This window comes from Myxocyprinus asiaticus, chromosome 29, assembly GCF_019703515.2.
Source record: "Myxocyprinus asiaticus isolate MX2 ecotype Aquarium Trade chromosome 29, UBuf_Myxa_2, whole genome shotgun sequence".
NCBI classification, from domain to species: domain Eukaryota; kingdom Metazoa; phylum Chordata; class Actinopteri; order Cypriniformes; family Catostomidae; genus Myxocyprinus; species Myxocyprinus asiaticus.
The window spans coordinates 44,218,847-44,351,800 of record NC_059372.1 but is presented as its reverse complement, the minus strand read 5'-3'; the positions used below and the strand labels follow the sequence as shown (position 1 = coordinate 44,351,800).

The 132,954-nt window shown below is 39.0% G+C and overlaps 2 protein-coding genes and 1 pseudogene across 6 annotated transcripts; all 3 read left to right on the top strand.

Moving 5' to 3' along the window:
- Positions 1 to 28,287: 28,287 nt before the first annotated feature.
- LOC127420121 (uncharacterized) lies at positions 28,288 to 64,089 on the top strand. 5 transcript variants are annotated; one of them, XM_051662128.1, is made up of 15 exons: positions 28,288 to 28,442; positions 28,894 to 28,919; positions 30,774 to 30,976; positions 31,080 to 31,226; positions 32,290 to 32,442; positions 32,533 to 32,655; positions 35,262 to 35,288; positions 35,605 to 35,718; positions 35,873 to 35,983; positions 40,126 to 40,278; positions 40,369 to 40,491; positions 55,019 to 55,045; positions 58,811 to 58,918; positions 59,000 to 59,841; positions 63,201 to 64,089. In XM_051662128.1, the coding sequence occupies exons 4-15, from the start codon at positions 31,172 to 31,174 to the stop codon at positions 63,321 to 63,323; spliced, it is 1,959 nt and encodes a 652-aa protein (XP_051518088.1). In that variant the 5' UTR covers positions 28,288 to 28,442; positions 28,894 to 28,919; positions 30,774 to 30,976; positions 31,080 to 31,171; the 3' UTR covers positions 63,324 to 64,089. The 5 variants fall into 5 exon arrangements, with proteins under 5 accessions (XP_051518088.1, XP_051518091.1, XP_051518090.1 ...); XM_051662131.1 differs by having other exon boundaries at positions 59,000 to 59,903; XM_051662130.1 differs by lacking the exons at positions 30,774 to 30,976; positions 31,080 to 31,226.
- Positions 64,090 to 73,485: 9,396 nt separating this feature from the next.
- Positions 73,486 to 131,804, top strand: LOC127419661 (lethal(3)malignant brain tumor-like protein 1; annotated as a pseudogene).
- On the top strand, positions 86,809 to 91,546 carry LOC127420466 (uncharacterized). Its single transcript, XM_051662785.1, has 2 exons — positions 86,809 to 89,014; positions 90,860 to 91,546. The coding sequence occupies exons 1-2, from the start codon at positions 88,409 to 88,411 to the stop codon at positions 91,247 to 91,249; spliced, it is 996 nt and encodes a 331-aa protein (XP_051518745.1). The 5' UTR covers positions 86,809 to 88,408; the 3' UTR covers positions 91,250 to 91,546.
- Positions 131,805 to 132,954: the final 1,150 nt, after the last annotated feature.

The following is a 132,954-nucleotide window of genomic DNA, read 5'->3' as shown; positions in this document are numbered from 1 at the left end:
CATTAAACTCCACGAGACAACAGGAAGTCATTAAAAATATCTCTGTATGACACCTCTGGCCATCTTCTCGTGTCATTCACCCATCACGTTATAGTTCAGGTGAGCAGATATTTTGAGTGTTAATCCGTGACGTGGTGATGCTATATTTTTATACTCACACACACACACACACACACACACACACACACACACACACACACACACACACATATATAAAAGAGTATGTTTTATTAGGGGTTCAAGCATTTAGCGCTGAAACCCTATTGTAATTGTTAAGATTTTTATTATTATTATTATTATTATTCTGCCATAAAACCGATCGGGCAGAGCAAACCGTAAGGCTTAGAGACTTGAAACTTGGTCAGATGGTAGTAGTATTGCTCGCTACTCAGCAACACGGACTCAGCCAAATCGGTCTATAGGGGGCGCTACAGCGATCAAAAAACGTGAAACTGCTCATAACTCCTAGACCGTTTGTCATAGACTCAAGTGCTTTATACCATTGGAATCCTTGGCTTAAACCAAACATAACCTATATCTCCGATTTCTATAAAAAAAAATTCTGCCATCTTGGATTTTTCATAAAACCTACTTTTGCGAACTAGTCCTAGGTTTTTCATCCGATCGTGACCAAACCAGTGCCAAACGATTCTATGGAGTCTCAATATCAAAAGTTATCAAAAAAGTTTGAACTTTCGACTCGAGCTAGCTACGGTATGCAAAAACATCGGAAGTAGTAGTGGCCAATTTTACGTAAATGGCTATAACTCTTGAAGGAAATGAGATATCTTCACCAAACTTGGCATGCTTATGTAAGAGGTCAATCTTTGGTTGCCCAGAAAAGTTGGCGTGGTTTTGCCACATGGTGGCACTATAATACCAAAAAAAAAACATGAAATTGGCTGTAACTATGAAACAGTTAATCCTATTGACTTCAAAATTTGCGTACGTTGTCTTTGTCTTAGGTGCCATCATTGTCTATATGGACATTCACTTATGTTGAAAAACATGGCTACCATCGGCCAATCAAATTTCAGCAGCTATTACACAAGGTTAATAATGACCGATCGGAACGAGACTTGGTGGACCTATTTGACTCTTGGTCTGAGAGGGTTGTGCAAAGTTGTAAAAAAATCGGCCACTAGGTGGTGCTATCACGATTTTTGTAGGAGTTAATGATTGTATATAATGCAGTGTTGTGAAAAAACACAAGTAATATATATCACCTGATAGCTCTTCTCATTCTAAACAACTTTGCCTCAAGAAGCATTGGTGTCTGTTACCGTTCGGTAAATATTTCAGATAATGTTAAAAACCTACTTTTGCGAACTAGTCCTAGGTTTTTCGCCCGATCGGAAGCAAACCAGTGCAGAAATACAGTATACTCTGGAGTCTGATTATCAGTAATTGTCAAAAAAAGTTGACATTTCTACTGATGGTCGCTAAGGGGTGCCAAAACATTCGAAAAGGGCAGGCCATTTTTACTAAAATGGCTATAACGCCGAAGGAAATGAGATATTTTCACCAAACTCGGTACACATGTGTATGAGCTCAATCTGAGGTCACAGTAAAAAAACTGCAGAGTTTGGCCACTTGGTGGCACTATAACAGGAAAAAACATGAAAACAGCCCTAACTACGCAACCGTTAGTCTGATTGAGTTGAAAATCGGCATGCAGTGTCTTTGTCCAAGGTGCCATGACTGTCTATGAGGACATTGGCGTATCTCAAAAAACATGGCCGCCATCGGCCAATTAAATTTTGAACACCTATTAGACAAGGTTAACGGAGGCTGATCGGCACAAAACTCGGTGGGCCTATTCGGCCGTAGAGGTCTGTGAGAAATTTGAAAGAAATCAGACACCCTTTACCCTTTGGTAGCTATAACACTGTCATTTAGAAAATGGGCGTGGTCAAGTGGACAAATAAGCCCATAATTCCTAAACAAAAACTCAGAAATTCACGAAATTAGCTGAGAACATGCGACATATGATTCTAAACAAGCATGCAGACTTTTATGGAGATCGGACCATAGGTGGTGCTATGAGCTTTAAAAAGCTTTAAAAACCATGTATTTCCTAAGTAAATTGCCTGTATTGGCTGTAAATGGTCTATTCCATCTATGATCTAGGTGGTTACATGCTTGCTAAATAAAACATAATACCTTTTTTACGCATGTGCTTAAAGGCCTTAAACCACTTGAACCCTGTTAATTGCTGCTCACAGCTATATTTATTTATTTATTTATTTATTTATTTTTCTGCCCTAAAAGTGTCTGGGAGTCAGAGACCATAAGTCATAGAAATTCCAAACTTGGCAGGATGGTTCCAAATCACCCCCACTATTCAACCATACAGACACACATCCTTCAGAGACTAGGTGGCACTATTGCGAACAAAACAAACAAAAATCACATTTTGGACAAAATTATTTTTTTCCTCTGATTTCTTGCATCATGCCGAAGAGTTTTACCCCCTGACAGAATTTTGCTCCGCCCCTTCGTTTTCCTGTTATTTTGGATTGTTTGAAAAAAATTCAAAACGAACTCGTCCTAGGCCGTTTGCCCGATCGGAACCAAACCAGTGTAGAATGATTCAGCAGAGTCCCAATATGAACATTTATCACAGGAATTGTGAAATTCTGATTTCTCGTCAAACAGTACGCCAAAATGTTCATAGTGGGCGTGTCCATTTTACTAAAACAGTTATAACTTTTGAACGGATTGAGGCATTATAACCAAATTTGGTAAACTTACGTATGGGCTCAAGCTGAGGTCACACCAAAAATATTGCACACCTTTGCCTCCTGGTGGCGCTATAATAATAAAAAAACTAAAAATGGCTCTAACTATGGAACAGTTGTTCCGATCGACTTGAAATTTTGCATGCACTGTCTTTGTCCAAGGTGCCATCAAGGTCTATGAGCACAGTCGCATATCTTTAAAAACATGGCTGCCAGCAGCCAATCAAATTTCAGCAGCTAATAACATCAAATCTGAATGGCTGGCCATTATGAAACTTGAGATATTCATACACAGTGTCAAAATGAGGCTGTGTACCAAGTTTTGTGAGAATCGGCCACAAGGTGGCACTATAACAAAAACATTTTCATTTTTGCTAATTACTTCGCATCCGAGCACATTAAAATCAAAATGCTTTTTACCTCTAAATCCTTGCGTCAAGTCCTACAAAATGTATATCTCAGTTTTATTTCATTTTATAAAATGTTTCTGCCATTCTAATTTACTGAAAACCCTACTTTTTCGAACTCCTCCTAGGGCGTTAATCAGATCTTCACCAAACTTGGCCCAGGCCAGCACTAGACCATGCAGGCAAAAAGCAATCAGAAGAATTTTGATCCATTAAATCATCTAGAAGATACAATACGATATATTTGACTAGTGTGGCCCATTATGACTAATATTCCTGTATCTTGTGTGCACAAATGCCAAATTTCAGAAAACTATGTAAATATGGAAAACAGGACATTCTGGGGAATCATACTAAATTTAATGGATTTATGATGAACGGGGGGCTAACAGCAAATTTTATGAAAGCTGTAATACTAATTTTTTTCCACCAGTGGGAGCCACAGGATAAGAAATCCTTTTAAGTCTAAGGCTTTAATGAGCATATGAATGCATATACATTTATTTGAAGAATAGTGGTACACTGACAGTGTCTTCTGACTTTTATAATATTAGTTTGCAAATAAATCTGTGATTTCCAAAATGATTATTGCTAATCAAATGTCACCTTAATTTTTACATATCCTAAAAATATTGAAAACATATTGTCAAGTTGCCAGACATGATTAACTGTCACATTGTTTTAGGGTTATGTTTACATATGTGTGGAATTATATTATGTGTTTATTTTTCCATTATCCCCGTTTCTGTCTTGCGTCATTTCTATATGGCTGCGTCCGAAAACTGTCAAATGCTGCCTTGTGCCCCATAGGCATACTATGGCAAGGTTCTTGCCCACGAAAACAATTGTTTCCTACTATGACAAGACAATGAATTTTGTGGGATCATATCTCCCAATCAGAATGTCATAGAGACATAGGGGCAGGCTCATTTCACTCGGGCTACCAATCAGTCTTTAAGTATCATCTTGGAAATGGCCCTAGCAACCACCCCCATAGATTTCCATTCAAAATGGCTCCGAAGGGTATCTTCAGAACAGAATTTTGTAGACACTTGGCAATTGGATCTTTTAAGTCAGGTTAGTAATCAGCCAATAAGAATCTCTCTGGTCACTGGCTAGCCATGCCCTAGCAACCATTTAGAGCACCCTAGCAAGCAGCCCTATTGACTTCCTTTAAAAATGGCTGAGAGTGATACACTATATTGCCAAAAGTATTCGCTCACCCATCCAAATAATTGAATTCAGGTGTTCCAATCACTTCCATGGCCACAAGTGTATAAAATGAAGCACCTAGGCATGCAGACTGCTTCTACAAACATTTGTGAAAGAATGGGCCACTCTCAGGAGCTCAGTGAATTCCAGTGTGGTACTGTGATAGGATGCCACCTGTGCAACAAGTCCAGTCGTGAAATTTCCTCGCTACTAAATATTCCACAGTCAACTGTCAGTGGTATTATAACAAAGTGGAAGCGATTGGGAATGACAGCAACTCAGCCACGAAGTGGTAGGCCACGTAAAATGACAGAGCGGTGTCAGCGGATGCTGAGGCGCATAGTGCGCAGTGGTCGCCAACTTTCTGCAGAGTCAATTGCTACAGACCTCCAAAGTTCATGTGGCCTTCAGATTAGCTCAAGAACAGTGCGTAGAGAGCTTCATGGAATGGGTTTCCATGGCCGAGCAGCTGCATCCAAGCCATACATCACCAAGTGCAATGCAAAGCGTCGGATGCAGTGGTGTAAAGCACGCCGCCACTGGACTCTAGAGCAGTGGAGACGTGTTCTCTGGAGTGACGAATCACGCTTCTCCATCTGGCAATCTGATGGACGAGTCTGGGTTTGGTGGTTGCCAGGAGAACGGTACTTGTCTGACTGCATTGTGCCAACTGTGAAGTTTGGTGGAGGGGGGATTATGGTGTGGGGTTGTTTTTCAGAAGCTGGGCTTGGCCCCTTAGTTCCAGTGAAAGGAACTCTGAATGCTTCAGCATACCAAGAGATTTTGGACAATTCCATGCTCCCAACTTTGTGGGAACAGTTTGGGGATGGCCCCTTCCTGTTCCAACATGACTGCGCACCAGTGCACAAAGCAAGGTCCATAAAGACATGGATGAGCGAGTTTGGTGTGGAAGAACTTGGCTGGCCTGCACAGAGTCCTGACCTCAACCCGATAGAGCACCTTTGGAATGAATTAGAGTGAAGACTGCGAGACAGGACTTCTCGTCCAACATCAGTGTCTGACCTCACAAATGCGCTTCTGGAAGAATGGTCAAAAATTCCCATAAACACACTCCTAAACCTTGTGGAAAGCCTTCCCAGAAGAGTTGAAGCTGTTATAGCTGCAAAGGGTGGGCCGACGTCATATTAAACCCTATGGATTAAGAATGGGATGTCACTTAAGTTCATATGCGTCTAAAGGCAGATGAGCGAATACTTTTGGCAATATACAGGTGCATCTCCATAAATTAGAATGTCGTGGAAAAGTTCATTTATTTCAGTAATTCAACTCAAATTGTGAAACTCGTGTATTAAATAAATTCAATGCACACAGACTGAAGTAGTTTAAGTCTTTGGTTCTTTTAATTGTGATGATTTTGGCTCACATTTAACAAAAACCCACCAATTCACTATCTCAAAAAATTAGAATACATCATAAGACCAATAAAAAAAACATTTTTAGTGAATTGTTGGCCTTCTGGAAAGTATGTTCATTTACTGTATATGTACTCAATACTTGGTAGGGGCTCCTTTTGCTTTAATTACTGCCTCAATTCGGCGTGGCATGGAGGTGATCAGTTTGTGACACTGCTGAGGTGGTATGGAAGCCCAGGTTTCTTTGACAGTGGCCTCCAGCTCATCTGCATTTTTTGGTCTCTTGTTTCTCATTTTCCTCTTGACAATACCCCATAGATTCTCTATGGGGTTCAGGTCTGGTGAGTTTGCTGGCCAGTCAAGCACACCAACACCATGGTCATTTAACCAACTTTTGGTGCTTTTGGCAGTGTGGGCAGGTGCCAAATCCTGCTGGAAAATGAAATCAGCATCTTTAAAAAGCTGGTCAGCAGAAGGAAGCATGAAGTGCTCCAAAATTCCTTGGTAAACGGGTGCAGTGACTTTGGTTTTCAAAAAACACAATGGACCAACACCAGCAAATGACATTGCACCCCAAATCATCACAGACTGTGGAAACTTAACACTGGACTTCAAGCAACTTGGGCTATGAGCTTCTCCACCCTTCCTCCAGACTCTAGGACCTTGGTTTCCAAATGAAATACAAAACTTGCTCTCATCTGAAAAGAGGACTTTGGACCACTGGGCAACAGTCCAGTTCTTCTTCTCCTTAGCCCAGGTAAGACGCCTCTGACATTGTCTGTGGTTCAGGAGTGGCTTAACAAGAGGAATACGACAACTGTAGCCAAATTCCTTGATATGTCTGTGTGTGGTGGCTCTTGATGCCTTGACCCCAGCCTCAGTCCATTCCTTGTGAAGTTCACCCAAATTCTTGAATCGATTTTGCTTGACAATCATAAGGCTGCGGTTCTCTTGGTTGGTTGTGCATCTTTTTCTTCCACACTTTTTCCTTCCACTCAACTTTCTGTTAACATGCTTGGATACAGCACTCTGTGAACAGCCAGCTTCTTTGGCAATGAATGTTTGTGGCTTACCCTCCTTGTGAAGGGTGTCAATGATTGTCTTCTGGACAACTGTCAGATCAGCAGTCTTCCCCATGATTGTGTAGCCTAGTGAACCAAACTGAGAGACCATTTTGAAGGCTCAGGAAACCTTTGCAGGTGTTTTGAGTTGATTAGCTGATTTGGCATGTCACCATATTCTAATTTTTTGAGATAGTGAATTGGTGGGTTTTTGTTAAATATGAGCCAAAATCATCACAATTAAAAGAACCAAAGACTTAAACTACTTCAGTCTGTGTGCATTGAATTTATTTAATACACGAATTTCACAATTTGAGTTGAATTACTGAAATAAATGAACTTTTCCACGACATTCTAATTTATTGAGATGCACCTGTAGTGTATCTTTGGATCAGAATGTCCTAGAGAAATGACAGTTGGCTTTTTTTACTTGGGTGAGCAATCAGACTTCAGGTATCATCATGGAAACTACTTAGCCACGCCCTAGCAACCATTTAGAACCCTAGCAACCACACCCCATTGACTTCCATTCAAAATGCTTAGATGGGCATCTCAGGATCAGAATGTCGTAGAGACTTCTGGTTTCATTCATTGGACTCAGGTTAGCAAGGAGCCTTTTGAGTATCACCTTGGTAACTGCCAGGCAACCAGATGGGGTTACCCTAGCAACGAAGTAACAAATCACATATCTCTGCACCAGAACATTATAGCGATATCTGGTTTCATTCATTTGTCTCAGGGTAGCAAGGAGGCTTTTGAGTATCACCTTGATTGCTGCTTAGCAACCAGATGCGGTTACCCTAGCAACCAAGTAATAAATCATGACATGAGTAATTTTTCCAACAGTTGTTTACAGACAGATTGTTTCACTTTTAATTGACCATATCACAATTTCAGTGGGTCATAAGTTTACATACACTAAGTTAACTGTGCCTTTAAGCAGCTTGAAAAATTCCAGAAAATTATGTCAAGCCTTTAGACAATTAGCCAATTAGTTTGGTGCGAAAAATGCAAATCAATCCCAGAACAACAGCAAAGGACCTTGCGAAGATGCTGGAGGAAACAGGTAGACAAGTATCTATATCCACAGTAAAACGAGTCCTATATCAACATAACCTGAAAGGCTGCTCAGCAAGGAAGAAGCCACTGCTCCAATACCACCATAAAAAAGCCAGACTACAGTTTGCAAGTGCACATGGGAACAAAGATCTCCAACTTTTTTGGAGAAATGTCCTCTGGTCTGATGAAATAAACATTGAACTTTTTGGCCATAACAATTGGCATCATTATGTTTGGAGGAAAAAGGGTGAGGCTTGCAAGCTGAAGAACACCATTCCAAACGTGAAGCATGGGGGTGGCAGCATCATGTTGTGGGGGTGATTTGCTGTAGGAGGGACTGGTGCACTTCACAAAATAGATGACATCATGAGGAAGGAAAATTATATGGATATATTGAAGCAACATCTCAAGACATCAGCCAGGAAGTTAAAGCCTTGTCACAAATGGGTCTTCAAAATGGACAATGACCCCAAGCATACCTCCAAAGTTGTGGCAAAATGGCTTAAGGACAGTCAGGTCAAGGTATTGGAGTGGCCATCACATCACAGCCCTGACCTCAATCCGATAGAAAATTTGTGGTCAGAACTGAAAAAGTATGTGCGAGCAAGGAGGCCTACAAACCTGACTCAGTTACACCAGTTCTGTCTGAAGGAATGGGCCAAAATTCCTGCAACTTATTGTGAGAAGCTTGTGGAAGGCTACCCAAAACATCTGACCCAAGTTAAACAATTTAAAGGCAATGCTACCAAATACTAACAAAGTGTATGTAAACTTCTGACCCACTGGGAATTTGATGAAAAATAAAAGCTGAAATAAATCATTCGCTCTACTATTATTCTGACATTTCACATTCTTAAAATAGTGATTCTAACTGACCTAAGACAGGGAATGTTTTCTTCAATTAAATGTCAGGAATTGTGAAAAACTGAGTTTAATGCATTTGTCTAAGGTGTAAATTTCTGACTTCAACTGTAGATCTCATCAAGCTGGACAACTTTCGCGCTAACAGTCATAAGCTCCTTCCAACAGGAAGTCAGCCATACTTGGATTGTTTGAAAAATGCATGCTCTGGAATTTGAAATTGTCCTCCTAGGGATTTCATGTTACATGTACCCAATGTGGGCAACATCATGCCAAGACACTGACGATGCTAAATTGCAAACAGATTTTTGATATATTGAACGATATTGCCATGGCGACGCGATAAATTGGGAAAAAGGAAGTGTCTCATATCTTCTGCGTGCATCGTGTGATTTACATCAGAATTGAGCCAAATGTTTGGCCTTGTGGGCTGATCACATTGATGTTGTGATATTGTGGGTCACAGTCGTAGCACCACCAACTGGCGGAAGGAAGTGTGGTACATTTAACAGACAACACATTTATCCCTCTTATGTTTACCTGAATTGCTTCAATTTTTTTTAGAATAATGTCAAGACAGTGCAGATTTAAAATTCTGAAGGGATTCATGATATCTTACACCATGTTGCCATGGCAATGCATTAAATGTTATTATTCCTTTTTATGTATATTCACATGTTTATGTGGTACTTGGCATGCTTGAATTTTCATGATATTTTGCACATACATCAGAGTTGTCGGCCATTAGGCCTGGGCAAAATTTAATACATTGGCGCGGCTGGGGAGCTCTGTAGCACCACCTTTTTACAAAAGTGGTGGGGTCAGTTTCTTCTACGGTCACCAAACTTGCTACATATATTGTTCTCATCAAGCCTGACAACTTTCAAAATTACAGTCATTAGCTCCACCCAACAGGAAGTCGGCTATTTTGGATTGAATGTGCATTTCTTTTGAAAATTGCAGGCCCTGAGCTTTTGAATACTCCTCCTAGGGGATTCATGTGACTGGCACCACGGCGAACGGATTTTTTATATTTTGAACAGTGTTGCCATGTTGAGGCATTAATTTAAGGGCAAAAATGTGAAACAGGAAGATCCTTATAACTTCTGTGTGCATTGTATGATTCTGATGAAAATTCAGCTGTATGTTTTTTTAATGGGGGCTGATCACATTTATGCAGCTATTATGGATCACGTTCATAGTGCCACCGACTGGCAGCAGGAAGTTTATTGTAATGAAAATGTACTGCACAAACGTTTTTTATTTTTTATATAAATAAAATATAATAAATATATAAAATGAAATGTAAAAATACTAGAAAATCAAAGTCAGTTCTGTTCCAAATTTAGATTGAGTGGCAAAGTGCTCAGGCGCAGTACCAGAAATGTCCAGTAGAGGTCAGCCAAGCTCCATTGGTCAGAGGACAGCCAAGCTCCAAGAGGTCCTCACGGCAGCCTGTAGCGCAATGACGTACTGGATAAGATCCAATATGAACTGGAAGTTGTAACATGGGCCAGAGTGGATTTTGGTGACATCATGATTATTTGAACATGCATGCGCAAACTCAATGGCACCGATGAACTCTTATTGTATGTGTTTTTAGCGCTCATGTTGTCTTTGTTTGGTAAAATTGTCATTGTTTATGTCTGGATTAATGGAAAATATATTAGGGCTGCACAATTAATCGTATTTTAATCGCGATCACGATTTCTGCCTCTCATGGTAAATTAAGCATAATCATCTGTGATATTAGTGAGCTAGCAAACAGAAATTATCAGCCCGCTAAAGTTGCAAATTATTGCTCATTTTTATAATAGGCTGTGTCTAAAAATGATAGGTCAAATCTCAAGCGCTTTTGAGTCTATTTTCACCTCACCGGACCAATCGAGCTCTCTTCAGAATTTCGCCATTGACCAATCGCTTTACAGTTTCGAGCACGTGCTGACATATGGAGCCACAGATATTTACAAGTATGTTTAATAAATCGCTTTGATTGATACAAGGCTCTTATCAGAAAGCTGGAACATGCTGCCTTAGGATACTATGTGGAGGTAGGATGAAAATCTGGTGCCTTTCAAACTATTCTGAGACCAGTCATTCAACAACTGTCTATTCAGTCATTAACTTATTACACAGCAAGTCCGCTGAATAAAGTTTGGTTGCAGCGTGGTGTTAAAGTGGTTTTAGAGCGGTTCTGTGCTCAATAGCCTTGAATTCCATATTGTGCTCTCATTATACACTGGCAGCTGTGCTCGGAGTTTGGTTCCGTTCGTGCGTGTCGTTAACATGTGTTGAACACACTGAAAAGGGCTCCAGAGTTACCTCATTGTACATTTGCGTAATTTCGGGTATGTTTGGCCATTACAAGTAGGGTTGCCACCCGTCCCGTAAAATGCGGGATCCTCCCGTATTTAAAGATAAAATGATGCGTCACGGTGAAATCGTTCCAGATCGCCAATTTAACATTGATATAAGTTGGAAAATTTGCCTACGGTGGGTAAGGGGCCGTCTGAAATGTCCACACATTGTGCTAAAACATGCTAATACTGTGGAGGGTGTGGTAAGGGACCGTCTGAAAAGTTCACAAAGGGTGGTAAAACTGTGGAGTTTTTTCTATGTAAATGTTCAATAAGATCAAACAATGTATGAATACAATCATAAAAACAAGTACAGGTGAAGTAAAAAATAAAATAAAAATAATAATATATATATATATATATATATATATATATATATATATATATATATATATATATATATATAAAAAAAATATATATATATATATATATATATATATATATATATATATATATATATATAAAAATTCTCATTTTAGCATATAAGAAAGGATATACAATTTTTATTGTATTATTTTAATTTAAGTGTCCCTTATTTTAAAACTTCAAAAGTGGCAACCCTAATTACAAGTGTCTACAAAATCTAAAGTAAACCCATGGCACCAGGGTTTTGTGGGTCGAGGAGGAGATAAGAGCATTTCACCATGTTTGGATGGAGCACCAGAGCCTGCCAAAACTGCACACACTTCAAGTTTTTATTTTATTTATTTTTTTACTTCAAAGTAAAGGCTTGAGACTGTTTAGCATTGCCACCTGCTAAATTATTACAGAAATATATTACTACTGTTTACTGCAATAATAATAATAAAAGTAAATCATTTTTTAAAAAGCACTTAAGTGTGAAAACCCTGAAATTGGAAGTAAAGCATGGGCACAACATGACTTAATTTTGGTCAAAAAGAATCATTTACTTGTTTGTAGTTTTAACACCTTGTTCACCTGTTTAATGTAATTGTATTTTTATTTAAGAAAAAAATATCAAAGCTGTGGCAATTGTTTTTTGTTGTTGTTTTTTTTTTCAAATCGTGCAGCCCTGCAATAAAAATAAATAAATAAATAAAACTTCAAAGGGCAGGCTAATCATGCTTAATAATCGTGATTAATATGTTAATCAAAATAATCATGATTATCATTTTAACCATTATCGTGCAGCCCAAAAATATATATATTTGTTATGGATGTTAGAATACTCGTGCAAAATAGATCGTTAATATTTCATGAGATATGCATGCTCAATGTTTGTGTTTGTTGCAGATTCAGTTATTTTTTTTGTCACGTGATTTTAGGTTTAAAATCTAAATTTATTTTGTGATAAGTATAAATTCATAAGCAAAATGAAGTAGATTTAATGTTTGTAAAATGCTTTGTCATTTTTTATGTGCTAGTGGTTTATAAATAGCCAGTATGAAACAAACCACCTCCATGAAGTTTGCACCCCATATAATAAAATCAAATCTGTACCATTCGTTTGTGCTGATTTGTGCCACAGAAATGAAGGTTTGTTCTAGTTCGGTGTTTGAGATATTTAGACATTATTTTTTTGGCTGTGTGACGTCACTTTCCACCCCATGTTTTCCAAATCGCACCAAATCAGTGTCGTTCGTTTGTGATGGATTTTTGCTGATTGTGCCATTAAAAGAATCACTGTATATATTTCCCTGAATTCCTTAGAAATAAGAATTTGAATTCGGTAGCAGTGACGTCACTCTGCGCCCCATGTCATCCATATCGCTCCAAACTGGTGTTGTTCGTTTGTGCTTGATTTGTGCCGTTAAAATTAATCTTGGATCTATTTCCCTTCGTTAGAAATAACATGAAACTTTTCGGGAGCAGTGACGCCACTCTCCACACCATGTGGTCCAAATCGCTCCAAACCGGTGTTTTGGATTACAAGCCATTCACCGCATCTCTGAGTGATAAAACTAATGGTTGCCGTCTCTCCCACGATCGGTAAACCGGCTTTGGCTGTTCTCTTTCTCTCGTACTAACCACACACACACACGACCCCTCACAAACATACCCGCATACACATTTGTCGGACAGATAACTTGGTGATAGAGCCCAGCTTTGTCCCTAAGTTATCATATAAGTGGAGAAACATGTTAAATGGGCAGACATCATTAACCAGTCTCTCTGCCCACATTCATGGCCAAATTCTCTGGCCGGAAATCTCGCGTGACATATACTCTCCACGAGAGCCACGCCCGCCATTTTGTAGAGATGCACGATACCACTTTTTCTTTTCCGATATCAGAAATCTCAGTATCGGCCGATACCAATCCGATACCAGTGTTGTTTTTTTGCATAATCAGTTTAGAATATCTTTACATTATTGTGTGGAACTAATTGGGTGTGCTCTTTAATATGTAAAGAAACACAAACCTCTGACTACATATTATTTCAATATAAATGTATAGCTTATTAAGAAAAACTTTATTGTTAACTAGTATACTGGATAATGTAGCAGCAAAATGAACAGTAATTCCAGTATAAGTCATCAGTAGAAAAGAAGCCTTTTTTTTTTTTTTTTTTTTTTGGCAAAAAAATTTCAACTTGTATCTGGACTTTAAAGGATTCATATGTCTTTTTCGTTCACTTTAGTTGTAAGATATAAGCTCACTTTTCATTCACACAGTTATTTTTTGGAACCCATTCAACTTAAATATTATTATAATTTGTAAATAAATTATAATAATAATAATATATTATAATAGTAATATATAGTAATATAGCTCAATCGTGCACCTTTAACTTTTAAACCCTCATGCTTTTATTTTGACATTCTGAACTGTCCAGGAAGTCCTGTATTTGTCTGTTTGTAGGTAAGTTCACAGTAGTTTAATTCGCTTCTTATTCAAATTCTGGTAAAAAAAAAAAAAAAAAAAAGCACCTCTAGTGCCATTCTAAATGCATTTTATAAGTGAACCAAACTATTGAGCATCTACATCTGAGATGTTGTTTGTGAGTAGTGCTCAAATATTGCGCAACCCGTGAAGGCTAAAAATAGGCGCGTGTCAACAGAGCAGCGCCATTCACTGACACGCTGGCCCTGCGCATACTGTATATTTACTGATTAAACACAGCCTTTTGTAATTCACAGAGCTATTGCACGTCTTCAAGTGGCTTTGAATAAAATGCACAAGTCATATGAACTGCTTTAATGGTGTTTTTATGGTTTATGTCATTTTGTGAGCTTGACAGTAGGGCTGCCCCCGACCAAAGATGTTCCTAGTCGACTAGTAGGTGTTAATTTAAGCCATTAGTCGACTAGTCGCATGTTTATGATATTAATTTAATTACTAAAATATATATTTTGGGGGGCATCAGAAAATGTTCCAGGGCTGAGAAAGAATGTTATAAGTAACATTGCTAACACTGTTCTACATTACTAAACCGTAATAATAAGTCTTTAAAATATACATTTTACAAGCGTACGCACGAAGCTAGCCGCAGTGATACCGGCAAAAGCAGTAATGATTCTGAATGTGTCAGAAAAACCAGCAAGGAGACTGTCTGAACATTTTGTTCATTTATAGAGGAGAAATGCACATTAGGGTTGTGCCATGTGAGTGATCGCCAATAGCTGATGCCTTTGACAATATCAGGATGATATTTGGCTTGTTTTCCCATGTATTAAATGATTATTATTATTATTATTAGGCTATTATTATTATTATCAAATTAATATTACAAATAATTTGCCCATAGACACACAGACACGCGCTTGAAGAAACACACTTTATTATATTATTAAGAACAGATGACAGAAAAGCCGTCTATGCGCATGCAGTTGCAATCAAAATTATTCAACCCTCCTGACCAGCAATATTCTGGTGATGTGAATTAAAACACATCAACTAAAACCTCAGTAAACAGTCAAAGTAAGTTTTTAATACACATTTGAGTGATTTTGAGAACAAAGGGTTCAGTTTACCCAAATTTTAAAATAAAAAAATAACTAATTCTCTCCACAAATGTCATGTCAAAAATATTCAACCCCCAAAGTCAATCATTTGTGGAGCATCCTTTATCCTTAATAACAGCAAATAATTGTTTCAGGTAAGTGTTCTCGGGCTTCGGACACCTCTCTATTCGAATTTGTACACATTTCTCATGAGCAAAAGCTTCCAGCTCAATGACATTCTTTGGTTTCTGTGCTGCCACTGCTTCCTTGAAATCCCAACAAAGGTTTGCAATGGGATTTTAATGATGGACTGAAAGGGCCATTTAAGGACATTCCACGACCTATCCCTGAACCAGATTTTGGACAACTTGGATGTATCCTTGGTGTTATTGTCTTTCTGGAAAGTCCAGTGATCACGAGCTTCAATTTACACACTGAAGGCATCACATTTTTCATGCCAAAATGGCCTGATACCTGAAAGAATCCATGGTGTCAGTCACATAGTCAGGATAGCCGTTTCCTACAGCCATAAAACACCCCCATAACAGGACTGACCCACCTCCATGCTTGACTGTGGGGATGGTGTCGTTCTTGTCATCACCTTGTCATCTTACTCCAGACGTACTGCTGACCCATGGGTCTAAAACTCATTTTCAGTTTAGTGTCATACATCTATAAAACCTTCTTCCAGGACTCCACAGGTCTTTCCTAATTACTTCTTGAATATTCAAGTCAACATTTCCCTTGGTGAAGTTTTGCTTTCTTCCACACCCCAAGAAGGTGACAACACACATTTTAATTGCACATTTTTTTTTTTCCAGTTTCATTTGAATTTTTAGTTAAAATAAATTAAAAAAAAGTTCAACGTTTGAAATCAAGGTGTCTTGTTTATTTGTGTAGGCTTAACCCTAACCCTGCTTAACGAAAATTATCCCATAGTACCACCTAGCGTCCAGCCAGCGGTGCTCATCAGTTTCCTGTGGAGTTTATTCTGCGACCAACCGACCAATCAAAACTTGGTCGACCAAGACATTTCTCATCGACTAACGTTTGGTCGGCTATCAGGGGGCAGCCGTACTTGACAGTAACGAACATGACTAACGCACAGTATCGGATTTGGATCAGGCTCGTTGGACCGATACCCTGTCATTTTGTGCACTCCTTCTCTCCTTAAACACACACACATACACCCATTCAAACACACACACACCTCTCATGTATTATAGGCTTATCTGTTACCATATCTAATTATGTTACTGTTTAGTTTGTAGTTGGAAGTCAGAAGTTTATCGACTGCATTGTTTTGATTATTAATTGAGATTAATGCATCAATAAACTTTGTTATACTTTAAAGAGAAGTGTTTTGGTATTGTTCTGCATGCACCTGTGCCAAGGGCTGGCAGGGGATGTCATTCAAGCCTTTATTGTTTTCCTTTTGAATGTTGATGTTCTCCAGACGTCGACTTTCCTAAGAGAACAATCCTATATTGAGACTGCTATACTGTCTGGTTATGGAGTCACGTGATGTCATGCGAGGAGCGGACGTGTAAACGGTGATGAGATGGATCGATTATCTGGAGTCGTTGGAGAGGGAATTAACTGCTAATCCGCTAGCGAACAAGATAGACTTAGAATGTGTTTTGGAAAAATTGGAGGATTTGGAAAATCGTAGCCGGCGAAACAACGTCCAAATTGTTGGAATTCCTGAGCATGAAGAAGGTCGAGATATGGTGAAATTCCTAGACGAGCTCTTCCCGAGTCTGCTCGACATAAAAAGGCCACAAGCTGGAAATCGAGCGAGCTCACAGAGTCCCAGCTCGCAGATCGGCTGAGGGAGACAGGCCCCGATCAATTCTGGGCAAATTTCTGAGATCATCCGATAAAGATCTCGTGTTGCACGAGGCGAGGAGCAAAGGAAAGCTTTCATGGACGAATCACAGCATTTTCTTGTTCCCAGACTTTGCGAATTCGACAAGAGAGAAGCGTGATCAATTCAAGGAATGCAAGAAACTCCCACGAAAGCATTGTCTTTTATAGAGACAATGGGGTGAGGAAGCCATTTGGTGATTTTCATGTGGCCCCCGAGAGAGTTGACTCATTGAGCATACACTCGACTGTCTGAGGAGGCTGGGTGCCTGTTATGTTTCTTTTTGTGTTGGTTCTGCCTAGCGGCTGGAGTTTGTTTTGTGTAGTAACACTCCTTCAACAATCTCTTGCATCGACGGAGGATCGCTTTTGCAGTGATGTTTCAGGCCAAATTGAGAATAGATACTAAGTATGGCCGCAAAATATTTACATGCCTACAACAAGCAATGTTTTTCATAAAATCGATGGACTGAGGAAGTCATAGTGTGGTTTTCACATTGCCTCCAAGTGAGCTTGTCTCGCTGAACATACACTTGACCATCCGAGCAAACTGGGTGCCTGTTATGTTTCTTTTTGTGCTGGTTTTGTTACGGAAAGTGGAGTTTTGGCTATTCAGGGCATGAGTCGGGGGACAAAGCAGGGAAGCTTTTGGCTAGATATATAAATCAGAGAGAGTCTTTTTCTACCATTCTCTCAGTGAAATCTGCTGGTGATGAATCATTTACCACAGCCATTGATATTAATAATGCTTTTAAAGAATTATATCTTGATCTTTATAGTTCCACATCTTGAAGTGTGAGGCAGACATATGGATTGGCAGCAGTGATTTAGAATCTGTAAGGTCTACTAATTTTTTTTTAAAGTAGTTCCTTATTCAGTGTCACTGTTTCCAACATATTAACTACCAGCATCTTTTAATGTCTAAATTTTGTTACAGGTCCCTGGAGATCCTATTGAGTATACTGATATGGAAGTGCCATCCATGTCTACAGAAGTGGATAATGTTAATGGCAGGGTAAGTACTTAAATGTCATTTAATTTCCTGTACATTATAATCGATTAAATGATCAATTCAGAATAGTAAATTGTGACTGGTCTAAGATGACTTATTAAATATGTGTAACGCATCAGACACAAGTCAGAATCAGAATTGCACTTCGTGAGTTCAGCGCATTTATTTACAGAAGACAATTATTTTGGGCCACCCTTTGTAATATGACCACAATCAACATGTACAAAATCTCTAATTTATATATCAGGACCCTGGAGAAGTGTCTAATGAAAACAAAGTGCCATCCATTTCCAAAAATGGAAAAATTTCTCTCACATTGAGGCATGTCTTCAACATTTGTTTTACATGAACAGTTAGGGGATGAGCTGGAGCCATTGACTTCAACAATAATGTTCGATGTCAAGGTAAGACCATTGCAGGGCTATTATGCTCATTGTTTATAGAAAGGAAATGTTGTAGAGTATACATAAAATATTGAAAAAATGGACTCAGAGTAAATTCTTATGCCAGGTTAATTGGTGATTAATGGTAATGGACGGAAAGTGATTTCTAAAAGTTTTCAGCATATCTAACAGCCCTCTACAACATTGCGAGCATGTCAACCAAATTTGACACTATGCGACTAAAAATGTCCGTTATTAGCCACTGGATAGTAAATATTAAGATTTCACTCGCCCATGACTGAGTTGTGCAGTAGTGAAGAACTTTAGCACAGAGATCTTTTTATTAAATAAGAAGCTGCTGCATAAGAAGCTGGATTCAGCCTCATCTTTCACTGCATGTTTTGTTTTGTGAACACGCAGTTTGAAGGAAATTTGTATATATATAGTTCTTATGATAAAGTAGCACTTTGATGTTAAATATGCAATTCTGTTTTCATTTTTAGTTCCAACCTGTTAATATTTTGTGTTAAAAGTGTGTAGAACATTTGAAACGGTGACATGTTGTATGATTATATTTAAATGCAATTTAATTAAGTCATACAAATTGATAGAACATGATATTTGTACTTTTTTAAAGCATTAAAATGTGTTTAAAGAATATTAGATTTTTTTTTTTTTTTTTTTTTTAAGGTTACACACTAGTAATTATGAGGTTATTAGCCTATAAAGGTGGTTTATGAGGACACCCCTAGTATCACCATAATTCAAACAGCTTTAAAAACATACTAAACAATGTTTTTGTTAAAATGCCAAAACTTTTCTGTGAGTGGTAGGTTTAGGGGTAACAGTTGGCTTAGGGGATAGAATGATTTATTCTGTCTATGGAGAGTCCTTGTAATGATAGTAGTACCAATGTGTATGTGTGTGGGGATTATTTCTACAACATATCTGTAGAGGATTGTCTAAAAATATTTCTATACATTTTGTTGTAGATATCTTGTCCTGTGTGTTCTGTTATGTATCCAGAAGACTACATTGAAATACATGCAAGCACCTGTGGAGAAAGGTTAATATTTTTGTATTTTGTGTATTTACTGAACTTGTGCATATATGTAATACATTTACACATCAAATTTTATCCTCCAGTCATTATTTTGTGTTTTTGTGGTAGTACTTGTATTTAGCTGAAGTGAATTATTTTTTTCAGATTTGAAGATGAACCAATCATTGATTCTCACATCAACAGGGAATGTCAGGGAAAGCAAAGGCAGGACCCAAAAGCAGTTAAAAAGTGGATTTATTTATAAAAACAACAACAACAAAAAAACAACAACATAAAGCTCCCACAAGGGGGAAAACAATCATAAACAACTCCATAGAGGAAAACGAACAATCCAGGGCTAGGGCAGAGGGAAACGGGGAACCAGGACCAACCGGGCAGGGATGGGATGAAGAACAAACAAAATCAACTGACTGGATCACACTAGACACACAAGACCGACTGGGAAACAAGAACGATTAACAAGACCAATGAACAGGACGACTGGACAGCAAACACGAGGAGACTAAAATAGGGAGAGAAATCAACAGGTTAACAAGACGGCAGGTGTGACTAATAAACTAATGGGCAAACAAGGAGGCAGGTTATGACATTAGACAGAGAGACATGCAACGATACAGAAACAAAACAAAGTCACGTTTTGTTGCTCTCACAAGACAACAAAACACCGAATGGCATGAGCGCACATCGCCAAGACAAAAAAGGCAAGGAGGAGGAGGAGGCCTCAAGGCAGAGGTAGGATCTTGAGGACTGGGAGGCGGTCTCAGGGCAGAGGGGACAGAGTACTGGCGGCGGCCGCTGGACAGTGGTCAGAGGACTGGGCAATGGCCGCTGGACAGGATTCACGGGGGAACAGCTCAGGGAGCGGAGCCGTGGAAGGTTCGGGTACTGGCCGCGGCAGGGAAATGGCCTCCGTGGCCGTGAATTCTGGCAAAGACTGGGGAACAGTCTCCTTGGTCATGAGCACTGGCAGGGACAGGGGAACAGTCTCAGTGGCTGTGAGCACAGGCAGTGAAAGGGGAACGACCTCCATGGTCGTGGGCACTGGCAGTGACGGGGGAACGGCGTCCGTGGCCGGGAGCGCTGGTAGCGGCTGGGGAACGGCCTCCGTGGCCGGGATTACTGGTAGCAACTGGTGAACAGAAGCCCTTCTCCTCCTCTTTCGGGTGGCTGGTAGCATTGTTGTGGGCGCAGCTGTCATGACTGAGGACACTGGCACAGGGATGGCCGAGGCTTCAGGCGCTGGCTCTGGGATGGACGAGGCTTCAGGAACTGGCTCGTTGAGTCTGGCAGGTGTGGATGCTGGTTTGTTGACCGTGGCAGGCGTGGGAGTTAGCAGCAGGGGAGCAGACTCTGTGGCCATAGGCATTGACAGCGGCAGGGGAATTCTAAAAGATCTCTAAATGATCTATATGTCTGTCTGTCTAACTAACTAACAAATAAATGAACTAACTAGCGATTTAACTAAGTAACGAACCAACTGACTAACTAGCTTTTAAAGCCAGGCTTTGTCAAGCCAAACTCAAAAGTTTGTCTGAAAACTTTATTTGTCTAGTTTTAGTATTTGTTGTTGTTACTTATGCTTCTTTAAAAAGATGGCTGTACATGACCTTATGTTTTGATGTTTTGTATCATAATGTTGTATAATTTGACAATAGTCAAGCCATATTCATACACATCACTGAAGTACTTTTTCATCACTTTAGATCGAGAAGGAAGACACTACAGCTTTGCTTGACCTTTCTGAAAGAATTGTTGCATGTGGGTACACAGGACCATTAACATGACAGAAGGGAAGTCATTCTAAGGCAGTGTTTCCCAATCTTTTTTCTGCCACGGCACACTTTTTACGACTAAAAAAGTTATATGGCAACCCATTATCCCACATAGGCTAACCATCATCAGTATTTTTCCTTTTCAAGAACTAGTCCATGTTTTCTGTCCGTCTTAGTAGCGTGTTTACTTGTAATGTTTGAAATTCGGCTATGCAAAAAAAAAAAAGAAATAAAAGTCACATAGGTAGGCTACACTGTGTGAGGTCACAGGTGGCAAGAGCACTAAATGGGTAATGATAAAACAACAAATTTGCTTCTTTTCTAATTTGTAGATTTGTTCTTGCAATACCACAACAAATTACAGGGATGCAAACTCATGAGGGACAATCACTGGTCCATGAACATTTTTTCTGGGGATATTGTTTTTTAAAGAATAAGCTGAAAGCACCAATTCCAGCTATTTTAGTGATTCAAGTTTATTCAAGTTTACAATTGTGCAGAATTAGCTACAAAATAGAGTTTTTTTGGTGAGGCTTGCTTCTGTTTCACAAATTTCTTCAATTTTATTAACTGATTAGTTCAGTGACCCCTTCCGGAAATGTCACTAGGTGGCGACAGATGAGCATTTCATGTGCTATGAGTGAGTCAGTGAATCATTTTGAGTCATTCATTACTGAAATCTACCAAGAGACTTTATAGTGTTTAAGCATTAAAAGAACAAAGCAGATCTATAGTCTTCCTTCAGTCTGAGCATTATTTTTCATCCAAAAAGACAACAATAATAGTCTAATAATAGTGAGTTTCAATAATGCCCTTTATTAAAACTTGCATGGCTACAAATCTACTGACTTCAGAATAAGAATTATAAACACAAAGCAGATCTACGGTATCATTTTCCTACAGGAGTCTATTTAAACTGCTGAGCATGGCTTTTATCAGAAAAGACCACAATAATAGACAAATAATAATAATTTTGAGTTTCAGTAATGTTCTTTGTCATTGTAAAGCGCATTTCACATGAGTTGAGTCGAGTTGTCAACGCTCCGTTCAACGCCAGCGTCAAGCGCCGCATTGCCCTCCACATGACAAGAGTTGCAGAAAGCGTCACAGAGGGGCGATTTTACGAGTTTGCCACATAAAAAAGTGGGAGATGAGCATAATTACCATTGAAAACATGTATTTGGAAGAGAGAAAAAAGCTTGCAGTTGCTTTGATAGCAGAAAGTAATAAAAGGACTCGTTTATGTTTAGGTCTAAGCGTTTTCTTGGTGAATTTAAATTAGTTCAATAACTGGGGTCTCTGATATTCGTAAACGATAAGGTAATATTTCATTAAAAGAAATTATGAGACATTCAATGTCTCTTCACAAATTTGGACAGTTTTTATATATTACTTGTTGCTTAGTACTCTCAAAGACATTATTGGTGAAGCAAAAACGTGTGTGAAAAACACTTTGGTGTAAAGTGATGTCACTTCATAGACTTCAATGTATTCTGCAGCGCTGACGCGAGTCATGTGAAAGACCCTTAATGCGTATAAATATCAGTCACTTTTGCACATTAATCATTGCTCTTCACTATCACAAAAGTGACCGATTATGGTTTCAAAACGGCGAAGTTCTCCGAAAGGTGAAGAGTTTGGATCCCTGAAATTATTTTATATATATATATATATATATATATATATATATATATATATATATATATTTATTTCATGCATTTATTTATTTTGTGGAATTTGATAATTTTCCACGGCACACCTGACAATCTTTCACAGTGGTTGGGAAACACTGTTCTTAGGAACTGTACAATACATGTAATTCTGTTTGTTATTTGTCTTTATGTCTACTCCCTACATTCTTTCTTATCTTCCTGTTAATACAACATGTACACCTACTTACACTTCTTTGTACTTAATGTTTTGGACTCATCTTGACTTACATACAAGTTGTTCATTTTTACTCTGGCTTACTGAGGTGCAGTGCTGTCGTCCTACACTCAAATCAAATCCTCCCACTGCTCCAGCAGATGTGCACTGGATTTAAACTATATTGGCTTCATGACAATCATATGTTCCCATAACCTCTGCAGAGAGGGGGAGATTTAAAATCTGTGTAGAATTTGACCACGAATGTCATTTGCATTATGGCCAACATGGTATCTGCTACCCTCTTGTCAATGCATGTTCTTCTTGCATGACTTTTCCCACACAGCACTTAGGGACATATACAGAGTTTCTTTGCAGGGAATTTGGTTGTTTATGAGATGGATTTCTATTATGGTTGTTGTTAGTATCCTGACTGTTACTATAACAACTGTAGTGTTAGTATGTTAAAATCTTGTTACAAGTGAGAATGCACAGACTGTTTCTAAATTCAGTTAAAAAATGAAAAGATTATTTGTAAATATACAGTAAACTTAGTACAAAATAAAGTCATTAAGTGTTTGTGGTGTACGGTGTCCATGCCTGTTAAGGTTTTTTTTTTTTTTTTTTTTGCATTAAGCCATATTTCCCAAAACAAACTCCAGACAGAGCAAATACAGTTTTTTGACAGGTACATTGGGACCAACTGAATCCAACATATGTTTGAGAGCCCCCTATCCCTCAGAACTCCAAAGGGCATTCAAATTCAGGAACAACAACCCCTGAATCTTTACCACTAGCATCATAAGAAGCTGCTATGTCCCAATCAAGATCTGGCTCTTCAATGTCCTAGAAGCGTAGCAGAAGAATCTATTTTGTTTATACATCCATTATCGAAGGCCAAATGATTTTAATGATCTCAGTGTTACGCTTCATAATTGCATTTTTACTAGTAAGAATTTCAATTACAGAGCTCCATTACTGACGTTTTGCAGCATGTTTGAATACTTGTTGGTCACCATAATTCTGACAGCAGTTTATTTGAAATACAAGAAAACTTAACAATTTGGGCATATAGTTGGTAACAAAGAAATTTTAGGAATAGACATTAATGAGGTCACTGTTTGTAATGGAAAATGTATTGGTACTCAATGTGACACTTGCAGTAAAAAAACTTTAATGAAATTACAAAATTCAGTCAGACAATTGTACTGTACCTCTGATTACGGACACTTTTACCAGATATGAAACTTCCCCGGTCAGTGCCTCGTGAGAAAACAGCCTGATCTCACATAAAATTTGGCAAATGTGTGCCAATCTTTCTTTAGCTGAAATCGGTATACGTTTTTTAGTTTTTTCCCCCCAATTTGTAATGCCCAATTCCCAATGCACTCTAAGTCCTTGTGGTAGTATAGTGACTTGCCTCAATCTGGGTGGCAGAGGACAAATCTTAGTTGCCTCCACGTCTGAGACCGTCAATCCACACATCTTATCACGTGGCTTGTTGAGCGCATTACTGCAGAGACATAGCACGTGCGGAGGCTTGACGCTATTCTCCGCCATCCACGCACAACTCACCACGTGCCCCACCGAGAACCACATTATAGCGCCAATTTGGTTGCTTAGGAGACCTGGCTGGAGTCACTCAGTGTGCCCTGGATTCGAACTCACGACTCCAGGGGTGGTAGTCAACGTCTTTACTCGCTGAGCTACCCAGGCCCCCCAAAATCGTTATACGTTAACCGAATTTGAAAACACTGCCTCCAGAGGCTAAAGCGGTAAGTGTTTCAGAGCATATAAACAAGTGTGACATCCATTTATATCCTGGAGAGTTTGCCAGAAGCCAGTTGTAAAAAGAATTGTTTTCAGCAGAACACAGTGTAAAACAGTGAAAAGAAATGTTTATTTAATCTACCCCCAACCAAAACCCAAATGTAACCCTAACCATTAGTAGAGGCAAAATGCAATGTTAGGAATAAAAATGCAACCTCCTTATCACACTCGTGATTGTTTATACAAACTTGATTACTTCCTTGTTTGAATGGGGATTGACTGTGGTCTCCCATGCAACTAATGCAATGCGTAACAGCCGTGCCACGAGGGAAAGTAATTGTTGTTGAGCCATTCCAAATATGTCCGATGGGAGATGGGGCATGTCAGTGAGTTGGTATACTATTGCCGATCCTAGGGTACCGGGACTTTCAGAAACAGCATGCCGAATTCCCGTGTGATCATACTGCATGGAGGAAAACATGAACCTAGCTATCTCTATGTTCTCTACACCTTGGTCTCCCCTGACCCTAAACATTTTTCAAAACACCAAAAATCTGAAACTAGGTTTTTAAAGAACATTTTAATGGCTTTTCTTCACTGTACTCACCTTGATGGTAAACCATATTTTTGAGTTGCTTCTGAGAAGTGAAATGCTGTCGATGTCCGGTTGTTATTTGCTGCATTCAAGTACATCCCCTGCAAATAAAAAAAAAAATAAAATAAAAAAAAACTTATGCAACAAAGAAATGTACACACATACATTGGATCTGAATGTTTTATAGGCTACTCCTAGTTTTCCAATGGACTGAAAGAATCACTCTTTATGTGCTAGCTTCTGATACTCTAACTACTTTGGAACTTTGCAGTGCGATACTGCAGATATTATTGACTTTTGTATGATACCTTACTTGTCCTGTTCCTCATTTATAAGTCAATTTGGATAATAGGGTCTGTTAAATGACTAAATGCTACATGTCCTGTTCCATTTTTCATAGAAATATAAACTAGTATTTATCAAACCTAAAAATGGTACAACCTGTGTTTTTAGACTCTCAGACTGTAATCATACCTTCCATCCACACCGCCAAAGATCATGATGTTGTATCTAGTCACAAGAAGAAAAAAAAAACTGCAAAACCTTTGACAATAACTAAGTAAACTTACCGTATCAATTTGTTATTAGTGTCTATATTCACAAGAGAGAGGGGGCCTTGAACAGAGTAAGTTCTTCACAACACACAGCCCAACCTGGCCAATCTGGAAAGGATTCCAATGGAATCTACTCTGTGCATTGATGCAGCTATTTTTGGCCACTGCATACAGATGCCTAAAGATAGCAACCTCCCTCTGACCATTCTGTAACCAGCTGCAGGCATGTAATCCTTAATGACTCTCACAAGGTTATCTAAATCCTCATCGCTGATGAAGTTATATAATTCAGAGATGGACAGGCCAAAATCATCCATCCTTCTAAAAATGGTTCTGTTGGAAACACCCATCATTTTTGCAATGTCACGGACAGGAAGGTTTGTCTGCAACATCTCTGCTTACTGCTCTCTTTCAATTGCAAACCTTGGGTGTCCTCTCAGACCAAAAGCTGCTTCCACCACTGCATGCGGAGCTGTGAAATGTGATCGTTGTCTGACAATTTCAAACACATCCAGTGCCTGGATGATTTACTTAGGTATTTCCACATGTCTTGAGAGTGCTTGCAGGAGATATAGCTGCTGGCAACACACAAACACCGGGTAATCTTTGTCAAGTGGAGTTCTCAACAGTGCCCTCTCAAACTTAGAAAGAAGATTCTCTAAGGGATGGCGCTTTAGAATGTGCTGCAGAATAAAGAGGAACAAAATAAAACCAGCAACAAACATTACATGGTAATTAGTGATCACCTAATGATCTTGACTCTTAAATGTTTGTTTCCTGGTGGATACAGACATTTGAGAGACTATGGGGCAGGCACTGTGAGTGAGTGGGCCAAATTTCTAAGAAATATTGAAAGGGGACTTGCAATTACTCAGGCCAAGTGACTTGGAATAAATCAGGCATCAATTCACTTTCCTCATCTTTACCTACCATATCTTCTTGATGTAAATGTTCATTTCTTTTAATAGTTAAGAGAGAAACTGAGATTTTAAATAAAAACAATAGCCATACAAAGTGACATACAGTACTGTATATTACGCCAATTGAAGATAGTCCCCTTGAAGCAACTTTGGATGTGGTTTAAAGTCATAAAAGTAGATGCAGACACAATGCATCCTCTTTTCCCAAGGCAATGATTTATTATCCTGGAACTCATAACCTTGAATTAATTATGTAGAGTCTTACTATTGGAGTGACGACAGTCAGATAATCAAATTCTATCCACCTTTTTCCTGGAGGTCTTACTGGGGAAACGGATGTGGGATGAACTTCCACCGGAAGTCATTCTATAGCATTCGCTAATGTAGGCAGCAGTCATTTAGACCCTGTTTTCAGCTAATATTAGGATATGATTAGGATGATCCGATGACAATTGATCTGCACTATATACAGGTGTAAACTGGGTGCAAAACCTTTTGTGATTGAATAAAAAAAAACACATACAGAGGTAGTCAAAAACACATTTGAAATGCTGTAAACACCATCCAGGATGCAGTAAAGCGCATCTCAATCCTTATCTGTCAATCTACCGCTACACTAAATCAAGAGTTTAAACTGTTCATGACTTTGGTGACACATGGCTTTAAAATGAAATAACTGTCCGATCAGGAAAAAATGAAAAAGAGCTTACATAGACATGTACAATGGTTGCTATGACAGCACGCCACTCTTTAACAAGTGCGAGTGTTTTGAGTGACAATGGAACAAAGTCCCTTTACAAGGGAATGTATGAGGTACATTTTAGGAGAGTTAATATGATGTAAAGAGAAAAGAAAATAGATTTTACAGGTGTAGTTTTAGTCTAATACTTTATTTTAATTATATATTAATATAATTATACATATATACTCTGCACCCATGAGTAAGAATTGTGGGTTATGAGTGCCCACAAAGGATACACCTCATGCATCCTCTGAATTCCCGTGAAAGAAGGTCGCATTGGAAGGCTGCATTCGAAGTGTCCTACTCGCTTTTATGAAACGAGACGATGACGTATGCGGCTGACAAATGCGACCTCCGGAGGACGCAGCCTTCCAAATGAGACACTTCTTAGCGGAAGTACCTCCCACATTTCTCGCAATATATATGTCATACCATTTTTAGGTTTGAGATGTATATATATATATATATATATATATATATATATATATATATATATATATATATATATATGTTAAGAGAAGGTCAATAGCAGAGTTGCTGGCAGCGAATAGTTTGGAGAATCATAAATGCGAGATCCTTTACTATTGATTGATTGTGAACTCCGTATTGAGTCAAATGAAGCACTTTTACAATGATCAGCAAATGGTGTCATAAAGTCTGCCTACTGATTGATTGACATCCTGTCATTAGCATGTTGCACAAAGGAAAAATAAATACGGAACAACATGCGGAAACCCTCAGCTGACAGCGTAAAATGGAACGTCATTCAACACGCGACAGTCGCATGCGTTGACGTCATAGATTGTAGCAAAGGAAAGCAGTCGATCTACTCTTTTTTTATTTTTATTTTTTTAATAAAAGCTTTAAAATTGCAGTCGATAACAGTGAAGACAAGGCACTGTCAGTATAGTATCTGGTATCGAGGTAAGTTTAACATTAAGTGATTTGCATGTAGTGCTTCTGCATGTGGAAACGCTGCAATTCTGTTCGTTACGTATTTGCTAGTAAACGCTTTGTTATCCTTACAGAATTCACCATGGTAACCATAGTTTTTGTTACCTTGTTATTACTGTGAAATCACAAATAATTGTGTAAGAAACTTTCAGAATCTGTTTGGAATTTGTGTTATTTTTATTGTTTGGTGAGAGTGGTGGATAAAAGCACATTTTTTATTTATATATTTTTAACGCCATAACAGCTTCTATGGCTATTTTAATGGCGAAATTAATACCAAATTACCACAGTTGAATTATAGTAACTATAACTGTAGTAACTACGGTATTTTGACTGAAAGTATATTTACCCTGGTGTTTCAGTGCCAAGATAACACTTTAAATTAAAGTGGTGCCTGTAGTAATTTGTTTCTCTTTTTTAGGCTTTGGGAGTAAATAGTCATGGCAGGTGAGTAAAATAGATCTAAAATATTAAAAGTAGATCATGTTAACAATGCAGATTATTGCAATTAATTACAAATCATTTCCTTGACTTTATACACTGCTCACAAGCACATGGTGATTTTATCTCAGTAAACCAACTTGTACAAAGTTTTCATTCTCATCTATACAGATTTCCCTTAAAACCAGAAAAGAACTTTAATTATTCAAAGCATTGGAGCAGTCTTGGTTGTGTTAGTGGTTGTGCCTGTTTTAACCTAAAACCCCTTGGGGTGCCTGCCAGATAGTTAACCAATAAGACCACCCGCCATCCAATGAATAAATAAACTTTTTTTATTTTATTTATTTATTAATATTTTATTTTTTTACAGTGGCGGCCAAAAGTTTGTACAGATTTTGCTCTTATGGAAAGAAATTGGTACTTTTATTCACCAAAGTGGCATTCAACTGATCACAATGTGTCAGTCATATACAATATAGTCAGGCCATTAGTAACATGAAAAATGACTATTACAATTTGAAAAAAAAAAAAAAACATTTCAGAACTTCTTAAACTACTCCAAAGTGTTCTCATCAAAAAATCCTCCAAGTGCAACAATGACAGCTTTGCAGATCCTTGGCATTCTAGCTGTCAGTTTGTCCAGATACTCAGGTGACATTTCACCCCACACTTCCTGTAGCACTTGCCATAGATGTGGCTGTCTTGTCGGGCACTTCTCACACACCTTACAGTTTAGCTGATCCCACAAAAGCTCAATGGGGTTAAGATCCATAACACTCTTTTCCAATATCTGTTGTCCAATGTCTGTGTTTCTTTGCCCACTCAAACCTTTTCTTTTAGTTTTTCTGTTTCAAAAGTGGCTTTTTCTTTGCACTTCTTCCCATAAGTCCTGCACCCCTGAGTCTTCTCTTTACTGTTGTACATGAAACTGGTGTTGAGCGGGTAGAATTCAATGAAGCTGTCAGCTGAGGACATGTGAGGTGTCTATTTCTCAAACTAGAGACTCTGATGTACTTATCCTCTTGTTTAGTTGTACATCTGGCCTTCCACATCTCTTTCTGTCCTTGTTGGAGCCAGTTGTCCTTTGTCTTTGAAGACTGTAGTGTACAACTTTGTATGAAATCTTTCAAACATTGTATAGCCTTCATTCCTCAAAACAACGATTGACTGATGAGTTTCTAGAGAAAGCTGTTTCTTTTTTGCCATTTTTGACCTAATATTGACCTTAAGTCAAGTCAGTCTATTGCATACTATGGCAACTCAAAAACAAACACAAAGCCAATGTTAAGCTTCATTTAATGAACCAAATAGCTTTCAACTGTGTTTGATATAATGGCAAGTGATTTTCTAGTACCAAATGATCAATTTAGCATGAGTACTCAAGGATAAGGTGTTGGAGTGATGGCTGATGGAAATGGGGCCTGTCTAGATTTGATCAAAAATGACTTTTTTCAAATAGTGATGGTGCTGTTTTTTACATCAGTAATGTCCTGACTATACTTTGTGATAAGTTGAATGCCACTTTGGTGAATTCAAGTACCAATTTCCTTCCGAAGCAGCAAAATCTATAAATTATTCCAAACCTCTGGCCGCCAGTGTAGAGCAACTCATGCAACCACCCTACCAGTATCTCACAGTGCTTTTTAGTAGGATACAGCCGAAGATATATAGATATAAAAATTTTCATTTCATATTTACATGTAATCATTTAGCAGACACTTTTATATGGAGGGCCAAATTACTCAAAATTAAATCATTGAATAAATATTGAAATTAATCTTTAAATTCATAATGAAATAATTTTTTTGGGGTTGATTTTTTCATTTAAGCACTGTAAGCTTCATGTCTTTTCATTTTCAGGTTCAGAGGCACAAAAACCAAATATGCAATGTATGCAACTCATAGGGGTGCCATATAAAGGGAAGCGCTGGCGGCTAACTAAAGAGGGTGCAATCGGACCCCCACCACCCCTCGCTCAACGCTTATAAGGAGTTATAAGGAACATGAAGCTGGTGTCACATACATACTTTAAAATGTTCAGGGTTATGCTATCAGCAACGACAGTGGGTGTAACCTTTCAAAACTTTTTTTTTGGGGGGAGGGGCTTTCTGTTTTCCTGTTTTTATAACAATGTCTGAGCTTGTTATAATAAGAGATTTCTTCCAGATGAGGATGCCAACCAAAACGTTTAATCCATATAGAAAATGTAAAGGAAATATTGGCAGAATATTGGACAAAATTCTGACGACCTATACGGGATGCTTCTTGCCACATATTTCAGTTACAAAACACTCAAGGGTCTTGTAACTAAAGGTAGATATTTCGGAACTACAGGTTGTCTTCAAAAATATGTGTGATAGTTCCCTATGGTTTTTAAAAAAAAATTATATTATTCCTCGTGTTCCTCTGTGGCCGAAGCTAGAGGATTCTACAGTTAGAACGGCTTGACTCTACAGTTTAACAGTGGCCTCTAGAGGTGAAATAAAAACAATCATGTGGGGATTTGCATTTCATCATTGATAATATTCATCCATATTTTTATCCTCACTTCATTATATATTTTTAAATTTGTAATTGTAAATAAGTCTTTGTGTGTTTTGGGCTTGTTTATAGTTAAAAGTCCCGCATTATACACCAAATCTTAGTAGTTATTAATTATTAATGGGATTTTGGTTGAACAATAAACTGCATCTGGGATTTTATTCATTTTGGAATCTTGTTGCCTCTATGCCTGTGCCCTTCATAGTAAGGAAAGATTAAGAACACTTTTTAAAATATTTTTTTTTTACATTCTATAAATCAAATGTAAAAACTATCGGCCGAGTAATCGGTTATCGGCCTCTTTTACCATATAAGTTACCGGTAACGGCAGAAGCCACTATTGGTCGACCTCTACACATAAGCATGAAAATGAAGAGTCATGAGGCTCATGCTTGCATGAAACTGGATGGCAATTAGTGCTACAATGAAATACAAGGAACCTTTATTGATTTATTTAGGTGTTTAATAATAAATGTAATGATTATATTGACAGTTTCTTTATGATTGAATTACTTATTTCAGTTATTTAATGTTGAATAATTTGGCCCTCTATATTTTTATTCAAAGCGAGTTACATATGAGATACATCATAAGTAATCCAAAAATATCTGCAGAATCACACTGAGCACAAGTTTACAGAGTGAGCAAGAAAGGTATAGAAGCTAGAGCCGAAGTTCGAAAAATGCAGAAACTTTTTTTTTGAATGTTGTGATGGTCTCAGCAGATCAAAAGGACGTTTGAAGTGCATTCAAAAACATAGAAACAGAGAAAGTGGTAATGAAAATATAATGGTTCCATGAATCTCATTTTTCATATATTTTGGTGTCTGTTCTAGAGAGAATATTTGTGTTTGCTGATGAGGAGGAGCTGTTCAGTCTGATGAAGGACATGGATTGCCTTTACTGCAGGAACCCAGTCCCTGCGTCAAAACATCACCTCGAAAGGAGACATCTCAAATTTGCTATATATTACAAAGATGCTGACATCGGTAATGGATCAACAACCATTTCTACAAGATAATGTTAATACCAGTGCTCATTAGCAGGGTGACTGTAATATTGTCTGTTCTTTCCGATAGGGAAGTTTTCTATTCCGTGTTACTGTGCGGATGGAGGACATGGCAGGAGCCACTGGCATTGCCCAATGTGCACTAAAACATTGCAAAGGACACAGGATTACAGACACCACATCAGCAAACACGGTTTGTGTCTATTAAAATATTTTTTCCAGTCATTATAATCTAAATAGGGTGATCTAATCTAAACGATTAATTATCAAAAACATATTTTTGCAGTCAGCAAAAATGCTACAACAGGTAACGTGCTTTGCCAAACTGCAGGCAGCACAGAATGAGTAACACTGTGTGAACAGTCGCTCAGTCTACCTCTAAGAGATTGAGTCGATGGATTATTTTGTACTGTAGGCCAGTAATAGGATTATCTTTATTAATATGAAAATAAACAATATTTTGACCTCTAAAGACACTTTTTGTTTATAAGTATTTGACTTGTCTGCCACAATATTGTAATGGCTTTTCTCAGCATTTGCAAAATGCAATTAAAGGAATACTTATGAACCTGAGAACTTGCTAAAGTGCTCAGTAATGCAGTTCTTGTGTGAACACCCCCCAGAGTGGTTAGAGTGGTTTGCTTATTGGCCTTCCCACTTAGTGTTCAGTGACCCCACATCACAGTAAATATTCCAAACAAATAACATTTTAATAAAACTAATTTTCTAATGCTAATAAGCATTCATTCAATTGACTTGCATGTTCTGTCTTAAAAAACCCTGTTTTTAAAGTCCCCAGTTCGATTTGGTGTTTTGACATAATTCTACCAAAACACGAGGTGGGGGTGGGATGTGTCATTTTTAAAAATAGCCAAAAGGCTTTAGTTTACAGCCACACACACATTTACCCCTTTCCACCATGCTGCTTATGTCAGAGCCACTAACTGGGGAAACTAAGAATTGATCTCAATACTGTCCAGCTTTTCCAAAGACTTGAGAACTGAACAATGATCTAACTGACAACATTAATCCATAACCAGCCCACAAACGCACACAGCACATCACGGTCATTGCTAATGAAGAGGCTCGAGCCGTTGTGCAAGTCCAATGCAGATGAATTCGAAACAAGCATGTAAAAGATAATATATTAATGTTTGAATCACAATGCTCTGTTAATACTGCAAGCGTTTGTCTTGCGCAGCTTCATTCATTATCGTGGGAGCAATCTATAAGGTCACTTTTAGAGATCGTAAACAAATGGTCTAAATTAACTAGCCAGTTAGACTTTACCTATAAAACGTAGAATTAGTTGGCAAAAACATTGTTTACTTACCAGAGATATAATTTGTGCTATAAACTGTATATCCTACAGTTGTTAGTACTGCACTTATTCAGCCATCTTGCTGTGGTCCATTTGTCCATTTGTTATTGTTGTTGTTTTTTCTAAACACTTACATTTTCATTAGTTCCAGGCATCCAGGGAGAATCCAGCCACCAAACAACATGGGCCAAATTTTAATCTTGACATATTTTGATAATCATATTAAAAGTATAGTTCATCCAAAAATGAAAATTCTCTCATCATTTACTCACCCTCATACCATTCCAGATGTGTATGACTTTCTTTCATCTGCTGAACACAAATGAAGAAGATTAGAAGGATTTTTCAGCTCTGTATGGTGTGAATGGTAGCCAGAACTTGAAAGGTCCAAAAATCAAATAAAGTCAGCATAAAAGTAATCCACATGACTCCAGTGGTTAAATCTATATCTTTAGAAGTGATACGATAGGTGTGGGTGAAAAACAGATCAATATTTAAGTACTTTTTACTATAAATTCTCCTTCCTGCCCAATAGGTGGCGATATGTACGAAGAATGTGAATTGCCAAAAAGAAGAATTTGAAAGTGAAAGCAGAGATTTATAGTACAAAAGGACTTCAATATTGATCTGTTTCTCACCCAATGATGAGAGAATTTTCATTTTTAGGTGAACTAATCCTTTAACGTTACCGCTATGAGTCACTTTAAATTAAGCACCTCTCGCTGTTGTTTCAAATGACTTTGACATCTAACCGGAAATGTTCTAGGAACAAAACCATCACTTCCCAAACCAATTAATATCTGTATGAAATGGTATAAGTCTATCTGCGCAAGTCATTCACGTGTTTCTCCCTAACATTGTCTTGTTATGAGACCCTTCATCTGTTACAGACATGCAAACAGACGTACATATGATATAAAATAACTCATGTTTTAAATGAATTGTACATAATATATTTTAGAAATGTGTAACCAAAGTAGTGTACTTGAAAGTAATTAACTTGTTTCAATATCAATAACTAATCTGATTACTAGGATTTTAAATGTAATGTGTTACACTACTTTTTTTGCTTAATTATTGGATTACAGTAATTAATTACTTTGTAATCAGATTACACCCAACACTGGTTTGGAATGACATGAGGGTAAAAATTATGACCGAAGTTTCATTTTTAGATGAACTATTTCTTTAATTCGGTTGTTTTTAATTGATTATTGCGATCATATGACCAGACGATTATTATTTGCTTTACCTCAATAATCCCCTGTAATTTGCTGTTTTCACTCGTGGAATAAATAAATCATGGCTGACTGTGAATAGCACATTTCTACAATGGCATCAGTAACTGAGAACTTGTTTTCACTAATCAAATAAGCACATTTTTGACATTGTCCATGATAACTGCTTTACAAAAAGACATATTTCTTTGTTTCAAAGACTTTTATTAATATCCTCCATCTTGTTTCATGCAACCACAGGTGTTAAGATGATCAAGAACAAAACAGGTGAGAAATGGCTTTTAATCATATTCAGTGATGTTCAGTATATGAAGAATTACTGGCAGTGTCGAAACTGAAAGGCAGCTGCCTCACTACTCAGCCAATAGCCACTTTTCCACCATCAGGCCGAATGGTACTCATTGCGGAACCATGCTAATCCAGGCCAGTTGTTACATTTATGAAAATGTATGTGCAAAAAAATACGTCAGTTACCTCGTGACTCGAGTTGGCGATACCGTGATAGGTAAACATTGGAGCGTGTGTGCTGTGGAGGATGATCACATATTCCAGTTTTTTTTCCCTGGTTTTTACTTCGCTAAAGAACAGGAAAGACACAATCCATGTCGCAAAAAGGAAAGCAAAAAGAAGTTGTCGAGAGGTTTCCCATCATATGCTGAGGAGTTGTGTATGCCACTGGACACGAACACACCGAAAGGTAAAATTTCTCAGACTAGCTAAAAAGGACATTTATTGAAATAATAATATAGAAGTTGATGACAGAATGAAAGGTAAACATTTGAGCAAATGCACCATGGAGGATGATTCCAGTTTTTAGGACTGCTCTTTTTTCCCCCTGGATTTTTACTTAGCTAAAGCACAGGAAAGACACAGCCCATGTCGCAAAGAGGAAAGCAAAGCGAAGAAGGCAAGAGGTTTACCATCATATGCTGAGGAGTTATGTATGCCACCGCACATGAAAGGTAAAAGTTCCCAAACTAGCTAAAAAGGACATTAATTGATATATTTAGGGATGCACCGATATGAACATTTTTGGCCCATACTGATTTTAACAAAAAACTATTGGCTGATGCCGATATTTTGCTTCTTACCTTATTTTGTCATCAGATCAGTTTTGCTCAGAAATTATGTTTTAAAAATTTGCAAAGAGCTGCAAAAGTTTTTATTGTTCTAGCATTAAATAATTTCCATTGAACATGGATTGGATCTATTGAACACAGGCCAAAATTTTAAAGAGAGCCATAATGTAAGATAAAAAGAAAACAAAATATTGAAAAAGAACTAAATATCATAGCATGATAACTTGTTATTTTGTACTTAAACATTTTTGACTACTGTTTTTGCAGTTTAAAACAACAAAACTCACATTTTACATGTTTTTACTGTATATAATAACATAACAAATTTATATTATGTATATTTTGGGCAATTCCACGGAAATGTCAACCACTTCATGAAAAAATAAAAGTTGCTACAGGAACAAAATGCCAGTTTAAGTTCGATTGTGGTGGAATGAATGATGTAGTCCAGACCGCTAGAGGGCGCCCCTTGCTTACACAATACACAATGCTGACTGAAGCGCTGATTGCAGTCTGTTTTTAAATGCAGCCTTTCAAGTTTTCGTAATCGCGCAAGACCATAGTGCGATTATAGTCTTAATCAATCTTGCATTGAGAAATGCAAGATTGGTTTTTCCTCAATGTAAGAATGAGAATTATTATAAATTAAATTTTACATGTTCTTAGGAGTGCCAAACCTAAAACCCCAATTCCAAAACAGTTGGGACAGTATGCAAAATAACAATAGTGTTTACCACTGTGAAACATCACCATTTCTTCTAACACTTATTAAGCATTTGGGCACTGAAGACACAAGTTTAAGTTTAAAAAGTGTAATTTTCCCCCATTCATCCATTAACCAGGTCTTCATCTGCACAATTGTACGGGGTCTTTGTTGTCGTATTATGTGCTTCATAATGCACCAGACATTCTCAATTAAAGATAGTCAGGACTGCAGGCAGGCCAATCTAACACCCGCACTCTCTGCTTATTCTGCCAGTATGTGGTTTGAAGTTGTCCTGCTGAAAATTCTGGGATATCCTTGGAAAAGACTGTGCTGGATGGCAGTATATGTTGCTCCAAAATTTGTACATATCTGTCTGCATTCATGGTGTTCTCACAGATGTGCGAGTTACCCATGCCATGGGCCCTGACACACCCCTGGCCCATACAGACACTGGCTTTTGGACCTAATGCTGATAACAGCTTGGATGGTCTTTTTCTCTTGGGCCGAAGAACACAACGGCTGTTTTTTCCAAAAACTATTTGAAGTGTGGACTCGTCGAACCACAAAACAAGATTTCACTGTTCTACTTTCCATCTAAGATGAGACCGAACCCAGAGAAGTCGGCCGCGCTTCTGGACAGTGTTGATGTATGGCTTCTGCTTTGCATAGTAGAGTCTTAACTTGCATCTGTGGATGCAGCGGTGAGTGGTGTTGACTGACAACAGTTTACTGAAGTATTCCTGAGCCCATGTCATGATATCCATTACAGATGCATGACGGTTTTTAAGACAGTGACATCTGAGGGATCGGAGATCATACACATTTAGAAGTGGTTTTCATCTTGCCCTTTACGCACTGAGATTTTACCGGATTCCTTGAACCTTTTATCTATATTTTGTACTGTAGAGGATGAAATGCCCAAAATCCTACCAGTATGTCTTTGAGGAACATTGTTCTCAAAGTGCCGGATTATTTGCTGAAGCATCTGTTGGCAAATTGGCAAGCCTCGACCCATCCTTTCTCATAAAGGACTAGGCTTTCTTGGAGGCTCCTTATATACAATGACACGATTGCCTCACCTGTTTCATATCACCTTGTTATTTCAACTCATCAGATTGTTATTAGTCCAAAAATTGCCCATCTCAACTTTTTTGGAATGTGTTGCAGGCATTAATTTCAGAAATAACATATATCTTTAAAAAGCAATGCTGTTGATTAGGTAAAACAAAGTACGTTGTCTTTATCCAGTTTTTGTTTGAATACAAGTCAAGGTAAATTTACAAATCACTCCTTTTTGTTTTTATTGTCATCTTTTATTCTGTCCCAACCTTTTTGGAATTGGGGTTGTACATTCTGTGGCTATCATTATTTCTGGATTGTGCATTTGAATTCCAAGAGTTTTTACAAAGTGTCTTGATAATTAATTATAAATGAACCATCAGTTTTTTATATCTGTGTTTTTATGCTGATGGTTTTAATTTGGTCAATAATTGGCCAATAAATATTGGCGGCTAATACATAAGTGCATCCCTAATAATATGATATGATAAATATATTAATATGTGTTTTAATGAGCTAGTGAGCATAATGTACCTTTCTGATGAGAAAGATATGTAGAAAAATAATTAACTAAACTAGAATAACATCATCATAAAATCATGAAGATACACTAACCTACACTAGTTTTGTTATTTTTATTTACTTCACCCAGATATCAGCGAACTTGACCAGCTACCTAGAAACGAGTTAACTTGGCAATTGTAAAGTGACCAATTGTGAGTTGCCACATCACTACAGGTGTTCCACCAGCATGGTTGAGATGGTTAGCTAACCGTGACCAGAAATCCGAACAGTGTGTAATCGTACCATACCGAAATGTGCTCGAGTGGAAATGCTACTGGAACCATTCCTGTACTAAAAACTGTTCGGCCTGAATGGTGGAAAAACACTTGATGGCTTCACATGTTGCATTTTGTGTATTAAGGCACCTCGTCAAGACACTGGTTTCAGATAACCTTCCAAGGCACCATAACCAAGGGAGTATTTAACCCAAAAGGTGTCCACTATGGCCATTTTTAACAATTCAGGGTGTGATGTTACATCTCAATTATTATGGATGATGACCTTTGACCCTTACTTATAATTCTATATGACTGAATTCTTTATCCACCTTTTTCCTAAGGTCTTACTGGGGAAACGGATGTGGGTGTGAAGTCTATACTATAGCATTAGCTTGCTCTGCCTGCAATCATTTTACAGCTGGCATTAAGATGATTTTCAGGTGATTCAATCACAAGTGGTCCATACAGATGTAAAACTGGTGCAAAACGTCTTGTGATCGCATCGCATTCGAGGTGTAAACACTGTCCTGATGCGTCCCAGACAGCAGCGAAGCACCACCCTTCACATCAACCCTACATTAACACAAGTCTATTTTAGAGTTTTAAACTTTGCTGGTTACGTGCAGCTTTTAAAGAAAATAACCTAAATAAATTTGAAAAAAGTGATTATACGTGCGCAAGATCTTCACGGACCTTCTTCAGTGTGTCTGATGTCAACATGCAGTAACAGATGAGAAGCACAAACATCTGAGGCACCTTTAAAACAGATACTCCACTAAAATAACAAGGAAATCTGCTCAAAATGTTGCGTTTGTGCTTAGATTAAATTTCAGCTGCATCTGGGAGCAACAGTGCAGCATTTTCTTTTTTAATTATTATAATAATTTTTTTATTTTATTTTTTGCACTTTCTTTGTCTTTTATAACTTTTTTGCGGTTTGTTATCATGCAGTAACACTGACATAGTGATTGATGTATGTCGTCATGAAATCAGAGACCCTCCCTTCGAAATCCTGACACATCTAGATATCTAGATGTATGAATAAATGGACGTTTGCTGCAGCAACAGCTTTTTACTTCTAAATGGAGGGATATTTCACGCAAGGCATCGTGGGATGTAGGAAAAAGGTGGATTTGTCATTGTGATTTTTATGTGTGATAATATAAAATTAACATGGTGATGAAAATGATGATGCACCCAAAAAATCCAGAATATTTATGACAGATGTTAAACTCACAAAATTAATAGCTTTGGGGTAAAAAAAAAAATGAAAATAAGATTGGGAATAAAAAACATTGGGAATAAAAAACAAGATATTCTTTTCCTATGTGATTTAAATATTCATGCAGGATTAATGATTGCAATGCTTTTATTGGTAGAGATAGAATCATAATTTGAAGAAATGTATCCACAAATAAATGTACTGCTTTCAATCGCTCTGTCAGATGGCATTTCATGTATTTTGGTGTCTGTTCTAGAGAGAATATTTGTGTTTGCTGATGAGGAGGAGCTGTTCAGTCTGATGAAGGACATGGATTGCCTTTACTGCAGGAACCCAGTCCCTGCGTCAAAACATCACCTCGAAAGGAGACATCTCAAATTTGCTATATATTACAAAGATGCTGACATCGGTAATGGACCAACAACCATTTCTACAAGATAATGTTAATACCAGTGCTCATTAGCAGGGTGACTGTAATATTGTCTGTTCTTTCCGATAGGGAAGTTTTCTATTCCGTGTTACTGTGCGGATGGAGGACATGGCAGGAGCCACTGGCATTGCCCAATGTGCACTAAAACATTGCAAAGGACACAGGATTACAGACACCACATCAGCAAACACGGTTTGTGTCTATTAAAATATTTTTTACACCTTTAGTGGAGTAGCGCATAGTAGTTTTCCAGTCATTATAATCTAAATAGGGTGAATGTAATATCAAGTATGTGTTTAAGAAAATTGCGATTGCAAAATAAAACACAAATTAATTCACACTGTCTGAGCCGTGCATACATTTTGTAATCAGGAATTTCCTTCCCTCGGTGCAATAATAGCTTGAAGTAGCAGTTAAATGCAGAGAATATTTTTGCAAAGTCTGCAGTCAGACTTCTTAAAGGTGCTATAAGCGAATATATAGAGTTATGCTCAAAAGTTTGCATATCCTGGCAGAAATTGTGAAATTTTGCCATAGATTTTGAAAATATGACTGATCATGTAAAAATAAACTCTTTTATTTAAGGATAGTGATCATATGAAGCCATTTATTATCACATAGTTGTTTGGCTCCTTTTTAAATCATAATGAAAATCTGGCATCACAAAAAAGCCTGGTTACAATATGCCTGACAGCACCTTGACACGCCTCACAGCTTAATTAATTTGAAGTGACGAGACCAAAATAGAGCTTTATAGTCACAACCATAAGCGCTATGTTTGGAGAGGGGTCAACAAGGCCTATAGTGAAAAGAATACCAACCTCACTGTGAAGCATGGTGGTGGCTCACTGATGTTTTGGGGGTGTGTGAGCTCTAAAGGCACGGGGAATCTTGTGAAAATTGATGGCAAGATGAATGCAGCATGTAATCAGAAAATACTGGCAGACAGTTTGCATTCTTCTGCAAGAAAGCTGCGCATGGGACGCTCTTGGACTTCCAGCACGACAATGACCCTAAGCACAAGGCCAAGTTGACCCTCCAGTGGTTACAGCAGAAAAATGTGAAGGTTCTGGAGTGGCCATCACAGTCTCCTGACCTTAATATCACCGAGCCACTCTGGGGAGATCTCAAACGTGCGGTTCATGCAAGACGACCAAAGACTTTGTATGACCTGGAGGCATTTTGCCAAGACGAATGGGCAGCTATACCACCTGCAAGAATTTGGAGCCTCATAGACAACTATTACAAAAGACTGCACGCTGTCATTGATGCTAAAGGGGGCAATACACAGTATTAAGAACTAAGGGTATGCAGACTTTTGAACAAGGGTAATTTCATTTTTTCTTTGTTGCCATGTTTTGTTTTATGATTGTGCCATTCTGTTATAACCTACAGTTGAATATGAATCCCATAAGAAATAACAGAAATGTGTTTTGCCTGCTCACTCATGTTTTCTTTAAAAATGGTACATATATTACCAATTCTCCAAGGGTATGCAAACTTTTGAGCACAACTGTGTGTGTGTGTGTGTGTGTGTGTGTGTGTGTGTGTGTATATACAGGTGCATCTCAATAAATTAGAATGTCGTGGAAAAGTTCATTTATTTCAGTAATTCAACTCAAATTGTGAAACTCGTGTATTAAATAAATTCAATGCACACAGACTGAAGTAGTTTAAGTCTTTGGTTCTTTTAATTGTGATGATTTTGGCTCACATTTAACAAAAACCCACCAATTCCCTATCTCAAAAAATTAGAATACATCATAAGACCAATAAAAAAACATTTTTAGTGATTGCTGGCCTTCTGGAAAGTATGTTCATTTACTGTATATGTACTCAATACTTGGTAGGGGCTCCTTTTGCTTTAATTACTGCCTCAATTCGGCGTGGCATGGAGGTGATCAGTTTGTGGCACTGCTGAGGTGGTATGGAAGCCCAGGTTTCTTTGACAGTGGCCTTCAGCTCATCTGCATTTTTTGGTCTCTTGTTTCTCATTTTCCTCTTGACAATACCCCATAGATTCTCTATGGGGTTCAGGTCTGGTGAGTTTGCTGGCCAGTCAAGCACACCAACACCATGGTCATTTAACCAACTTTTGGTGCTTTTGGCAGTGTGGGCAGGTGCCAAATCCTGCTGGAAATTGAAATCAGCATCTTTAAAAAGCTGGTCAGCAGAAGGAAGCATGAAGTGCTCCAAAATTTCTTGGTAAACGGGTGCAGTGACTTTGGTTTTCAAAAAACACAATGGACCAACACCAGCAGATGACATTGCACCCCAAATCATCACAGACTGTGGAAACTTAACACTGGACTTCAAGCAACTTGGGCTATGAGCTTCTCCACCCTTCCTCCAGACTCTAGGACCTTGGTTTCCAAATGAAATACAAAACTTGCTCTCAACTGAAAAGAGGACTTTGGACCACTGGGCAACAGTCCAGTTCTTCTTCTCCTTAGCCCAGGTAAGATGCCTCTGACATTGTCTGTGGTTCAGGAGTGGCTTAACAAGAGGAATACGACAACTGTAGCCAAATTCCTTGATATGTCTGTGTGTGGTGGCTCTTGATGCCTTGACCCCAGCCTCAGTCCATTCCTTGTGAAGTTCACCCAAATTCTTGAATCGATTTTGCTTGACAATCATAAGGATGCGGTTCTCTCGGTTGGTTGTGCATCTTTTTCTTCCACACTTTTTCCTTCCACTCAACTTTCTGTTAACATGCTTGGATACAGCACTCTGTGAACAGCCAGCTTCTTTGGCAGTGAATGTTTGTGGCTTACCCTCCTTGTGAAGGGTGTCAATGATTGTCTTCTGGACAACTGTCAGATCAGCAGTCTTCCCCATGATTGTGTAGCCTAGTGAACCAAACTGAGAGACCATTTTGAAGGCTCAGGAAACCTTGAGTTGAGACCTCAGGTGTTTTGAGTTGATTAGCTGATTGGCATGTCACCATATTCTAATTTTTTGAGATAGTGAATTGGTGGGTTTTTGTTAAATATGAGCCAAAATCATCACAATTAAAAGAACCAAAGACTTAAACTACTTCAGTCTGTGTGCATTGAATTTATTTAATACACGAGTTTCACAATTTGAGTTGAATTACTGAAATAAATGAACTTTTCCACGACATTCTAATTTATTGAGATGCACCTGTGTGTATATATATATATATATACATATATATTTTATTAAATTTTTTTTCATAGAAAGGTTTGCAAAAAAAATTCCTGCTTCCTGAAAGATATTAATGAAACGTGTTGTGAAATACAGTGGCAAGAAAAAGTATGTGAACCCTTTGGAATTAGCTTGTTTTCTGAATTAATTGCTCATAAAATGTGATCTCATCTTCATCAAAGTCACAAGTATAGACAAACAATGTGCTTAAGATAAGAACACACAAACAGTTATAATCTTTCATGTCTTTTATTGAACACAATCCATTAAACATTCACAGTGCTGTGGAAAAAGTAAGTGAACCCTTGGATTTAATAACTGGTTGATCCTCCTTTGGTAGCTATAACCACAACCAAGCATTTCCGGTAGCAAATTAGTCCTGCACAACGTTCAGAAGGAATTTTGGACCATTCTTCCTTACAGAACTGCTTCAGCTCAGCCATATTCTTAACATATCTGGTGTGAACGGCTCTCTTGAGGTCATTCCACATCATCTCAATTTGCTTAAGGTCTGGGTTCTGACTGGGCTTTTCAAAAGCGGATTTTTTTTTTATTTTTCTTTTTTTACGCCATTATGTAGTGGATTTACTTTGATGTTTAGGGTCATTGTCCTGCTGCATCACTCAACTTCAAATGAGTTTCAGGTGGTTCACACTCACCCTGACATTATCCTGTAGGATGTCTTGATAAACTTAGGAATTCATTTTTCCCTATGATGGCAAGCTGTCCAGGCCCCAAGGCAGCAAAGCAGCCCCAAATCAGGATGCTCCCTCCACTGTACTTCACCGTTGGGATGATTTACATGTTGATTTGTGGTGCCCTTTTTACGCCATACCTGAGTTTTACCAGTCTACAAAAGATTTTCCCAGTAGCGTTGTGGAGTGTCACGGTGGCCTTTGGAAAACTTCAGACACGCAGCAATGTTTTAGTTGGAAAGCAGCGGATTCCTTCGTGGTGTCCTGCCATGGACAAAATGGATGTTAAATGCTTTCCGTATAGCAGGCTTGCCATGGTATACAGTATTACCGGTTACATAAGATGACACCGGTGGAAATTTTATACTGGTAAAATGGGTAAACATTATGAAAGAAACTTAATGACAGCAGTTCCTATATCAATAGCCAAACAAATAGAATTGCCTACATAAAGTCACCTAATGAGTTTGCAACTCATAAATAAACCTAAATGAACGCATTAATAAAGCCAGATGTTCTTTATCGACATATCAAAATTATGTATACGCGCACTTACAGAAGATATTACTTTTAATTGACCGCAACAACGGTGCGAGATGGGATGCGGTTTATCCCATATTTTAGCGTCTCTCACCCAAACTGCACCCAAATGTGTCACAAATTTAGAGAAATTGACACGAAACACAAACACCTTCAGCATGAGTTGAAGATACATCCAGCTGCAGACTCGCATCAGGTTCAACTTTTGGTGAGTTGTATGAGATAACACGGACACATGACCGAAGCGGCTGCAGCGGAAAGATCAAGTAAGATCAATGCTACACTTTTCGTTGAGCTTTAAAAATGGAAAAGGCATATTAATTACGGGGGAGGAAAACACTTAACAGAAAAAAATACTCCATTGATTCGTTGTTTTAGGAAAGGTAGTGTTTATTAGAAGGAAATGTGGATAGAATTCTCCCTGGTCATAGCCTTTTTCACTATGTGTTGGGGCTGTTCACAACGAACGCATATTTGCATCTGTCAGTGCTGTTTTTCAATTGTTTTCCAATTTAATTTTTCCCTAATTGGACCTCTTTGACAGCTAACATCTTGTTAATTAAAAAATAACTTCAAAACGCATCTCGATACACCTGCATCTTTCATTGTTTTAGCTCAAGGGTGCATTCGACACAAGACGATTTTCGGGATAAACGAATGTATGATTCCCATAAAAGAGTGACATCACCCGTGGAAAGCCAATGATCCGCGTTACCCGCTGCTGGCAAACGTGGTAAAAATATCTGTGCATTTGCGCAACAAGCACCTATGTCTGAAACAGCGGGGAATGAAGTACCCATCCCTGCTCAAGCCTGAAAAGGTGGACATGCTAGTCTTTCTTGCCAAAAAAAAAAAATTAGGATACAAGACTACTGTAACTACATATTTATTGTTTGGCATGTTCATTTTGTACATACATGTAGCCTATGTTTGCTGTGTGGCATGTTGGTTGAGGTTTATTGAACAACACACTTATTTTTTCTGTTTTATATGAATTTATTTTATATAAATAATAAATACAATTCAAAGTTTGAAATCAAGCTGCGTTGTGTTATTGTGTAAGCTATTGAGCAACGAAAATTACACCATAGCACAACTGAGTGTTCAACCAACTGTATAAACGGTATAACCGGTTTTGAATGCGGATACCACACTGGTATGAAAATTATGACATTGTGGCAAGTCTACCATATAATAGACTCATGAACAGAGATGTTAACCAGTTCCAATGATTCCTTCAAGTCTTAAGCTGTCACTCTAGGGTTCTTTTTTTTTTTTTTTAACTCATTGAGCAAAGGGGTGTGCCCTTTGAGTAATTTTGGCTGGATGGCCACTTCTAGGGAGAGTAGCCACAGTACTAATTCATCTTCATTTATAGACAAATTGTCTAACTGTGGACCAATGAATATATTAGCTCTTCCAGATACCTTTTGTAATCCTTTCCAGCTTTATGCAAAGCAACAATTCTTGATCGTAAACAGGGTATGAAATTAACTTTTTTGGTCCACCAGTCACAGTGGTAGGTGAATGTCCAGCCACTATTTATATACACCAATCAGCCACAACATTAAAGCCACCTTCCTAATATTGTGTAGGTCCTCCTCGTGCCACCAAAACAGCGCCAACCTGCATCTCAGAATAGCATTCTGAGATTATATTCTTCTCACCACAATTGTACAGAGCGGTTATCTGAGTTACCGTAGACTTTGTCAGTTCAGATCAGTCTGGCCATTCTCTGTTGACCTCTCTCATCAACAAGGCGTTTCCATCCACAGAACTGCTGCTCACTGGATGTTTTTGGCACCATTCTGAGTAAATTCTAGAGACTGTTGTGTGTGAAAATCCCAGGAGATCAGCGGTTACAGAAATACTCAAACCAGCCTGTCTGGCACCAACAAACATCAGTGCGATTATCTAATCAGCCAATCGTGTGGCAGCAGTGCAGTGCATAAAATCATGCAGATATGGGTCAGAAGCTTCAGTTAATGTTCACATCAACCATCAGAATAGGGAAAAAATGTGATCTCAGTGATTGAGCGTGGCATGATTGTTGGTGATAAAAATGCAGCTTTTATCAGCTTAGAATGATTTCTAGGCTAAAACCCTTACTTGGTTTCAAAGATTTAGAGAGAGTAGTTCATGCGTTTATTACTTCCAGACTCGAATATTGTAACTCTCTTTATGCGGGACTCTTTCAGCGGCAACTGTCCTGCCTGCAGCTTGTACAGAATGCTGCAGCCAGGCTACTGACTGGCATTAAAAAAAAAAGAGAGCTTATTACCCCTGTGTTATCATCTCTTCATTAGCTGCTGGTTCAGTACAGGATTGAGTTTAAGATCATGTTATTTGTTTTTAAAGCACTACTCAGTATGTCTCCACATTACATTGCAGATCTCCTAAGCCTTTTTACTTCTTCTAGGCCACTGAGATCTACAAGCCATATGTTGCTGGCTGTCCCTCAGTCCAAGCAAAATTCAAAAGGTGATCGAGCATTCTCTGTAGCTGCTCCTAAATTATGGAATAATCTTTCCCTTTATATTCATTCAGCCCCGTCTATAGAGATTTTTAAGTCTCAGCTGAAAACACATCTTTTTACATTGACATTTGAATCGGGGGAATCCTGAGTATTGGAGATACCTGCTCTGACATTGATCTCATCTTTTATATGCAGCATTTTATTAGAGTTTATAATATTTTAAAATGTATTGTGTATGTGTGTTGATGCTGTTTGTTAATTTACTATTTTTAAATTTCTAAATTATGAAGCACTTTGGTCAACTCTGTTGTTTTTAAATGTGCTATATATATAAATAAAATGGAGTTGAGTGTTGAGTTGAGTCAGTCCTGCGTTCCGAACACGTACATGCTGAAAATATAGGGGATTCACTCCCCGCATTTAAATGTGGATGTCACACCAGATATTTTGTAGTGTGTACATGGCCATAGACGACACAATTCTTGCAAAGTGGTCCCAGATGACTGACAGGGAAGAAATAGTGAGAACTCGTGAAATGCGCGTTCCGCAAGACTGCTTGCGCCGTGAGCGGTTGAGCGCCAATAAACCTCTAAACACAGAGAATCAGACACGCACATTGACGGCTTTTCTGTTGTCTGTTCTTCAAAATATAATCAAGTGTGCTTCTTCAAACGTGCCTCTTTGTGTAAAATGGCATATCTTGTCATATGTCACTCTGAGATGTCTACATGTCACCTGCAACAGTGGCGGGTTTTTTTCCTACCCTGATCGTAGGTCTTCTCAAGTTGAGACTCAAGAGTATGGCTGCTGCGTTGCGAGCTCCGACACAACATAGTAATGGTTTGTTTGTTTTGTTCACAATTCTTATGTTTTTTTGTCTTGGATGTTGTCGGCCTTATTGTCTACGACAGACAAACACTTTTGGACATTGGTTCAGCAATTTCACACCGTAAACCGGACTTCAAATTCCTCAATGCCGACCCGCTGTTTACAAACACACAAGCGGAGCCCTTTGTCTGGGCAGCCCGGCTGCGGAAACGCAAAAGGAAAAGGGGAAACAGAGCCGGCGTTCTCATCAGAGTAAGACGCCGTGCAAATCGACCCCTGCTACCCATTATTCTACTGGCAAATGTTCAGTCTCTGGATAACAAGCTCTGCGAGCTGAAAGCGCGGATCTCTTTCAAACGAGAGACGAGGGACTGCTGCATTATCTGCCTTAAGGAAACTTGGATGTCTGCGGAGATTCCAGACTCAGCCATTGAACCCGCGGGGTTCTCCGTGCACTGAGCGGATAGAGCGAAAGACCTCTCAGGTAAAAGCAGAGGTGGTGGTGTATGTTTTATGATCAACAAATTCTGGTGTGATCAGAGGAACGTACATTCTATCAAGTCTTTCTGCTCTCCTGATCTGGAATTTATCATGCTTCTGTGTCGACCATTCTGGCTACCGAGGGAATTCACAGCGGTCATTATCACTGCTGTGTACATCCCACCACAAGCCGACACAGACCGGGCACTCAAGGAACTGTATGGGAGTATAAGTGAGCAGGAAACCGCACACCCTGAGGCCGCGTTCATTGTGACCGGGGACTTTAATAAAGCCAGTTTAAAATCAGTCGCACCAAAATACCACCAGCACATTAGTTTCAACACATGAGGGGACTGGGTTTTGGACCATTGCTACTCTCCCTTCCGGGATGGCTACAAATCCCTCCCCCACCCACCATTTGGCATCTGCCCACTTACAGGCAGAAACTGAAACAGGAAGCACCCACCCTCAGAACGATCCAGTGCTGGTCAGACCAATCAGACTCTAAGCTACAAGACTGTTTTGATCACACGGACTGGGAGATGTTCCGGTCCGCCTCTGATGACGACATCGAGCTTTACGCTGATAGCGTAATGTGTTTCATCAAAAAGTGCATGGAGGACGTGGTTCCGACCAGAACAATACGGATCTATCCGAATCAGAAACCATGGATAAATAACGATGTTTGCGCGGCACTTAATGTGCGGACCTCCGCTTTTAATTCCGGGAACGTGGAGGAGCATAAACAAGCCAGTTATGCCCTCCGTAAAACTATCAGAACCGCAAAACACCAGTACAGGAGCAAGATTGAAGGACAGTTTAACACCACCAACTCTAGAAGCATGTGGCAGGGAATTAACATCATCACGGACTTTAAAGGGAATAAAAACTCCACCATGAACACCACTGCCTCTCTCCCGGATGAGCTAAATACTTTTTATGCTCGTTTTGAGGAAAATAACACCACCCTCGCGGAGAGAGCTCTCGCGGCCGAAGCTACAGAGGTTAGTTCACTCTCCGTCTCTGTAGCGGATGTAACCCGATCCTTCCGACGGGTGAATATCCGCAAAGCCGCGGGCCCAGACGGCATTCCGGGTCGCGTCATCAGAGCGTGTGCGAACCAGCTGGCTGGTGTTTTTACGGACATTTTCAACCTTTCCCTCTCTTTGACTGTAGTCCCCACATGCTTTAAAACATCCACCATTGTGCCTGTTCCAAAGCAATCAAAAATCACCTGCTTAAATGACTGGCGTCCTGTTGCTCTGACCCCCATCATCAGCAAATGCTTTGAGAGATTAATCAGAGATTACGTCTGCTCTGTGCTGCCTCTCTCTCTTGACCCGTTGCAGTTTGCTTACCGCAACAACTGCTCCACTGATGATGCCATTGCATCTACAATACACACTGCTCTCTCCCACCTGGAAAAAAGAACACTTATGTGAGAATGCTGTTTATAGACTACAGCTCAGCATTCAACACCTTAGTGCCCTCCAAGCTAGATGAGAAACTCCGGGCTCTGGGCTTAAACAGCTCGCTGTGCAGCTGGATCCTGGACATCCTATCAAGCAGACGCCAGGTGGTTAGAATAGGCAGCAACATCTCCTCATCACTAACCCTCAACACTGGAGCCCCACAGGGCTGTGTTCTCAGCCCACTACTGTATTTCTTGTACACACATGACTGTGTGGCAACACATAGCTCCAATGCCATCATTAAGTTTGCTGATGACATGACGGTGGTAGGCCTGATCACTGACAATGATGAAACAGCCTACAGAGAGGAGGTGCACACTCTGAAACACTGGTGTCAGGAGCACAACCTCTCCCTCAACGTCAGTAAGACAAAGGAGCTTGTGGTGGAATTCAGAAGAAAAGACAGAGAACACAGTCCCATCACCATCAATGGAGCACCAGTGGAGAGAGTCAGCAGCTTCAAGCTCCTGGGTGTCCACATCACTGAGGAACTCACATGGTCCATCCACACTGAAGTCCTTGTGAAGAAGGCTCATCAGCGCCTCTTCTTCCTGAGACGGCTGAGGAAGTTTGGAATGAACCGCCACATCCTCACACGGTTCTACACCTGCACTGTAGAGAGCATCCTGACTGGCTGCATCTCCGCCTGGTACGGCAATAGCACCGCCCACAACCGCAAAGCACTGTAAAGGGTGGTGCGAACTGCCAGACACTTCATCGGAGGTGAGCTTCCCTCCCTCCAGGAAATATATACAAGGTGGTGTGTGAAAAAAGCTCGGAGGATCATCAGAGACTCCAGCCACCCGAGCCATGGGCTGTTCTCACTGCTACCATCAGGCAGGCGGTATCACAGCATCAGGACCCGCACCAGCCGACTTCATGATAGCTTCTTCCCCCAAGCAGTCAGACTTTTGAACTCTTGATCTCCCACGATCAAAATACATCAGCACTGCACTTTATTACCCTTACTCTTATATCTCACACCGGACTGTCATAAATTATATTATTATTATATTATATTCTCTCTTAAAAACTGACTATCAAGCGACAGCCTGAATGTCAATACAGTACAATACTGTACATTTCTATATATACTATATATACTTTTTTTTAATATATTTTTATTTTTTATTTTTATTGAATAATGTGTATCTATATAGTGCGTATTGTATACTGTACAGTGTATGTTATTATTTGTATATTGTTGAGTGTAATTATGTGTATATCAGATGTTTAAATTGTGCTGTGTTAATTTGATGTTATTGTAAATTGGTATATGTCTCGTGAAGAATTTCACACACCATTGCACTTGTGTATATGGCTGTGTGACAATAAAGTGATTTGATTTGATTTGATTCTGGGATCTCTTTTTTTTTTTTTTTTTTTTTTTTTTTGGCAAAATATGGTCCATGTCAGCAGATGCTTCTTGTGAATAGCAAACTGAAAAGTTTGTGCTCTAACAGCTCAAGTCAAAGTAGCTCTAACCCACACCTCCAATCTTGTTTCATTAATTGGATGCCAGGTTTGACAACACCTGACTCTAATTAGCTTTTGTTGACGTCTTTAGCCTGGGGATTCACTTACTTTTTCCACAGCACTGTGAATTTTTAATGGATTGTGTTCAGTAAAGCATGAAAGATTATAATTGTTTGTGTGATGTCAGCTTAAGCACATTGTATTTGTCTATACTTGTGACTTTGATGATGATGAGATCACATTTTATGACCAATTAAAGCAGAAAACCAGCTAATTCCAACGGGTTCACATACTTCTTTGACAGCACTAGGACAACATTTTTAAGATTCTTCACTATTTCTAGCTCTTATTAAATAAGCAAACTTGTGACATTGACTATGTGAAGTCACAAGCACCAGAGATGGAAAGTCGCGTTGCACTTGCATGTTTTGCCACCGCTCAAAAATGTTAGTCTGCAGCCCTGTCACAGGGATAGAGTGAAGAGGCACCGCTAACTCTTCCTGTGAGAGCTAGTCTGACTCATTCCCGTAGATCGGTTCTTTTTTGTGGTCTCTGCGAATCAGAGTAGGTTTGACTGATTTATTAATTATCAAAAGACATTTGATTGTTTTAGAAGAAAATAGTACTCCGAATTTAGTACTTCGTCAGACGTGCCAACCTGTATGCATTTTGACATCGAAGTACGCTGGTATGATATGTCACTCTAAACTAGGCAAAAAGCTGGTCGCGCCTTTGTGTTCAATTGTGCACATGCAGTACTCAAGTCTAACAGCAAGAGGCAGCAGCAGCTAGGCTGCTGAAAAGCAAAAGAAGAAGAAGAGTTCAACCAATCATAGCGCTGGGTTCATTCCCCCAAATATCTTGCAGGGATGATTGACAAATGTGTAATGTCAATAATTTCAAGAGACTGCAAATTGACAGCGACACGAAATAGGTTTTATCCCTCTCGTTTCCCCTCCTGGGCTGGGGTGGATGTGGAAAGTTGAAATTGTGAATTGAGTTAACTTAACACAGACCTGCAAACCTTGGGAAAATATTTAACGTTAATAACGTTAGCCTAATGTTACGTAATTTGCAAGCTAGCTTGCTTGTTTACCAGGCATTTAAGTTGGTTAAGTTATATGGTTCGTGTGTCGCAGATTGTTAAACGTGACTTTTCATAGTACCGTATTCATAATTATTATTGCAGCCAAACCCGTCACTGTAATGAGAGGAGCAGATCATGGCAGGATGGAAAAAAAAGCGATTGCACATGCCACATAAGTAACGTTGCCGGGAGGTGTGTGGTGTGCCTTGCAGTTAAAATAAACATGACATCGGGGGCCTGGGTAACTCAGTGGTAAAGAGGCTGGCTACCACCCCTGGAGTTTGCTCTCCCAGGGCGAGTGACTCCAGCCAGGTCTCCTAAGCAACCAAATTGGCCAGGTTGCTATGGAGGGTAGAGTCACATGGTGTAACCTCCTTGTGATCGCTGTAATATGGTTCGTTCTCGGTGGGGCGCGTGGTGAGTTGAGCGTGGTTGCCGCGGTGGATGCCGTGAAGCCTCCACATGCGCTATGTCTCCGTGGCAACGTGCTCAACAAGCCACGTGATAAGATGCGTGGGTTGACGGTCTCAGACGCAGAGGCAACTGGGATTCGTCCTCCGCCACCTGGACTGAGGCGAATCACTACGTGACCACGAGGACTTAAAAGCACATTGGGAATTGGGCATTCCAAATTGGGAGAAAAAGGGGGAAATAAATCATAACAAATAAATAAATAAACATGACATCAGATGAGGAGGACACTGATAGGGAGAGAGAGAGTAGCAGACCTAAAAAGAAGTCCATGCCCCCCAGAAGTTCCTCACAAAGTATCAGGAGCAATGGCCGTGCCTCAGCCCCTCAAAACTACCAAATCATGCATTTTGCAGATTGTGCAATTACGATTTTGACGATAGCCATCAAGGAGCTTCAGGTAATAATGTAGCTAAACCTCTAGTTACAAAGGCCAACATTCCTAGATAAAGAAAAAGAAAAAACAAAACCCGAAAGAATTCTTTCTTGGTTCTTTCAGGTTTTGTCTTTTTCTTTATCTAGGAATGTAGGCCTTTGTAACTAGAGGTTTAAGTGGAAAAACGAGCTTAAGCTGGTAACTGTGTTTTAGAACATGGTAGCTGGTTTAAGCTGGTCATGAGCTGGTCCAAGCTGGTCATGAGCTGGTCCAAGCTGGTCATGAGCTGGTCCAAACTGGTCATGAGCTGGTCCAAGCTGGTCATGAGCTGGTCGACCAGCTACCATCTTCCAAAAACCAGCTTGAGCTGGTAAGACTAGCTCATGACCAGCTCGGACCAGGTCATGACCAGCTTCGACCAGCTTAAACCAGCTACCATGTTCCAAAACACAGCTACCAGCTTAAGCTGGTTTTTCCACTAGGGAATAGAAAAAGGATCTGACAAAACCTGAGAAGATATTTCAGTTCCTCACCAACCCCATGTCAAAGGTGTATTCACTGTTTCTGAAGAGAGCCATACCTATATTTGACATCAGCAACCAAATACTTCAAAAAGAGGAGTCATGCATACATATCCTGCTTCCAACTTTGGAGCTGCAATTGCAAAAGGTATTGCTTTCATTCTGTAAGCCTGAGCATGTGATCACTATGATGAATGAAATTGGTAGAGGTATCAAGCCAACCAGCACAAGGGAAAATCAGCTACCTGATGAGGAACTCTCAACTGGCCATGACACCCAAACCTTTATCCAAAGCCAGGGTAACCTAGAGCTATGTTAACCTAGATGTCTATGTTAAAACATGGTCAAAGTTCCAAAACTTGAAGTGAACGTATATAAAAATGCTCCCTGCAAGTCAAAAACCAGGGGTTCAGCTTCTGAACTGAAGTCAGATTATTCACACATGCGCACAAATGGCTGTCTCTTCCTAAATGTAAATTATTTATATTATATATTTATTAAATATGTCTTTTCATTAAGAGTTCTCAAGAATATATGATTGCATTGTTTTCTTCATAGCCGATTTATATGTTGAATAACTTGATGTGAGTGTGCAAAGCGAAGTGGTGTAAAAGCATGTGAACTAAGCATTACACTATTGTGGTACTCAAAATATTTTCCCAAGGTTGGCAAGTCTGCCTAGTACTATGAACTGTCAACTGCATTTTGCATTAAATTACAAAAATTAATTTATCTTTCCAGAATTTTATATGAATATTCTGTATCCTTGTTATTTTAGGGAGAACTTGCAAATTTGAAATGACTAGTTTGATTGTTTACTGTATAAAAATAAAATCCATGATTAAAGTGAAAGCCTATGTACTTTATTAGACAAGTTTGATTACATTTACAAGGCAGTCTCTAGAAATAATCAGTTTTAATATTTCAAAATTGAATTAGCTGTAAACGGGGTTTATTAAACTCACCAGCTGCAGATAAAGAATTAAGCCTTGACTTGAAATTGTGACCAAATACCTGAGACTTGACATGGACCCTGCCTCAGGGACTTGTGAACATGTCTGAAATGCACACAAGATTTTTAATGTTATTAATATCTTTCATTTCTTATCTGTTTTTAATGCCACCAAAGGTGTTGAGATGACACACAACCCAGCAGGTGAGAGAGGACTTTTTATAAAAAAATTTAATGATGTTCAGTATTTGTAGTTATTGCCTGTGTCCGAATCCAACTCTTTGACCCTTACTAATAATTCTATATGACTTTCCTTATCTGTCATTGTGTTTTTTATTTATGACAACATAAATTTAACAGTGGTGATGAACCAAGAAAAGCCCTGTTCACAAATGCAGTGACTTTATAGCTTAAAGTTGCTAGTCCCTGTACTCTGAAGTTGCTAGTGGGTATTTCTACTGCTGTCACTCTAATGTTAACAGTCTGGTTCCGGAAGTAAAAATCCCGATCATTTTTTCCATAGACTAATTGATTATAAACTATAAATTATAAACCTTGAAAGACAGACCTACCTTGAGATCTGAGGTTGTACATCCATGGTATATGCTTCTGTTGAAGCAATCCATCTGCGTTATTTCAACTTCATTGTTTAGAAATCGTGTTTGATAGCAGAATTCATGGTAAACAACCACATTACCCCATGTTCCAGCAGGGAAACTTCACCAATCAGAGAATCGTGGCCAAACAACCTGCGAAACATGCCTCGGAGCGATCGCATGCTCCCACGATGCACTGTGAATTACATAATCGAGTCGGTCTCCTTTCACCCTTAAACAACTTAGATATTTGTACATATTGAATATTTTGCAATAAATGTAAAATATATTGTTTCTATATTTATAATCAACAACCTAAAATCAATAGTTTTATATATTCACAGTTTTTTATTCAATTACATCATTTGCAATGCTTTATGGGATTGTAGTCTGTGACCTCATGAAAGACGGTAAGTACACAGTGTTGTACCTTTTTGTCTTTTTATCCGATTTTCAAATACTTTTTTGCTTCAGATCAAAGTTTGTTATGTTGTGATTCACGCTGATTGTTTTGGTTCATGGTTAAGAGCTCTTTTATGAAGGATTTTCTCAAGTCAATGGGAAAATGAATGGGAAAAATACTTCCGAAACCCACACGACTGAAAAAGTGGGTGGGGACTGTTGCGCTCTATTGGTGGACTGCACGTCTCTGGCCATATCTTTAGAAAATGTTATCACAGATGAGACATATTGCCTGTAGGGTTGTCAAAGAAACTAAATTTGAATTTTTCACTGAAATATTACCAAATCATCAATATAAACCAATAAGCACCATGTCATAGCTATTGTTTATTTCAAAGAACATACCTGGCTGTTAATAAATGTGCGTAAAATTCTAAAGTCAAAAGATTTTCATATGCTTAAAAGTAAAAAAGTTAAACGAGAAAATAAACGTTTTAAACGTTGCACAGTAGCCTATACCGGTGTCATAGTACCCTCGGGACAGATCCGGCCCTCCACATGGTTTAATCTGGCCCATGGCTCCTTTATCCTAAAAGCGTTTTTTATTTGTTTTACTGGATATTTCAGTTATTTTGCATTGGGACCTAACGCATGCATTTAAAATGCTCAGGGTTGCCAGATAAGACATGCAAACTCCCCAATTAGAGATTTATACTTGCGTAAATTGGAAATATTCTGCCTAATGTTATACTTATTTTGTGCAGATCAGATCTTGGCATTATTAACACACAGAAGGGTAATCATTGACACGTGAGCAAAAGCAAGCGAGAGACAAATATGTATTTATATTTGTGTAATTTAGAATTGTTGAAGTCCCTCACACCTGTATGTTAATCTAACTCTTGCAGTAATCATTTATCATAGTCATGCAGCCTGTTTTATTCAGTTGTGTACTAAACCATTGACGAGACCCGCATCATGATCCTTTTATAGCATAAATGGGTAATGTTTTGAGAATAAAAGAAGTAAACTCTACAAACATTAAATGTACTATAATGTTCGATAAAAAAAAAAATTATATAAATAAATAAATAATAATAAAATATATATATATATATATATATATATATATATATATATATATATATATATATAATAATAATATTATTATTATTATTATAAAAAAATTATTAAAATAGACCCCTGATGTACAGAGTGTTAAATTGAATAATAAATTGCCAGGTAAGTAAAGATGGTAAAATAAATAATTTGAATTATGCTCAGCCTTTATTCAGTTTGTTTTTTTTTTTTTTTTTTTACTGAGAAAATAGAAAGATGGAAAATAATCTACCTATGTAGAGCAATACAATACTTTAGGCAATTGCAGAATAGTCCCATCAGTCACATGTACACTTCAGAAAATTGACTACACAACTATTTCTGAGCTTAAAAGAGACCAGAACCAAATCAATGCGGAAACTTGTATCTCAAAAGGAGTACAATTTGGCCCCCTATGCACTGCTTAAAGCCCGATTTGGCTCCTGTACCAAAATAACTGCACACCTCTGCAATTATTGCACATCTTGAGACACCTGCGTTTTGTTATCCGTTGCACTGCATCTGTTTTAGCCTAAGAATGTAAGTCATCATCAGTGCTTGGCACACATCCAAAAATCAAATGCTAATTTTATCATTCAAATGTGCATTTTATTTTAAATAGTCTTTTTAATTTTACAGTCTTAATTGTCAGCAGCCATATCACCCTGCAGCTCTCGCCTGGTTGCCCACTGAAGCTAAGCAGGGTTGACCCTGGCCAGTACCTGGATGGGAGACCTCCTGGGGAAAACTAAGTTTGCTGCTGGAAGTGGTATTAGGGAGGCCAGCAGGGGGTGTTCACCCTGTGGTCTGTGTGGGTCCTAATACCCCAGTATAGTGACAGGGACACTATACTGTAAAAAAGCACCGTCTTTTGGATTAGACGTTAAACCGAGGTCCTGACTCTCTGTGGTCATTAAAAATCCCACCAAAATCCACCCATTGGCCCTTCTCAATCATGGCCTCCTAATAATCTCCATCCCTGAATTAGCTACATCACTCTACTCTCTCCTCTCCACCAATATCTAGTGTGTGGTGGATGTTCTGGCACACTGTGGCTGCTGTCGCATCATACAGGTGAATGCTGCACACTGGTGGTGGTTGAGGAGATTCCCCCTATACTATGTAAAGTGCTTTGAGTGCCTAGAAAAGTGCTATATAAAAATGTAAGGAATTATTATTAATTGCCGGTAAAACTAAGAATTACCGGTAAGATATTGTTCTAATTTGACAGAATTAGTTTTCTTGTCGCTAAAAATGAACTTCATGAACAAGATTAACAATCTATTATGGTATGAATCAAACTCACTCAGACTGCCGACAATTTGTTTAATGAAATCAAGTGCACATGACACCATTATCTAACAGCAGATGGATGACGTGAGTCTTCACTCCTATTGGTAGTTGCTGCCAAAAGTCGCTCCTCATTTGCATAAATTTGAACTTTTCTCAGCTTTCTGAAGTTGTGAGATCATTTCACTTTGTCGCTGGAAGTGCTTCATGTGTGAACAGGGCTTAAATTGGATGTGTAACTCTCAAAAGAAATTATTTTGGGGAAAAAAGATTGGGAATGATTCTGATTTTAAACAGAGACCATTAAGATATTTTAAGAATATGTGATTTAAATATTCATGCATCAGAGGGTTATGGACCACAGTGCTTTTTGTTGGGAGAGATATAATTTTTTTTTTTTACATTCATCCTAGATCCTACCTCTAGATACTTTCTGATTAGGCAGCATACAGTTCTGCTTATTAATTTATATATTCCTTGTAGTAAATTGTTTAAAATCATTTAAATAAAAGGGATCATAAAAGTTGAGTACTGTCCAGATTATGCTATTTGTCATAACAGATGTTTACATATATTCCACAAGACAAAATACACAACTATCACAAAAAGCTGCAATCAGACTTTGATGCTCAAGAGGCCAGCGTGATATTGAGAGACAAGGATGTGTGCACTTTTGAACACGATAACTTTGGTAATTTCCTTTTATTATTTATATATTTATATAACTGTATGTCCCCAATTGAGATGGATCTAAACAGCTTTTTCCTTCCAGGGGAACCTACAGCATTCCTTTTTGAGACTCTACAAACAGACAATGAAGACGATACGCCAGACAATGAAGACGATACGCCAGACAATGAAGACGATACGCCAGACATTGAAGACGATATGCCAGACAAGAAGTTGACATGTCAAACATGTGGATTCCTCTTTACCAACTTATCAAATTTGAGACGGCATGAGAGACTACAGCATGGCCAAGTCCAACAACCCATGTTCTGCATAGATGCCAAAAACGGCATCTATGTTACACCCAAGGACCTGCATGGACCGAGAGTCCCAATTCATATCCTTAAGTCTTTCACCCTGCAGATTATGCTTTGTGAATTGGAAGAATGCAGGGAATTCATGATAGCACAGGCCCAATGTGGAAATCCAGGTAAAGAATGTTGTCACCTTGAGAGGACTAGTCACGCACGGAAGTATGTTCCCCCTCCTCCGCTCTGCCTCAACTCTCTGGAAGAAATGACGAACAAAGGCCTCCTGTCCAAATTGGAGAAACAGGAGTGCCAGGAGATGAACTCAATGGCATGTTTAGAGGGAGTTGATTGTGTGTACCCTGTTCATTGGGGAGAGTTTGAGCTCTTGGACAAATACATCTACTTTTCTGTGTACACCAACCTAAAGGACACATGGTGTCAGTTTGGGAGGACACGTGTCTCGTTTGACCACAGATCCAGAAAATGGAAATGCCTGTGTGAACACACAAAAAACAGTTGTATCCACAAGTATTTGTCTATGTGGTGGATGTTCCAAGAGCGTCCTGAATTGTTTTACAACAACCTTGATACAAACCCTGAGACAGCGGACCTCATTGAAGAAGTGATTGTGGAGGTAGAGAATGACAACTAGGGATATGCAAAACTACCATATTCGTTTTCATAAACGACTCGTTGGTGAGTTGTCTGAGCAGTTAGTTGACTACTTATTATTTATGGACCCATATGTACTGAGCCTGCATTATGTCCACTAAACCCTGATTAGGCGTGTTTCATAGGGTTATACTGTATGAATGCTAAGTGCAACCCTGTAACAATGTAACTAACGGATTTTCAACAATTAGTGTACAGAACTAGAACCTTTTATCACACAGAACTATCAAAGTAAGAAATAAGAAAGGCTGCATTTTAAAGTGGCCCAAAACGCTTATCAGAAGCAAAATGACATGCTTCAATATTACTTGCTTGAACTCTCAGGGTGATCATTGCTCTGCATTTAAAAGTGTATGACAGAGCACATTTGCATGCATGAGACTGCACTATTATGTTTCATAAAAGCTAGTTTATATTTCTGCGTTGAACCTACGTCGTAGCCTCCGCGTAGTGGCCATTTGTAGTGGTTTGCATTTATAGTTCAGCGTTGGTGAAATGCCCTCATTTCTCAAATAGTTATAAATTTAATAAATAAACAAAAAGCAATGTAATTCGTGGATACAAAAGTATGTATTAAATTGTTGTAGCATTAAAAAAAAGAGTATGAATGAGTAAAAACATATGTGAACATGTTGAGATTTGGTACATATTATTCATTATACATGTTGCCTGCCATGCAGAGAGAAAATAAATCGGCCATATACTGTATTCTTGCTATTGAGTCGCTTAAAAAATTAATAATAAACATGTTGGCATACTTTGACGCTCTGTGAGGAAAATTGAATTAATTAATAACTTCTCGCTTGACCAACACAAAATGGGTCTTGTTTTAAAGCTTAGACTTTATGCTGTTATGCTGTACTTTACAATGCATATAGGCAATATAACCAGCTCTTAACAGGTGCTTTTTAATTAGTTTTTTAATATGCTGTCAAATAAGTGTTCATTATTTTCATAACTAATAAAATATGATCATTTACTGTACACAGTACCATCAAAAATTCAGTCAAAACATCAAACAGATGAAAGTTTTTGAGTAGAATGCAATAATTATTGTTTCACTCACAGACCAAATATGAATGGAGTAAAATCCTTAAAAAACAGATGTGTCTTGTCGCATTTTCACTTGGAACATTGTGAAACAAACAGGATACAGTATAAATGCAGCAGAGGCTCCCAGTTAAAATGAGTCCAAATACAATGTGATATGATGCATAGATTTTAAAGTAATCTTGGAGAAAATGCAATGTTTCCATATCTTTTTTTTTATCATCTTGGTTGAGGGTCTCTGGTTACAAGGCGGACCAATCACAGTTGTTCTCGCAATGCATGGTTACATTTTTGGAGAGGTGTACGTCAGGCTACGGGGTAGGTTCGACACAGAAGTCTTAAATCTTAAGTCTTAAATAAGTTGACAGCGCGTGTAGTCATGTATGAAACATATTGAATGACTTTCCTTTATCGAGGTAAGGTCGACCCAGGTAGATTTTTGTTCTTTACCCTGATTTCGCGTTGCATGTAAACACCTTTACCTGTATTCTTAACAACTTGTCCAATGTGCACAAGGATTGTGTGCATGTCTGCTTGCGTTTTGACGTCAAAAATCTTATTTTCTTGCGTTGTCAGATTTTTTGATTTAAGCTGATTTTTGGTAGTTATCAGCATATTGCTGTGCATGTAAATGCACTCTAGAAATATTGCAAGTCTTTTTTTTTTTTTTTTCTACTAAGTATTAAAGCAGTGTCAGACAGAAACAGCAAAAGGCTGAAAAAATACTGAATACCTTTAATCACTCCAGAACACCTCACAAATAAACCAGTGGCTTATGCATAGTATCAAGAACATTGCTCACAGCAGGCGATGTATCATCCAACAGTGATTGTCTTGAAATGTATTGTCTGAATTTGTGCACAAGCTGTGCCTTGGCTGTAGCAGCAATGAATAAAAGGACTGAACCTAAAGTGAGATGAACCTTGTCAGAGAGGGCTTTTCCCTGCTGACAGTAGTAACTGTTAAGCACAGCAAGCTAAAGACCTTGTTCACAGTAGCATATTTGACATGAATGAAAATGAGGCTTCGAGAGAGAGACTCGCAGTCTCTTCAATGGCATGCACTGAATAATGACCGAGTATATTTAGCTTTTCCACTTTCCGGATCAGATTGCTCCCGGCCGACCGCGTTGCCTTTCTGAGTATACTTTTCTGACCAAGAATGACTAGGAACACGTTCGACGCATTCGCACAACAACTGCTTTGTGACACACGGGGCATTTTCCAAACGGCATTTGTGCGCCCTTGAAGGGCACTTCAGGGAGGGGACGCCACTCGAAGGGTCATTTCAAACAATACTAAAAAGTAACTTTTTTTCACAACTTGCCCTTTCACAAGACTTTTAGTGAAGGCTACATTCAAACTGTAATGCCTTGCTCCCTTCACAGTGCCCACATCAAGAGCTCTGTCCTTCGTTGCGAGTAGGGCATAGGGATGATTATTTTCAATTGGTATTCACCCTCTTTTAGTACAGTCAATGGCCACCAGCTGAGGACCGCGTGCGCGAGTCAAGAAAATCTAGGCCACCCTGCTGTGCTATTGATGCAATTTGTGTCACACATACTGTGCGTGGAGCGATCCGCAACACGCACACCCGAAGTATACTTTGGCCTTAAAGCTGAATGAAGCTCCTGGATTACTATTTTTCCACAACCCATGTTTTCTGGAGTTTTTTATTTTTTTTTTGTCCAGTGAAAATTCAGGGAAATGTATTTTTTCAATGTTTCATCAGCGGAATGATCCAAAACACTTTAAACAACAGTACAACCCATCAAACCTCTCTCACAGCCTCGTTTTCATCCCCGTCAAAAATTAAAGATGCCGCTGCTTTGAAAAGGCCATCAGCATGCAAAAAAACTTTACATTTTTTGAGAATTGAATCTCCCATTTTAAGCACCATGGCAATAAATATTAATTTCACTAGTCGACCTCACTAATCCACTAGTTTGTTGGACGAGTAGTCAATTAGTTGACCATCCTGGCACATCCCTAGTGACAACCTCTGCTAGTCTTAACAGGTGGCATCATCCATTCTTTATCTTCATTATGTGTCATCCATCAATAAAAACATTAGCCATTTGACTTTAGTCAGGTTAGATGCATAAGGAATTTTCACTGCTCAAAACAAGGCTGTGAGAGATTGGAATACAGTCTGTCAAACGGTTTTTACTATCCAAATGTCCAAAAGTCACATCTAATAATCACAACCATGTTTTTGGAATTTTTTGGCATGACATATTTTTTATGTGTTTTTTTTTTTTTTTCTCCCCAGCTGAACGATCGACACCAAGATATTAATCAGTACAACCTATTGAACAGACCTCAATGTACAGCAATCCTTCACAGCCTTGTTTCCAATCACAAAAAAATTAAATATTGTGTCTACCATGACTAAGGTCTGTACCTTTTATATTGGCTGGTAACTTGAGTTAACAGATTAACTTTGCAAAAGGATTGTTTCTTATGTTTAAAAGAAATGTTTTAAAGCTACTCTTGAGTAAAGTTTTGTAAAGCAGTTAGACTGTGTAATTCATATTTAGTGAGTATGAGAAGTTATGTTTATGTTCGACTTTGCAAGCAGTCTGATCATTTGAAGTGTTTCTGAGGGGCAGTTAGACTCTTGAGCCTAAATAAATACTATTGATTTTCTAGTTTTTCACTGTTGTTCTTGATTAGCTTTGTTGAGTATGTTAGACTTAATGACATTGAAGAATTTAGATTTTCAATACAGTTGATTCTGGCAAGTAATACATGATCTGATTCTTTATTACTGTGATCATATTAATCTTAAATTGTTCTTTTTAACTCTTTAACTTGTACAAAAGTTAAAACATCTGGTTAAAGCATGGTATATATTTTACACCTCGTGTAGGTTGTGATTAAACACATTTTAAAGCAAAATATGTGACCTTGTGTTACTTTCAAAGGCAATGATTATACACAAAGCACATTATATTACCATAAGCTACACTGCTGTTGCTTCTTTTGAATTTGATGACAATGTTTTATGCTGATTTTAAATCATGATACTAATAAGACTATGTTATAAATACAATGTCACTTTGGACAGAAAAATTGGCATGAAGGTGTGAGATAATTTTCTGCATAGATGCTTCAAGGTAGGTTCTTCTCACTAAAATAAACAAGAACTAATTGATAAAGAGTGAACTTTCTACAAAGAGTGTTTAATGGCATAAAAAATATTGATTTAACATTGACAATATTTTTTTATGGCAAATTATATTATCAGCGTACCAATTTGTGTTTAATTGAAAATGTACATGAATTTGAGATTTTCTCTGTATTTGGTGTACCACTTTTGCTTTAATGACATAAGCTGGCATGAAGAAAACCTGATGATCATGTTATCCATATTGGTTTGAGAATCTTGTAAGCATGGAAATCTGACCTTCTGTACAAAAGTTAACATGTACAAATTTGATTTGTGATGTATAGTAGCCTACAAATGCTGCAGAATCATAAATACAGTTGTGCTCAAAAGTTTGCATACCATGGCAGAAATTGTGAAATTTTGGCATTGATTTTGAAAATATGACTGATCATGCATCATATGAAGCCATTTATTATCACATGGTTGTTTGACTCCTTTTTAAATCATAATGATAACAGAAATCACCCAAATGGCATACAGGCTGCTCTGGAAAAAGACGGTGTGGTTGTTTCAAGGAGCACAATACTTGTTGACCCCTCTCCATTTTGGTCTTGTCACTCCAAATTACAGTGTGCCAGAAGCTGTGAGGCGTGTCAAGGTGGTGTCGGGCATATTGTAACCAGGCTTTTTTGTGGCATTGGTGCAGTAAAGGCTTCTTTCTGGCAACTCGACCATGCAGCTCACTTTTGTTCAAGTATTGTCATATTGTGCTCCTTGAAACAACCACACCATCCAACCACATTTATTATCACATAGTTGTTTGGCTCCTTTTTAAATCATAATGATAACAGAAATCACCCAAATGGCATACAGGCTGCTCTGGAAAAAGACGGTGTGGTTGTTTCAAGGAGCACAATACTTGTTGACCCCTCTCCAAACATAGCGCTTATGGTTGTGACCATAAAGCTCTATTTTGGTCTTGTCACTCCAAATTACAGTGTGCCAGAAGCTGTGAGGCGTGTCAAGGTGGTGTCGGGCATATTGTAACCAGGCTTTTTTGTGGCATTGGCGCAGTAAAGGCTTCTTTCTGGCAACTCGACCATGCAGCTCATTTTTGTTCAAGTATTGTCATATTGTGCTCCTTGAAACAACCACACCATCCAACCACATTTATTATCACATAGTTGTTTGGCTCCTTTTTAAATCATAATGATAACAGAAATCACCCAAATGGCCCTGATTAAAAGTTTACATACCCTTGAATGTTTGGCCTTGTTACAGACACACACGGTGACACACACAGGTTTAAATGGCAATTAAAGTTTAATTTCCTACAACTGTGGCTTTTTAAATTGCAGTTAGTGTCTGTGTATAAATAGTCAGTGAGTTTGTTAGCTCTCACGTGGATGCACTGAGCAGGCTAGATACTGAGCCATGGGGAGCAGAAAAGAACTGTCAAAAGACCCGTGTAACAAGGTAATGGAACTTTATAAAGATAGAAAAGGATATAAAAAGATATCCAAAGCCTTGAAAATGCCAGTCAGTACTGTTCAATCACTTATTAAGAAGTGGAAAATTCGGGGATCTCTTGATACCAAGCCAAGGTCAGGTAGACCACGATAGATTTCAGCCACAACTGCCAGAAGAATTGTTCGGGATACAAAGAAAAACCCACAGGAAACCTCAGGAGAAATACAGGCTGCTCTGGAAAAAGACGGTGTGGTTGTTTCAAGGAGCACAATACGGCGATATTTGAACAAAAATGAGCTGCATGGTCGAGTTGCCAAAAAGAAGCCTTTACTGCGCCAATGCCACAAAAAAGCCTGGTTACAATATGCCCGACAACACCTTGACACGCCTCACAGCTTCTGGCACACTGTAATTTGGAGTGACGAGACCAAAATAGAGCTTTATGGTCACAACCATAAGCGCTATGTTTGGAGAGGGGTCAACAAGTATTGTGCTCCTTGAAACAACTACACTGTCTTTTTCCAGAGCAGCCATTTGGGTGATTTCTGTTATCATTATGATTTAAAAAGGAGCCAAACAACTATGTAAATGGCTTCATATTATCACTATCCTTAAATAAAAGACAGTTTTTTTTTTTTTTGTTGTTTCTTTTTTTTTTCATGATCAGTCATATTTTCAAAATCAATGCCAAAATTTCACAATTTCTGCCAGGGTATGCAAACTTTTGAGCACAACTCTGTTAATTCTACTTAATAACGTAATTTACAAATTTAGGCTATTTTTGTTTTCAAAAATATTAATATTACAATTATTATCATATCCAGTAATTTACATAAATGCTTCAGGACGACCCATGTCACCTTCAAAAAACATATAGCCTAAGTTTTTATTTTAATTATTAGAATTGCCTTTATTTTTTATAATATTAAGTAGATATAGGGCAACATGTTATTTGTCTTTGGACATAAAACAGTTTAGAGGAATGTATTTTCGATATTTTAATTAATGTTCTATAAAACAATCGTTACTAAAGTATCATAGAGACACGTTAATACCCAGTCTGAACAGGGCCAGTGTGACGTGTGAAATGACGCGCGCATGCGCAGATCACATTACTCGCAAGCAGGACTAGCGCTGGTGAGAATGAATTCATTATCTGATCATCTTCGCTTTGATTTTACGCGATATTCATGTCACGCCAATAAGAGACCATCGATGTAAATAGACATTACATTGCGTGTATTTCTGGGTCGTTATGGATTATGCACCATCATCATCACCATCATCAGTTTATAGATTATTCATCATCATCATCACCATCATCAGTTTATAGATTATTCATCATCATCACCATCATCAGTTATGGATTATGCATCATCATCACCATCATCAGTTTATAGATTATTCATCATCATCATCACCATCATCAGTTTATAGATTATTCATCATCATCACCATCATCAGTTATGGATTATTTATCATCATCACCATCATCAGTTTATGGATTATTCATCATCATCACCATCATCAGTTATGGATTATTTATCATCATCACCATCATCGGTTTATGGATTATTCATCATCATCACCATCATCAGTTTATAGATTATTCATCATCATCATCATCATCACCATCATCAGTTTATAGATTATTCATCATCATCACCATCATCAGTTATGGATTATTTATCATCATCACCATCATCAGTTTATAGATTATTCATCATCATCACCATCATCAGTTATGGATTATTTATCATCATCACCATCATCAGTTTATAGATTATTCATCATCATCACCATCATCAGTTATGGATTATTTATCATCATCACCATCATCAGTTTATGGATTATTTATCATCATCACCATCATCAGTTTATGGATTATTCATCATCATCACCATCATCAGTTATGGATTATTTATCATCATCACCATCATCGGTTTATGGATTATTCATCATCATCACCATCATCAGTTTATAGATTATTCATCATCATCATCATCATCACCATCATCAGTTTATAGATTATTCATCATCATCATCACCATCATCAGTTTATAGATTATTCATCATCATCACCATCATCAGTTTATAGATTATTCATCATCATCATCATCATCACCATCATCAGTTTATAGATTATTCATCATCATCATCACCATCATCAGTTTATAGATTATTCATCATCATCATCACCATCATAAATTTATGGATTATGCACCATCATCATCACCATCATCAGTTTATAGATTATTCATCATCATCATCACCATCATCAGTTTATAGATTATTCATCATCATCATCATCATCACCATCATCAGTTTATAGATTATTCATCATCATCATCACCATCATCAGTTTATAGATTATTCATCATCATCATCACCATCATCAGTTTATAGATTATTCATCATCATCATCACCATCATAAATTTATGGATTATTCACCATCATCATCACCATCATCAGTTATGGATTATGCATCATCATCATCATCACCATCATCAGTTTATGGATTATGTATCATCATCACCATAAATTGATGGATTATGCATCAGCATCAACATCAATTTATGGATTATGCACAGTACTTCTGAAATGTAATCTGGTACTGATTGCAAATTATATGACTAAAAATGTTGTCAGTAATGTAAAATCTTGCTTTACATTTTTAAAGTAATCTAATCTGATTGCTTTTAGATTACTTTTGGTTTACTTCTGACCTAATTCTTTTTTATTTCATATTACATGCATTTGAGTAGCATAAGCTTGTACCATTTTGACAATGTTGCTTAAATGTAAAGTAAAAAAGTAAAAAACTTACTTATGGATCAAATTGTGAGAATTGATATGATTTTGTGTGTGTGTGTTTTACTCGTTATTTGTCTGTTTCTGAGAGAAATCAAAAAGGTGCCAAAAATATTCTTTCTTCTGCAATTTTGGCATTGCAGACACCATCAATGTGTGGTAAAAGATCAGACCAATTATACTGGTGAATCAATGTCACAAAAAAAGTCTCAAAAATGGTTGCATAAGAGCATTCATTTTTGAAGCCGAGTAGAAAAGCAATTCGCAAAACGTAAGTACATTTTACCACACTAATACAATTGGTTCTGCATTTAAATGTGGATTACCGCCCCATCTTCAGTGTAAGTATCAGATCTGTATGTGCAATTCCACCCCTGACCACCCGCCCCCCTCCTTTAGGCTGATTCAGAATTTTAAAAAATTATATTTAAAAAAAATTATTAGAGGGGTCAATTAATTATGAAAAATGTACTGCCTGATTAATATGTAATCCATAAAAGTAACTGTAATCTGATTACACATTTTAAAATGTAATTTAATCAAATTACAAGTACTTGATTTTTGAAATTTTTGTAACATAATCCAGATTACATGTAATCAGTTACTACACAACACTGGTTGTCCATCATCATCTTCACCATCAGTTCATGGGTTATATACAGGTGCATCTCAATAAATTAGAATGTCGTGGAAAAGTTCATTTATTTCAGTAATTCAACTCAAATTGTGAAACTCGTGTATTAAATAAATTCAATGCACACAGACTGAAGTAGTTTAAGTCTTTGGTTCTTTTAATTGTGATGATTTTGGCTCACATTTTACAAAAACCACCAATTCACTATCTCAAAAAATTAGAATATGGTGACATGCCAATCAGCTAATCAACTCAAAACACCTGCAAAGGTTTCCTGAGCCTTCAAAATGGTCTATCAGTTTGGTTCACTAGGCTACACAATCATGGGGAAGACTGCTGATCTGACAGTTGTCCAGAAGACAATCATTGACACCCTTCACAAGGAGGGTAAGCCACAAACATTCATTGCCAAAGAAGCTGGCTGTTCACAGAGTGCTGTATCCAAGCATGTTAACAGAAAGTTGAGTGGAAGGAAGAAGTGTGGAAGAAAAAGATGCACAACCAACCGAGAGAACCGCAGCCTTATGAGGATTGTCAAGCAAAATCGATTCAAGAATTTGGGTGAACTTCACAAGGAATGGACTGAGGCTGGGGTCAAGGCATCAAGAGCCACCACACACAGACGTGTCAAGGAATTTGGCTACAGTTGTCGTATTCCTCTTGTTAAGCCACTCCTGAACCACAGACAACGTCAGAGGCGTCTTACCTGGGCTAAGGAGAAGAACTGGACTGTTGCCCAGTGGTCCAAAGTCCTCTTTTCAGTTGAGAGCAAGTTTTGTATTTCATTTGGAAACCAAGGTCCTAGAGTCTGGAGGAAGGGTGGAGAAGCTCATAGCCCAAGTTGCTTGAAGTCCAGTGTTAAGTTTCCACAGTCTGTGATGATTTGGGGTGCAATGTCATCTGCTGGTGTTGGTCCATTGTGTTTTTTGAAAACCAAAGTCACTGCACCCGTTTGCCAAGACATTTTGGAGCACTTCATGCTTCCTTCTGCTGACCAGCTTTTTAAAGATGCTGATTTCATTTTCCAGCAGGATTTGGCACCTGCCCACACTGCCAAAAGCACCAAAAGTTGGTTAAATGACCATGGTGTTGGTGTGCTTGACTGGCCAGCAAACTCACCAGACCTGAACCCCATAGGGAATCTATGGGGTATTGTCAAGAGGAAAATGAGAAACAAGAGACCAAAAAATGCAGATGAGCTGAAGGCCACTGTCAAAGAAACCTGGGCTTCCATACCACCTCAGCAGTGCCACAAACTGATCACCTCCATGCCATGCCGAATTGAGGCAGTAATTAAAGCAAAAGGAGCCCCTACCAAGTATTGAGTACATATACAGTAAATGAATATACTTTCCAGAAGGCCAACAATTCACTAAAAATGTTTTTTTTATTGGTCTTATGATGTATTCTAATTTGTTGAGATAGGGAATTGGTGGGTTTTTGTTAAATGTGAGCCAATATCATCACAATTAAAAGAACCAAAGACTTAAACTACTTCAGTCTGTGTGCATTGAATTTATTTAATACACGAGTTTCACAATTTGAGTTGAATTAATGAAATAAATGAACTTTTCCACGACATTCTAATTTATTGAGATGCACCTGTATCATCATCATCATCATCAAAATAATTATTAGTTTATAGGTTTTTTGCATAAACTTCAACCAATACTTGAAAGATCATTGTTTTAAATGAAATGACTTCAGTGTTATCATAATGTCCTCAAACTCTCTATTTTCAGAAGTACTGAGAAGGGTCTTGCCATGAGCACTAAAGCAGACCTGGATGTCCTGCCACATGATGCAGATGTCTCTTGTGAATGCAGCGTCTCTCACGCCCCCAATGACAATTCCTCTCAGCGGCAGAAACCCCACAAGACCACCACATTCATTTTTTCCAGGTGCTCATTCATCTGATCCATCTTATTCATATCTTCAAAGCTTTTCAAATGTACTTTTTCAAAAGATAACTATATTAGATTAAAAGAGTATTAAATATTTAAGGTAAAACTCAACTTGAAGGTGCATTCAGTAATTTTTTTCTCATTAAAAAAGTTTAACTCTTAAAGAAATTAATTGTAATTATGCAATATACTGTATGTAGGAAATCATGAGCACTCACATTAAAATGAAGAGTCCAGTCATATCAGTAACCTTATAAAAGCTGTTTTATTCTACATGGAGAGGGTCCGCACATGTTAGAATCACGTGACCAGCTAAATACTACTCACTTAATCTCAGTAACCATCCTGTTATTTTTATTTTATTTTATTACCTTTTCTCCCCAATTTGGAATGCCCAATTCCCACTACTTTGTAGTGTAAAAAGGGATCATTTTCAATCCGTTCCGGAGTGGAACTTCAGTAAATTGCCCTTGAAGGTCTCTGCATTGTTCTGTCTTTTCTGAGCGCTGAAGTAAAGCATTTATTGTTAATTCACACTTTTGATTCCGTTATTCATTTTATCTGACTCCAATTTTATATTAATCTGACTCCAATTTAAGTTGACCTCTAATTTAGATTACAGCTCTATTTAACTTCTGATCATTCTTTTAATTTGATCTTTATAAGTTATTGATTACTCTGAATCATCTTAATTTTCATTATCCTTTCAGTCGGGTCCCGACTGTCACTTAGAGTCATATGCCGGCCGATTAATTGCATAGATCTCACGGACACAAAATCGCCAGTCCGTTCATAGTCAGCAGTTGCAGGGTTTACTAATATCATCTGGTTTGGCCGCCTACTGCTTGCTCATAACCAGATGATAGTTTTATTTAGTCACATTTCGTACAACTTGCTAAGACGGTGATAAGCAGTGACTGGTAGTCTTAAATGGTTTTCTCCTATTCATAAGCTCCAGTAATGATCGTTATCCTGGACATAAGTTTGCGGTAACAAAAGGCGTCCCTCCAATCTACCGGTGATAAATGATTTCGGATGAATACAGAATAAATCAAAAAGTAACAATTTATTTGCCAGGTAGGATTTAAAACGTAAGTTACAAAATCAATCAAAGCCAATTTCACACATGATCAGAATAAATAAACATTTCTAAAAATAAAAGACAAGTCAAAGAAACATACCTGACAAAACTACATGCAGCAGTACAGCATGGGAGATCTGCTTACAGATTCCAAGAGCTCCTCTGCCATCCTTCCTTAAGTACCAAACGATTCTATTGTTATTTCAGATGTGTATGTTTGATGTTATTTAGGATTTGGTTTACAATTTAGGGAGTTGTAAGTGGACCTTTGAAACTTGATTGAGAAGGTCGTTTGATGTTTACAAAGAATGCATCTAATCTGCATACAGCATCTGGTCTCTGTGAGAAATCTGGGTCGTACTCCTGATAGAATACAGTATTTTACTAAGTTCTTAAATCTTACTTGTGATTTGACTTTGCTGAAGGGGAATGAGACCGTTTTACCAGTTGCACTGAGACCTCTTGAATGATACCAAACATGTATGATCAGAAAACCTTTTACATTACAGTACAGGATAAGTCATAACTTAGTTTTTGGTGTCCTTAAAGTGACCTGAGGTGAGAGAGAGGGCAGATGTGAAATTTGCATTTTATGGTCCTTAAAAAGTAGGGAGTGTTGTCTTAGGTGGTGATGCTCATCTGTGTGAGAGTTTTATGACGTTGGTTCTCAAAGAGCCTTTTGGGTGTAGACATTCCAGTGACAGCCTTACAGTAGGTGCTTGTGCTGGTGCGGTTACTCACCTCAATCCAGATGGCAGAGGACAAGTCTCAGTTGCCTCTGCTTCTGAGAACGTCAATCCGCGCATCTTATCACGTGGCTCTTTTTGCATTACACCGCGGAGACTCACAGCATGTGGAGGCTCAGGATACTCTCCGCGATCCACGCACAACTTACCACGCGCCCCATTGAGAGCGAGAACCACTAATTGCGACCACAAGGAGGTTACCCCATGTGACTTTACCCTTCCTAGCAACCGGGCCAATTTGGTTGCTTAGGAGACCTGGCTGGAGTCACTCAGCAAACCCTGGATTCGAACTCGCGACTCCAGGGGTGGTAGTCAGTGTCTTTACTCGCTGAGCTATCCAGGCCCCTAACCACCCTGTTATTTGACACTTTCACTCATTGATTAAAGTTATAATTTTAAATTATGCTGCATCCAAGCCGCTAGGTGTCAGTGGTACGTCCAAGATGACACAAAGGCAAAAGTTACTGAGTGCACCTTAAAGCTGAAGTGTGTAATTTCTGTGCAACTAGAGTCACTAAACGGAACTGCAAAATTAAGCATTGTTTTCAGTCTCGACTCCCGCACCACACTCATGCCATTGATCAAGCCAATTTTGCTGTGTCGGGATGCTCAAACAAACAGAGCAATATTTTAACAGCACCAAAGAGACAACACAGTGTTACACTTTAGGTTAATTGTTTTACTTATCATTGTCTCTGTATATTAAGATGCGATGGGATAAAGTTTTTTAACATCAAAAAAATTAACATCAGCTTAAATATTAAACTAAAACTTTTTTGCTTTATTTTAATCATAGCCATGACGTCTCAGTACAGATTTTCATTGGCACAAAAACCCCTTAAGCTTTTATTTTCCCATAGCCTCTGTTCATCCTTTGGCAAAAGTGGAGCTGCCTCAAAATGCAATCAAGGCAGTTAAAGGCAGAGAACTGGAAGCAGCGTCACTGTCTGCTCAGGTTGGAGGGACTATTGTCCACGTTTTGGGTTGGAAGGAGAGAATGGCGATCCTACCTGGCAGCAGTCTGAAGGTGAAATCAAAATACTTTCTTTTTACTATATAACATTATTCATTGCTCAATACTTTGTATAACCATCATGAAATCATGATCTTAAGTTAATGTTATTGAGCAATAGACTTCCAGTATATTATGCCATATTTAATTTTAAACGATTGAAAATGGGGGGCCTGGGTAGCTCAGTAAGTAAAGATGCTGACTGCCACACCTGGACCAGGGCGTGCTGAGTGACTTCAGTCAGGCTTCCTTAGCAACCAATTGGCCGGGTTGCTAGGGTGGGTAGAGTCACGTTGGGTTAATCTCCTCGTGGTCGCTATAATGTGGTTCTCGCTCTTGGTGGGGCGCATGGGGAGTTGTGCATGGATGCCACGGAGAATAGCGTGAAGCCTCCACACGTGCTAGGTCTCCGCAGTTATGCGCTCAACAAGTCACGTGATAAGATGCGTGAATTGACGGTCTCAGGTGCGGAGGCAACTGAGATCCGTCCTCCGCCACCCGGATTGAGGCGAGTCACTACGCCACCACGAGGACTTAGAGCACATTGGGAATTGGGCATTCCAAAAAAAAAATGAGGCTGTTAGGGAATGACGTCACAAAAGAAGATGTTAGGCAGAATATTAGCCTCATTCACTGTCATTGTTTGGAAAAAGGATGCAATGAAAGCAAATGGTGACTGAGACTTACAATCCTTAACATTCTGCCTAACATCTCATTTTGGGTTCCATGAAAGAAAGAAGGTCATACATTTTTATTTAACAACATGAAAGTGAGTAAATAATGACAGGATTTTAATTTTGGGTGAAATATCAAAAAATATAAATATGGATATGGTCCAATAATATTTGACAAAGACAAAGTGATACAATATTTTTCTCTTAATTTGAAAACTATATTGTGATGAGGAGGAGGGCGGGGCCAGGCCATGAGGACACACGGCCAGCCCTGAATCAGGCTAATCAGCTGGGAGGGGGATAAAGATGAGCCTGAGGAGCCAGTTTGAGAGAGAGCGATACACACAACCGCGTTGTGTGTGTCTTTATGTTTTGTTGTTTTAAGTTAAGTCCATTTATATCATTAAACTTTACGTTGACTGCTCAGCCAGTTCCCGCCTCTTCCTTGCCCATTCTTCTCCCCGTTACATATATACAGTATATTGTTTTATCTTTTCAAACCTAACAAACTTCCATGAAAAGTGTGCTTGTGCATTTGCAGTCTTACTTTAAATATCACTTTCTCTGATATTTTATTTCTAATGCATTGCCACTTACATTTTTAAGATCAAATTTTATTATAGAAAAAAAAAAAGCTCAGTGTGTGTGCCCAACCAAATTGGTATCAGAAAAAGAGTGAAAAGTCGGCACACCATGGCTCCAAAATATGAAAAATGTATTTTAATGTTCTCACCTAAGGTGAGCCATGGCTCGAAATGTCACCTTAGGTGAGAACATTAAAATTATTTTTTCTCATTTTGGAGCCGTGGTGTGCCGACTCTTCTCTCTATTTCCTAAATTGTATTAGAGTAATAATGTATAAAAATAACACTACTGTACTCTTTGCAGTTATGTGTTAATGATAGTGGATCACTGGAAGTGATCAGTCAAGGCAAAATCAGTTCTGCTAACCAGACCAGTGAAGGTGCTCATACAAAACCAGCTGACATAGAAATCAAACTAGCTGAAAAATCAGGTAATTATTCATGATATGCCTCCAGAATATTACACTGGGTCTCATTCACTAATAAAAGTGCAAAAGTAGCAAACTTAAGTGCACAGAAAAAGTTCTCATGGAAAATTTCGTATCCACATAAATTAGTTCTTACCCTCTTTGTTCATATGTTGATGAATCTGAATTATTATAAATGATGGAGCATGTATCCACAGTTAATGTTTTGCAATTAACATGTCCAAATGACTTTCTGCACAACCTTTGGGTAACAGCCTTTCGTCACTCTCTGCAAACACTCTCTAAAGATGAACGTGATTGGCTATATTTTTATTTATGTATTTTAGGATCATAGGTAGTGTAGTTCTTGACAGGGAATTCCACAATTAAACATGTGTTGTTGTTATTTAAATGAAGAAATAATGCTGACTAATGGCTTTAACAGAAGCAAATACCATTGATTAACAATCTCAGAGCTCATAGTAGGTCTGTCTTTAAAGGTTTATAAGTTAGCTTTTAAAGTCAATTTCTCAGTTGAGAAAATTAAAGAAATATTCCAGGTTCAATACAACATAAGCTCAATCGACAGCATTTGTGGAATTATATTGATTGCCACTTTAAAATAAATAAATAAAAAAAAAGCTGAAAACTAGTTACAGTACTCTCAGTGGAAGTGAACGGGGCCAGTGCAAAAACACTAAAATTCTCACTATTTCAAAAGTTTAGCCACTAGCAGTTAACATTATACATATTAACATGATTTTAGTGTGATAAAATCGCTGACCTTTTCTGTGTGAAGTTATGTCCAATACCAGGATTACAGAGTTTTTTTATTTTTTATTTATAATATTAAAGTTGTAATATGTTATAATATTGCAAAGTTGTAATATGGGATATAACTTTACACAGAAAAGGTTAGTAAGAGATTTTATCACACTAAAATCATGTTAACACGAATATTGTTTATGTCTTGTGGCTATACTTTTGAAACAGTGAGTGTTTTAAAGTTTACAGATTGGCCCCATTCACTTCCATTTTAAGTACCTCAGTGTAACCTCGATTGTGCTTTTATTTTTTCAATAAACGAGGGGTAAGTCGAAAGTATTTTTGTGGAAGTCATCATAATGTCACAAGTTCTGATGATTGAGCTTCACTTGTATTGAATGCGGAATATTCCTTTAATGAAATTACTTCCAGAACTCGACTGTTGCACTCTATTTTCTTCCAATAGCACCTTCAAAAACAGGAATGATTGTTTACAGGTGTCTCAGCTGGTGGGAACAGCATGTCTGCTGCCTCTGCTGATTGCGAGAGACTTCAGAGAGGACACGTGGAAGTTCAGGACGGTCTAGGTTACAGCAAATGCATTGACACGTCAGTCAAACAGACTCACCTGGAGGACTTACACAGGGAACCAATGTCTGAGAAGTACTTGAACTATGAGAATTCCACATTTACTGCTACACAGTAACTACACCAACACTGAAACTGAGAAAAATGGCTTTTTATTTTATTGTCCAGCCAAATTTGTATTATAAAATCAAGTCTCAATGTTAACTTTATTGTCATTCCATGCTTATACAGTTGTACAAGCATGAAAGAAATTTAGTTTCAACAAAGTACAGAGACGTTCAACACAAGATTACTTACTTGGAGGGGAAGAGCTTATGCTCTCAGCTTAGGCTGAAGTTTTGAGATGTGGACCATCTCAAATGAATCAATGGGTTTCATGTTACTTCAAGTCCTCATGAATTTAAAATGGACCCTAATTACTTTCTTGATACACGTTGGTCCTAACTGTGCATTATTATGTTATTCTAAAGAAGAAAAAAAAAATGTCTTCATAATCTTTCATCAAAATGTAAAAACTTGCTCCTCTGAAATAACTTTCCATTTAGCTGACAAAATCAAGCCCTCTTAAAGTATTTTTTCAATCAAACCACCTGCAAACAGAGACCACTTTACACAATCCAGTCATGTTTTTCTTAGGGACACCTAGAGCAGTGATTCTCAATTTTTTTGAATACTAGACTTCTGTCATATCTCAAACCAGTCTCAAGATTTTTATTTAACACATTCAATTACATATACACTCACTGACCACTTTATTAGATACACCTGTACACCTACTTATTCATGCAATTATCTAATTAGCCAATCGTGTGGCAGCAGTGCATAAAATCACGCAGATATGGGCAGGAGCTTCAGTTAGTGTTCACATCAACCATCAGAATGGGGAAAAAAATGTGATCTCAGGGATTTCGACCGTGGCATGATTGTTGGTGCCAGACGGGCCAGTAGTTTTCCAGTCATGGAAAAGTCATGGAAATTGAGAAAAATACCTAAATTTCTTGGAAAATAATTATTTGTCTTGGAAAATATTTTAGTATAATGAAACTGTTTAACTAACTAACAAGTCAAGTCATTTTTATTTGTATTGCGCTTTTCACAACATCATTTCAAAGCAGCTTTACAGAAAATTATGCTTTAACAGAAAAAGCTGTAATATAGTAATGTTTTCGAGTCATAATAGTGTGGTTTAATAATAAAAAAACAAAAACATGATTGTAAATTGTGCCTCAAAATAAATAATAAATATAAGTATATTTATATTTAGACCCCCAGTAAGCAATCTTAAGGCGACTGTGGCAAGCAACACAAAACTCCATAAGATGTTGGTTAATGGAGAAAAATAATCTTGGGGAAACCAGGCTCACTGTGGGGGCCAGTTCCCCTCTGGCTAAACAGCATCATATTAAACAGCCAATATTAGTTAATTATGTGTAGTACAAGTCATGGTTTAAAATTTGTAAACTAACTAAGTTTGAACAGAAATATTTTTTTTATTAACTGTAAAATTAATGACTAAAGTCTTAAAACGTATGTTCTTAATTAACTGTGGAAGTGCAAACAGATGCATTGTCTTTTGTTATCTGGCTGATGAAGACTTAAGCTGGCAATAAAATTGTATTATCTAAGTATTCCATTTTAAGAGTGTAGTCCATCCTTAGACCAAGGTGATGCAGGCAGAGGTCCATAAGGTGCATTGCAGTTCGACTGTAAGCTTGTGGCAGATTCATTTCCGGTGGAGTACATCTTAAGTCCAAGTTTCAGGCAGTGTCCAGTGAAGTATCCCATGTCTAAAAGTTGGTGCTGGCATTAGTACGTCCTCTCTGAAGTCCATCGTAGTAGACTGAAGTGATATCAGGCTGGCACAGGCTGCAGTTAGTCGTCATCTCTCAGCAACACATTGTAGTGGGAGTCGGACATCAGGCATGACCAGAGCTGGATCTGGCAGACTCTGGTAACCTCAGAATATGTATCCTAAGGTTAAGACAGGGAAACAAATAGAATAATATTAGTGTAGATGCCATTCACTTTAAAACAGGATTACAGTGTATGAGAAGTGTTTCTGATTCCGGCAGACCTGACTAATGCAGCATAACTATGAGTTGATTGATAAATATAGGTTTATGCCTGGCTGAAAAGATGAGTCTTTAGTCTACACTTAACCAGTAGCCAATGTAGCGATGATAAAATTGGGCTGATATAATAATATTACTTGGTTCTAGTCAGCAGTCTGGCTGCTGCATTTTGAATTAACTGCAGTTTAGTTTATTTATGGAACCTGCTGGACATCCTCCCAGTAATGCATTACAATAATCTAGTCTTGAAGTCATGGACGCATTAATTAGTTTATCGGCATCAGAAACAGAGAGCATGTTTCGTAACTTAGCAATATTTCTGAGATGGAAGAATGCTGTTCTACAAACATTGGAAATGTGGTTTTCAAAGAACAGATTGCTATCAAATATAATACCCAAGTTCTTCGCTGTAGAAGACAACGTGATATTTTAGCGTCTTATTTTTAGAAGTTTTTGGCCCAATAATTAGTACCTCTGTTTTGTCAGAATTGAGTAGAAGGAAATTTCTAGCCATCCAATCTTTGATATCATTGATACACTCTGCTAACTTGGAGAATTGTGAAATTTTGTTGGGTTTTGAAGAAATATAAAGTTAGGTATTGTCGGCATAACAGTGAAAACTTATTCCACGGTTCCTGATAATGTCTCCCAAGGGAAGCATAAATAAGGAGAAAAGGAGAGACACTAAAACAAGGTTTGTGCTATGTGTACAAAAACATTGTAATGATCGGGACTCAGGATAGATGTCAAATACACAAATTCTTATCGTTTTGTCACTGCTGGTGGCTGTGCATTGTAAAACAACATCAACAGTTGACTGTCATGAACGAAGTCCTGTCAAGTACATTCAATGATGATGGTCGGACCGCTGATAAAAAAAAAAGAAAAGAATTCACACCCAGATTAATCAAATTAAAATCGCAATATGTCCTAGTGTGATTATTAAAATCTAAAATGCTATGATTTAATTGAATAAATATAGAATCTGCGTGTGCTGCGTACTTCAAAATTAATGTGTGAAACTGGCTGCTTATACACTAAAAACACATCATTATGATCATCATGTGCGTTCTTGTGTGTGTGTTTAGTAGAAGATAGAGTGCAGAGCACTCTGAAGCATGCAGCACATACATACTATATATTTATTTAATTAAATCACAGCTTTTTGGGGTTTAATAATCACTCTGGGACATGTAGTGAACTGCTTATCTGGAGGTGAGAAACTAGAGTCAAAAACACACAGAAACGCAAAAAATAAAAGCTTGATTTAACTTGTTTAATCGCGAAGGCCGTGGACGGCCTTGTGTTTTCAATTGTTTACATTCAGCACATGTGTACAGTATCACTGTATGAAGTAACCTGGTCAACCAATACACCATTTAAAAGATCTAAGGCTGCAGATTCCTTCCAGTGAAAGCACTGATCAATCTAAATGAGTTTCAGTCAATGATTTCTTATTTTGTATAAACAGTGCACAATATACAACACAACACTCTATAGCTCTATAGCACCCCCTTTAAAATGGGCATGTAAGACGGCCTCTGTAGCACACCCATTTTCACCTACAGTCACCAAAATTGGTACATATATAGTTCTCATCAAGCCGGACAACTTTCATAATTATAGTCATTAGGTCCGCCCAACATGAAGTCTGCCATTTTGTATTTTTTTAATATTGCAGTCTCTGAACTTTTAAATACTCCTCCTAGGTGATTCATGAGACTGTTACCACATTTAGACAACATTATGCCAAGACATTGAAGATGCTAAATTGTGAAACAATTTTGATATATCGAACAGTGTTGCCATGAAATGGACCATTTGTGCTTGGGCCCGTCATCGCTGCTTGCAGCTATAATTATATATTGTTCTTTTTTTGCCATTTTACACGTCCATTTAACCTCTTTCCTGGCATCCCCACTTTGGTGAGGAACGGGGTAAATTACATACCTAAAATAAAAGGTTTACTGCTCATGAGTCCCTCTGACTACACACATAATTAAGGTATCTTTAGAAAACTAACACTTGAGATTTTACTATGAAATCTTACTCAGGAATAATTACAATTAATGTGTTGCTATGGCTGCACGCCCCCACCCCGCAACTTTTTCCAGCCCTAATGGCCGACGACTCTGATGTGTGTGCAAAATTTCAAGAGTTTTCATTCCCAAAAGCACCGAAAACCTTGAAAAGAATAATAATGATAAATGTAGCTGCAAGCAGCGATGACAGGCCCAAGCACCATGGGCCCATTTCCACCTGGTGTCTTTTGGAAAACAGTACAAGGTGGACACGTGCATTTGGAATTTGGCCTTATTCTAAAAAATTCTGGACTATTATAAAGTCTGCTGTAAGAGCCACACTTCCTGCTGCCAGGTGGTGGTGCTATGATGGTGACCAAAATAGTCACATCCATGTGATTAGCCCTCAAGACTAATATGTTAATTAAATGTTAATTAACATTTAAGTCTGGCTATAAATTCCTTCTTAAGATCTGGCTGAAGAACAAACATCACACCCTCAACTAACAAATAGGTTTTGATTAACTTTACTTTGAAAATAAAAACATACAATGTAGGGTTATTGTTTATGAAATCTGAGGAAGAATATTTAGACCTGCTTAAGTCTATCTTTGACCATATCAAACCACATAAGAGAACAATGGCAATCTAATGTAGAACTCTCTTTTTACACAAAATAATGTAGCCTAAAACTGAAAAAAAGCATAATGTCTGTTTTTCCTTTTTTTATTATTATTATCCTCCCATTCAATGAGGGGACAATTAGCCTTTTCTTGCCCTGCACACATGAATTTGCACACAAGAGCCATATACTTGTGCAGATAATAAATAATCATAAGAAAAAATGAACAAACAGATTTGATGATGTTCAGGATTGTGAACACTGACACACACCTGTATACAACTAAAAACTGTCAGGATTTATGCATAGGCAAGTTCAGTGACACTTCACTAATCTTTTTACGAGCACTACAGAAAAGAATTGAGAATAAAATGCAAATTTTCTTGTGTATTTTCTTTGAAGCTTTGGTTTTCATCATTGATTTATCTTTTGTGAAAAAAGGTTGTGCATATGAGCTGACATCACTCCTTTAACAGCTTTGACATTTTTTAAGTCTGTAGTTTTGAATGCACCCAGCGGATAAACAATTTGCATAAATGCATTTGTTTGAATAAGATGCAATAAAATGCGCTCACCTAAAAGTTGCTGGTTCATGTTTTGGAAAAGAGTGTAACTGAACTATGTCCAGACAAGCTTAAACATGCACGCTCCGGTCCAGAACTGGAGCATGAATAGCTTGACGATCGGCGATGCTGTTGCACATGTTAAGTGTTGTTAAACTCACCACTGAGTTTTGCACAGAGAGAGCTTGGATGTTTACCACAGCGATTTTATCAATATCATTTGGAAGGTCAGATAAAAGTGATTGGCTGGCCTCATCAAATCACTGACTTACATTAAAAAAAGACATCATACTGGGAGATTCTGAGAAGTGGTGGTACACAAGAAAAACTGCCGGTGTTCTGACAGTCTGTGCTTCCTGCTCAGGATGTGCTACCAGCAGTGAAAATAGTGATATGTAAAGACTAAACTTGGGGAGCACGTCGAGGCATGGGAGAACCTGTCGGTATGTATTACAACAGCATTAAAGGTGTTAAAAACCTAGGTCTTGTCCGCCAGATAATACCTATCAGGATGTGCTACCAGCATAACTATCAGATAGTGTGATATTGTGTAATGCTGTTTCACATCACAAGCATGATTGGTGCATGAGCAGAGCATATTTTTTTTGTCGTCCATAATAACAAATTAGAGCATTCACATCGAAGCATCAGCAGTGTGTCAGAGCGTAGCGTGAGTGTAAAGGTTTCACCAGGAAGGAAGCGGGAAGCGAGTTGGCAGTCCAGGTAAATCAGCTTTTATTCAGCATTCAGCTTCACAGGCAAAGTATAGGCTTTTCAGCTTCATGTAACAAAAAGCAGGCTTTTCAGTTTCACGTAACACTAAACAGGTTCTCAGACACAGACGTGGCTTTCAGCTACACGCAACTCTCTCTCCCTCACTGGCATTCTCAGCGCCCTTTTTAAGCCCATCTCCGTCGTCACTGTAACGAGAAACAGGTGTTACGCATCATTAATCACCAGGTGATGGTCCTTACCGCTTCCTCTCTCCCCAGTGACAGACACACGACCACGTCCTGCTCCACATACCCCCACCACCTGACTCAGGCCCGGGCAACGTCTGGCCTGCCAATTCCCCCCCCATTCCTGGAGAGGAAATCAGCCACAACCATCTGTGGCCCCGGCCTGTGAACCACCAATTTGAAGGGCTGAAATGCCAAGTACCAACGAGTGATCCGCGCATTGGTATCCTTCATGCGGTGGAGCCACAGAAGCGGGGTGTGATCCGAGTGGAGGATGAAGGCCCGCCCCAGCAGGTAGTAGCGGAGGGTTAGGACCGCCCACTTGATGGCAAGGCACTCTTTCTCGATGGTGCTGTACTTAGTCTCCCTCAAAGAGAGCTTACGACTAATGTACAGCACGGGGCGCTCCACCCCCTCCACCTCCTGTGAGAGCACGGCCCCCAACCCCCTCTCTGATGCATCTGTCTGTAAAATAAAGGGGAGAGAGAAGTTAAGAGCATGTAAAAGCAGCCCGCCACAGAGTGCAGATTTCACTCTCGTGAAAGCCTGTTGGCACGGCTCTGTCCACTGGACCGGATCTGGTGCCCCCTGTGAGATCAGTCAAGGGGCTGGTGACATAAGAGAAATTAGGAACAAACCTTCTGTAATAGCCAGCCAGCCCCATGAACTGCCTCACCTCCTTTTTGGACTTGGGACGTGGGCAGGCCGCTATTGCTGCAGTCTTATCAATTTGGGGATGTACCTGCCCATGACCCAAGTGGAAGCCCAGATACCGTACTTCCACCTGCCCAATTGTGCACTTTTTCGGGTTTGCCGTGAGCCCTGCCCACCTCAGCGACCTCAGGACGGCTCTCAGATGCTGCATATGCCTCTGTCAGTCATTACTGTATATAATGATATCATCTAAGTAGGAAGCGGCATACGCAGTTTGTGGCCAGAGGATCTTATCCATGAGGCGCTGGAACGTGGCGGGAGCCCCGAACAAACCGAACGGAAGAGTGACGAATTTGTGTAATCCGAACGATGTGGAAAAGGCAGTTTTTTCTTGGGATAATGGAGTTAAGGGGATCTGCTAACATCCCTTAATTAAATCCAATGTCGAATAAAATTTAGTCACAACCAACCGATCGAGCAGTTCGTCAATTCGGGGCATTGGGTATGCATCAAATTTAGACACCGCGTTGACTATACGGTAATCAACATAGAACCGGACTGAACCCGTTACTCTTCGGTACAAGAACAACCAGGCTTGCCCAATCGCTGTGCGATTCTTTTATCACCCCCATCTCGAGCATTGCCTCTAATTCATCCCGAATCACCTTTTTCTTGTGTTCCGGTACACGATATGGCTGACTACGCACTACGACTCCCGGTGGGGTCTCGATATGGTGTTGTATGAGGTTAGTCTGACCGGGAAGAGGAGAGAACACGTCGGCAAACTCTTTTTGGTGTCACTTCCTTCTGCCAGTTGGTGCTTCTATGACCGTGACCCACAATAGCCACATCAATGTAATTAGCCCGCAAGGCCAAACATTTGGCTCAATTTTGATGTCAATCACACGATGCACGCAGAAGATATAAGACACTTCCTTTTTCAAATTTTTTGACATTAGTTTATCGCGTTGCCATGGCAACAACGTGCGATATATCAAAAATCAGTTAGCAATTTAGCATCATCAATGTCTTGGCATGATGTTGCCCACATTTGGTACCTGTAACATGAAATCCCTAGGAAGAGTATTTCAAATTCCAGAGCATGCATTTTTCAAACAATCCAAAATGGCCAACTTCCTGTTGGGCGGAGCTTATGACTGTCAGCATGAAAGTTGTCCGGCTTCATGAGATATATGTGTACAAAGTTTGGTGATGGTAGCTCAAAAGGGATGTGCTACAGAGCCCCCCAAACATGCCCATTTTCTAGGTGGCGCTACTGAGCCCCCCCGCAAGTCCCCCCCCCCCTGCAACTTTGCCCAGCCCTAATGGTTGACGACTCTGATTTGTGTGCAAACTTTCAAGAGTTTTCAAGCATGTTAAGTACCCCAAAAGTACCGAAAACCTTGAAAAGAAGAAGAATCCTTAGAAGAACAGTAGGGTCTCCGCACTTTCAGTGCTTGGGCCCTAAATAATGAAAAATCCTTAGAAGAACAATAGGGCCCTGCACTTTCAGTGCTTGGGCCCTAATAATAATAATCCTTAGAAGAACAATAGGGTCTCCGCACTTTCAGTGCTTGGGCCCTAATAATAATAATAATCCTTTGAAGAGCAATAGGTCCTCCACACTTTCAGTGCTTGTGCCCTCACTACTGTATAGTAATGTAATGTTTGCTATAAATACATTTAATGAATAATAATAGCAGAACACTTCATTTGACAAAAATATCTCCAATGTTGTTTTGGATTGTATTGTGAGGATTTTGTATAAAAACACGATGTGAAAAAAATTTATATTGCAATGTTCATAATTAATTAATCATGTTCATTAATACATTTCAGACACAAATAAAATTTTATTAGATTTTGGTAATTAAAATAAAATGAAACTATCAAATACAGAATTGAGAAAAAATAACCATCCGATAATCACAATGTACATTAAGATCTTGTGTGTTTTTGCTTAAATATTACACCTGTTGGGCACAAACATGTAAATTGTCCTGGAAATGTCCTGGGAAATTGTGCCTTGAAAAGAATGGGAACCCTGGAGAGGTCAACAGAAAATGGGTAGACTGGTTCGAGCTGACAGACTACGGTAACTCAGAAACAGCAGAAGATCACGTTGAGTTCCACTTCTGTCAGTCAAGAACAGAAAGCTGAGGCTGCAGTGGGCACAGGCTCGCCAAATCTGGACAGTTAAAGACTGGAAAAACATAACCTGGTTTTGCTGAGGTACACAGACTGTAGGACTTTCTGTCAGCTCGAACCAGTCTGGCCATTCTCCACTGACCTCTCTCATCAACAAAGCATTTCCATCTGCAGAACTGCTGCTTACTGGATGTTTTTTTGTTTTTGGCACCATTCTGAGTAAACTCTAGATACTGTTGTGTGTGAAAATCCCAGGAGATAGCAGTTACAGAAATACTCAAACCAGCCCATCTGGCACCAACAATCATGCCACAGTCTAAATCACTGAGATACAATTTTTTCTCATTCTGATGGTTGATGTGAACATTAATTGAAGCTCCTGACCTGTATCTGCGTGATTTTATGTATTGCAATGCTGCCACACGATTGGCTGATTAGATAATTGCATGAATAAGTAGGTGCACAGGTGTACCTAATAAAGTGGTCGGTGAGTGTATATTACACTTTCAATATTTTCATTTGCAATAAAATTTAATTCATAACAAAAATGACAATAATTTTCATCCAAATTCAATTTTCATCAAAACATCAATTTTAGTTACAGAACAGTATTATAACATTAAATATACTACCATTTTTCTTACATGACTTCAATTTGTTAATTTGTTGACAAGGATTCACATTACACCGACCTTTACATTACTAATGTGCATAACTGATCAGTATTTTAATAGACAGGAACATTTCATAGCTTTTAAACTGACTATCAGTTTCAACACTTTGGCATAATATGATGCTCAGTCAAATATTTTTTTAATGATTAAACACATTTCTGTACATTTCTATTACATCAGATTTTTTTTTCTTTTTTCTTTTTTTTGCTGTAACTTTGATCATTTAAAAAATGTTGCTGTTCACAGATCAACTTTACAATATAGTTTTACGGGAAATTGAGAAGATATGTGTGTGTTGCCATTTGGCAACTCTGTACCACAGTTGAATAGCAATGATGCATTTCTTCATTGATACTGTAGTAGGATCAATTCTATTTTTGCAATTATTATTATTATTATTATTTTATCCCCTTTTCTCCCAATTTGGAATGCCCAATTCCCACTACTTAGTAGGTCCTCGTGGAGGCGCGGTTATTCACCTCAATCTGGGTGGCAAGTCTCAGTTGCCTCCGCTCTGCGCATCTTATCACGTGGCTCGTTGTGCATGACACCGCGGAGACTTTACCACAACTTACCACGCGCCCCACTGAGAGCGAGACCAACTAATCACGATCACGAGGAGGTTACCCCATGTGACTCTACCCTCCCTAGCAACCGGGCCAATTTGGTTGCTTAGGAGACCTGGCTGGAGTCACTCAGCACACCCTGGATTCGAACTTGCAACTCCAGGGGTGGTAGTCAGAGTCAGTATTCACTGAGCTACCCAGGCCCCCTATTTTTGCAATTATTAACATATTTGGAAATGTTTGTACTAATATAATTGTATATACATAAATAACACAATTATAATTTATGTTTCATGTGTTCAGAAAAATGAACAGTATTGTTCTGCAGAAAGAAGCCAAGAAGAATAAGATTGTACAGTTAACACTGAGGATGAGTTTCGCTTTCAAGAGCAATGCTGCAAGATAGAGGATAATGATTAACTCAATTTGAGTTTGTAGGAGGTCCAAATGTGTAAATGTAGAAGTTCATTATGAAACATGAAATTGATCGTTTTTAAATAAACTAGTTATTGGACCATTTTCTATTGTGCTACAGAGTTGCCATATAAAAAAATTTCCCCAAAGTTTCCCCCCATTTTTCCTTTTTGTTATTACAGCTTTTTCATGTACAAATGCTGTTTTATTAACAACATGGGTCCAACTTTATATTAGGTGTCTGTGGCAGCGGGGGCGTGGTCGAGCGTCCGTCCGGAGAGAGAGAGTCTGGCACAAGGAAGCCCATGGTGCTCGAGAAGCTGTCATGTTTAACCTATTGTGTTTGGGAAGCTAATGTGTTTAAGTGACTACGTGCCTGTGAAGCTGATGAGTTTGTGAAGTTGCAAAGTATTGAAGTGGCCGATTAAAAAGTCTTACCTGAGACTGGAACCTGCTTCCCTGTGTCCTCCTTCCCTTCTGCTGTGAAGTTGTGTTACACTGGTGCCGAAACCTGGGACATTGAAGTATGCCCCATGGAGTCCTCGCAGTTGGCAGAGATCCTCAAGTCCTTCGTCGGCCTACACCAGACCCACCAACAATTCCTGCTTGAGCTTCACCAAGACCAAGATCGCCGGTTCTTCGAGACCCTAAGAGTTCAAGCAGAGGACTAGCATGCGATCTGGAGCCTCCTCAGCCAGGAGAGAGCCCTGGCCGCGTCCCCGGACAAACACAGCCCCCTGCCCCCACCCACGCTTTTGAAGATGGGGGCGGAAGATGACCCCGAAGCCTTCCTCAACCTCTTTGAGTGAACCACCGAGATCTGGGGCTGGCCGCATGACCAATAAGCGGCCAAGCTCCTCCTGTTGTTGTGCGGGGAAGCCCAGCTTGCTGCTCAACAACTTCCGGCGGCTAACCTCCTTGCTTATGAAGACCTGAAGAAGTCCATCCTGCAGCGGGTTGGCCGCAGTCCAGAGCAGTACCGCCAGCTCTTCCATTCCATGAAGCTGGAGAAGACCGGCCGCCCGTTTGCCTTCACTCAACGGCTCCGAGACACCTGCCGGAAATGGTTGCTGGTGGGGGATCGTGACGTCATGGGAGTGATCGACCAGGTGGTGCTGGAGCAGCTAATCCATCGACTACCAAAAGGAATGGCAGAGTGGGTCCAGTGCCACCACCCGGTGTTGCTTGAGGAAGCTGTCCGACTGACGGAGGACCATATGGCAGCGTACCCAAGGGTGGAAGAGCCCTCCTACTCTCTCTCCCCTCCCCCTATGTTTTCGACATTCTCCTCCCCCTCCCCTCTTCCCTCTCACTCTGCTCTCTCCCCAGGGCCCTTTGCTGCCCCGTGGAGGCGAGGAGTCCCACCACCAAGGCCAGTTTCCCATGCGCAGGGGTCGGTACCTCCAACATCTACAGTGCCCCGCCGTTCTCCCCCTCAGCCAGAGGCGCCCACCGATGCAGGTGCAAGCATAGCGCCTGGGCCAGCCTGCTGGAGTTGCGGAGATCCGGGACACTTCTGTGCTGTGATGGAGCTGGGGACGGTGGTATGGATCCCCGACACTCCGCAGACTGCCCCCGACCAGGCCGGAGCATACCGGATACCGGTAAGTGTCAAGGGGGGTACTCACCAAGCACTGGTGGACACGGGTTGTAATCAAACCACTATCCACCAACGCTTGGTTCAACACAAGGCTTTGGGCACAGCTAAAATGGTGAGGGTGAAGTGTGTGCATGGGGATATTCACAACTACCCTGTGGTGACCCTTGTGATTAAATTCCGGGGAACAAATCATAGAGTGGAGGCCGCGGTTAGTTCCCGCCTCACCCATCCGCTGATTTTGGGGACTAATTGGCCTGAATTTAGAAATGTATTAAAGGGAATATGCGCGGATGGGTCTTGCACAGAAGCGAGGAGATGTGAAATGTGCGATGCTCTGGCAGGGGAGGCGGAGCCAGGGCCGTCTTCGTCAGCTCCACGTCAGGATGACGAAGGGGATTTCCCTTTGGAGCTGTCGCAAGACGGAACCCTCAAGCAAGCCTTCAACCAAGTGAGAGTGATCAGTGGTCAACAACTCCAGCCGAATGTCACACTTTCATATACCTATTTCGCAATTATAAACGAGCGGTTGTATAGAGTGACACAGGACGCTCAAACAAAGGAAGATACAACCCAGCTCTTAATACCGCAGAGCCGCCAGGAAATGGTGTTCCAGGCGGCTCATTCTAGTACCATGGCAGGGCATCAAGGGGAAAGAAAAACACTGAATTGACTAATAGCCCATTTCTATTGGCCAGGCATTGGCGGCGATGTTCGCAGGTGGTGTCAGCTGGTGAATCCACTGGCCACCCCAAAAGCGCCTTTGCGCCCCTTTCCACTGATCGAGGTCCCCTTCGAGAGAATTGGCATAGACCTTGTCGGGCCATTAGAGCAGTCAACATGCGGACATCGCTTTGAATTGGTCCTAGTGGACTATGCAATGTGATATCTGGAAGCAGTGCCCCTGCGCAACATCTCAGCACGCAGTGTTGCTGAGGCACTCTTCAAAATAATCTCCCGGGTGGGGATTCCGAAGGAAATCCTCACCGATCAGGGCACAACCTTTATGTCACGGACACTACGTGAGCTTTACAAATTATTGGGCATTAAGTCAATTCGCACCAGCGTTTACCATCCACAAACAGATGGCCTGGTGGAGAAATTTAATAAAACCCTTAAAAATATGATTCATAAGTTCGTGCACGAGGATGCTAGAAATTGGGACAAATGGCTCGATCCCCTGTTATTCGCAGTATGAGAGGTCCCGCAAGCTTCCACTGGGTTTTCCCCATTCGAGCTGCTGTGTGGGCGGCACCCGTGCGGCATGCTTGACGTCATACGCAAAGCTTGGGAGGAGGGACCTTCAACCAGTAAGAATGAAATTCAATACGTTCTTGATCTTAGAGCAAAACTCCACACCTTGGGGCAACTAACACAGGAGAATTTGCTCCAAGCTCAAGAACGACAGAGCCGACTGTATAACAGGGGAACTCGGCTATGGGAATTTGCACCAGGAGATAAGGTACTTGTATTACTCCCCAAATCGAGCTCCAAATTACTCACCAAGTGGCAAGGACCTTTTGAGTTCACACACAATGAGTGGGGGATCTCAATTATGAGGTAAAGCGAGCTTATAGAGGGGGCGCGTGTCAAATTTATCACCTCAACCTCCTGAAATTGTGGAGGGAGGCGGCCCCTGTGACGTTGGCTACGGTAGTTCCGGAGAGGGCGGAGCTCGGGCCCTAACTATTCGGACATCACCAGCCCGCTGACTGATCTCACTAAAAAGGGAGCTCCAGACCCGGTCCACTGGACAGAGCAGTGCCAACAGGCATTTTCGTAGGTTAAAGCCGCACTTTGCGGGGGGCCGCTTTTACATGCACCTAATTTCTCTCTCCCTTTTGTGTTGCAGACGGACGCTTCAGACAGGGGGCTGGGGGCCGTACTCTCGCAGGTGGTGGAGGGGGAGGAGCGCCCAGTGCTGTACATCAGCCGCAAGCTCTCTTTGAGGGAAACAAAGTACAGCACCGTGGAAAAGGAGAGTCTGGCCATCAAGTGGGCGGTCCTCACTCTCCACTACTACCTGCTTGGGCGGGCCTTCAACCTCTGCTCAGATCATGCACCACTCCAATGGCTCCACCGCATGAAGGATACCAATGCGCGGATCACCCGGTGGTATCTAGCTCTCCAGCCCTTTAAATTCAAGGTGGTCCACAGACCGGGGGCGCAAATGGCTGTCGCTGACTTCCTTTCCAGAAATGAGGGGGGAGTAGTAGACAGTCCGGATGGCTCCCCAGCCTGAGTCGGGCGGTGGGGATATGTGGCAGCGGGGGCATGGTCGAGTGTACGTCCGGAGAGAGCGAGTCTGGCACAAGGAAGCCCACGGTGCTCGAGAAGCTGTTGTGTTTAACCTATTGTGTTTGTGAAGCTAATGTGTTTAAGTGACTACGTGCCTGTGAAGCTGATGATTTTGTGAAGTTGTAAAGTATTGAAGTGGCCGATTAAAAGTCTTACCTGAGCCTGGAACCCGCTTCCCTGTGTCCTCCTTCCCTTCTGATGTGAAGTCATGTTACAGTGTCTTAAAGGACTGTGTACTAACATTAAAATACATACAATGCAATGTACTTATTATGTAAGTAAATGTTATTCTGTAAAATTCTCACAAGATTCACATTTGCTGCTACTGAGGTTGAGGTACAGGTAGTTTTTGGGGTAGGGTATAGGGTAAAGATTGGGGTAGGGTTAGGTGGTAAGGTTAACAGTGTAACTACAGATGTAATTAAATGCTGGTACTTGTGCAATGCAACAACACGTATGCACATAATAAGTTCATTGTATCAAATGCTTATGTACAGAGTAGTTAAAGGCACCTAATATAAAATGGGTCCACAAAATGTGTACCACACAGGGATATCATTTGAATAATGTGTCATTGTGTAACATTGTGTAAAGAGCCATTCTTTTTTAGTACAGGAGATTTTATGGCTGTTTTGTTTCTTTATGGATGCTTTAGTCTCGCAGGTGTTGAAAGGATCACACAAGCACTGGTGCCCGTACATGAACATGAGATGTTAAAGCCCATGAAAAATAGGAAGAGGAGGGAATACAACAGCCCATCTGAGGAAGAGACTGACACTGATCTAATGGTACAATTCTTTGAATTAATGATGACTGTACTGTTGTTGTGATCAAACTTATCTTTACACCCTATATTTTGTTCTAATGCATGAAAGCACACTGTTGTCATTCAAGGAGGAGAAAATTGAGGCTTCAAAAATTGATTGCAGGCAGAACAAAGCAGGTAATTTGATTCTTTATTGCATCATAATACTAATTTCCCCATGATTCGCAACAAATACTTTATGAAACTTTTATGATCACTAATGCACTTAAGTAAAAATTTCACACACAAATGTCATCTGATGTATCAAAAGTGACATAAGTTATCTTGCCCAAACTGAAGCCAACTAACACTCACAAAGCACTAAATATGAGTAAAAATCAGCTTTCAAGAGTAAATAAAGTCTGTTTACTGGCCAGTTAATCTTATCCAATCAAATCAAAGAGATTCAAGTGCTCTACTAAAGAAAAGCTCAGTGCCTATTGTGCGACTTCTAACAACTTCAGGGGGAAATTTACTTTGAGGCCAAAAATGTTTTTCTTTTATTATCATAACTTTGAATCTCTGTTGCAAGACATTCCTGGTATTAAGCCAAAAGAAAATATGTGGAACTAAATGTACCTTGAAGGTTTTGTGCCAGGTCGTGTGTAAATAAGATACTGTATATGCTGCTAGTTACCATAACAATCCTGCGAGTGACACAACAGTCACACATATTCAAGCAATCCCAATATTCAACCACTAGATAATTCATTTGTCATAGGGGCAACATAAATATTCTTCCTAAAATAATGCAAAATACAGTTTAAAGGCCTTTTTTTTTTTCTTAAACAACCCAAAACACAGGTGTGTATAGAAAAACAATCAGTTCTAAAACTGTTCAGTATATTTGTGAATAAACTGTGACTGTGTGTGCAGGTACAGCTGAGAGTATACTGGAGCCGTGGTCCTGGCCGCATTATCTAGAAGAACAGAAAACTGTAGCAGCTCCAGTCAGACTCTTTTAAGCAAAAACATAATGTGACTCAAATAAAGAAATTATATTTTGCATATAGAAAATTAAACCTAATTTAGGGCCAGTAAGATTTATTTTCATGACAGTTATGTACCCACCAGACATTAATGATCTAGTATTGAGTCATTTGACCCTCCATAAAGAAATGGTAATGAGAATCATCATGACAATAATGGGAAAAGTAAAAGTAAAACATCTAGATGCATTACAGTAAAGAGAATTGGGGGCCAATGTGCTTAAGTGTCCTGAAAATAATGTCACAAAATCTTAATGGTTCTACTTGTAGGCTTCTTATGTATGTATTTATTTATTTATTTATTTGGGCTTAAATACGACCAGGACATATTTTTGACAGGTTTAGTTTGAATCACCCAATAAAAAGCACAACAATCGGAATTTGGTATGCAAATATTACAATGATCATGGTCATTGCTTTTAGGTAGATTTTGAATTTTTTTACTTCTAACAAAACTCAATGGGAGTAAAACTTTAAATTTATTAAAAGTATAAAGTTGACATTGAAGGCATATATTATGTGGTTTGAACTGATTTAATTGCAGAAACGTTTGAGTAGAATAAAGAGATTTCAACACAGAAGAGCAATATCAATACGGTGCTGCCTTACAAGCAAAGAATTTAAACAGATAAAACAGTTTAGTTAGAGATTTAAGAATTATCTTTTTCCAATTGTAATATTTATACATGTCGATCTGTCTAGTCCAAGAGGGTTCCCATGAATAAAAACAGCTTTAGACAGGGTATGAAGTTATCGACATCGACCCGCAACATCCCTCAATGTATTTTGTCCTGACAGTGGCTGAGGTACAATATACCTGCATCTTTCTGAAAAACTATTTCAGGCTTAGTTCACATACTTGACTGATGACTTTGACAGGTCATTGACTGTAAATGTTTGTCTCCAGGTTTGTGGCTTCAGATTACATCTTCATTTTGATGGTTATTCTGATTGTCATGATTTCTGAGTCAACGCCAACTGCCTTGATATTCACCCGGCCGGATGGTGTGAGAGCACAGGACACAAACTATATACTCCAAAAGGTGAATTATAACATTTTAAATTCTACTCTGAAATCAAATTTGATGAGCCACATTAAAAAAAAATAGCTTAATAGGCCTATACACACACCAGGGATTAGAAAGTACACTGTGCTAATAAGCACAGACATTTGAATATCAAAAAAAAAAAAAAGGGGGGCTACATGGCATCTGGCACAGTTGCTGCAGTCAACACTGGACAAGTGTGTGGGCAATGAAAGGATTCGACAACAGGAAAGTAGACTAGTTCTAAAAGTTTACTGATAAAAATTATTTGGTCTACTGAAAAGTGATCAAAACAATATAATAATGTTATTAATCTGTTACTGGTATTAAAAATAACATTTTCACTCACAATTGAAAGTGATTTTGTTTACCGTTTTCTTTTACATTCTGCCAAAAAAAAAAAAAAAAAAAAAAACACAATTATAATAATAAATTTCCGGTTTTGAACCATTTCTAATCCCTGATACACACACCTGTGACTAATGGAATTCTATATTAATGCGACATGTTTACATACTATATCTACAATATCACTTACAGTTAGCTTATTAACTGTATTACTAATTGCTTATCGTGATTAATATTAGTAATACATGTAATTATTTATTGCATATTGTATAATCATATTGCTGTTGCCACTGTTTTACAAGCTGCTTCTAAGCTACAGTTGTGGCCAAAAATGTTGGCACCCTTGGTAAATATGAGCAAAGAAGGCTGTGAAAATTGTTTATACTTTATTGTTTGTCTTTATTGTTTATCCTTTTGATATTTCATTCAAAATATTCACAAAAATCTGTCCTCAAATGGACATCAAACAATTTCAAACACAACACAAGTTTAATAAAAAAAAACTAATACTTTTCTCAAATATATGTGTGGTACAATTATTGGCACCCTTTTATTCAATACTTTGTGCAACCTCCCTTTGTCAAGATAACAGCTCTGAGTCTTCTCCTATAATGCCTAATGAGGTTGGAAAACACATGGCAAGGGTTCTGAGACCATTTCTCCATACAGAATCTCTCCAGATCCTTCAAATTCCGAGATCCACACTGGTGGACTCTCCTCTTCAGTTCACCCCACAGGTTTTCTATGGAGTTCAGGTCAGGGGACTGAGATGGCCATGGCAGAACCTTGATTTTGTGGTCAGTGAACCATTTTTGTGTTGATTTTGACGTTTGTTTTGGATCGTTGTCCTGCTGGAAGATCCATCCACGGCTCATTTTAAGCTTTCTGGCAGAGTCAGTCAGGTATTGATTTTTTATCTGTTGGTATTTGATAGAGTCCACGATGCCATGTATCCGAACAAGATGTCCAGGACCTCTGGCATAAAAACAGCCCCACAACATTAAAAATCCAGCACCACATTTAACTGTGGGCATGGGGTACTTTTCCTTATGGCTACCTCTCTGTGTGTGCCAAACCCATCTCTGGTGTTTGCTGCCAAAAAGCTCTATTTTTGTGACCATAGATCTGACCATAGAACCTGGTCCCATGTGAAGTTCCAGTAGTGTCTGGCAAACTGAAGATGCTTGAGTGTGTTGTTGGATGAGAGCAGAGGCTTTTTTTCTTGAAACCCTCCCAAAAAACTTGTTGTGATGTTGGTGACATCTGATTGTAGTTTTGGAGACTTTCTGACCCCAAGACCCAACTAAATCCTACAGTTCTCCAGCTGTGATCCTTGGAGAATTTTTGGCCATTCGAACCATCCTCCTCACTGTGCGTGGAGACAATATAGACACACATCCTCTTCCAGGCCGATTCTTGACATCTCCAGTTGATTGGAACTTCTTAATTATTTCCCTGATGTTGGAAATGGGTATTTTCAATGCTTTAGCTAATTTCTTTTTGCCACTTCCCATTTTGTGAAGTTCGACAACCTTTTGCTGCTCATCATAACTTTATTCTTTGGTTCTTACCCATTGTGATAGATGACTAAAGGAATTTGGCCTGTGTGTGATACCTCATATTTATACCCCTGTGAAACAGGATGTCATGGCTGAACAATTTCATGTTCCTAGTCACCCAGGTGTACAAAAAAAAAAAAAAAAGTAAAATATTAATGGGAATATACTTCAGATATATTTTAATCATAAGAATTTGTAGGGATGCCAATAATTGTGGCAAATGTTTTTTGGAGAAAAATATTTATTCAATTATGAGATATCCCCAAATTAGTTTGCTTCAATTAAAAGGCTTTGTAAATATTTTAAATGAAAGATTGAAAGTATAAACAATAAATTAAAAAAATTCCGCAGCCTTCTTTGCTCATATTTACCAAGGGTGCCAATATTTTTGGCCACAACTGTAGCATTAACAAAGAAATCTGTACTAACAGAGATCAACCGCTAATCGGTTTTACCGATGTTTTTTACAGATATTTACACTTTGCTGATTAATTGTGTTTTTTTATTTTATTGAGTTTAAAGATAAATGGTGCCATCTGGTGGGCATGTAAAGAATAGGCATAAATAAAACAATTACAAAATATCAGTTTTGCATATCGGTTATCAGACATGTAAACATAAAAAAATAAAAAAAATCAATACTGGTTGATCTTTAGTACTAACATGCTGTTGTACTGTAAATTCTTATATGGTATAGTTTATGTACTGTAAATGGTATTATTCTAACAATAGTACCATTCAACATTCTTCCTTTGAAGGATGCAAAGAGGAAGAGTTTTCTTGGTCCAACTACCTAAAGATCACAAGATCACAAGCTGCTCCAAACGAGTTGTTTTCTAGCACAATCAAAGTAAGTCATAACAGAAGAAACACTGAACCTGTGTTGCATTTACTTACAAAATGATTTTGTCTGGACAAAAACCTTGTTTGGTCATTATACAGACAGAAACGGACTGTGGATTTGAGGTGGGGATGAAGTTGGAGGCTGTTGACCGTATGAATCCCTCTCTCATCTGTGTTGCCTCAGTAACAGACAAAGTAGGCAACCGTTTTCTGGTTCATTTTGATAACTGGAATGACACGTATGACTACTGGTGAGTTACGACTCATCAAGCAAGTTATGTTATTTCAAACTATAATCCCTATGCAAAAGTGTTACTATGTGTTTTTTGATGTTTCATCTTTATCGCAGGTGTGATGCCCACAGCCCATACATTCATTCCATTGGCTGGTGTCAGGAGAGAGGACTCCCCCTCACACCCCCACAAGGTGACTGACATATCTTGTGAATACCGAGTTTATATAACTCTAAATGAAAAGTGCCTACATAAATTACCAGTAGTTCTTACTCAGATTACTTCACAACCAATTGTAAAACAAAAGTACTTTTACTCAGTTACATAACTGCAGGAAATTATGTTGCATAAGTAGCTTGGTGATAGTCATGACCAATTCATGAACATTTTAATGAAAGCATTGAAACAGTTTGCAAATTGGTCTTAACGATTTTTTCCACAAATAATTTAAATCAAAATGGCAAGTTTGCGATTGAAATCCATCCGAGTGGTTCTCAGTTTAACAACTCGCTAATTAAATAATTAGATCAGAATTATTCTTGATTACACAACTCCAGTGGTGAATTCTCAAAGCCTTCTTTGCTGGCCTAACATGCCAAATAAATAAATAATTTTCATCCTTTCATTCTCAATCACCTTTTTGCCTATGTATTTTGAATCGCTTTCCACTCTTAATTAATCTACAAACAAACAGAGAAAAACGAAAAGTTTATCCAGTCAGAATTTATTCCTTGATGCTTACAAGCGAAGCCTGACAACTGTTTCACAAATCGCATGCCCAAAGTCGAGCTCGTTAGCAGAAGCAGCATGTGAGTCTGAGCTCCACCCCCTCAGGCCTTCAGAATATCCACAGAATCCCTCAACAGTGCAAATGAATGAGCAACTAAAGTCAGACTCATCAGCCAATCAGATTGATTTATTTGTTGTTGGTGGGTGTGATCTTTAGGATATGTCCCAGTCGAGGCCTTCTAGCTGGCCTTGAGTGACGCAATCACGCTTTAAGTGATGTAATTTGAAAGCGTGCGCGAGATCTTGCTGACGAGTCGACTGTCATTACTGCTGGTATCGCCATTGAGAAAGAGATCCTTATGGGTTTAAAAACACGAGATGTTCTGCATGACCGTGTGTTTGCTTAATTTATTAAACAGGAAAGGAGGATTGATCTACACTTAAAGTAAATTGGTAAGTGCTTATTGCATTGTTATAGCAACATCAGGAGTTTTCTAAGTGTAAATTAGGCTGCTTGAGCATTCAGTGTCAGATCAAGTTTTGAAAAGTAGTGCTACGTTCCATTCAACTCGGAAAGTCGGAATTTACAACTTCCTACTAGGAAAAGTACAATGGAATGCATCTTGAAGTCAGAATTACAACTTGTAGGCTCATGCAGAAATTCTCAAAACGAAATTTATTGCAAGCAACATTTAAATCACAAATATTATTAGATAGATTTTTCCAGGTATTATAGACCTCCTTGGTAGATTCATAGGAAAAATTATTTTTGAATGTCTGTTTGGGAGACGTTCATTTCAAACAGTAATGCTGCTGTTAAAATTAGGCTTGCTTGAGCATTAAGTGTTGTTTTAAGTTCTGGCTTTCGTGCGTGGACGTGTTTTTAAAATGTCAATTGGTATTATTAGTTAGCTGCGACATAATGTATGATGCCCAAAGGCATAGGGTGTCTTATTCATTATGAAACTGTGTTTTCTTAATGGCATGAACCACACTGAAGGCCTAGACTTTTAATGCACGGCCCGCCACGGCACAACTCACTGAAATTGTCAGATAAGTCACTCAAATCACTGAATCAATCAAGTAAATCCAAAGTGTTTCTTAATTTAAAAACCGTTAAGTTGAAGACAAGTTAGTTCTCAATTAAGAACTCACTCACTCACTCACTGAATCAATCAGAATGGTTCTTGATTTAACAACTCACTTACTCATTGAATCGATTAGATTTGTTATCGATTTAACAACTCACTCACTCACTGTATGTTCAAGGTGGTTCTTGTTTTCACAACTCACTTCATGATTTAAGAACTCACAAAATCGGTTATATAACTTACTCACTGAATCAGTCAGAGTGGTTCTTGATTTCACAACTTGCTTACTGAATTTGGCAGATAACATATTCACATCACTGAATCAATCAGTGTTTCTTAATTTAACAACTCAGTCACTTACTGAATTGTTCAGGTTGTTTCATGATTTAACCACTCACTGAATCGGTCGTACAACTCACTTCCTTGCTGCATTAATCTGGAGTGCGTTTCCCAAAAGCATTGCTCACCAACTATGGTTGCAAGTTCCATCGTTACCAACACAGTTCAACGATTTGGTGTTTTTCAAAACCATAGTTCCAACAAACATTCGCAAACAGCATCGCAGTTGTGTGGTTGAAACTACAGCTCTCCATCTGTAGTAAGAAGCATAGTTCCTTTGTTAGTTTGCTGTGTGGACATCATTTGAATTTGCAGAGGCTTCTATCTTTAATTCGATATATATCTTTTATTCTGTCAAGACTTTGACCTCATTTACATGAACTCACTCACTGAATCGATTAGATTGGCTCTAGATTTAATAACTCACTCACTGAATCGATTACACTGGTTCTCGTTTTAACAGTTCACTCACTAAATCGGCTAGACAACATACTCACTTAATGAGTCAGCTACATATCCTAACCTATTTGTAGACTCTAGCTCCCTGCTTCCACTTACCATCTAGATTGTCATTGCTAAGATATAACATTAGCATGTACATGCAATATCAGTTACTTCAAAACTTGTGTGCAGGATTTTTCTTATGAGCAACTTTAACTTTTAATTGAGTGCACTTGCCATTACGGAATCTTTACTTTTACAAAAGTATGACTGTTAGGTATTTACCCAACACTGGCTAAGTGTTATCTTCTCCCGGTAGATTACCCAGACCCTGACAGTTTCTCCTGGGAGAGATATTTGGAGGAGACAGGCTCAACGGCAGTCGCTGCTGAAGCTTTCACTGTGGTTTGTTGAATCTTATAATAACTCAAAAGACTGCTGAGTGGTAATTTAATGAAACTATTATCTGCTGTTTGAAAGAGTCAGTGCTGATGAAATTTGAAAATATGTCAGAAATGACATCAAATCTATAACATTCCATTAATAAATGAACAGATAACTGTATTAAAACACTTCCTTTAGCAAAATGAAATCCAGGTTTGAGACTAAATGGAAACTCTGACTCTTTTTGTGTGTTTATGTAGCGTCCGCCTCATGGCTTCCAGATGCAGATGAAGTTGGAAGCAGTGGATAAGAGGTGTCCAGGGCTTATCCGTGTGGCTACAGTGCAGGAGGTGGACACATACAGAATTAAGGTGTGAAAAACTGCAGGTTACAGCTATTGTGATACAACAAACACCATCATATGACCGCCAATTTAATACAGCACAATATCTGTCTTGCTTTAATTGTTAAAAAAAAATAATATGTGTAAAGCCCAAAACTGTCAGGGTTCTGCCCTTAGTCTCCCCCCCCCCCCCTTTTATTAATAAAAGCCCTTAACGCTACTCTGCATTTGAGTCCTCACCCTTCTACAAAACCTGTCACAAACAGAGATAAGTGTTAAGCAAATGATTACCGGTATTTTAAATATAAGAAATTGTCACAACCATTTTTACACCGGTGTATCACCGCCAGAGGTCGTTATTGCTTGAGTGTTGTATAAGCTCCACCTGTGATCTCATTCATTGCAAAGTATTGTTTGTTCTTGGACTGCAACTCTGAGCGTTACTTTATTGTCTGAATTTTTCATGTTTTCTGACTGTCTGCCTGTTTATTGCTTTTTTGGATTGTGCTCTTTGGATCTGTTTGCCCTTTTTTTTTTTTTTTTTTTTTTTTTTTTCTGTTTTGGCCATTTGCCTGTTTTGGATTTTATACATGTAATTGTTTTTTCATGAAAATTCTTCGCTCATGGAGCTAGACCACAGTGGTTTGTCTCCTAAATCATAGAAATGTGACTGTAAAAAAAAAAAAAAAAAAATGCAGCATGAGTTCCCATGTTGGTTCCGACTGGTAAATGCTGGTCTAGGTGGTAGTTTAGCATAGCCAAGACGTTCACCAGCAAATCATAGCTAATGAAATGTTTTCTGTAGCAATATCTATTCACACACCACCAAAATGTGGCTCTTGTAACATTTCAACCTTGTTTTATTGGATTCCATTACACCTCTGTTATCCGCAGATATTATAACATGGTTGAATTGTGCTTTCATATGTCTGAATGATATACAGAAAGTGCATGTAAACAGGAACGCTACTTTTTCGCAATACACTGCTTTCTAGCAATAAATCGCTTTCTGGTGTCCTTGTAAACATACTGACTGAATCAGTTAGACAACACACATACTTGCCTCATCGGTCAGACAGCTCACTCACTGAATCAGTCAGACAACTCACTCACTCACTGGATCAGTTAGACAACAACTCAATGAATCAGTCTGAAAACTCACTGAATCAGTCTACTAACTCACTGAATCAGTCAGACAACCCACTCACTGAATGAGTTAGACAACTCACTTTCTGAATTGGTCAGACAACTCAGTTACTCACTGAATCTGTTCTAGTTGTTCTTGAGTTAACAGCTCACTCAATGAATCAGTAAGAGTGGTTCATGAGTTAACTTACTCACTGAATTAGTTCACTTGTGCAGTAAGAACGCTAACATATCACATTACAAAATCTTATCTAAAATGCAACAGGACAATATTTTCCAGTAACTTTTTTTATTATTTGAAATTGTGATAAAAAATACTACCAATTTGGAGTCACGTGATGTGCTCTAGGCAGTTAGACATAACCAAGAGAGCTCTCTAGAAATCGCCTAATATCTGTTGAAATAATCACTGAAACATTGCCAAAATAGTGGTAAATTGTTGCCTGGTACTGGTGTGCAACGTGGAATAATGGAGCGTTGACCAAAACCTAGGAAAGATGAGCATAGAACCGCCAAAACTACCGAGAGAAAAGGCGCTGAGGGGAACGTCTCTGAGGGGGAAAGTTCCACGGGGCTACTCGCCGCCGCACTGAAAGAGTTTTGTGAGATCATTGGGAGTGTTAAGCAGCAGCTGATCTCTCAAATGTTGGACCTTCGCAACTCCATCCAGGGCTCAATTGATACCCTCACCGTGTCTGTCTCATCTATGCAAGGCCGGATCACTACGGCTGAGCAAAGGATCAGCGATGTGGAAGATGCAATTTCGGGAAACGAGCGATGCTTCAGTCTCCTCAAAAAAGACAATGAGTTTCTCAGAAATAAGCTGGAATATATAGAAAATTATAACAGACAAAATAACATCCGCTAGACTGGATTGACTGAAGGAGTTGAAGTTCGGGCCACGGTCGAATTCTTTAAGACATGGCTGCCCAACGTTTTGGGAGAAGACAACTTCGGTGCTCCACTTGTCATCGAGCGCGCCCACCACGTTCCGGCTGTGCGAATCCCGGGGAAGACTCCACGGCCAATCCTAATTTGACTTCTGAGATTCCAGGACCGTGAAAGTATCCTACGTATCGCCCGAGATAAAGCTCCAATTGCCGTTGATGGAAAGAGAGTCAGTTTTTATCCGGATTTCTCATCGGATGTGATGAGCCATAGAAGAGGAATGATTCCAGCGCTCAAGGCATTAAAGGAGAAGAATGTCAAATGTCATCTCGTATATCCCACTCGTATTCGAATTCTTATGAAGGATGGTGGAACACGGTTCTGTCACGCCGGACGAAGCATTCAAGTTCCTATCAGAACATGACTGAGTAGCAGTGGAGTCTGCGGCACTTCGAGATGGATACGGTCTCATACTTGTCCCAGATTGATTCAGCAATTATTTGTTAGAACGGTGAGTGATTTTGCTGACTGATTACTCTGGGAACTTCACCTGATCATCCTTGATTTCATTTGGATGGGTATTTTGGTTTATTTTCCCCACTTCCTTTGAGGAGTTGAGGTGGGTGCCTGTATTTTTTTCGCTTCAATTTTTTAGTGAGGGATTTAACCTGTTTATGGACTAAAGACTGCCATGGACAGTTTTTCTCTGACGGGCAGCTGCACTTGATTGGATTTGGAATTGAATTCAATATGTTTGGGGCATTATTCTTTATAAAGGACTGTTGCATATATCAGTGTGTTTTATGTGTAAGGAGAGCTTGTGGTTAGACTTTCATTCTTGTTTGGGAAAAGAAGTGCGAGCTAATTGTTTCTCAATGGAGTATTTTTTCCCCTCTGCTGCTGTATAGTTCTGGTGCAGCAGCTATGTTAGGATTTGTGTGTGTATATGTGTTTTCTTTTCTTTTGTTTATTTGCTTTTCTGAGAGATACATGTTAACATTTTAAATCTGTGGTGATATTGGATCGATCTGGTTAGTGTTAATTCTTTATGAGGGCACTTTATATGGTGATTTGGATATCATAGATTATACATGATAAAGCCTTTGAAATTTGTGACATTTAATACAAAGGGTCTACATAGTCCATTTAAAAGAAAAAGAGTCTATATGTACCTTAAGAAGTTGGGGGCAGAAATAGTTTTCCTGCAGGAAATGCATCTAACAGACTCTGAGCATAAAAAATTTAAAATGGAGTGGGTGGGCCACGTGTTTGCATCCTCCTTTAATTCTAAGGGGCCGTTTACACGACAATGTTTTCAACTAAAAACGGAAAACTTTTTATGCGTTTTGGCTGTTCGTTTACTTGACAATGGTGTTTTGGGGCCTGAAAATGCAAACTTTTGAAAACAGGTTTCAAAGTGCAAGTTTCTGAAAACGATACCGTTATTGTCTTCGTGTAAACATACAAAAACGCGAATTTGTAAAAATGATGATGTCATGCGCACGTGTATTACGTGTTATATAAAGTGATGGATTGATAGGCATCAATTTGAGATGTATAATTATCAATATGAATACTGGTGTCTGTGCAAATAACAATAATCAACAATTTATTAATTTGGAGTGTTTTGTGTGGAGTGTGAACATTGTACAGTAGGCAGAACCTGCAATTTGAAAATCTTGAAATGTATGGATTCAGATGGGAAAAATGTATTTGTATTTTAAATGTTATTTATTTATTTACATAATTTTATTTGATGTACCTTTACCCTGCAATTTATTCACCCACCACTTATGTATATAGCCTATAGACAGAGATGTGATGCCATGTACAGTATTCAATGATATGCTTAGAATATGAAAATATGAGGCAGTGAAAATGCATGTTAGATCCAGTTTACACAAGACCTCTCTCTCCGTCAGAAGATATCCATATATCAGAGTTCTGTCTGATATCCAAAACCAGTCAACATCAACAGCTCATGTTAACTTACTCTCCTACCAGCCCAAGAGTCAGCAGGGGGAATACAGAAGAATGCAGGAGACAAAGTGATGATAAAAATGAGCAGAGTTTATTGAATAATGGGCACGAGTACTTCAAAACAACACGCGAGACATTCAAAACTACAATGGTGGACTACAGGACTGTGTTTGTGCTGCTCAAGATTTTGAGTTTATTGACGCTTCTCCAGCGAAGTAATTGTAGTAATAAAGCAAACTCATCGTCCGTCCAGACAAAATTGCTCGATGCTTTCGCCATCTTCATTGTTTGTATTCACCACTCTGTGAAAGAATTCTTATGTGCACAGGCGCGTAGGGTTTCTTTACAAAGTGACATCAGCAACTACTGGCCTGGCATGCATAATACAGTGTTTTTAGTCATTTTTGCAGATCCGTGTGAACGGGGATTGTTTTGACAACGTTGTCGTCTGTACGCAAAACTTTTCAAAAGCGCAAAGGAAAACTTTTCCGTTTTTAGTACATTGTTGTCGTGTAAACGTACCCTACGTCAAGGGAAACTGCTATACTGATAAATAAAAATACCCCTTTTACGGTTACAAAATCGGTACTCGACCCCTCAGGATGATATGTAATGATACAAGGGCATATGTACTCTGAACATTGGAAGATGTTAAATATATATGCTCCAAATATTGATGATCACTTGTTTATACAAAATGTTTTCCTTCAAATTGCTCAATCATCAGGCTCACTTTTGGTAGGTGGAGACTTTAACTTTTGTCTAGACAATGTACTTGATAGATCTTCGACTAAACCATTGCCTCTTTCTAAAGCAGCTAAATCTACCATGGCTTTTATGAAAGATTTAAATCTAACTGATGTTTATAGACAGGAACATCCACAAGATAGAGATTACTCTCTTTATTCACATCCTCATGTTACACACACTCGTATAGATTATTTTTTGTTATCCACCCAACTTTTATATCGTGTGCTGGATGTTGAATATCTCCCTCGTTTATTGAGTGACCATTCGCCCCTTGTAATGTCATTGTCCATCCCAGAGAAAACAGGAGGGACTTACAGGTGGAGACTAAATCCCATTCTTCTTAATCTGAATTCCATACATTTATAAGAGAACAAATTGATATTTTTACTTCTACGAATAAACCATCTTGTTCCAATAGCTTTATATTATGGGACACTTTAAAGGCTTAGATTAGGGGTCAATGTATTGCATATTCTAAGGGGTTAATAAAAACAAAAAATTCCAATTTGAATAAGCTAGAATCTGAAATCTCAGCACTTGAAAAATTATAATATAAGGATCAGTCTAAGGATGTTTATAGGGAATTACTCAATAAAAAAATGGAGTATAATAAAATGAACACCTACCAGGCAGAGAGGGCTATTATTAGTTCTAATCAGCGTTATTACGAGCTTGGCGAGAAAGCACAAAGTTTTGGTCTGGCAATTAAAACGAGATGAACAGAAACAAATGATAAATGCTATAGATACAGGTACAGCGGAAACATACAATCCTGCAGAGATTAATGATGCATTTTAAGCAATATTACACAGAGTTATATATCTCTCAGGCAAGTACAGATCATTCACAAATGGATTCTTTCCTATCCTCAGTCCACTTACCTTGTCTCTCAGAGGAAGACAGGCTTAGTTTGGATCAACCTTTCTCTGCCTCTGAGCTGATAGAAGCCATTCTTCTACTGCCTAATAATAAATCTCCGGGTGAAGATGGCTTCCCATCCGAATTTTATAAAGAATTTAAAGATTTGATTGTGCTATATTTGATGGAAGTGTTTGACCAGTCTAGGATGGACAAATGTTCTCCAGACTCTTTCTCCAATGCAATAATTTCAGTAATATACAAGAAAGGTAAAGATCCGCTGAAATGTGCCTCCTATAGGCCAATTTCACTCCTTAATGTGGATTATAAATTAGTTACTAAAATGATAGAAGAGATTAGAAACTCATCTTCCCCTGTTGATTAACCCAGACCAAACTGGTTTTGTAATTGAGGGACTATCAGCAAACAGTCTGAGAAGATTTTTCAATGTCACTCATACTGCTAAAGAAAAACATATACCAGGAGTAGCTGTTCCTCTCAATGTCGAAAAGGCTATTGATCGGGTCGAGTGGTCATATCTTTTTGAAGTGCTGAAAAAATTTGGATTTGGAGCTGCATATATTGACCTAATTCAATCACTTTATAAATCCCCTAAAGCAAAAATTGTTACTAAATGGAATTATTTCTGCTTCATTCCCTTTGTACAGAGGATGTAGACAAGGATGACCCCTAATCCCAGCTCTCTTTGCCTGGCTATCGAACCTTTGGCTGAGGCTGTTAGATGCAATCCTGATTAAAAGGGCTTTGAAATCGGCCCTGAAATGCATAAAATATCATTGTTTGCCGATGATATTCTTTTATTTCTCACTAACCCCATAGACTCTTTGTCTAATTTACAGAATGTGTTACAATTATATAGCACTTTCTCTGGATATAAATTTAATATAGACAAAAGTGTTATTTTGCCATTATCAGTGTTTGACTATACTAGGGTGACCACATTCTGGTTTTCCAAAAAGAGGACACACTATTAGCATAACATAAATATATATAAATAAATAGAAATTTCCAACATTCTTTTGAATGTCCATGTACTAAAATAAAATATTTGATGCCATGAGTGTACCTTCATTTACTATTACTATTATTTTGAATGGCCATGGAAAATGAAGCAATGTGATAATTTTACCTGGTTGCAAAAAGTAGTTCGTTAATTTACCTGATGAACTTTCACCTTTTGCTGACCCTTTATGCTTTACAGAGCTAATGTGTGCTTCTAAATCGCTTGCACCTTTATTACAAACTGACACATAAGTGCCAGCTATGTCATACATTCTGCTTCTCACGGATCTCGACCTGGACGAAACCATGGGAATTTTTTTGCAAATCTTTTGCACTTTCGTTTGGGCATTGTTTCCACTCAGCTGTCATTTGCTGCTGCTGTCAAGCAACTGTTTGATGCCGCACACAACAGCGCTTCGTGCGTTCGTGGAGAGATTGACAGGCAGTAATTTGGCCAATAGTTGCTGCAAGCCTCTTATAATTGACCAATTGGTGTGCGAGAAGGCGGGACTTACAAAGAGGGGTCAAAGCAATGCAAATATGCACGCACACACAGTGAAGTATTAGATCAGATGCACATCATAATGCAACTAAAGCCGAATCCCGGACATTTTCGCAAATTTAGAAATCCCAGCCGGACGCTTTAAGGTCCGAAAAAGAGGATGAATGGTCACCCTAGACTATACTGCAATGGATGTTTTTTCTTTTAAGTGCTCACCTACTGGTATTAAATATTTGAGTATGCAAGTAGATAGTAATTTAAAGAATCTCTATAAACTTAATCTGGCTAGTCTTTTAGAGAAGGTGGGTAGAGAGTTAACCAATTGGATGGATCTACCGCTCACATTACTTGGTAGAATAAATGCAGTTAAAATGAATATTTTGCCCACATTTTTATACATTTCAATCTCTTCCAATAACTAAACTAAACTGGCTTTAGATTATAATCAAGGAGGACTGAGACTTCCCAATTATAAGATGTATTACTGGGCAGCCCAATCCAGGTATTTGTCTCAGATGTTTGCTGGTACTCCCTTTCCATCTTGGATTAATATGGAGAAATCTGAGATAAAAGAAGAGTGTCCTGCCAATATATTATATACATGGGATGACAAATTGATCAAAACAAGAACCAATAACCCCATGATTATTCATTCGGTTCAGAATTGGTATAAACTGCGGTCGCTGTTGGGACAGGGTAATTTTCTCTCCCATAAAACACCTTTATGTTACCTTATGTGTCATCAAAACAAAAATTTTAGGATATGGGCACATAAAGGAATTACACATTTGGAGCATTATTTTGATGATGTTTTAATGTTGTTTGAACAGTTAAAGAATAAATATAATTTGAGTAATAAAGAATTCTTTAGTTATCTGCAATTACAAGATTGTTTATGGGTCAAAGCAAAAACTTATCCTAAGATACCTGATTTGACATGTATTGAGCAACCCTGCCATTCTGATAAACCACTATATAAAACAATATCTAGAATATATGAAGCTCTGATCTCAAGCCAGCCTTTAGCTGACCCAGATAAATCCAGAAGTAGATGGGAACAGGATTTGGGGGTTAGAATATATGGGGATCTGTGGGGTCAGTTATGTAAATATGGGGTCACCTCAACCTTGAATTCTAGGTATAGATTTATTCAACTTTAATATTTACACCAGCTTTACTACACTCCATCCAGACTACATAAATTTAACAACAGTATTTCACCCATCTGCTTCAGATGTGGTACAGAAGAAGGAACATTTTTGCATTCTACCTGGTTGTATCCTAAAGTGAAGGTGTTTTGGGTGCAAGTATGTGATAGTATATCACAGATTCATGGAATTGATTTTCCAGTGGACCCAGAGGTGTGTTTATTAGGTAATTTTACCAACTCTAACCTCCGACATAGTCAAGCAATTAAGCTTGATCAGCTATATGTTGATTAAACAGCTAAAATTAAATGTTGTTGATAATAGCTAAAAAATGTATTGCTTTTGAAATGGAAAGCAGACTCTGATGTGCCGACTGGATTGTGGTTGCCGGAGGTTTGCAGCTGTGTACCTTTAGAGAAGATCACATATTCAGTGAGGGGCAGGGGTGAATTATTTTATAAAATCTGGAAACCCTTTTTGAATTATATAAAAATAGTGCCACATGATTTGATTTGAAAGAGTTGATTTTCTAACCATTTTATATTGTATCTCTCTGTTCCCTTTTTGTTTATGTTTTTTTTTTGCTTCATTTGTGTTCTGTCTGATGTTTGTTGTTATTACTGTTATATTTGAAAAAAGCAAAATAAATAAATAAATACTACCAAATTATGTCGATCATCAGAGGATATCTGAGACTGTTACCCGAGTGACGTTTTGGTATTTTGCTAATAAATTTCAGTAGACTGACATTTTATTGTGTGAATATGTTGGCCTGAAACACTCATCTGTTGTGCTTAGATTCACTTTGATGGCTGGAGTCACTTGTATGACGAGTGGATGGACTCTGACCATCCGGACATCCACCCGGCAGGCTGGTGTGAAAGCACAGGACACCCCCTCAAACCTCCACCCTGTCAGCCCTGTGCCCAGAAACCTGGTGAGAAACCAAAAAAGTCCTTCTCATTCCTCATTCCACTGACTCTTATATGCTCATCAAGGAAATACTCTGTCAATTCAGAGTAATATTCGTCTTTCAGGTCCCAGGGAGAACCTGACCGCCCGACTGCCGAACTACTCCTCCGTGTCCTGTAAAAGCCTCCCTTATCCCCGCAACACCTCCAAATACAGTTTCCACCACAGGTTACTCCTTCATGTGACTTTAGCATATCCAGAGGACAATTTTATGAAAGAGCTTATATTTTCATAGCTCAAGCAACTTGGAAGAAAGTTATCCAACAACTACAGTACATTTTATTATAAACAAATAAATACAGAAAGTGCCTTACTCCAGGATGTGATTGCTCTGGTCATGTGACAGGGCGTTTCACTGCTCATCACTGTTTATCTGGCTGTCCATTGGCTGAGAGGAACCAGGGCAGGCTCAAGGCAGAGCTCTCTGACACTAAGGGATCCAAACGGAACTTGCTAGTCTTCGGTCAGAGAGCAAAAAAGTCACAATATCATGGCAGGTAAGACAGTACTCACATTTGTTATGTTTGTCAAGTACAATAGCATATTTGCATTGAGAAGTATTGCTGTAATATTTACACTTATTTAAATGTCATTTTTTTTTCTATCACCAGGATTGGTCGTCCCCCTAAATATCATAAAAGTCAGCAAAGAAACTGTCAGAGTGAGTTTTATTTTTATATTCAACCTGGTCTCATAGAATCCCATTATTATGGAGCGTGTTTTTTTTCAAGAGGGTAACTTCAATGCTGCATCAGAAGCTGACCCTGTGAGTGTACCATGCAGGGGTAAGTTATACCATCATGCCAATTTGATTGGCTGGTGAAGCAGGCTCAAGCCTTGCATGCCTCCTTTTTTCTTCGTAACAAGCAGTTTGCTCATTCAGTAATAGCATTGTATACAGTATAGCTTGGACTGCTGACTCACTGATACAGCGCTTGCTGAGATTGATTGTGTTCATGGCAAACATATGAAACTCAACACGCTTTGCTCTCTGCTTGCTTTCATTCTAAAGCAGCACTCAAGTGACCGTATGAATGAGATGCAAGAGGATGGGATACAGGGCATAGAGTGAAGCATGTATGCGCTTAGGTGAGATGCTTGCCTTTTTCTCCCAATTTGGAATGCCCAGTTCCCAATGTGCTTTTTAAGTCCTCGTGGTCGCGTAGTGATTCGCCTCAGTCCGGGTGGCGGAGGACGAATCCCAGTTGCTTACGCGTCTGAGACCATCAGCCCACGCATCTTATCACATGGCTTGTTGAGCGCGTTGCCACGGCGACATAGCGCGTGTGGAGGCTTCACGGCAACCACACTCAACTCACCACTGAGAACGAACCACATTATAGCGACCACGAGGAGTTTACCCCATGTGACTCTACCTTCCCTAGCAACCGGGCCAATTTGGTTGCTTAGGAGACCTGGCTGGAGTCACTCAGCACGCCCTGGGCCAAAAGTTTGGAATAATGTACAGATTTTGCTCTTATGGAAACAAATTGGTACTTTTATTCACCAAAGTGGCATTCAACTGATCACAATGTATAGTCAGGACATTAATAACGTGAAAAATTACTATGTGTTTGTCTTTTTGGTTAAGTTTATCATTAAACCTTTATTTATATTGTTAAGCCGGTTCTCGCCTCCTCCTTTCCATTTACCTCGTTACGCCAGGCAATTACTACAATACAGTATATTATAAAAAGTAAACAATAGGCCAGTGCATATCAATAATAATGAAGTTAAGGCATGGAAAATGCCTTTAAATGATTCTTACTATTTGAAATCTTAGACGACTGAAAGGTCAAGGACTGGCGAATGCCATAAGATGCAGATCAAAAGGAAATTATGTAAATGCAAATAATGATGTGATGTTAGACACCGATCCTTCTGTTGAAGCCTGCGTCAAACCTACAACACCTATGCATATCCATGACATGTGAAGCTTCAGTCGATTAAATTTTCGGTATATGCTTCAAAAGAAGCGTTAATCCAGCACAGGTTTTATCCCAATAAGTAGTGCAAATACTTAACTGCTACTAAATGTTTCTGCCCCAACCACAAGCATATATTGAACAGGGCAAAATTACCAAATTGCATGTTACTTAAAATAAAACAATGTTGTTAGCTAAAGTGGTGGAGCATTTATGGGAGTTTTTGTTGATCAGCAGATGCAAAAAATGTAACTGAGGAAACTTGAGAACAGACGCCTTGGAATTTCAAATGTCTGTGATAAAGCCCCATTGTTATGAAGCTTCAAGTCCTATTATTAATTAAAATAATTAAAAGGTTACAGTAACCCATAATTTTGCAAATCTCTACACTGAAAGATGCCATAATGACTCTAATAAAACAGAACTGGTTTTGATTTGATTATTTCTTGTATTTGAGCAGCAAATACGAATATTATTATTTATAGATCGGCCTCTAATAAATCCAGTTTGTGTCTCTCCAATGATTTTAGATAAACCAAGTTTCAAGCAATTGTTTATATATATGTACACATTTATACACATACATATATATATATATATATATATATATTTGTGTGTGTATATGGGTTAACAATGTGTAGTCATTATTTACCAAAGTTATAGGTCGTAAATTGTCCAACAATCTAGGGTCCTTCCCCGGTTTGGGAATAAGCGTGATTAAACCTTGTCTCATTGAGCAAGGTAGAACCGAATTATTAGTTATTTCCTGAAAAGCCGCAAAAAGAAATTCCCTTAATAGACCCCACAAATGTAGATAAAAATGAGACATAAGACCATCTGGGCCAGGCGATTTATCTAATGACAAACACATAACAGCAGAATCAACCACTTCAATTGTTAATTCTGCAGTACGTCACTTTAAATTGTTCATCTAATTGAGGGACAAATTCACCAATTTCTTCATAAAGGGAATTAAGGTCTAAAATTAAGGAAGAGAACGAATATAGATTCTGATAAAAGCTGCCGATTTCTTTTGCTATTAATTTTGCATCAGAACATTCTACACCATCAATGATTAAAGTTTTAACGGCATTTTTTTCTTGATGCTTTTTTTCTAACCTACAGAAATAAGCTGAGCTCTTTTCCCCTTTTTCCATCCATTTAACTCTTGATCTAATGTATGCCCCCCTAACTTTTCTCATATAAATTTCATCTAACTGTGTTTGCAGAGATAACAATCTTGATGTATCATTCTCTGTCAAACTTAATTTGTTAGAACATTCATTTGTTTCTTTAATAAGAGGTCTCTTCTAAAAGATAATATCTATTTAATCGTTTACTGTAAGAAATAGACAACTGACGAAGTTTGTATTTAAAGAATTCCCATTTGCTTATCCAGGAAACCAAACTATCATCTCTAATAATATTTGAAACTATATCTTCCACCGCTTTTACATAGTCCTCTTTTCCGAGAAGGTTAGAGGTAAACTTACAATATCCTTTGTTATGGAAAGGTTTATCTTTTTGATTTATCATCAACTTGAAAAATGGTCTGTAAGGGGAGCTGCAGATATGCTAGAGGTGGTTTGATAAAGCAAAAATCTATGAGAAATTAACCAAAAGTAAATTCAAGACTTGCTAGAAGCATCAGGTTTAAACCAAGATAACTGTCTTGAATACGGGTTTGATTCACGCCAAGGATCTACTAAGCCTTGATTAATACAAAAATCTACTAATATTGAGTTATAGTGATGTACATTATATTTAGTAGGTGACCTAACCACTCATCATACACCATATTAAAATCACCTCCCAATTTAATAAAGTCAGTAGCATACTTTTTTTTTTAGTAGCATACTTTGAAATTGAAATTTCAGAAATTAAGAGTCTGTTTTGGGACAAATTGATGTGACCATACACATTTCCTAAGATAATGTAACAATTATCAATTTTTAGGATGCAAAACAACAAATGCCCATCTAAGCTAGATCTTTCCCAGGCAAGTGATTCAAAAGAAGAGCAACGCCTCCTTAGCGGGCTGTGTCATGATCAAAAAAGATTGGTTCACCCCACTGATTAGACCAAAAGGAACAATCACTGCCACTTGAATGCATTTCCTGCAGAAGAACACAATGAGCTTTCCTCTCTTTACAAAACAAAAATGTAGCCTATCTCTTAGGCCCCTAACATTTAGTGAAAGAAAAGAAATACAGCCATTGAGCTGAAACATAGAACACTATATAACACAATATTGACAAAGGACAATGAAGAATCACTGCTGGGGATAGAACAACGCCAGCTATTGAAATTTAATACGAAAGCAAAAGAAAAGTATGAACTGATGCTCTGGCAGGTAACAGTTTTACATTCAGTTCTCACTACTCACAGCCCCTTCTTTGCTTCATGGGAATAATCAGTCCAAGCTTTTATTTGCAGGTGAGATTAAACAGCCATCGATGTATCCCAAAGGACCTTGATAGTATGCCTTCTTACCAGCACTCCTAGCTTCCTGGATGAGCAGCCATACAGCTGCACGAGCTCTCCGGTCCTCAGCTGACAGATCCTCCGCGAACTTAATAACACAGTCAAAGCACACCTGCGAATTCTTTGTAATCTTCCAGATGTCGTCTCTGTATCTACACATGGTGAACTGAACAATCATTTGATGGTGTCTTCCATACTCCTTTTCCCCCATCTTCCAGTTTCTGTGCTAAATGTGGGGCTATATCAGCCAAAAGATCACCCACCTCTTTCCGTGCATCCTCTTCAGCATGCTCTTTCATCCCTTTAATACGGAGATTCCATCTTCGCTTATAACGCTCGAGTTCTGACGTTTTCAGCCTTAATTCTTCATTGGACTTGACGAGCAGTGCTGCTTGCTTTTCCAAGACCGTATATTTCTGTTTATATTATTTAATCTCTGCAGCATTAAACTCCACCGATTTGGAGATGGTCGCAATCATAATGCTGTTTTGTCTGCGATGTCCTCTAGCTTTCTATCTTGAGAATCAAATCTAGCCATTAAGGAGTTAATCGCCTGGAGCAACGCTGCACTGGAGATGTCAGCATCGTCGGCTTAACCTTTTTTTGTAGGATTTTGTGTCGGAGTAATGTGAGAAGCATCCCGTCGTCTTTCCTTGGTGTTCTCTCGACCATAACTGTGATCCGTTTCTATGGATACACTTTGGGCTCTGTTTGCTAAATGCGCCATGTTCCTGCAAGTTGTAGACTTGTTGAATGAATTGATCTCAAACGTTTTAACAAACAAACGAAAGCAGTAGTAATTTGTTTAATTGATCACTTCAATTTCTGTGGCCAGTATATGAGAAAGTGGCAATAAAACATAACTGAAAATAGTAACTGCCAGAGCTCAGCAAAACACGTGCGCCTAGCTCGCCATCTTGCCACCTCCCTCCTCCTCTCTCTCTGTCTGTGTGTGCGCGTGTGTGTAATAGAGTTGCTCAGATACCAGATTTTGTCTTCGGTACAATACCAGCCCTGGTACCTCGGTATCGATACTAAAAATCAACAAATAAAAAGCCTCAGGTTTATGAAATGAAACAGAAAATAACTTGATTAAAAGAACCGCATAAAGTCTCACAGATACAAAGTTTGCATTTTCCATTTTAATTTTTCTGGATTCCATGTTTAATGTTTTAATTAAATGTTATGATCAAATGGTGTTTAATAACATTTATTCATAAAGCTTTAATCAAAAAAAATATTAAATTTTTTTTTGTAAAAAAAAAAAAAAAAATATTGCAAATTATATTTTTTATTGGTAAAATAAAATGCTGCACAACAGAGCTTAACAGTATTAATGAAAACATTAATGGAAAAAAAATCTGATTACCTGTGGCACAAGGCTGCTATGGCTGAATCACAACATAGTGATATTGCTTAGATAATAATAATAATAATAATAATAATAATAATAATAATAATACAACCATTTAATATTATATATCCAGTTGAACAGAGCCTTCATTTTAGCATTTACCTTTGAGTTCTTCCTGTTTTTAACGGGTTAGTTATATCAAGCTTCCCATTAATGCTGGGATTACATTGCATTGCATATGTCATATTGCATTGCTTGTGTGCACGTTCTGAGCCTTGTTGAACTGACCATGAGAAAAACTGTGGCACCTTTATTACAAAAAAAAACTTACAGGATAAGTTAATTAAGTGAAATCATAAAATAAAATGAAATAAATCAAATACATTTTTACAAGTTCAGATAAAATCCTATTAGTATCCCAGATTTTTCAAAGATCATACATTTATAATTTTTGAGTATTTAATATATATAAATATATATATATATATATAAAGATTAAATGTTTAGAGACTTGAGACTTGACTCGGACTCCAGTGTTAAAGACTTCAGACTTGACTCGGACTTCAGATGAAAGACTCGTGAACATCTCTGAGTAGAAGTCAAGAAAACCCTCCGTAATTTAACGTGCTATAGGAGTGCCGACAGAAAGCGAGAAGCATGGTATTAATGGATGCAATCTGACCCAATACATTGAAGTACTCATGCATGATGACGTGCATGAATACTGGAGCCTGATTCCCGAATGGGAGAATTATATTGGGAGAAATATTGCCGCTTGAAAAGTGATATTAATGCAGTTTAAGAGAAATGATGCACATAAAATTGAGAACATTGATAACAGAAATCCTAGAACCCCATCGACCACCACCTATTTGCATTGATGATTGTTCCCCCAAAGAAGAATAGACAGAACTTGGCGTGTTTCCTGATGGAGAACAGCTGTGCTGAGGAGCTTGAACATCACAGTGGGTAGACCACGACATGAAGCGACTGTCGCTTGGAGAAGCGAGTCATAGCGTGTGACATGAAAAAAACGGAAGAAGGCAACGAGAAACACCTGAGCGGCCTTATAAAGCAGAGGCTGTGTTTTGATTGAATGAGGTGCCTGATAGAATTAATCCCAAGATCTTCCTGTTGTTGAAGCCATGCATGGAGACTGTCATGTCACAACACGGAGATTTTAGGTGTTGTCATGTTGCATAAGCTGCATTCTCGGTTTCACTGCTGTTACGAGCCGGAAACTAGTTTGTGGCATGACACAGATCACTTCAGTGTCTGTTTTTACTGTTGTTGACACCATGCCTGAAGACTGCCATGTCGCAACACAAACTTAAGACCTAGTTGCATAGACATGAGGCATGCATGTTGGATAGACCCCGTGGAGCAGTTTCTTCCACATTCCCAGTCCAGTGCTCTCGCTTTCCCCACTAGTGCATGCCGGTAACAAAAACACTATTTCAGTCTTTGCTGTTTACGGTTTGCCACATTTAACCATAGTTTTGGTTATAGTTATAGACTAGGGATCAATTAATTCTAAATCAATAATTTAATACTATTTAATAATGCTATTAATACAGAGTGTGTATTGATAAATAAATTGGAGGACAAGATGCTTCGAGAATCGTTTTGTAAACAATCGTAATTGAATTGTGAGGCCAGTAAAGATTCACACCTCTAGTGTAAAACATGCTGAAAATAGACTAAAAACTTATTTATCAACACAACCTTTTACAATAAAGGTGTTTATGACTCAACATAAAAAACTGTGCTGAACTACTAACCTATTGACTTAAAAAAAAAAATAATCTTGATGCACATTAACCGTAGTAACACTTTCCTCATAAATTAGATTCCATGACAGTTAAGTTTATAATAGATTTCAATAACCCACTCTTGATAAACATCTTATTATTTATGTCCGTTATCCCAGGAAAAATGTAGTAATCCAGAAATCACTTTATTTTCTGTATAGTCACACAGTACACACAGTCACATGGCACAGATGTAATATAAACTCAAACTGCGTCTCCCGTTGAAGTCACGCAGCAGCTCTCCTCAGCCCTCGCAAACACATAATATGTGAAACAGGTGATACTCTTTGGATACTTTGTTGGTTTTATGATATTTCTGTGAAGGGAATTGGAAAATTAGCACAATCCTCTGAGTAGCAGGCTAGCAGCTACAAGTTTGTTTACTCTTCTTCCAAAAAGTACTCAAGAGAAGGAGCTAAAAAAGTCCCTCTAATATAGTTCCTCATGTGCAAAAACTATGAAAAGTAGTAGTTCCGAGAAAAAGTCCCTAAAATGGGTGGGAAACAGATTTTTGTCTCAAGTCCGTCCACTGGACTGGTTTGTGTTGAGTGATTTGCAGATGCATATGTGCAGATATTTCCTTGCTGCAGACCATTCTTGATATTCGGCTTCAAGGGGACTGCATTCCAGTTCAAGGTCCTACCCTTTGGGTTGTCCTTGGCCCTTCACACATGTACAAAATGTGTAGATGCAGCGCTCGCTCTGCTGAGACCAAACAGCATCCGTGTTACCTCAGCTATTGTTTGTTGATAGCTCAATCGAAGTTACAAGACTGGTTGCTAGCCCATTGGGGCCTTAAAGGCAACTAGACAAAGAGCATGTGACTACCCAGTCAGCAAGTTTCTTTCCTAGGAATGAAACTTCACTCTGTAACCATGTCGGCACCTGACCGAATGCGTGCAGTCCATTCTCCCACACTTGACAAGGTTCAAGCGGGGGGGGGGCCCTTCCATTGTGTCAGCACCAGGGAGTACTGGGCTTGATGGCCAATGCAACCGCCATCACCTTCCTAGGCTTGCTGCAGATGAGACCTCTCCAGTGCTGGTTCGACCTGGGGATCCCTCATCATGCTTGGCAACATGGCCACCTTCGCTTCCTAGTGACATGTCGCTGCTTGGCCACGTTAGGTATTTGGAGGAAAGCCTCCAAAAAGTTTCATAGTTAGTGCTACGGACTCATCCATTGCAGGCTGGGGAGCCCTATTTAAAGGATGTCTGGCATTGGGCACTTGGAAAGATGCAAAAACTGTGTGGCACATAAATTGCCTGAAACTGCTTGTAGTCCTCTTGGCTCTGAGAGCCCTTTGGTCAGACGTCAAAGTTTCACGTCCTTATTCGTATGGACAGCATTGCAATTGTGGCCTGTGTTAACTGCCAAAGAGGAGTACTGTCAAATCACCCAATGTTGAACCTATTATGCTGAAATTTCTGGTGTGAGTCATGTCCCTCTGTAACTGGATCCTAGACTTCCTGACTGGGAGACCTCAGTCAGTCCGGATCGGAAGCAACATCTCCAACACCACCAAACTGAGCACTGGGGCCCCTCAGGGCTGTGTGCTTAGTCCACTGCTGTTCACTCTGTTAACTCACGACTGTATCACGACATCATCAAGTTCGCTGATGACACAACTGTGGTGGGTCTCATCAGCAAGAAAGATGACACAGCATACAGAGAGGAGATGCAGCAGCTAACGGACTGGTGCAGAGCCAACAACCTGTCTCTGAACATGGATAAAACAAAAGAGATGGTTGTTGACTTCAGGAGAGCACGGAGTGACTGCTCTCCCCTGAACATCGATGGCTTCTCTGTGGAGATTATCAAGAGCACCAAATTCCTTGGTGTTCACCTGGCGGAGAACCTCACCTGGTCCCTCAACACCAGCTTCATAGCCAAGAAAGCCCAGCAGCATCTCCACTTTCTGCGAAGTCTGAGAAAAATAATTGTCATCAGTAAAACGTATTAGGGACCTCCAGGCCCTGTCGGTCAGTAGCTCCTGTCTAGAGTTCGGACCAAGCTTGTCAAAGGCCATTCTTAAACCCAGGGATGGTTATGTGCCCAAAGTGCTGGCAACCCCCTTTAGGGCTCAGGTTTTTACCCTACACTCATTCTCTACTCCTCCCTTTTTGAGTCGGACGAGGCTAAGAGGTTACACATGCTCCACCCTGTGTGGGCATTACGCATGTACATTGACCACACGAGTCAATTCAGAGTATCAGAACAATTCTTTATTTGCTTTGGAGGCAGCACAAGAGGTTTGGCCATCTTCAAGCAAAGAATGTCCCACTGGGTAGTGAATGCCGTTGCGCTTGCATATGACTGGGCATGAAAGCTCATTCAACCAGGAGTATGGCCTCCTCCTGGGCATGGGCAACGGGCTTGTCTCTAGAAGACATACAGTATGTCTGGCTGCAGGTTGGGCTTCCCCTAACACCTTCACCAGGTTTTATAACCTGCATGCATCTTCCCTCTCTTCCCAGATCTTTATTGAGGAAGAAGGTTGATCACTGACCATTTGGTTAGTGTTGGTGTTAGAAGCTATGTTCTATGTGTGAATGAGAGCATGTGTGCAGTGTTCTACTACCCTGTTAGGCTAGTGTCTTTGTGCCAAAAACCAGTAGGTGTGTTCAATTTTAACTGCGCCTTGCCTTACCGATCGGTGACATTTGCCGATTACAGACAGGGAAGGAGTTGAAAAGTGAGCTGTCAAGCCTGACACTTTGCTCTTCCCGTCGTGTGTTGAACTATATCAGTCACGGAAGATTGCACAATATAATAACCAGGGCCCATATTTACAAACATTTTTATCTTACCACTAGGTAAGTTAAGAGTTTTTGCTTAAAACCTATTCACAAAACTAATGAGAGCAAGTTTTACAAAGAGAAACTTAATGTAAGAGTAAGGCAGATTTGACCTTATTGCAATGGATGACATCACATTTTATGAGCACACACTTTTAAATCGCCAAAAGTGATTGGTAGACAGCGAAGCGCAATTTGTCTGGAATTTTCTCAGACAGATAGCAGGATATATATGTATATATATATATATATATATATATATATATATATATATATATATATATACTACCGATCAAAAGTTTTGAAACACTTGACTGAAATTTTTCTCATGATCTTAAAAATCTTTTGATCTGAAGATGTATGCTTAGATGTTTGAAATTAGTTTTGTAGACAAAAATATAATTGTGCCACCATATTATTTTATTTAATTATAAAAATAAAAATAAAAAAAAAAATAAAAAAAAAGTTTTTGAAATTGATGACTTGGACCAAATAATAAAGAAAAGCAGCCAATAAGTGCCCAACATAGATGGGAACTCCTTCAGTACTGTTTAAAAAGCATTCCAGAGTGATACCTCAAGAAGAAGTTGGTTGAGAAAATGTCAAGAGTACCTGTCTGCAAATTCTAGGCAAAGGGTGACTACTTTGAAGATGCTAAAATATAATTTATTTTGGATTTTGTTTAGTCACAACATAATTCCCATAGTTCTATTTATGTTATTCCATAGTTTTGATGACTTTACTATTATTCTAAAATGTGAAGGAAAAAAAATATAATAAAGAATGAGTAAGTGTTTCAAAACATTTGACCGGTAGTGTGTGTGTGTGTGTGTGTGTGTGTGTATATATATATATATATATTTTAGAATAATAGTAAAGTGTATATATATATATATATACACACACACACACACACACACACAGTGGAAGTCAGAAGTTTACAACTTAGCCAAATATATTAAAACTCAGGTTTTCACAATTCCTGACATTTAATTCTAGAAAACATTCCCTGTCTTAGGTCAGTTAGGATCACTACTTTATTTTAAGAATGTGAAATTTCAGAATAATAGTACAGAGAATGATTTATTTCAGCTTTTATTTCTTTCATCACATTCCCAGTGGGTCAGAAGTTTACATACACTTTGTTAGTATTTGGTAGCATTGCCTTTATATTGTTTAACTTGGGTCAAACATTTTAGGTAGCCTTCCACAAGGTTCTCACTGTAAGTTGCTGGAATTTTGGTCCATTCCTCCAGACAGAACTGGTGTAACTGAGTCAGGTTTGTAGGCCTCCTTGATCGCACACGCTTTTTCAGGTCTGCCCACAAATCTTCTTTCGGATTGAGGTCAGGGCTTTGTGATGGCCACTCCAATACCTTTACTTTGTTGTCCTTAAGCCATTTTGCCACAACTTTGGAGGTATGCTTGGGGTCATTGTCCATTTGGAAGACCCATTTGCGACCAAGCTTTAACTTCTTGGCTGCTTTCTTGAGATGTTGCTTCAATATATCCACATAATTTTTCTTCCTCATGATGCCATCTATTTTGTGAAGTGCACCAGTCCCTCCTGCAGCAAAGCACCCCCACAACATGATGCTGCCACCCCCATGCTTCACGGTTGGGATGATGTTTTTCGGCTTGCAAGCCTCACCCTTTTTCCTCCAAACATAACGATGGTCATTATGGCCAAACAGTTCAATTTTTGTTTCATCAGACCAGAGGACATTTCTCCAAAAAGTAAGATCTTTGTCCCCATGTGCACTTGCAAACTGTAGTCTGGCTTTTTATGGTGGTTTTGGAGCAGTGGCTTCTTCATTGCTGAGCAGCCTTTCAGGTTATGTCAATATAGGACTCGTTTTACTGTGGATATAGATACTTGTCTACCTATTTCCTCCAGCATCTTCACAAGGTCCTTTGCTGTTGTTCTGGGATTGATTTGCACTTTTCACACCAAACTAAGTTAATTTCTAGGAGACAGAATGCATCTCCTTCCTGAGCGGTATTATGGCTGCGTGGTCCCATGGTGTTTATACTTGCGTACTGTTGTTTGTACAGATGAACGTGGTACCTTCAGGCATTTGGGAATTGCTCCCATGGATGAACCAGATTTGTGGAGGTCTACAATTTTTTTTTTTCTGAGGTCTTGGCTGATTTCATTTGATTTTCCCATGATGTCATGCAAAGAGGCACTGAGTTTGAAGATAGACCTTAAAATACATCCACAGGTACCCCTCCAATTCAGTACACCTCCTATCAGAAGCTAATTGGCTAATTGTCTAAAGGCTTGACATAATTTTCTGGAATTTTCCAAGCTGCTTAAAGGCTGGTGTGTGTAAACTTCTGACCCACTGGAATTGTGATAGTCAATTAAAAGTGAAACAATCTGTCTGTAAGCAATTGTTGGAAAAATTACTTGTGTCATGCACAAAGTAGATGTCCTAAATGACTTGCCAAAACTATAGTTTGCTAATATTAAATCTGTGGAGTGGTTAAAATTTTTTTTTTAATGACTTCAGCCTAAGTGTATGTAAACTTCTGACTTCAGCTGATATATATATATATATATATATATATATATATATATATATATATATATATATATATATATATATACTGTATGTACTGTGTATATGCAGTATATACACTAGAAAGATAGATAGATTGATTGATTGATTTTTCTGATTGATGAACACTTCTTCCTGTCTTTGTGCAATGAAACATGCGTGCATCCTGTCTATGGTATCAGCAACACCGGGTAGCCCCACAATAGTTTAATAGATGATTCTGCTGATGGAAAACAGAAATTCCAAATTCATCCGCACTACTCAGTTTCATTTTGCCTGTGGCCAGGGAGCGCAGAGTTGTCAAAACCTTTATCTCCGGTATAATTGTGTTTGTTTCAATTCATGGGAGAGGTAAATGCATTTCTAACTAAGTTTACAATAATAAAATCACCCTCATGATTCAGGCAACACCTTTTTTTAAAGGGTCAATGTCAATAATATAATATTGATGATATTATAATGTTATATTATTAAAATGTATTGATTTTATTGCAATTCAGGTGATACCTTAATATTCTAATACATTGTTTTTCATGTGAACTGACAGCAGCAGCCATGCGTTGGATTGTTTGCAATTAACTCTTAGGGGTTTTGAATTCCTTAGGGTGACTTCTAAAGCCCTTTTCACACCAAATGCGACACAATTATGAGAGGCAAATCACAGGCGAATGGCCCTTTCCCATAGAAAGTTAAACGAATATTCGCCGTTAGCACATTCACGCCTTTACAATAGGTGGCACTAATCAGCAAGCAATTTTACCCTGGTATGGTAGGTGGTTCAACACACCTTTGAGCTGGTCCACCCTCTGCCTATCATCACCGGGTTAGAAGGAATAACCACTTGACGCAAAACAAACAAGAAAAGCAAACGGTTCTCTTGCGAGCAGATCGAAAAAAATACAACACATCTTTCTACCAGCTGAAGCAGCGATGACGAGTGTGTTGTTGATTTGCACAACAAGGAAGAAAACTTTCGAGACACTTCACAAAATATTTCAGTTCACCTGCTGGACAAGTTGACTGACAGTATAATCATGTAGACAGTCAGAAGGGTGATTAGATGGAATAGAGTGTAAAAAATTGTGAACAATATTAATTATATGCCACTGTCACACATGGTGTATATATACACTTGTGTTAAGTGCATTTGTTTAAAATCACTGCATAATGCACTTTCATAATGACTGTTAAAAATTTTTGGACTATTGCCATGTACATATACTTATTTGCTCAAAACCCTGCATGTTACTAATTAAATGTGATGAAATTTGAAAGCTTCAAGAGTGCAAGAAATCAAGTCATTTTTTGGTTTTATAGCACTTTTCACAACATTTCTAAGCAGCTTAACAGAAAAAGACTGTAATTTCTATAATGTCCGAGAGTCTTAGTTGTGCGGTTTGATAAAAAAAATTTTTTATTGTAAATTGTACCTTAAAATAAATATATAAATAATATTTGTATTTAGACCCCCAGTGAGCAAGCTGGCGATCTCACCCAACAAAACCCATCTTCAGTGTGACCCATTATTAGATACTTTTAATACTGCTACCGACAGACAAGGCTGTTAATGAATATTATAGAACAGCAATAACAATTTTGTTTTTTGGTATTCAACGACACAAAGAGTGCACTGCAAGTCACAGCAACAGTATTAATATTATTAATATTTGGCAAAGAATAACACTTAAGATCCCAAAAGTTGTTTATTTAAAAAGTGAAACAGATATAAGAGAACTCACGTAAGATTAAATGCAAAGGCAAAATAATGCAGCAATATGGAATAAATTATGAAGACAGTCCACATAAGATCAGATCATTTTTAAAGGGGGTGCAAGGCAGTGATTCAGCAATACCATTTACATGTTAAGAGAACACATATGAGAAAAAAATATTTTAGTGTTTGATGCAGATGAAATAAACATCTTCACTCAGGATTCAGGGTTTCTTTCTCAAGTAACTTCACAGTTTAATGTCGGTGGTCAAAATAGCTTTCTATGCTTTAGTGCCACCTGTTGCTCTGGTTCTGGTAACCACAACGTCTTCCGACACATGATCTAAAGCTTATATATTATTGGTCTAGGCATTTCTTTGTCAGATGAAGATGAGAATGGCTCATTAGGAATCTATTGTTTCAATTCAAAATGTTGATTGCCGTGAGAAATTGCATATTCGCGTTTGGTGTACAAAGGCCTTAAGGTGTTGTGGGTTTAAGAGCTTCTTTTAGTGTTAAAATGCTTCATGAAGTACTCTTAGATTAAAATTTTACTTGTCCTAAAATTAAAAGAGTGACACACTCTTAATTTTTAAGAGTTGCTCTTAAATTTCCACATTAGGAGCTACTTTTAGCCTTAAGATTTTTAGGTGGTGCTTAATACAGTGCCTGCTGTGTGTACAAGAAGAATGTCCAGTAAAGGCCTATATTATTTTATTCTGCTAACCAGGAATAGGTGAGACAGCATGTGTACACAGCATGTGTAATCCACAAAACCCACCCCAAAACAAAATATACTTAATCTATATTTTTTTAATCAGTGGTTCCTTAAAACATTATTAAAGGGGACCTATTATGCAAAATTCACTTTTACATGGTGTTTGAACATAAATGTGAGTCGGCAGTGTGTGTACACAACCACCCTACAATGTTAAAAGTCCACCCACTCCTCTTTCTTATATTTCTATTAATTTAAAACAGTGTCTCAAAGTGATTGGTTTTCATTTCTGCTCTAACGTGACGTCACGTTAGAGCAGGCCTCGCCCACGACTGGTGACGGACTCCACCCTATTATCATAGATCCTCCCCTGAGTGATCAACACACAGTCCGCCATTTGTTTCCGCACTGGAGCAGCTACGGTGAGAAGAATAATGTCTCAGCTTCGTAAGCGTCATAAGTGTTCTGTTGTTGGCTGTAAAAGTGAACATAAGAGTCTTCATGTACTCCCGGCATCAGAGCCACTGAAGACGCAGTGGACAAGTTTTATTTTTGAAGCAAATGTGCCCCAAAACATACCATAATTTTTGTATGTTTGTGCAAATCAATTTACACCAGACTGCTTTGTGAATGAGGGTCAGTATAAAGCAGGATTTTCCAAAAATGTGATTCTCAAGCATGGATCAATACCAACTGTTCGTGTTCCAGCTTTATATCCTGAAGATGTAAGTATCGCACTTTATATTTTGTGGATGTTTGCAAATTGCCTTTCCGAATGTGCTTGTTAGTTGATTCCATGGCTAATGCAGCTAAAGTTACCATTGTCTCTGATTGTATTCACAAAGACCAGAGCTATGTCGTTATTTTTACGGAAAGGGGCGGGGAGCAGCAGCTCATTTGCATTTAAAGAGACACACACAAAAACAACGTGTTTTTAATTCCACCCAAAAAGAGGCATTTACAACATGGTATAATAAATGATCCGTGGGGTATATTGAGCTGAAACTTCATAGACAAATTCTGGGGACACCTGAGACTTACATTACATCTTGTAAAAAGGGCAATAATAGGTCTCCTTTAAGGAGGAAAAAGAAAATACCGTAAATTGTCAATCTCTAAACTTGGGACTTTGAGGGTTAATTGGTTTTATTAATGTAAAATATATTATTTAATATGAATGACTTAACCTGACTACATTAGATTACACCAACAAAAGTCCTTTTTACAAGTCATGTCAGGTAAAAATAGCTCCTTAAGGTAACAACTGTCCATGCTCACTTTTAAGAGTATGTAATTTCTGATTCATTCACAGGTCTTTGGCTCTGTCATTAATCTCATTGGTTGTTTGATCTACTACACAGCATGGCTAGTGTCTCTGTCTTGATATACAGCCGTTGATTTATTGTTCCCACTTCCCTTCCTATATTTCAATATGAAGGTGTGGCTACAGCAATGCTTTTGACTACCCTGCAATGGGTAGTAGGCATTATGCATCAGCGCTATAGTGTCATGGTATACGGCTCCCAGAGCATCAACTTCTGATGCAGCGTCGAATTTACCTTCTTGAAAGGGAACGTCTTGATTACTATGTAACCCTGATTCCCTTAAAGGAGGGAAGGAGCTGCTGTGTAGCATTGCCGCAGCTCCTGATTATTCGCTGTTATGGGACGAGAGATACGCTTTCCCTCCCTTCAGTTGGAAAATCCTGATGGTGTGTAGCTGGGCTATGGCTTCTGTGCTCAGTTGTGAAAATTCAAGCAAAAAACAAAAACATACTTTTGTAGGGAAAAGAAAATGGTTGAGATTTAACATCTCCAGTATTTCCAGAAAAGAACAGCAGGAAAAGACTAGGCATGTATTAGTTTTTTCAGAATATGTTGATTACATATATACAGGAATATTTTAATAACTGAAGCATGTAAACGTCTTTTTCAGAACAGAAGCTTAAGCACAATGTTGATATTAATCTAAAAATTATGTGCACGTAAATGTGATGTGTTTCAGATCTGGTGTCTGAGGGATTGTACTCATCGCTCTTCATGACGGCGTTCACATCCAACTCTGACCTCACTCTCTCTCTCTGCTAGGAGCAACACTGTAAGTTACTGCCTGGTGTTGCAGGAATACATGCCAGTCAAGTCACTACCTGGACTACAGAGGAGGTAATCACTTCATTTAATCTTGTCTAAAACCACAAGTAATCAAACCACTATCCACCAACGCCTGGTTCAACCCGAGGCATTGGTCATAACTAAAACGGTGAAGGTGAAATGTGTACACGGGGATATTCACAAGTATCCGGTGGTGACCCTGACGATTAAATTTCGGGGGAAAAAGCATAGAGTGGAGGCCGCGGTTAGTTCCCGCCTCACCCATCCGCTGATTTTGGGGACTGATTGGCCTGATTTTAGAGTTTTATTAAAGGGAATTCGCGCGGATGGGTCCTGTACGAAAATAGGGAGATGTGTGATGTGTGATGCTCTGGCAGGGGAGGCGGAGCCGGGGCCTTCCTCGACAGCTCCCCGTCATAATGACGAGAGAGGGGGAGAGGCTGCAGCCCCTCCCCTTCTCAGGGAATTCCCTGACGGGGATTTCCCTTTGGAGCAGTCGTGAGACGAAACCCTCAAACACGCCTTTGACCAAGTGAGAGTCATCGATGGTCAACGACTCCAGCCTGACATCGCCCTTTCATACCCCTATTTTGCAATTATAAATGAGCGGTTGTATAGAGTGACACAGGACACTCGGACCAAAGAGGATACAACCCAACTTTTGATTCCAAGGAGCCGTCGGGAAATGCTATTCCAGGCGGCTCATTATAATCCCATGGCGGGTCACCTAGGAGAAAGGAAAACACTGAACCGTCTAATAGCCCGTTTCTATTGGCTGGGCATTGGCAGCGATGTCCACAGGTGGTGTGCAGCATGCCGCGAATGCCAGCTGGTTAACCCACTGGCCACCCCAAAAGCGCCATTGCGCCCTCTCCCTCTGATCGAGGTCCCCTTTGAGAGAATTGGAATGGACCTCGTCGGGCCATTAGAATGGTCAGCACGCGGACATCGCTTTGTATTGGTCCTAGTGGACTATGCAACGCGATATCCGGAAGCAGTGCCTCTTCGCAACATCTCAGCATGCAGTGTTGCGGAGGCACTCTTCAAAATAATCTCCCGGGTGGGGATTCCGAAAGAAATCCTCACCGATCAGGGCACAACATTTATGTCACGGACACTACGCGAACTGTATGAGTTGTTAAATATTAAATCGATTCGCACCAGTGTATACCATCCGCAAACGGATGGCCTGGTGGAACGATTTAATAAAACCCTCAAAAACATGATTCGTAAGTTCGTGCATGATGATGCTAGAAATTGGGATAAATGGCTCGACCCCCTGTTATTTGCAGTACGAGAGGTCCTGCAAGCCTCCACTGGCTTCTCCCCATTCAAGCTGCTGTATGGGCGACGCCCATGCGGCGTGCTTGATGTATTGCGAGAGGCCTGGGAGGAAGGACCTTCAAACAGTAAAAATGAAATTCAGTACGTTCTTGATCTTAGAGCAAAACTCCACACCTTGGGGCAACTAACACAGGAGAATTTGCTCCAAGCTCAAGAACGACAGCGCCGACTGTATGACAGGGGAACTCAGCTAAGGGAATTTCCACCGGGAGATAAAGTGCTTGTATTGCTTCCCACATCGAGCTCTAAATTACTCGCCAAGTGGCAAGGACCCTTTGAGGTCACACGACGAGTGGGAGATCTCGATTATGAGGTTAAACAAACGGATAGAGGGGACGCACGTCAAATATACCACCTCAATCTCCTGAAATTGTGGAGGGAGGCGGTTCCCGTGACATTGGCTACGGTAGTTCCCGAGAAGGCGGAGCTCGGACCGGAGGTGAGTTCAAAACATAATCAGTTCACCCCGGTCATTTGCGGAGACCACCTCTCACCGAGCCAACTCGCGGAGGTTGCTAGGTTGCAACAGGAGTTTGCAGATGTGTTCTCCCCTCTACCGGGACGTACAAACCTCATCCATCACCACATCGAGACCAAGCCGGGGGTCGTGGTACGTACCCAAGCCGCCCCTATCGATTACCCGAACACAAGAAGAAAATCGTTTGGGAAGAATTGGATGCGAAGCTTGATATGTGGGTAATAGAAGAATCCCACAGTGACTGGTCCAGCCCTGTTGTTCTAGTGCCTAAGAGCGACGGGTCTGTGCGATTCTGTGTGGATTATAGAAAAGTCAACGCGGTGTCTAAATTTGATGCATATCCAATGCCTCGCGTTGATGAGTTGCTCGATCGGTTGGGCACTGCTCGTTTTTATTCGACATTGGATTTGACGAAGGGTTATTGGCAGATCCCCTTGACATCAATTTAAAGCTAAAAGTGAGAAAACCGCCTTCTCCACACTGTTTGGATTACACCAATTTGTGACTCTTCCGTTCGGTTTGTTTGGAGCCCCGGCTACGTTTCAGCATCTCATGGACCGAATCGTCAGACCACATTCAGCTTACGCCGCTGCCTATTTAGATGACATCATTATTTATAGCAATGATTGGCAATGATGCAACATCTGAGGGCGGTTCTGAGATCGCTGCGCCGAGCGGGACTCACAGCGAATCCGAAGAAGTGCGCGATTGGATGGGTGGAGGTACGGTATCTGGGGTTCCACTTGGGCCATGGGCAGGTGCGTCCCCAAATTGACAAGACAGCGGCGATTGCGACCTGCCCGAGACCCAAGACCAAAAAGGGGGTGAGACAGTTCCTGGGGCTGGCTGGCTATTATAGAAGGTTCGTACCTAATTATTCGGACGTCACCAGCCCGCTGACTGATCTCACTAAAAAGGGAGCTCCAGATCCGGTCCAGTGGACGGAGCAGTGTCAACGGGCGTTCACGCAAGTTAAAGCTGCACTTTGCGGGGGGCCGCTTTTACATTCACCTGACTTCTCTCTCCCTTTTGTTTTACAGACAGATGCTTCAGACAGGGGGCTGGGGGCCGTACTCTCGCAGGTGGTGGAGGGGGAGGAGCGCCCGGTGCTGTACATTAGCCGTAAGCTCTCGTTAAGGGAAACTAAGTACAGCACCGTGGAAAAGGAGTGTCTCGCCATCAAGTGGGCGGTCCTCACACTCCGATACTACCTGCTGGTGCGGGCCTTCACCCTCTGCTCGGATCACGCCCCACTCCAATGGCTCCACCGCATGAAAGATACTAATGCCCGGATCACCCGTTGGTATCTGGCTTTTCAGCCGTTTAATTTCAAGGTGGTCCACAGACCGGGGGCGCAGATGGCTGTCGCCGACTTCCTTTCCAGGAATGGGGGGGGAGTGGTAGGCAGGCCGGATGCCACCCCCGGCCTGAGTCGGGCGGTGGGGATATGTGGCAGCGGGGGCGTGGTCAAGCATCTCTCCGGAGAGAGAGAAAGCGGTAAGGGCGCTTACACCTGAGCTAAATTATGTCTAACACCTGTCTCTAATTTCAGTGAGCATGGGGAGAGCGGCATAAATAGGGCCACGCAGCACTCAGACGAGAGAGAGGGCCTGGGCATGGACGATGAAGTTATAAGTTATTAAAATTGCAAAGCTGAGAGTTTATTGTGTAAGCTAGTTTGTGGATATTTTTAGACTGTATTTTCCAACAACATAAAGCTCTGCGAGTGTGTATGTGCTGCAGTGAGAAAAATAAAAACGCCTACCTGAACCAGGAAATCTGCTTCTCGCCTCCTCCTTCCACTGAGAAGTGCTACAGTCAGTAATCTCATTGGTTGTGAGGAACAAGCTCAAATTTTTAAAGACGAAGTAAGCAACAAGCTTTAGTTTCATACATTTATAAATAAGTTATTTATACATGATATTTCAAGCATTCTCAGCCAAATTCCAAAGTATGAACTGAATTTTCACTCCATACTTTCTGAAACATTGCTTCTTTCCAATTGTTACTAAATATTTTGAATAACCCTTGTTTAAGAAAAGATTTTAAGTTGCTTACAGCACCTTTATCTAGTATTGCTGGAATAATGTATTGCTCTGTGTGTATTGTTGTATGCCACATCCTTTTTTACATGTTTTCAGTTATATAGTTGTGACCAATAGTGTAGTCTAGCCCATAAGCCATATAACCACCATCTTTCTACGGATTTTGTGTATGCTCACCTAAAATGAGCGATGATACCTATGCAGGGGCATAGATTCCAGGGGGGATGCGGAGGAGGTAACAGTTTGACTCAGCTGAGCAACCAGTCAGCTGAGATGGGATATTACCCACTGTCTATACTTTCCGTTTCACTAAGGGGCGGGACATTTGCAGTATTTACTATGAACTGCTGATGTTCCAGCAGCACAAGTTGTCATAATTTGCACTGTAAATTTACTGTAAAAAAACAATTTCACTATACTAAACACACAAAGCTATACTAAATACTAAACACACAAAACACATTATAAAACACATTATGTATATAGTAATATAAGATAACATTACATTATGCCCACCTCTTCAGTCACCACTACACCACTGGTTGTGACACGTTGGTCTTTAGACTTGTAAAGCTTGTCAGTAAAGCATCATGTTCCTCTGCAGATGATGGATGGAGAAGCATTCCTTCTGCTCACTCAAAATGACATTGTGAAGATCATGAATATAAAGCTTGGACCTGCACTGAAGATTCACAATGCCATTTTAATGTTCAAGAGCACCGATGAAGGCCTGAAGTGAACACTCATGATCATCCACAATCTCGCCATTCAGAATCTGACATCCGTCACGTGTTAGGTGTTTAAAGTCTGACCCACCAGAGAGAGAGGAATCCAGGACAAACTATAAATGAAAGTACAGCTGAGCTGAGCTGTAATGTGACTTAATTTTAAAAGTGAAATGACATGTTCTGATAAAGAAAAAATCAATCTGAAACCAACTAGCAGGATTTTTAAGGTGTTTTTGTATTTGGGGTGTTTAAAGTGATAGTTCACTAAAAAATTAACATTTTTTCATCATGTACTAATCATGACTTTATTTTTTCTATTGAACACAAAAGGAAATGTTAGACAGAATGTTACTGTCAGTTACCATCCACTTTCACTGCATATGTTTTCATTCAGTGAAAGTGAATGGTTATTGCCATCAGTCCTAACATTCAGCCATGTAACATATCTTTAGGTAATTCAGGTTTTAATAACAGGAGGGTGAGTAAATGATGACAGACTTTTCATTTTGGGTTGAACTGTTTCTTTAACTGAAATCATCTCCAGTTACACATGTAACCTCGGTTCCCCAAGATGAAGGGAACGTGATATTGCTGTAAGCACTATGGGGAGTGTCCTTCTACACAACCTTGTTGATACCTTTATACAATCACGCCAATCTTCAGACTGGCAATGGTGTCTGAGCCCCACCCCTTTAAGTGCGCAGCTGGTCTATATAAGCAGGTGCTCAGTCACCATTTCTCTTTAGAATTTTTTTCCTTCAAGACTGCAAACATTGTCTTCATCTTGGAACCCTCTCTGCTTCGCTGTCGATATACACTTACAGTGGATGGAACATTTCAGCAAGACGCGAAAAGGACGACTCATCGCCTGTGCTCAGCGCCTGCACCGAGAGGCTTACCGCTCCCCTGTGTGTTCCAGTGAAGAGTTCTCCACATCGCTGTCGAAGACGCTCTTGGTGAATGGGTTCTTCGCTTCAGACGCTCGTCATTGATCAACGCTTTAGCTGAAAGCTACTACTGAGCTGTCTGTGAAACCACGCAAACCCAAGTGTAAGCACCTGCCATCTCAGCGCGGGCACCTTGCCGATGGAGAAACCCCAGCCGGGCAGCAGAAACGTTCCTGACATGCCCAGCCCCGTGAAGAGGAACCCAGAGATCGCC

Bases quoted from the DNA above. Each gene is read 5' to 3' on its own strand.
- LOC127420121 (XM_051662128.1), top strand. From the start codon at position 31,172: ATGCTTCTTGCCACATATTTCAGTTACAAAACACTCAAGGGTCTTGTA. The intron at 32,656-35,261 runs GTTTGTGTCTAT...ATGCAACCACAG, and splicing joins ACACCACATCAGCAAACACG to GTGTTAAGATGATCAAGAAC. The intron at 58,919-58,999 runs GTAATTTCCTTT...TTTTCCTTCCAG, and splicing joins TTTTGAACACGATAACTTTG to GGGAACCTACAGCATTCCTT.
- LOC127420466 (XM_051662785.1), top strand. From the start codon at position 88,409: ATGAAGCTGGAGAAGACCGGCCGCCCGTTTGCCTTCACTCAACGGCTC. The intron at 89,015-90,859 runs GTAAGTGTCAAG...TTTGTGTTGCAG, and splicing joins CCGGAGCATACCGGATACCG to ACGGACGCTTCAGACAGGGG.